Source organism: Thamnophis elegans, chromosome 2 (assembly GCF_009769535.1).
Source record: "Thamnophis elegans isolate rThaEle1 chromosome 2, rThaEle1.pri, whole genome shotgun sequence".
NCBI classification, from domain to species: domain Eukaryota; kingdom Metazoa; phylum Chordata; class Lepidosauria; order Squamata; family Colubridae; genus Thamnophis; species Thamnophis elegans.
The window spans coordinates 67,096,024-67,239,765 of NC_045542.1; the positions used below are offsets into that span (position 1 = coordinate 67,096,024).

Here is a 143,742-nt window from a genome sequence, read left to right on the forward strand (position 1 = left end):
AACTTTAGTAAATCTGCCTGCTATGAACAGCCAAGCAATATTTTATCTTATTCTATCATTATCCAGGAGCTGCTGACTTTTATGAAAGCAATAGAATCTGCAGGGCTTTGTCATACCCCTCGTCACCAGATGTTTTTCCTATCCAAAGGAATCACACAAAAATAATTTACCTTCTTCTCCACGTTCATAGAATGTAAAGCCCATGCCATTTTTGCCTCTCAAAATAATATAAATTAACCTATATATCTTTATGTGTATTTGCCACTAATTGTGTGGCATATTTCTAGGTTTATTTCAAACACCAACACTTTTTTAACCGAGAAACTTACGAAAAATCTTCAATTCAAAGCAAGAGATAAAAAACTTGAATAGCAAAATATATAACTAGGATCAAGGAATAAAACTGTGGTCTCAACCCCATTCCTTCTCAAGGTGGATCTTTAGCATAACTACAGTAGTTGCTCACCAAACATATTGTTTCAGTATTTCTAAAGCAAAAACATACTTAATTCAAATATATGGAATTTATATAAAGCAGAGAAGCTGATGTACTATGTGTATATAGAGAAGTCTGTTGTATAGAATGTGAAATTATGAATATACGAAAGTAGGGGTGTGCAATGTCTCAGATTTGCTTGCTTTAATTTCCCTTTGTGACTTCAGAAGTGCTGAAGGAGCTCTAATAATCAGTGTATTGGTGCATGCAAATCAGTAAAACTGATAACTTCCATTTTGTCAGCTAATGACCTTTACAGGAAAGAAGATGCCATCCTTCATGCATAAAGAGATCTTTGTGCCTGGATCTCAAAAGCTGCCTCTTTTCTTTCCTTGTGCGGGCCTAGGTTGCATAGACCTATGGCTACTCTTTTACTGTTAGGTAACTGGGAAATTAAGAGAACAATGGCAGCTCTTAATAATGATTGCTCCCTCCTAAAATATTTTCCCATGCCCCTTGAACTATAACACAGAGGTATTATTTTAATGTGTGTGCCTTCACATCAGTTTTTGAGTCATGGTGACTGAGTAAATTCCTGCAACTTTCTTGGCAAAATTTCAGAAGTTTGCCATTGCTTCTTAGGGCTGAGAGAGAGGGACTGGCCTAAAGTCCCCCAGCTGGCTTTGTATCTATGGCAGAATTAGAACTCACAATCTTCTGGTTTATAGTGTTGCCTTAAGCACTACTCCAAATTGGCTTTCATTATTGTAACAGTACTCTGTTTATCTGGCATACTTTCCTAAATTCAACAGCAGCATTTCACATCAAGTAGCATATTAATAGCATCAGTGAAAATACTACGTGGAGGCAGTAGTGGCAGGGTCAAAATATCAGTAATGTAAGATTACAGGATGATTTGGGGCAAATGCTTTCTCACAGCCCAACCTATCTCTCGGGATTATTGTTAAAGTTATGGGGAGGGGGGGAAGCAAGAGAGAGACTATTAAGTTCCTGGATGAAAGGCTAGATATAATTGATTAAATAATTAATTAGCTAACTAGTCACACTAGGCCTTCTTGATTGACAGGTTAGTAATCCACCTCCAAATTTTGGTGCTTTAGATGAGAACATAACTTTGTTTAGCAAATCCTGCTGGGCAAAGAACTCCCATCTGTACTAAAGTTCAGACTGCAGTTATCAAACAGGATGCACTACTCTATTTGAGGGAGGGGAAGAGGAAGAGGAAAGGGAAGCGGAAGGGAAGGGATTCATCTAGAGTGGAAGCCAGAAATTTCTCTGCTTCCTTGAATTACGTATATTAGACCCAGTTCTCTCCCTAAAATCAAACATAAAAATCCTTATACTTAATATATATATATATATATATATATATAGTATATTAACTACCTGCCCCCAGTTTATTTCAGGGCCATTCTTGAGGCTTTCTTTCAACAAGGATTGGGCAGAAGAACCACCTAGCTCATTTAGCCCCTCTAAGAAAGACCAATATCTGTAGTTTTAACATCAAGATTTTAACCCACGCCTCAAAATAGCATCGACCGATGTCACTGCAAATGTGGATTCTTCTTTACCAGCTAAACATGTGAGATTAAAGCATAGAAGGGAAAGTTACCAGACAGAATTAAAATTCCCAATACTTCAGCTTAAGTTCTTGAATATGATAACAATTTGCCATGTCATTTAAACTTAGCCCTCAGCTTCTATGGCGTAATGTTTATGTGCCATAGCAGCGCCTTTGTTGCTGTGCTACAGATTAGCCTCCCAGTGTGATGTATGAACAGGAGCTGAGATTTATTTAAGCAAACACAGATATGTATGCGCAAAGGCTGAAGAGCTTTTTCCTGGCTCCTTCCGCATCAACACAATTAAACGCCTAAATCTAGCTGTTCGGCCACCTGCACCACAACCTAGCTATGAAGCTGAGGAAATCTATGTCAGGATGGATGAATGCACTCCAACTCAGCTTCATTAAGCCGTCTGGGTGGTGAGTGATTAAAAGGAGATGCTGATACCCCCTCCGGCTGCATTCCGCACTGACTACGCGGCAGCCTTCGATCCACCCCCGTCTCCTGGCCAGCAAGTGCGGAAGTGGGGAATTTCCTGGCACCAGATGCGGAACAGGAAAGCGGAAATGAAAACAGCAGCAAGCCAAAATAGATTGGGGATGGGAAGAAGGGGTGGGTGGGCGCTTTTCTCTTAAAGGCCCAGGATTATCCATAGTCCAGAAAGGAAATAAATTTATTGGAAACAGATGGGTGAGTGTTCAGGCAGGGACATGGTTTCTCTTTGCTTCTCCCCCTGCCTCCCCCACCCCTCCACATAGCCATTACAAACCATCTTGCCTCGTAACATAGTTCCCCCCCCCTTCATTAGCCCATTCAAAACATTACACTGCATGGGAGCAATTTAGGACAAGACTGTAGGTGGCCTCTGGCGGTACAGAAAGAAAAACAATGCATCACATGGCTTTTCTTTGGAACGGAATGCCAGTTCCTAGCTCTGTCAACACAATGCATGCTGTGAGAATTATCACCACCCCAGCCATAAACAAGCCTCACAAAGTTGAAAAAATATGCTCAGTTGTCCCTGAGAACTGAATGAGCATAATAGAGCTCTAAAGATTTTACCTCCTTTTCTTCTTACTGAGACACATTTAGTAGTCTGAAAGGAGGAAATGCTGATTTCCCAAGAGACAGAGGCAATCTGCATTTGTGACAATGCGGTGACTGGCTGCAGTCAGTTAGCATTCCAGAATGAATCTGTATTAAAATGGATCTGAATAAAAATCCTCAAGAAGAAAGCACACAGTATCTAACTGAACTTAAATTCTCAGAAAATCTTTTGCAGATGTGCTCAATATAATCTAATTTTGTCCCTTATGATGTGTTATCAATTTATAGGGTACATCAATAAATAACAGAGAGTCCTCTCTGTTCCCCACAAATTCAGGCCAGGCTTCCTTCCTATTAGATGCCAGACCATGTACTCTCCATCCTGATATGTACCTTTTTCCTCAATATCCCAGCTGTACCATTTCTTCAGGCTATTTAGCATTGTCTGAAAGTAGGAAAGCTGCCGGCAGGGAGTGGGAAGGGGAAAAAGAGAGATGGGGGCACTCATGAATCACCAGATGCAATCCAGTCTTTGGAAGTTAGCCAAAGAACACTGCTTTGAAGCAACCAAAAAGCCTAAAGCTGTCACTTTTATTAATTGTTCATTCTTGTTTGAGTAAAAAAAAAGATAAAGATACTCTTGAGTCCATGACTAAAGGTGCTTCTAATTAATTTTTCAGAAATTAAGAATGTTGTGGCCTCCCCTTTCTATGCCTGTTCTCTAATACAAATTTGAACCCTTTTATACAAAGCATATCAATGAGGACAATGCTGTTAAACTGTAGTACACAGATTCAATGTCCCTACAAAAAAGAATGAATACAATTCTCTCTGGATTCATCCAATTCTTGATATACATGAGGGTATCTTTTTAAAATTGTACTTGGGGAGATCCTTGTCTCATATACTTCATAGATAATAATGCTAGAAATCAAAAAGTATTACATGCCTCTACAACATGCTATTTTGATTAAAAGCTATGAAAAAGCTGCCTACTTCTATAGGTACAAAAAGCTTTATATTTCCCAAGATATTTCTGTTGTATGCTAATTAGCTACAAGTAACAATTTTTAAAATATATTTATTGACAATAAACTTATTCCTGGACAATGCTGATTCTTTTTTCTATGGAGCAGACCCTCCTAATAGTCCAGGGAATACACTGAGAATTCTTTGTTTACATTGGCTTGGCCCAGAGTTATACTGGCAATCAAATAAGATGCATTCTTAACATGTTAAGAAATTTTGGCAAAGTAGCCAATGCATATTTAACAATAATTATTTTATTGATATAGCAAAGTAAACATTCCCAATCTGTTGCAATGGTATATCTGTGCAATTAAATTTATCTTGTAAAAGAAAACCTTCTACTCTGAACAGGATAATCTAACTACTTGGGAAGATAAGTTTTAAAGAAAAGGGTTATTTTTTTCACCAAGGAGGAGACATGGGCTGAGGATTTTGAAGATAAGACATCACTACAGCAGAAATAGACAACCTGAAAAAAATAGTGACAGAATTAATGTAGAATCCTTAACATTTTATCCACAGTAATATCAAAATTAATTACAGTTATCCCAGCTTTCCAAAATAAGTAATCAAAAAATATTTGCTCAGGAATATGCATTTGACACCAGTCTAAATTTATTTCTTGCAAGTATTTTCCTCAGCAATAATTAGCAACTGAGAAACTAAATGAACATTTCTTGTCCTCAAAGCCTCAACTATTTGCCTAATAGTAGTGGCTCACAAAACAAATACCTTTCCAAATTAACAAGAAGTGATTAACTTTAGAATCATTAGTCGTTACTGAAAGTAACTGTATGATTTTTGTTGGCAAAAAGAACTGAAACTTTACAATCAAGAAAATAAGAGCTTTTATGAGAAAAGAATAACATGAATCTACAAATATTTTCTTGTTAGAGCATTATAATCCTAAAAGGAACAAAAGAGCCTCAAAAAGAGAAGGTCAATGGGCAAGAAGACAAACTAAAAAAGGAGAATGTTAGTTTATTACTTAATCTGTTGACACAAATAGAGAGAGAGGGAATCTAGGATAAAAATCTAGCATTTCCACATTCATTGAAACCCCACAGAGTTTGAAAACTGTAACAGAGAGTTGCTTCCACAATATAAAAATCTTAGATAAACACCATATTTATTGGAAAGGAAGATGATCACGTAGGCATCTGCTGATAGCTCCAATAATGAAAATAATATGACTGCAGTGACATGAGGCAATACCTGCCCTTTGTAATTGTGATATCAGACAGATGTATTTAAGCCATAGGGTTGCATTGTAATATTCTGAAAAGGATATTACGAAATTCTTATGAATGATCTTCAATTAAAGGCAATCCCACTTCCTCCTCAAAAAAGAAAGAGTTAAAGAGAGGGAAAACTCCATACCGTATTTTTCAGAGTATAAGATGCACCAAGGCTTTGAAGAGGCAAATTTTAAAAAAAGTAGGTAGGTAGATAGAGGGAGAGAGAGGGAGAGAGATAGAGGGGGGAGGGAGGGAGGGAGAGAGAGAGAGAGAGAAATACAGTAGGTAGGTAGGTAGGGAGAGAGAGAGTAGGTAGGTAGATAGAGGGATAGAGAGAGAAAGGGAGAGAAATACAGTAGGTAGGTAGGGAGAGAGAGAGGGAGTTGGTAGGTAGGTAAGAAGGTATGTAGATAGATGTTTCCAGGTATATTTATCCATGTGCTGGAGAAGGAAATCTGACAACCTGCAGCACCTGCAGACTTGTTTCTGCTGGCACAGCACTTGATCAATGTAATTCTCATCAATGTAATTCTAACTAAAGAGCATTCCGAAAGGGGGGAAAAAAGTTTTTGCACTTTGCAAACCTCCCCAAAATGGCCCGTTTTTCACAAAAATGAGCCCGGTTTTTTTCAAATAAAAGACATGAATAGCCTTGGGGGGGCTTGCAGAATGCTCCTGGGGGGTGGGGTGGAGGCAAAAAAAGGCCCATTTTTTGTGAAAAAAATGGCATGCATATGGTCTTATGGAGGCTTATAGAGTGCTGCTGGGGGGGGGGGGCAAAAAACAGTCCATTTTTTGCTCATTTCTGCCCTCCACAGCCCCCAGGAGCTCTCTGAAAGCCTTCATAAGGCTATGCACGGCCATTTTTGTGAAGGGCGGGGCTTTGGGAGGCAAAAAAATGCTGTATTTGATGTATAAGACGCACCCAGATTTTCAGCCTGTTTTTTGAGTGAAAAAGGTTCGTCTTATACTCCGAAAAATAGGGTAAATAAACAATCCCATGTACTACCCAATTTCATAGTGTTGTAAACCCAAGACTGCCAACCAGTCCTGGAGATTTACTTCTCTCAATACATTTGTGTATGAATTAGCTTGTGTATTATGTAGAAACAGATTATTCCATAAAAGAAGAAAACAACAAAAATCCAGTAATTACTGATTAAAATTACCGGTCACACTTTATAATAATTGATTCCTATCTGCACATACATAAACATACCATACTTATACACAGAAAACTTCCTCATGCAAAAATAGGAGTACAGACATTTTTTTCAATAAAATAGCAAAAGAAAAAGAAAAATGGAAATACAAGTAGGTGGTAGTTGCACTGTGAAGGGAAGAGAAGAAAAAAGATTGAAGGAAACTGAATAAGGATAAAATAAGAACTTATTAAGCAGGGGAAAAATAAAAAGCAGCTCTGTTAAGAGTTTAAATTCAATAAGCAAGTTGAATCTCCCAATTGATCTGATTTTCAAAGGCATTGATATTTCAGGCATTTCCTCACTGTAGATGTAAACATGAAAATGTCTGGAAATCAGATCACTGAGGTGATCTGGAGCTTGTGGTGATTTTTAATCTTAGGCTATTGTTTTCCAATAGAATTTGAATGTCTAGTGAGGCAAAGGAATATGCTATTATTGCTTTCTCTCCATGGATGAACTCCAGATCCATTTTTCTAGAAACCTTTTTTACAATCAGGTAAAATTTGCTACTTCCTTTCAATAGTGTAATTTTTAAAGTAGCATCTAGTCCATAAATATAACATCCATCTCAATTCTAATGAAAGAATCCTTTAGAAAGATGAACAATGAGGCAAATTTGTCTGAATCCCTCACATACATGTTTTTAGAGATTTTTTATTAATATTTGTAGGCCGCCCTTTTCCCTGAGGGGACTCAGGGCGGCTCACATAAAATCAGGGAGGGGGAATACAAACATTGACATAGAGACATATAATAAAATAGCAAGCAACATACATTCATCATTCGGGAGGGGCGCCTATCCTTGTCCCCAGGCCTGACGGGCTAGCCAGTTCTTAAGGGCTGTGCGGAAGGCCTGGACGGTGGAGAGGGTACGAATCTCCACGGGGAGCTCGTTCCAAAGGGTCGGGGCTACTACTGAGAAGGCCCTCCTCCTTGTAGTTGCCAGCCGGCACTGGCTGGCCGATGGAATACGGAGGAGGCCTAATCTATGAGATCTTATTGGTCGCAGGGAGGTAATTGGCAGAAGGCGGTCTCTCAAGTATCCAGATCCACTACCATGCAGGGCTTTATGGGTGACTAATAACACCTTGAAGCGCATCCGGAGATCGACAGGTAGCCAGCGCAGCTCGCGGAGGATAGGTGTTATGTGGGTGAACCGAGGTGCACCCACGATCACTCGCGCGGCCGCGTTCTGTACTAGCTGAAGTCGCCGGATGCTCTTCAAGGGCCGCCCCATGTAGAGCACATTGCAGTATTCCAGCCTAGAGGTCACAAGGGCCCGAGTGACTGTTGTGAGAGCCTCCCGATTCAGGTAGGGTCGCAACTGGCGCACCAGGCGAACCTGGGCGAATGCCCCCCTGGTCACAGCCGTCAAGTGGTGGTCAAACGATAGCTGTGGATCCAGGAGGACTCCCAAGTTGCGAACCCTCTCTGAGGGGTATAGAATTTGACCCCCCAGCCTGAGTGATGGAATATTGATCGAATCTTTGGGAGGGAAGCACAACAGCCACTCGGTCTTTTCTGGGTTGAGCACAAGCTTGTTAACCCTCATCCAGTCCATAACGGCCTCAAGGCCTCGGTTCATCACGTCTGCCGCTTCATTGAGTTGGCACGGGGCGGACAGATACAGCTGGGTATCGTCCGCATATTGATGGTATCTGATCCCGTGCCTGCGGATGATCTCTCCCAGCGGTTTCATGTAGATGTTGAATAGTAGGGGGGATAAGACCGAGCCCTGAGGCACCCCATAAGTTAGGGGCCTAGGGGACGATCTCTGCCCCCCCACTAACACCGACTGCGACCTGTCCGAGAGGTAGGAGGAGAACCACCGCAACACGGTGCCTCCCACTCCCACCTCCCGCAGTCGTCGCAGAAGGATACCATGGTCGATGGTATCGAAAGCCGCTGAGAGGTCAAGGAGGACCAGGATGGAGGAATGTCCTCCATCTCTGGCTCTCCAGAGATCATCGGTCAATGCGACCAAAGCGGTTTCTGTGCTGTAACCGGGTCTGAAGCCTGACTGGAAGGGGTCGAGATAGTTTGCTTCCTCCAAGGACCGTTGGAGCTGGAAGGCCACCACCTTCTCAACAACCTTCCCAAGGAAGGGAAGGTTGGAGACTGGGCGATAGTTATTAAGAACAGCTGGATCCAGAGATGGTTTCTTTAGGAGGGGTCTCACCACCGCCGCTTTCAGTGCGGCAGGGAAGTTCCCCTCCCGAAGAGAGGCGGTAACAACCGCCTGGATCCAGCCTCGTGTCACCTCACTGCTGTTAGTAACCAGCCATGAGGGACACGGGTCCAGTACACAGGTGGAGGCACTTACAGCCCTCATGGCCTTGTCCACATCCCCGGGGGTAACATCCTGAAACTCAACCCAGAGATGTTCTACTTGATCCTCCTGTGCCTCGGCTGGAACTGCGGGGATGGAGTCCAAGTCCGACCGAAACCGAGCAATTTTGTCCGCTAAGAATTGGGCATAGTCCTCAGCTCTGCCCTGCAAGGGTTCCCCCGCTTCCCTTTTATTCAATAGGGAGCGGGTTATCCTAAACAGGGCGGCTGGGCGTTAGAGGAAAAGAGGCAAAATGGAGATGCTCAGGCAACAGAAGTTAATAAAGGTTTACCATAAAAGCTAGTCTTCCAGATTTCATTATTTGGCCATTTTTCTTATCGGTGGGTGATGTATTCCACTGTTGTTAAAGGAGTATAAACTCAGCAGAAAGGAGGAAGAAAAGGCAGCTTCAATTATCAATCTACCATAAAGCATCAATGCTACACTTTGATGAGAAGCAAAACAGTTTTTACTTTGAAGATAAGTATTATAAAATGACTCACTATCAGAGAGAAAGCTACTCAAATCAAAAGAAAAACAAGAATCAGTCAGCTTTTGGGGCTAGTAGGCATATTTGGAATTTTGAGAACTTTGTAATTAGCATTCCTGAGAAAGTATTTCCAGAGCAAGACCTATGTATTCAGAAATGAAGACCTTGGCAAAAGTCTGAAAGAAGTAAAAACACAGCTTACATGAAACTGCTCATCATCTGTTTGGTGTCTTCTGAGCTCCTAGAGTTGGCAAAACTGATAAATGAGCAGTAGACAGCAATCCAAGCACACCATTTTAACTGCAAACACCATGGAAAAATATGATGAGAACCTCATGGGGTGACAGATACATCAGAGTTATTAAAGTTTAACAATATTATAAATATTCCACTTCGTTTTTCCTACGAGCTCAGGAACCTTCAGTTTAAAAAATTAATAAATATTGCTAAAGCATAATGACAAAGTTACTTATAAAATACATATGACAAAAATAAAGTCATATATTAATGAACTCATACTTTTTCAGTTGGTTCTACTGAATTAAATGCCATTATCAATGAGAAATATAAACTGAAAATTCTAATTTCAAAAGAAATATATTTGACATGAAGTTGTGTGGTTTAATAATCTTAACAAGAAAAATATATATACTGAGAATTAGTACCACAGAACTTCCAAGGAAGAGTAGAAAAATACATCAATGTCTTTTTATCAATTTTATTTATAAAACATTTTATTAATACATTCAGAAAGAGATCCCAAAGAACTTTGGAACAACCATGACCTGGATGACTGAGAATCTTTACATACATTCAGATAGAGATTTTATTATTTCTGAAAAGCACAATACAGATTTTAATACACAGTTATTACAATGTAGGTTTTTATGGATTTTTCCTAAACTTTGTATAGTGTCACCTCAAATATAAATTCATGCAAAGCTCTCCCTCTCTCCCCCTCCCCCTCTCTCTTAAGATTATTTTAGCAGTAGTCAAAAGATTTCATATTACAGGTATGGATTATTGATATGTTAATAATGCTTTGGCCATCTGTAAAAAGAAAGATGCTGATGATTGAGAATCAAATAAATGACACTAAGACTTACATTCATCTCATAATTAAACTGAATATCTATATATATTAACTTGATGATGGCTTCTCGATTGCATAACCATAATTGCTATTTCATACAGGCCATCCATTCAAAGCATACAGTTGAATTACTACTAATGTGTCTCTTAATGCTAAGAAGTGATCTGATATAATTAAACTCTTAAAATATTTTAATCTAGAATTGAGATCTGAATGAGTTGTAAAGTAATTGACATATTTTCAAAAACATTTATATATGATGGTACTATGGCTAATTGGTATTATCACTTTTACACAGAAAACACGTTATCCTCTAGGCACAATTCAGATCCCTTAGAGCCCTTGCACAAGATATATCTTTATGTATATCCTGTAGCATGGATACATAGCAAAGCATTCCTCTAATGAAAGGAATTTCATTTTAACCATTCTATTATCTATAATGCTCCACAATGCTTATACAGATTTTAAAGTCAGTTTTGATTTCTTCTAGAATAATTTACACTAATACATCTTAAATAGCCTATGTAAATTTAGTTAAAACTGTTAAAAATAAATTCCAAATTAATATAAATTGAAACATTAAGTTATTAATTTATTGCTGAAAGTTAAATAGTAACTAGTCAGCATTTGAAAGTTGGCAGAAAAATTTCTGAAAAATATTGTCTAATGAATCCAATTCAACTCTGGGAAGAAAGAAAACTGGAGTTACAAAGAATAATCCAGATTTTATTGCAAAATACTAGAACTATACTATCCAATAGCAATTCAGTAATTGTATTATAATATGTAAGCAGTAAAAGAGTTTACTTGATTTGTTCAGTTAGTGCTCTTGATGTCTTTCGGTCAAAACCTGGGTATTCTAATACTTACTTTTAACATTAAGCCACACATGCTGAAAATCATCCCTAGCAAATTCATATAATCTGGTGTAGGATCTTCTAAAGTAGGATTGTTTTCTGTAGTTGGAGGCTTGTATCTGCAAATAAAAATTCATTATAAGGAAAAGCAAAAGTATTACATTGTATTAAATCCAAAACAAATATTTCTAGCAACAATTCTGAACTGATGAGGAAAACATAAACGCTACTTTCCCTGCAAAAAATAAAACTTTCATACAAGGTCAAAGTCAAAAGCTTGAAAAAGAAATGGTATCAATATTTAGTATTTTCCCCCAAGTGATACTTCAGCATACTCTAAATTTTCATGAAGGGTATTCTGTTTCAACCACTTCAAATAATAAAGACCGAACAATGGGAGAACAGTCTTGTTTTAATATGGACAAAAAATGAAAAGCAGGATTATGAGTTAAACTCTGTAAATTAAATCTATAAAATTTGTGTACAGGTAGTCTTTGCTTGAAAGCCAGTTTGGTGTAGTGATTAAGGCATCCGGCTATAAAGCCAGCTGAGTGACCTTGGTCTAGACATTTTTCTTAACCCTATGAAGGAGGCAATGGTAAACCACTTCTGAAAATCCTTGCCAAGAAAACTGTAGGAACTTTTCCAGGCAATCACCGAGAATCAAACATGATTGAATGGAAAGGGAGGAAAAGAAATTCTTATTTAGCAATTGCCTTATTTAGTAACCATCATAGTTATGACATGATGAAAAAGTAACTTTACAAATCCTCACATTTATGACCCTCAACAGGTCTGTAAATAGGGGAAAGCTGGAGTAAGAATATAAACATAGTTGCAGTTTCACTTAGTGAACACTTCTGTTAATGATAGACTTGCTTGCTCCAGTTCTGGTAGCTAAAGTGTAATCTAGCATATTAAATAGAATAATAAAAACTATATTATGAATTACTGGTTAACTGTTCGATATGTAAGGCTCACACAGGTAGCACTTAGATTAAGGCAGCAATTAGGACAAAATTGCCTTCATTAAGTGTTGTGGATATAAAACATGATATCACCAGATTGCACTGTTTAATGATGGCAATACTGGCAGCCCTGGTTTCTGTTGTAATCCCTGGAGTGGCAAGAGGTAGGTCTCCCAAGTAAGGAGGAATTGCACAGGTGCCACAGGGGGCGCTGCAAGCACTAGGAGGGGGGCAGGTCAGAGGCTGAGGAGGGCCAGCAAAGGTGCTGCAACAGGCTTGATTTACAGTGAGGCGGGGGTCTGGGGTATACTATAGAATATGAGATCTCTGGGATCTCATAGTCCATAATGAGCTCTTATGGGGGGGGACAGAAAAAAATGACTTACTGGAGTGACTTGCAACCTTCCCTGCCAGCTTTTCATTGATTGTTAACACAAAATTTGCATGATAGCCTGCAAATGGCAATCACAGGATGTGCCTTGCTGTGATGTCATAATTGTGAGTTGGGCACCCAAGCTCCCAGATTATTATCAGACAACTATAGGATCCTGCAACAGCTGGAACTTCAAGGGCTGATTGTAAGTCAGTTTCAGTGGGTTCAGCACCACTGTATCTTTGAATGGTTAATGAACATATGAATGTAAGCCAAGTACTCTCTGTGTAGGCAAAGCTAACAGCTGGAACTTCAAGGGTTGGTTGTAAGTTTGTGGTGTAGTTTTTCAGTACCGCTGCAATTCTGAATGGTCACTGAGTGAATGACATAAGCCAAAGACTATCTATGTAGGCAAAACTAACATTTAAGGGCCAGAAATCAAGATGAATTATGTCTTTTTATTGGATTCCTTTGACAAAAGGGGCTTCCTTAAGCAAAAAACATGCAAAAGATATAGGGCTCTTTTCTATTCTTTCTTCTTACTATATTGGCCTATTTAGTTTGTTGTATGCCCTGGACATCCCATGGGTGGTTCAAAAGTTTGCTCAACAGAAAAGAATAAAAGCAGCAGTGTAAATTATTCCTTAATCATAAAACATCTCAATGCAGAGAGATTGCAAATCAGGTAAAAAATTGCAACTTGCTGTACACTTACTTGGATATAAATCCTTCTAAACGCAATTGGTATATCCATAAATTACCATATATAGGATTCTACAATCTGATTTTTAGTAGCCTAATTTGACTACATAGTTTAACAAGATTTAAATGTGGGTGTGTTTCTACTGCTCCACTTGGCATTACTGTATTAGTTACCACCATCTACTCTTAGTTATTTGTTAAATGTTGAGATTAAACAAAAATAATACCCAGAAAAACTACTGGGGAAAAAAATCAACTATTATCAGACTTCTTTAAGTACATTATCTTAATTTCAGATAAGACCAAAATTAATATCAGGATCAGATCTGAGTTGAAGTCATGAGACTAAATTTCACTTGAACATTGGGAGTGTTTTTGTAATAACAACAATTGCTGCATTCTCACTGGGAATCTCAAACTCTGTGATGAGCAAAGGATTAGATGACCCTCCCCCAACTTCTTTCATATCCTTCTTGATATGCATTTATGATTACATTTTTAAATGTAATCATAAAAATGAATTTGACAGTTCAATAATTCTACTTAGAGATTCATACACAAGCAACCACTCCATTGTATTTCTTCATTCAGTTTTCCAATTTACTTCCTGAAATTCAAACCATAATTACTAGTTTTTGGTTTTACTAAACTTCACTACATAATGCACAAAAAAATATGTCCAAAATTTTATCTAAGGTATATTGCCTCTTCCCTCCTGTACATTCAAGTAATATAGTCAAACCTCAACCAAACATAAATACTCATAATTTAATAAGGCACTCTTAAAATAAAAGGACGTGAGCCATGCCTATCTTATTTCAATACACCAATGCATTTTTCTCTGAACTGAAGCTTTAGTCTGAAATTAGCAGTGTCAAACTATGTTATGCTTTCAGAGGCTTTATTCAGGTATCAATTTATCCTCTCTTTGAAGTTGTAATATTAAGTATCCTTGGGCCTTTCTACATAATCACCAATTAGTACAACTACTCTAGTTAGGCTAGAGTTAAAGGAACTGGGCTACAAAGAAGAAGAAAAAACTCTAGCTCTCGTTATCATTTCATAGTTGTGTATTTTGTACCTGGAACTGGGAGTTTTAAGTTAGCTGCTAATTTACCACAGGGTGTATATATACCGTAGCTCTTGAAAGTAAATAATACTATTACACTTCAAAGCATTCCATTTTTCAGGAAAAGTTCCAGTCTTTCATTGGCATGGAGTTGTGGATATTAAGTACCGTGTTTAATACGATTATACAAATTATAGCATCACTAACTTTTGAACAGTACCAGGAAACTACCGAGGGAGATTCTGATCGTGCCATTATGTAAGCTTTTCTTCCCCCCCCTATGTGATTCCCCCCCACAACTGTCCCTAAAACGACAGTAGCCAGATCCCCCCTCCATTCGCTCCGATGTTGCCATAGTGACCCCAGGCAAGTCACGTGCCATCGTGCGTGACTTGTCCGTTCCGTCTCCTTCCGTGCTACAGCGACTCCGGACCCAAGTCGTGACGTTACCATGCCAACTCCCATCCCACACTGCAGCCTGACCTGAGAACGCGGTTGGGACGCCGCGGATCTGCCATACTGTTGCTAGACATCCCACTGTGCCGCGGGCTACAGTACTATGCCGAGAACGACCTCCTTTCGGGGCTGCAGCAACTTCCGCTTCCTTTCAGTGCCGCAGGGAGGGTGACTAAGAGTGTAACACCCCCGAGTTTAGGCGATTTTGTTCCGGCCTATGAGTCCACGCTTATGTTGACACTGGAAAGGCCTTGAAACTGAAATTTCTGGAGGAGGATGAGAAGGAGGAAGAATGTTGTAGCCCTTCCCTTCTCGCTTGAAGAAAGTATGCCGAGAGGGGGTGGAACCAATGAAACTAGGTTGGAGGTGTGAATGGGCGAGTCGACGCCTGCATTTCTTCCTTCTTGCTATTTCGTAAGTAAAATCTGCAAGAGGTTACTAAGAAATGTGAACGATTTCCCAACATGCATAGTTCCATGATTCGAAGACGAAGAGGCGGGTTGGTAGGAGAGAGGTTTACTTTCAATAGATGACTTCTTATACATATACAAAATTTGTCCTTTGAAAGGATCCCTGGTAAAGCCTACCTCCCCCCCCCCCCCCCAATCCTCTGCCTGATAAAAAAACCTCCATTTGACTACCCGGAGATTTTCCCATCTAGTAGCATCGTCTACTACGACGGAAACCCAAAGGTGCTTTTTTTCAACTGGACTTTCTTGTTTTTCTTTGAAGACGTTTCGCTTCTCATCCAAGAAGCTTCTTCAGCTCTGGCAAGGGGGGGGGGGCACCTTTGGGACAACCATGACCTGGATGACTGAGAATCTCCATAGACATTTGATGGAAACAAAAAAGGAAATTTGGCTAGATCATTGCTGCCAACTAGTGGTTGTCCGGTTATTTGTAACCCTAATCAAATACCATCCCCAATGTTTCTTTCCTTGCCTGCTTATCCTGAATGCTTGGTCATTTTGCCTGATACTTTTTGAGCATTAAAATACTTGTGGTTTTGTGAATCTTCAGTTGGTCTAATAAAAATGGTTTCAGTCCTTACCTCCCCTAGTCCAATACAGGTAATTCTCAACTTACAACAGTTCATTTAGTTACCTTTTTAAGTTACAATATCACTGAAAAAAGTGACTTATGACCATTTTTCACATTTATGGCCATTGCAGCATCCTCATGGTCACGTGACCAAGATTTGGATGCTTGGCAACTGGTTCATGTTTATGACAGTTGCAGTGTCCCCCAGATCATGTGAACACCTTTTGAACCTTCTGATAAACAAAGTCAATGGGGAATCCAGATCCACTTAACAACTGGATTATTAATTTAACAACCAATGATTCACTTAAGAACTGTGGTAAGCAAAGTTGTAAAATTGGGCAAAACTCACTTAACAAATGTCTCACTGAGCAACATAAATTTGAGCTCAATTATGGTTGTAAGTCGGGAACTACTTTTACAGCTGCCATGTTAGAAAGATACCATAAAGAACAATTAAGTGTTACTTTAATGCCTAGAGAAGTAAAGCTGAAAGGTTTTGAAGGAAGAGCATGCTCAGCAGACCTTTCTGAAAGTTTAAAGTGCCCTATGTATGCTTAAGCAAGCTAGACTTGTAAAGATAAGTGGTGTGAAATCGGAGGATGCTGACAGCCTCAAGAAGACTCGCATATTGTTATTCAGCAGCTTCCCAAATAGATGTTTTACATTCAATACCGGGGGATATTTATGTTGCTTCAGCAGAGCAAATGTAGAGTACATGTTTGACTTGGTTTAGTAAGTAGCCATTGACTGAAGTAATCTATTTTGATATGTTATTTTTGAAACAAAATTGATTGCTCAAAGAGATTGCAACTGACAAATGTTTTCTGTGTGTCTTCTATTTTGCAATAAGGTAATGCAATTCGGGAGGCAACAAGTACCCAGAAGCAACATAGGCCTAATGCATCAGTCTGCCTTGGGATATTCCTGATTCTAGAGATTTTGCTGTGGAGGTTCAGTATTATACATGTGGATTTAATTTAGCAATCAAGCTACATCTATGTGATGGCCTTTCCAGAACCCAAACCCAAGAAACCCGAGCTTCCCCAAAAATTGCTTGGTACATTAGAATGTAAACAAGGAGCTATAAGAGCAGTGAGATTCAATGGTGAGTGTATTTCTGATTGCATAAAATAGAATAGAATAGAATACCAGTTTTCAGTTATTAGAACTAGAGAAAACTCAGAAGCATATTTATGTAGAATTAATAGTGTATAACTGTAAGCTTTTAGTAACTTGTGAGTGGATCAAGGAAACAGTTGTAAGGATTATGAAAAGATAGCTAGTGAGAGGTGTGTCTTGCTTGTTGGGTCAAAAAGTTTGAAATTGCAAAATGAATAGTGGAATTTGCATCATTCTAAGCGAAATGAAACTGACTGTCTTCCAGGGATTCCCTGAATTTACTCAACTAGTTAACATTAAATGAGACTTTTCTTTTTCTCAGTGGATGGAAATTACTGTCTCACCTGTGGCAGTGACAAATCACTCAAGCTTTGGAACCCACACAAAGGGACTCTCCTCAAGACATATTGTGGCCATGGCTATGAAGTCCTAGATGCTGCAGGGTAGGAACTAGGGGAAGTGGATCCACTTTATTAAAAAAAAAATCCAACTATTTTGAAAATACTGAAATACTTTAAGAAAGTTTAAAATAACTGGATTAGATGATGGGGAAGGAACTTTACAAAAATATTATTTTGAAAAATACAAATATGTAATGATGAATATATAATGAAATAAAAATAAATGAAAATATTGACATAACTATAATGAACGTAACAAAACTGTCTGAAAAAATTACTATAACACTAAAAATGTAAATATTACTCTTACGTAAAAGTGTGTTTCTATAAAGTTTGAGTAAGGAAAAAAATGATATAGTAAATGTCCAGGAAATTCTACTCATGTTCATATTTTAAATCTTGTCCATTCATTTAAACCTTTTTTTGCTGTTAAAATGACTCTTACGTTTAAAAAAACTGAGAAGCTCAGTATATATTCTACACTTACACATTACAATGGAAAATGTGCATATACAGCTTTTAAAAAGAAAAAAATACTCTTTATTTAGATACTAAGGAAAATTATTTCTCTTGCTTTTTCTATTGCCCTCTTTATCTGTGTTTTCCTTAGGTCATTTGATAACAGCCAACTTTGTTCATGTGGAGCAGACAAAACAGTCGTACTGTGGGATGTTGCCACAGGCCAAGTAATTCGCAAATTCCGTGGCCATGCAGGGGTAAGATGTATTTTGTCTTTTGAGATGCTTGGAAAATGAGAAGATTTATGTCTTTTTGAAATATGAATTCTTCTGAGTTTCTACCTTAGAGGATAACAATTATGTGTTCTGCTTCTGAGAGCCTTGGAATCCCTGATTTTTTTTTCCTGGTTGGCAGAAGCCCATGTGAAATATAATATAAAATGTTTGTAAATGGAGATAAAAAGCTGGGTGGAACTCAGAATTGGCTGGAATAAGTCAAATGTTACTGAAGACAGGGATAAGGAAAACAAAATTATAGAAATGGAATTGTAATTCTCAGATAAAAAAAATGCAAGACACTAGTTGATTTGCTAAATAAGGAATTATTGGTTTTGTACATAAGAAATGGAAGAGGAAGACTCTGTGTCTCATAGTGAATTTTCTTAGAATATATCTGCCCCAATAGCTTCCGCATTTCAACATTCTTCTTCCAAGAAACTTTACAAAAAAGAGGAACCTTTCTAAAATGCCATTGTTTGCTTGTTCAGCAGTTATGTAACTGTTTGTACTTATATGGGCTGCCATACAGTGAGCCAATACTGTAAAGTACAAGCCTCAGCATGGTCTATAGGAGGCAGTGTCAACATGAAATTTTTTCACAAGTAGATTCAGTGATCTTACATTTTTTGAGGGGAAGTTGAGGTTTTAAGTAAGGAATTGTGAGTTCAGTAGCACATTTGCTATGAGGCGCACAGATGTTGTTTTTATCATGTGCCTCCACAAGTATTTAGCCTGTTGTAGTATTCTGAGTTGGGAAAATTATTATGACAGCTTATTGTTCTTTTCATGAGCGTAGTTAAATGGAATATTTTAATTTTTGCTCAGTATGCTTGTGTTTGCATCTTATTGGAAAAATGTAAACCCAATAAATATACCTATGCACACCTGATACTAAGGTCTCTGGCTGAGGATTATAGTGGGTGGCAATAAGTAGGAGTGATAAAAAATTGTACCGTGGTACTGATGAGAGTATTTAAGGAAAGGTATAATGCCTAGTAGTTATGAAACTACTAAGTTTGACTAGCTGTGGTGAGGGATAGAAGTATGGCTGTACAAACATTTGAAGGATGTGTTGCAGAGAACATAGATGTGAATAAGGCATCTCTCCTTGAAATTGTTTCCGAGCACAACAGACAAAATTCTACTGGGTCTGTTGGCAAAACAAAATAGCAGTGACAACCAAGAAAATATGCTTAAGCAGTCATGGTGAGTTTCCTAGTGGATATGGTTGCCTCAGCAGTTTGAGAAAGAATGTTTCACTCATGCTAATACATTTTACCTTCAAATACTTTGCACAGCTATTGATGAAATAATAAAGGAGATAAATGTACGGAATTCCAGCTACTAATAAAGTTTGCAACAGTTCAAGTATTGAAGGGCAAGGGAATGGGAAAATAATGCAGACTTGTACACACTCCTCAAGCTCAGCTCCCAAAAATGGGAAGTTAAATATAAGTTGAGAACAATAGCAAGTTCTAATCTTTTTATATTCCCTTTTTTTCAACTGAACAGAAGGTGAATTGTGTCCAGTTCAATGAGGAGGGCACTGTAATTCTTTCAGGTAAAAAATTTGCTTGCCTTCTATGTTGCTTTTAGATTGTTCATCCTAGCCTTTATTTAGCATGGATCTTTACTTTCCTGCAGGTTCCATTGACTCCAGTGTCCGTTGTTGGGACTGTCGTTCTCGCAGACCAGATCCAGTCCAAATCTTGGATGAAGCCAAAGATGGCATCTCCAGTCTGAAAGTCTCAGACTATGAAATTCTTACAGGGTAAAGGAGGATAGGATGAAGTTTGAACTGGAAAAGGCAAATTTGGTGCTTTGCTAAATCCAGAATAGATTATTTTAGAGAAGATGTTAAGTATTATCAACTTTTCCATGTCTGTTTTCATTTAAAACAAATAATGTTTCCCCCTTTTGGAACAGAATGTAAAACCATGTATCAATTTTTGCTAAAATGTGAGAAGATGAACGAACATGTGTACAACTGTACTGGAAATTTTCCTAATTCCATAATCCAAACTCACTTATAACAAGTCATAGGGTACAAGGACATATATGTTTTGGTTTGAGAACAGATATTTTTGAAGTGCATAGTTTTCAACTTCAGGATCTAAGTATTTTCTCTGTTGTTTTCCAGTTCTGTGGATGGACGTGTCCGACGTTATGACCTCCGTGCTGGAGAACTCTGCGCAGACTACATTGGAAGTAAGTTTTGTATATGGAATATCCAATAAACTGCTGAAGGGAGAACTATATTTTTGAAGATGTCACTTTGTTGTGGGATATGGTACCTTTAGTTGTCTTGTGCTGGATAAATAACTAGTTTTTTTTTCATTTTCTGTTTGGTAGACTCCTATCAGCTTCAAACTGAAAAGTGTCTGCAAGGACATCAATTGTATCTTCAGGCTTGCATCCACATTTAATGATTATGCACTATCAATTCATATAATCATTGTCACTGTTGACTCATTGATTTTCTCCATGATACAGTATATCCATATATTCTTAGCAGTACTTGGCGTAATACCTGCAAGCCACTATACCTTCTTATTTCTTTTTGAACAGGTTCTTTCTTCTTCATGCACATAGACCCTTGTATCCACTGCATGAAGCAATAACATCCAACATTGCTATGTTTTCATTATAGGTCCCATTACCTGTGTATGTTTCAGCAAGGATGGGCAATGCACACTAGCTGCTAGCTTGGATTCTACACTGCGGTTGCTGGACAAGGATACAGGCGAGCTACTAGGAGAGTAAGCAAACACTTTTCATTGTTAACTGTAACGCTTCCTTTAGCACAGGGCTGTCAAACTCACAGGCCAGATGCGACATGCTCTGGCCCCGCCCCATGCCCAGTTTAGCGAAGAGGGGGAAAGTCACAATATATCACATGACACTGCCATGATGCGAGTTTGACACCCCTGCTTTAGCACTTAGACTAAGGTTGACTCTATTCCCAGTACAGAAGTATGAGCACATGCTGAAGACCAAGATCCAATTCTTTAAATACACATACGGTAAATATTTTATACACATTTAGACATTTTCCCTAATTATTGAGTTAAGGAAAAATGTATTTATGTAATAGACTTTAATGTATATAGTAAAGATCTTCTGTGGCTATGAATAAGTTTGTGTCAAATTTTGTAATGGTGTCCTTTTTTAATTAACTTCCTATTCACCCAAGAATTGGTAGCAGCTTCAGGAGGCTTGATGGAGAAACATCTTCCAAGATGGTCAGGAATAATCTCCTTTTTCTCCCAATTGTATCTCCAGCTACACCGGCCACAAGAATGTAACATACAAGATGGATTGCTGTCTAAGTGAAAGAGACACACATATTGGGAGCTGCTCAGAAGATGGAAAAGTCTATTTCTGGGATCTAGTTGAGGTAAATAGGATTAGCTGGGAAAATCAAGGGCTTTTCTTTGAGGTAATCATTTGACTTTATAGTTAGCCAATCACCGGTGTAACCAAAATTCTACTTGGTTGGACGGGTGTTGGAAAGCCACACCCTTTTTCCTCAGCACCCACTAATGATCAGTAGAAAACAGAGATGTAAATTGGGAACTGAAATAATTGTTTTTATTGGTTTGTTTCATTTGGTCTTACTTAGTAGTTTAAATGGACCTAATTACAATATAATAAAGACAGCAGTATCAATGAAGGTTTTTTAATCTAAGAGGTAAATGACACTTGATACAAGTGATCCAGGTATTATATATTTAAAGTTCATGAATCAAGCATTTCTATGCAAGTTTATGCATAGAAATGCTTATATTCGTAAAAGGTGAACATTCTTTATTTCTATTCTTGAGTTAGGTAGCATTTTTTTCAATTCAGATTATCAAATGTGGACAATTTCTTCTTAATATTATTCCTATGAAATAACTGGCCTTGCTAGTGGTTTACCTGTCCTAATCCCTTGCCCAATTTTCTTCTCTAAGATCATGCTGGTTAATAAGAGGACATTGTCACAAGCAGTCCTGCAAGTCAGATTTTCCTTGTACCAGGCTATGTGGTGATAACAGTTGTGCAAATAATATATCCGTAGGTAATCTCTGTCCTCTGTAGGTTTTGTGAATGAAGTAGCTACATTTTGTCCTTTTCTCTCCCATAGGGCTCCCTTGTTCTGGCCTTGCCTGTGTGCAATACTGCTGTCCAGTCACTGTCCTTCCATCCAGTTGAAACCTGCCTACTCACTGCTGCAGGGGGTCTTGTTCAGTGTTGGAGAGAAGAATCTTACACAGCTGAGGAAGGTGTGCCTACATGACTAACATTGCCTTTGTGACTGCACTGAGCAAGACTGCAGATACAGGATGATGGATCTCTCTGGTGCATTTCTCTTACAATTTTATTCTGAGTACAGTTATATGTACTTTGCTTTCAGGAGGAAGGATGGAGCATAATTTGGACTGTGCTTCTTCTGTAGAGACAGCCTGACTGAAAGCTGCCCTTGAGCTTTCATGGTTCAAATGTTTCCTTGCTTTAAGTGACAGTATTTTTAAATTCAGCCTATGTATTACAGACATTAGTCAAGTAATCAGTTTATTTTTTAAAATTGGATATTTCTGGATTAGAAGTAAATACCGTTTAAATGGTATGTGAGCATTGTTTTATTGTAAGTTATCATGGCTGAGATGCTTAAACTATATAAACACTGGTCCTGATTCTTCACTTGGACAGATACATTAATTGAAATTGTCACTGTAAAAAATAAAGTAATCTTGAAAAGAAAATATAAGTTTCTTACTCTTAGTTCTTTACTTGTTTAAAATGACATGAAAAATATTTTGATTGCTGAGGTTAAGAAATGCTCAGACCTTGTTGGTCACATCTGCTTGGTTAGTCATCTGCTACATGCATGTCTTTAATTTTGCATCTGAATAGAAAAATCCTTAATGTTACAGATTGTTAATGACAGATATTGAAGAAAATGTTTTTAGAAGGCTCCAGGAAAGTTCAAATGTTAACTTGAACTTTTCTAGGGAGCTCAATCTCCTTTGATAGAAATATAGTATTTTTTAAATTGGATGATTTGAGTTCAAAATTAAAAAGGTTATATGCTGTGTGTTAGTGTGGAATTCAGGCTGAACCCTGGAAATGGAAGAGAATGGTATGAACAGATCAAGTTACTATTTTCTTGGGAGTATATTTACTGCCTTTGATTTCAAACAACTGAAGCCAGAATTATATAGGTGCTAAATAAATTAAAATTCTCCTCCCAGAATTACTACATTTTAAGATTTGCACCAGTTATATATAAATAAGTAGAAACATATTTTTTTTATTGTGGGTATCTATTCCTGTGGCTACTTGGATTTAAAAGTATGTTTTAGCGGTCCACTCAGCTGCTTAATTCTATTATTATATATTCAATGTGCCTTTGAGAAGACAGATCTCTTTCCCTAAGTATTTTAAGGCATTAAAATAAATTGAATGGGTTTTTCCTGCTTTTCTGCATAAATAAAATGCTTTTCTATATAAATAAACATGAAATTATAAGAAATAGATGTGTTCTTATTGAAGTGTTCAATATTCATGCCACTCTCTGCTGCTCGAAAAGTAATTAGAAAAAAACTGATTTTAAAGAAATCAGTCCAGCAACTTAAGGTCAGTAAAGTATTTCTGTTTCAGTTATTGCAGTTGCTGTAATAAAAAAGACTTCAAGTATTAAACATCCACTCTTCTTTAATTTCATGCTTTTAAAATCCATTGGATTTTACAACCGTTACCATCCCCAGATAGCATGACTAATCTGAAAGGCACCAGTTGAGGAAAGCCAATAGAAAAAAACCTGCAAAGTGCAAAAGTATGCATTATATCAACATTGCAACACTACTACATCTAGATACCTTAATGCTAAATAAAATTTATACCCTTTACTCCTGATAAAATGCTGTACAAAATGCAGCAATCAACTGTGGTTCTGGGAGAGAAAGAAAATTGTGGTTGTCTTCTTTTATAAATAAGATTTTTTTTCTTCTGTTCAATCATGTCCAAGACTTGGAGACTGCCTGAAGAAATCCCTGCATTTTCTTGGGAAGGTTTGCCACTGCTTCTTTCCTAGGCTTGAATGAAAGTAACTAGCCTAATCACTCAGCTGCCTTTGTGTCTAAGACAGGACTAGAACTCATAGTCTCTTGAGTTCTAGACAGATACCTTAATCACTACACCAAACTGGCTCTCATAAAAATCAGATTACCGTGTAGAAAATATTAAATGCCCTCTAAACCTGTTCTCTTGACATTTTTTATATGGAACATCTTTTCCAACTCTATATTTTTTTTTAAAAAGGTTACTTGCTTAAATAAGCTTCATGGTTATATAAGGAACCATCTCTGGGTTGCTCTTATTCTACTTAATTTCTACAGTTAGTGCCACAGATTGGTTCTTATGAATCCCGGTAGACAGCTGAACAAAGGGATGGCATGAAATAAGATTTTCTCATCTTAGTCATTGCATCATATCCTGTGGGATCATGTGTTCTCCCATATTGTTTAAACTGACTTTACTGGTTTGGAAACCAAAACTGTCTGTTGCTGAGTTAGTGCATGATACACAAAGGATTAGTTGGAACACAAGATAGTAATAGGTGTGGCAGGGACACCAGGCATTCAATTAATTTGAAATTATTCCATCCATTGCATAGTCATGGTGGCAAAACTTCTACACGGTTTGTTTTGGTGTCTCGAAATAGTCGGATTAAGCAAAGAAATCAGGTTAAATCATTGCATTCAGTCAAGAAAATGGCACAGAACAGTGCTATAACTAATAATCAGTGTAATCTGGAATGCTTGAATTCAACTTATCTTGGTGTTTTGGCCGCCTAGTGTTGCACTATGGCTCAATAATATAATAATAATACAATACAATAATAATAATATAATGGCAAGTGCACTGAGGAGCAATTGGCGGTTTGAAGTCAATTTGACCAAGAGTCCTGTAACATGGAAACTGGTATCAGTCTAAGATTTTGTGGAGAATAGGAAATCACACCTTATTCGGGTCCTATAACTTGACTCTTCATTTAAAGCCAGAAAGATGAAGTAATCAAGAGCAAAAAAAGTAGAGTTAATTATAGGGAGATAGATCTTCTGTTTACACCCAGTAAATGCTATTTCCAGGCAGTTATTTTGATATGTACATGCTAAAAGCATTCAAAAGAATCTAACATCATTGAAGAGATGAAGACAACAGAGTAGAAGCAAAAATTTAAATAGTGGTAGTTTTAGTTTAGAATGGGAGCGTCCAACCTTAGCAACTTTGTCCTGTGGACTTCAACTCCCAGAATTCCTCAGCCCAGCCATATTGTTAGCATAGGGCAGAAAATGGCTAGCTATTAGAAATCTATTTCAACCTTTATTTATTTAATATGTTTTACATATTATTAATATGTCAAACATATTAAACATTTTATATACTTTCAGCCAGATCCCTTTCAAGAAATTATTAGAATCTGCCAATTTACATTATATTTGTTGTTTATTGTCTAGAATCTAAATTTCCAGTTCTATCCTACCCATCTACCCATTTTGTAGTTTTTCAATCATTTGGGGAAATTCTGTATGCTTATGAACATAGCCAAGGTTTTCTGCAAATATTATTTTAAAGATTATATTCTAAGAAGCAATATAATGCCACAAATAAATAATTAACATTCTCTTTGGATCTAACATATATTTCACAGACTCCCTTCCCTCTCAAATCTTTTTGATAGAATAATTAATTTTTTTAAGTAATTTTTTGCAGTTTTAAAAATAAATACAAACCAAATTCAGAAGGGAGAGAGTAAATGAAAAGAGAAAGAATACAAAGAAGTAATAAAAGAGAATTTTTTTAAAAAAATAGTTAAAGAAGTGACTAATCTTTATCACAAGTAGAAGCGTAATGTTTCTTCCCCCTTGCATGCATATCTCTCTTCCAGAGGTGGTATTCAGCCAGTTCTGACAGGTTCTGGAGAACTGGTAGTGGAAATTTTGAGAGTGGGGAGGGAATGGGGATCTTGCAGTATCCTTCCTCTGCCACACCCACAAGGCCACACCCACAAAGCCACACCCACAGAACTGGTAGTAAAAACTTTTGAATCTCACCACTGCGCTCTTCCCACAGCTCATCACTTATCCATTTGCAAATCCAGAAATTATTAACTTTTTCAGTCCATTTATCAAATTATTTTGATTTAACCATAGTAAAACAAATTGATTTTAAATTCTAACAATGGTCGATTTTGATTCATTGAAATGCTGTTTTAGATTTTGATCTTCCTTTCTTTTTTCTTTTTTCCATCTCTAAAGTTCCTTCAAGGCTTTAACAAGCCTCTTTTGTTAATTCATCAAGAAGTTGTTATTCAGAACATTATCTTGGTTTATCATTTGTATTTCCATATTAACTGAGGTCTCTATCTTGTATTTCTTTATTTTCTAGTAAATCTGCCTACGCTTTTTCAAGTCTTCATCATGTAGGTCTTTCAAAGCATTTTCTTTACATCTTTCCTTTCTTCTTTTCTAAATTATACATTCACATAAGCAAACATTTCTGACATTGCAGCTACAATAGGTCCATTCTTCAAGTATCTTGAAATGATTCACACTTCACAGTATTATCTGTCATTTCTTCCAATCCAATACTTACTCTCCAATTTAAAAACAGCCTTTTTTATTTTCCTGCCTTCTAGTGTGTGTTTTCTGAAATCATAAAGACTTATATCTCTGTTATTTGGATAGACTAAATAAAATAGTATCCCCATGAAGGAATTGTTTATTAATTTCCCCAAAATCTTTTAGCAAAAGTCCTATAGTTCCTAATGTTTCTTGCCCTTTTTGGCATCTGTTGTTGCTGCTTTATCCATTTAGTTGTGTCTGACTCTTGACAATTTTATCAGCAACTGCTCTCCATGCTATCCTGTCAAGCACAGCTTCTTTCAATTGTTGGATATTCAACTTTGTATCAGATTTAATGTTATCAACCCAGCATGTTCTTTGCTTGCCCTTCTTGTTCCACTAACCATTCCTAGCCTCATTGCCTTCTCCAGTGAATTTTCCATGTGTGACATGGTCAAAGTAAATCAGACATGATTTTGGCATTTATATCTTTCTTAAATTCTTATTTAGCTTTTGCCATTTGTTTCTATTTATTAACCTTACAGTTACTTTTTCTTTTGTTCAAGAACAAAGGTAAACTTACTAAGTGGCTTTTCAAACTTGTTTTGAAGATCTCTAATATTCTTAATATAATTAAATCAGAGATTTCCAAAAGTGAATAGAAGTAAGATTAGTGAACTCAGTGTCCTTTAAAAGGCTTTACTTCAACTGAGAGTATGATGATTCCCTTTGTCTCCCAGTTCTCAAACTGATGGGAAACCACTGTCCTGCAGTGTCCTCACAAGGAGCTACAGTTTGGAGCAAAAGTGGGTGACTTCCTGCCCTCTCCTCATCCAGAGATGTTTTTTTGGGATTGGCCTACTTGCCAGTCCTTCAGTCTTTATGCAGTCATTGTTTATACTCGGAGATGTGATAATTTACCATTCCTCACTCAGAAATCAAGAACTGGTTAAATGTCATAGACAAACTATTAAAGAAGTCTATGGGTTGCTTTCTAGACTGAAGTCTGATCTTTATCTTATTTTTATTATTTGCATCAATTTTTGTGCTGCCTGACTCCAAACTGATATTGTACGTATGAGGGGAAGGGAGTGTTTATTATTACCACATCAAGTCCAGGTGGTTCTTGTGGGAGGTGAGATTCAGATAGTGTGCTTTTCAATCTGTTTATTGAATAATAAGCTTTCAATAACTTCAGCTTTAGCCTTATAAATAATGCAGATCATATCATATCCAATACATATTACTGAAGGACTAAGCCTTTTGAATTGTTTTCTGACTATTCATTCTAATATCCACTCCTGCTTCAAAAAATCAACAAACTGGAAATTAAGTTTTGGGTTTTGATTAAAAAGGTAGAAACTGATGTGTCTAAGATGCTGATAAGAAGCCAAAATGCTTTTTTATGGCATTATATGTTACTGTTTTTGTATATTTGTTACTCCAAGTATTCCTGCTATTTATTCTGGAGTATTTATAATACCCCTTTTACATAGAAGGAAAAGAATGACATCATCCAGCTCAGAGTTAGTAACATTTCTAATTCTCAGAGATAACAAGAAGAAGATGGAAAGATTTTAGCTTATCAATTTGCTTTTGTTGGATAATTCAAAAGCCAGTTTATGTACACATATCCAAATGCATTCAAAGTCCTTAAATTCTTGCTTATAAAATGACAAAGGACTTACAAATAAATAAATAAAACATAAATGATAATGCAACATTGACATTTTGTGTTGCACTCCAGTCTTTATTTTGGATTTTCACAATATGCTAACCCATGGTTTACTTTAATCATGATTTACTGAACAAGCCTCAAGACTAATTCAATAATGCTAGACTACAAACCATGCTTTATAAAATATTGTGATATGATTCATACATAATATTAAAACAAAACCAACCAAACTATATGGCTAAGCACAAGATGTGAACCTTGCCATATGCCATTGAAGAAACAGTTCATCTTGTTCAAAACTTGTTTTTGTTATAATTTAATAACAACAAAATTGAGAAAATGGTTTTACAGTCAAAATTTGCTATATAATCTTATTTAGTGGATTCCATTTCTTAATTCTAAACCAAATCCCTTAAAAAATCATGCTTTGCTTACCACAAGGGAGGGAAAAGGCAATATAACTCTTGATTTGCCATTATGGCAGAATATTTTAATTAAATATAAACATTTACCAGGCCTAAGGTTAGCTGGGTAGTCTCTCTAATCATCACCCTCCCCTCTGCCCATAATTCACCCTTTCAGTGCTTAGACCTGTGCTTACTTACCTGGTAAGCTAATAGCTTCTTGGCCATGAAGCCATAGAGAAGATACTGCCCCTAGATGTTGAGTGGGGCAGACCTTGAAGGGTCAAGAGGATGGAAAGAGTACACACAAATGTGTTTTGGCCACACAAGATGAAATGAGAGAGATGGCCAGCAAGAAAGGATTACGGTTAAGGTTCAAGTGTGAATCAGATAGTCTCCATACAAGCCTCTGTGTTACCCGCTACTGGGACAAGCAAGACTGAGGTTTCAACATTTGATTATTCAGCCCCAAAGAACATATTAAACAACAACAACAACAATTCAGCAGACACCAGGAGTCTGGGACCTATGAAGAAATAATTCAATACTTGATGATCCTGAACTTGAGAGGAAGGATCACTATGTGACTTGTCATCAAATACTGAGTTTCCAAACCTCCAAGGATAAACCACCTGAGGCAGCTACTGCCATATTTCCTTCAGCACAGATCTGAAAAAAATAAAAATAAAAATGATGCTAAGCAGAGCTAACTGCAATAAGTCCACAATAAAATTCCATTAGACTCAAAACAGTGATGATGCTAATGAATGGATTCCTCCCTTTCATAGCTTTCCTGGAATAATATCTACTAGCATCTCCATCCTGATGTCCTTACCCCATTTAGCACACAGCTGTGGGTCTGTGAGCAGATGACCTTTGGTGGATCTGTAGGAACATGGATCTGAAAGAAAAATCCAACAGGTTTAAGTCTAAAAATGATAAGAGGATATAACAAATTGAAAAAAATACCCCTATTTTACTTTACTATAGGTAAAGTCTAGAGTCCCAAAACATTTGTGCCAATGCAATTATCTGGTATAAGCAACTCTCCAAAATAATGGTCTAAGAATCTGATAAAGCCTGGCAGTATGCAGTGAAGGAGCTTATCTGAATATAGTGATATGGAAGCAATATGTGAAAAACTATGAGATAGCCTTCACCATATTTCATCATCTTTATCTGAAGCTACCCTAAAGCTGGTGAGATAATCCAATGTTTTGGTTTATAACTAAAACTTTATGGCAACCAGGGTCTCATTCCTGCTTTATTTTTCAGTCAAATATTTAAAAATGATAGTGGACAGAATTGATTTTGCTTCCACTGATCGAAGCTACAGTGATGTGATTATTTTTTTGTTCTGTTTTATTTTTCTCCTCAGTCATAATACTAGCAGAACTATTTTTCCAGGCCACAAATAATTCAGTTATTCTTTAGGTTTGATTTGATTTTTCAGTCCAAAGAGAGCACTCACCAAATATATAAAGCATGTTAAGGACTACCATATTTTTCGGACTATAAGACGCACAGGTGTATAAGATGCACCAAGATTTCGAAGTGGTCAGTAAGAAAAAAAAAAGGTTTTGCCTTCCTTCAGCCCCCAGTAGCCCTCTGCAGGCTTCAGCAGGGCCAGGACAAGGCAAAAACTCTCCCTTTTTTGTCTTGCCCCAGCACCGCTGAAGCCTGCAGAGGGCTGAGGGAAGACAAGAAAGCCTCTGTTTTTGTGAAAAATGGGGGCATTTTTACCTTGCCCCAGCCCTGCTGAAGCCTACAGAGGGTTCCTGGGGGCTGAGGGAGGGAAAATAAGCCTCCGTTTTTGTGAAAAACAGCCCGTTTATCACAAAAACGGGGATTTTTGCCTTGCCCCAGCCCTGCTGAATCCTGCAGAGTCCTGCTGGGGGGCTGAAGGAAGGCAAAAAAGTCTGTTTTTGCAAAAAACAGCCCATTTTTCACAAAAATGGGATGCGGGGGCGGGGCTTCAGGAGGCAAAAAATGGCTGTATTTGGTGTATACAACGCACCAACATTTCCACCCTCTTTTTTTGGGGGGGGGGGAAGGTGCGTCTTATATTCCAAAAAGTACGGTAAGAAAATACACATTTTAAAATATAATTCATGCAACTTCTTGTGCAGATTAAAAAATAAACCACTGCAGAAATAGAAGAGAATTTACTTTTTGATGAACCCATAATGAAACAGACATAGATTGAAAATTTATGAGTCGTGGTGGAGCAGTGGTTAGAATGCAGTATTGCAGGCTAATTCTGCATTCCACTGCCAGGAATTCAATCCTGAGCAGCTCAAGGTTGACTAAGCCTTCCATCCTTCTGAGGTTGACAAAATGATTGTTGGGGGCAATATGCTGACATTGTAAACCACTCAGAGTCTTCTGTAAAGTACTATAAAGTGGTATATGCCTAAGCGATTTTGCTATTGGCAAATTAACTGTTCATGCCTAATAAAGTACTTAGATACCATCACAATTCTTACACGGAGCGTCTTGTCAGTAGAAGTTGTATACAGGGCACCCAATGAGTACTGGACTCCAGTGATCTGAGAGAGATGACCTACATCAAAATACTGACAAAAGAAAAAGCAGTGAGACGTCAAATGAAAGAGAATTGTTTTATGTGTGGAAATTAGAGAAGAACCATATTTCTCTGTCCCTCCATGATCTACTATCAGTACCATACCCGAATGTGCCGGAAATGCCCTCCATTGTTCTCAAAGACATACAGCATTCCATGATTGTCTCCAGCCCATAGTTGAGAACCCTGGTATGACATGGAAAATAGGTATGTGTCCAGCTGTGGGAAAAGTTAAATATCATTGCCATAGGCTCAGTTCTGCATGACAGCAGACATAAGTATGAAATAACACAATCCCCATGGTCAGTAGGTTATTATAAAACCTATATACAAAAGTAAAGTCTTATATACATTTTGTCTCAGGTAAATATTAAATTCCTCTATTTTCTTCCTTATTGTTATTGAAAAATATATGATACATTTAATTCTATCCTATTTCTTATTGTTTAACCCCTTTATTTCATCATCCTCATAATTTATTTCTTATCAGCAAAAGTTCATTAAGTTACCAGAAATAAATACCAACTTGATCAAATAACCCAGCTATAGATTTCTTCTCCATAATTTAACAATCTTAGTTTTTGGGTCCCTTCAAATAATGTCCTAGAATTTGATTTATTTTTTCATTTTTTTATCCTGTCTCAAAAAGTCCTTCAAGCCTTTAACATATCTCTTTTGAACATCCAGTAAGAAAATGTTATCCAATTCACTCTTCTGATTCAATACTTGTATGTCCCCTTTAAATATCAAGACATCAACCAGTTTCATTTTTATGGCCACTGAATTATCTTGTTCCATGTTGTTCTTGTAACTTCTTATATTTAAATCCACAATCAAATCAATTTCAGCCTTATCCGGTATAGCTTGTTCTTCTTCTGTGACATAGATATAATCTATCTATGGTATCAAACATTCTTAAAATTAAGACACAATTTCTGTGTCTATTGTTCAAAATGTCCTTCAAAATATAGTTAAATTATTTTGTTCCATTTTTTGTTAACAGCTCAAATTTAAGTATACTTCTCATTTAGCTGTAATACTTATTTTCTTTTAGTTCCCCCTAGTGTCCAATTTTCAAAATCCCATGATATCATTTTTCCCCAATGAACTCAAGCAAAAAGGATTTTTATAATTAGTTTTAAATTTTTATTCCAAATATCTGTTTTTTAGTTTTCTAAAATCAACACCCAATTGCTTCTTATTCAAAAAACTCAGTATTTTCCCAAATCCCTAAAATCACATTTAAAACTTATTTTCTCAATTAGAAAGAGACTCACTCAGTGAATACCTTAAAAACTTTCTGTTAATATTTCCAAGCAGTAAACAATAATTCCAAACATGATTAAGAAATAAGGCTCGGTAGAGCATTTTGTACATAACAGGCTGTGTTACAACTGTGAGCTTAGATGGTATCACTCAACTTGTAGCCATTTGACTCACAAGCCAATCATAAAGCCTCGGTTCTTGTAATCTACTTATGTGAGTGTGTGTGAATGACAATCACATGATCTTTTTTTCCTACAGAGAGAATTTGCTTGTCTGCAGCTAATATTCAATCACCGTAAACACTACTCCCCTTCAGCAAGGATGTCTAACTTTACCATGGTGCTTATTGGAAATCCATTCCATCTCCTACTTAATCTCATCTTCTACTTCCTTGTACTATTAGCTTTGCATTAGCTATTATCTTACTAATATAATCTAGATTTGTCCCTTAACACTATCTTATTCTTATCTAACTTCCTGTATTCTTACTGTATTGCTGTACTCTAATATGTATCTAATTTCTCTCAGATCTGTTCAATTTAAATCTAAAGGAAAATATGAACAATTGTATGAACAAGTGAAGGATTAGATTTTTCTTGGGTCCCCCCCCCCATAACTGTTGGTTAGTTTTGAAATCATGAAAAAGAGATTGAAGCTGAATAGCTCACCTGAAGCCTTTGAAGTACACTATTGGTCCGCCTGTCAAAACATACCAGCGTCCGATCCTCACTGCCAGAGATAATGAAGTGTTCGTCAGCTGCAAGGGATAGGACTGCACTGGAGTGAAGCCTGCGGCTCATCACTGGGGCATAAGCAGCTGTGAGAGAGGGCCAAGAGATGCATCACAAGAGCCCAGTCACCTGCACAAGATAAATCTTATAAAATTTGTGGCTTGCTCAACTATAATCACATATAAATTGTTTCTTCACTTGAGGTTTGCCATTTAATTATCAAGGTAACTGCAAGCAGGAGAGAAAGCAGAACTTCCTTTAGGAATTCTCTTGCCGTCTCCCCATTCCTGATGAATTTTTTTTGCGGGGGGAGGGTGTTTCGATTACATACAGAAATGTATTACCCATCAAAAGAATTTATACCCAAACAATCAGAGTGGGCAATTATAATTTTCTTGCAGCAAGCTTTCTGCTTGAGATGGCAGTCTTCAGAAATTAATTGTAGCTGTAGGGTGGCAACGTACTCTAAGCTACCAATATGCCTCTTGATGCCAGTTAATTCCCTACCCCCACCTAATTTATTTTTTTAAACAAAATTATATTGATTTAAACATAAATAAATGAGAAATTGGTATGCTGCAAAACAGAGTTATTTTCAAGAATATTGTACTTCCAGGCTTTGCATTGGCCACAGGGAAAATAAAAATGGTAGATAACTGCAACCATGTTCAGAAATGGACCTTCTTTTCTAGAAAAAGAAAACTGTAAGTAGCTACAGTTGGTGGCTAGTGAAAATGATGGGAATAACCTCAATAGTTTGCTTTCTGATAACTGAGTGTTTTGTGAGTGGTTCATAGACATTTTGTGAATGGGCAAACCTTCTACATGGTAGTAATTAATTGGGAGCATCCACAATATGCACAAATCTGGCACAGAAGACATCTAATGTCTAGATAGATGGAATAATCCTTTCTTTTCTGGCTGTTCTTGGTCCACTAAGATAAGAAGACCCTGACATATAGTAATCTATGACTTACAACCATAATCAAGTCCACAAGTTTGATTATGTTATGTTGTAAGTTGAGTCATTATGTGACCGGACTCAATTATATGATTGTTTTTGCAATGGTTCTTAAGCACATCACTGCAACATCAAGTTAACCACATAGTCATTAAGTGAAACATAGTTGTAAGTCTGATTCCAACTTAACCTATGGGCATTTTTTGCTGAAAAATGGCAAAAACAAAACTTAATCACACGACTGGAGAACGCTGCAACCACTCATAAATGCCAGCCAGTTATCAAGTACCTGAAATGCCATCGTGTGATCCCCTATGCCTTAACTGTGGTGACAATAATTGTTTGAAAGCAGGAAGTGGTGTTTTATGTATCAAGAATGTAAAGTAACAACTGGTACTAACCTCGTGGATCATAGACTGACACTTTCTTGTCATATGTTCCTGTGACCAGAATGTCGGGCAAATAAGAAAGGCACAATACAGCTGCTTTCCCTCTAGAATCCAAAAGGAAAGGATCAGACAATGTGTCAAGAAGCATATTTTACGGTCACACATTCAAGTCAGTAAATCTTTGCTCAGCCTTGGGCTTTCCATTATTTCAGACTACACTATTTGCAACATAAATTAGCTAGTTCCCATTTTGCTGCTTGCAGTGACTGTCTATTTAGCATCATTTACTACAACTGATTGGTGGAAAAGCAATAGAAAGAAAACCACTGCTGCAGCATCAACTAACAAAATTCTGTCTGCCTAACTCAATGATGGCTAACCTTTTTGCCATTGTGTGCCAAAAATGGGAGGAGAGTGGGGGGTTGTGTGTGTGTGTGCCCATACCCATAATTCTATGCGCCCTCCCCCTGTACATGTGTGCATGACCCCCCCACCCTACACCTCCCCCCAATCTCCCCCCACTTTTGACACATGATGGCATGGTGGATCCATTTTTTTGCCCTCCCCAGGCTCCAGACTCTTTCTAGGAGCCTGGGGAGGCCAAAAAGGGTCTTCCCCATCCCCCCAGAGGCCCTTCGGAGGCCGATAACGGCCCGTTTTCCAACTTCTAGTTGGACCGGAAGGCCTGATTTTTGCCCTCCAGAAGGCAAAAAACAGCTCAATGCACAAACGGGTTTTTTTTTTGCTCTCCAGAGGCTTCAGGAGGCTTCCCTGAAGCCTCTGGAGGGCAATAATCAGCCGAAAATCAGCTGGCCAGCATGCACATGTGCACTGTTGCTGACAAAGCAACGCCTCATGTGACCTAAAAAATGGCTCCGTGTGCCAACTGTGCCTTGGTTCACCATCATGGGCCTAACTTCATTCTCTTTCAGTGCAAATCAGAAGAGTCACTATAGGACTTATTTACATGCTAAATTATAGAGAATGTTAATTTTAATAGATTGAGCAAAGCAATTCATAAATACTAATATAGATGAGATAGATAGATAGATAGATAGATAGATAGATAGATAGATAGATAGATAGATAGATAGATAGATAGATAGATGATAGATAGATAATATCATTAAATGTGAACTTTTAATATCATCTTGGTGATTTTGGGCATTTGCATAATGACTCCACTCAAACACCATAAATTAATGCAGATGATGCAATCGCCACCATCTGCTTCATGAAGTAAGCCATCACAGAAATTAGTTTATTATACGAAACATCCAATACACTAAGGCAGTGAAGGTAAACCTTTTTGTAAATGTGTGCCAAAATTGTGTGTGCGCGCGCAATAGCACATGTGTGTCCCACGCCCACAATGCAATGCGCCCGCCTACCTACGCATGTGCATGCAGCAAGGTGCATGTGTCCACAGGCATTAGGAAAGTGTCCAGAGCAAGAGCCTGGGGAGGGCAAAAAATGGGCCCAATGGGCCAACCAGAATTTTGGAAATTATCAGTTTCCAGCTTCCGGAGGGATTGCGGAGAGCCGTTTTCATCCTCCCCAGGCTTCAGGAAAGCCTCTGGAGCCTGGGAGGGCCGGAAGTAGGCTGGAGCCTGGGGAGGGTGAAAACTGTTTTCCTCGACCCTCTGGAAGTCCCAAAATCAGCGGCCGGCGCACGGATGCATGCTGAAGCTAACAACTCATGTGCCATAGGTTCACCATCATGGCACTAATGTCTGATAAATCTGGAAGTGTATTCTAATAGTCCACTATATTAGTTTTCATTATATTTGCAACCTCCAGCTCTCTGGATCCAAAACCAGCATATCAGTTTGGAAATTCTAGAAATGTAAGACTAGAAAAAGGTTGCACTGTTCTTATACCTATAATATATTTATGTAGAATAACCTCCCTTCCTGAGATAGGGTGAGCAACTTTGTAAGTGAGCTGGAATTTTCCTTGTAGACTTGTACCTATACAAGTTAAATATTTTTTTCCTGAAATATCTCACAGCCAAATACAAGGGGATGAACCCAAAGATAGGGAGAGAAAAAATCTAAACTTTCTAGAAGGACTACAAGCTGCTACATATGCATATCAGAGAGATAAGGTATACAAGGTCAAGATGAAAGATGAGAAGGCTTATTGTACATTTCAGTTGATATTTTGGCTCTGGGTAGGTCTGCATCAGTTTTTGTCCTTATTCACTCTCCAATGCTCCTTCACAACAACACTTTGTCTAGTCTTTCTGCCCCCACCTTTTATGTTGATACAATAGTAATTGTACATTAATCCCGTCTTTCTAAATAAATCCTTGGGAAATACAAAAAGAAAAAACAGACAAAATTATCTGACATGTATTATAACTCAAGACTGGATATTTGTATTATTTTATGCCTTTTGTCATGATTTGATTTTGGGAAGTAGGATGTTAAATCTCTTTGATTTAACATCCTACTTTGATTAAAGACTGAAGCCAATATCTTTATTCTCTGGTCATTATTAATACTGTTTCTTTGAATCTAGTTTTCCTTTCCTTCCATTTACTCTTCCAAATAAATATAGTGTAAGAGGATAAGCAGCAACAGTACCTGATTTCGCCAAACTGTTTTCCATCAGCAGCTATATCCCATAACTTCACTGTGCTGTCCCAGGAGCCTGAACATACACAGTTATCACGTGAAGCCAGAGACCAAACCCATCCCTAGGCAGTGTGGGAGGGGAAAAAAATGGGGGGAGGAGGGACAAAATATACATGACAACTTCAGCTAATCTTTGCAATAACAATAACAAAATTACAACAAATGCTTACAGTTAGGTCAATTAACTTTTCCAGGTGAACTACAGAAATATTTCTTTTCTATCTCCTTCTGCTTTTTCTTCATATTGTTATACACGGCAAACTCTGAGCTTTCATTCTCTGAAGACAACCAATCTCCTGTTATATCTGTCTGTCTGTCTGTCTGTCTGTCTGTCTGCCTGCCTGCCTGCCTGCCTATCTATCTATCATCTATCTATCTATCTATCTATCTATCTATCTATCTATCTATCTATCTATCTATCTATCTATCTATCTATCTATCTATCTATCTATGGCTCTGTGGGTTTGTGTATGCTCCAGCATAACTCCAGAACACCTGGGCCACTGAAATGAAAAGGACTGAATTATATTTATAGTGTCAAGTCACAGTACTTTTGTAGTGATTGTGTGCCTTATGGATTCAAGTTCTGTTAAGATACAGTCTGTTGTGCCTTAAAATGGCTTCTACTGTACAGCCCAGTGGAGTTGCCATGGTAACAGCTTTGCAATACTCCACAAGGGGCTCCCTGTAATACAGGATTGGGATAAATACATATCCGGGCTACACCCGGTTATCAGCTAGTATGAAATAAGATACAGCAGCTTAATAAATATACATCATTGTAGAACACAAACTCAGTTTCAATTTAGTATCATAATTTTTTTACGTACAGTGGTAAATATGTACAGTGGTAAATATGTACTTGTTAAAATGCTAGGTTTTTCAAGTGTAAAAAAAAAATCAAACCAAGATAAATTGCTTCAGTATTCTTAATCTGTACAATTCAACTGAAAAACAAACTGAAATCTTTTAAGAGGGGGGGGGGTGAGATTACCAAAAAAAACAACAACCCTAAAGTAATGTGGCTTCATAAATGTTCACAGCATCTTATAAGTCGGGTTGTGTTCAAAATTAACCAATCACATTCAAAATTATATTAAATAGTATTCAATACACACCTGCCATTAATTAAAGTGAACCTGATCAGGCCTATATAAAGTTCAGCTGTTCTAGTAGGATTTTTCTGATATTTACTCTATTGCCTCCAACAGCAGAAATCATGGTTCACAAAAAGCTTACGAAGCATCAAAGTTGGAAGTTATCAGTGAGGAGAAGGACAAGAGAAGGACACTAAAACATTTCCATTGGATATACCATGGAGTGAACAAGTGGAGAAAATATGGCACGATAGTGACATAACCAAGAACTGGTTGGAAACTGCTAAGAGGCCTATAGTAACATTAAAGGAGCCGCAGAAATGACTAGCAAGTTCTGGTTTTGTACTACATGTGATAACAATCTCCCACATTCTTCATGTATCTGGGCTGTGGGATAGGGTGGCAAGATGGAAGCCTTTTCTTATAAAGGAAAGCATCCAAGCCTGGCTACATTTTGCAAAAACTTACATCAAGAATGACAAAAGCATATGGGGAAAATGTATTATGGTCTGATGAGACCAAGGATGAATATTTTGGCCATGATTTCTAGAAGTAGATTTGGCGCAAGAACAACACTGTGCATCATCAAAAGTTACAACCTGCCCACAGTGAAGCATGGTGGTTGCAGCATTATGCACTGGGACTGCTTTTCTTCAAGGTGAAAGGAATCATGAAATGTTCCAAATATCAGTCAATTTGGGCAGAAAACCTCTGCTAAAATCCCAAAGATGAAGAGGATTTCCCCCTTTTAACATGACAATAACCCAAAGCATACCTCCAAATCAACAAAATAATGGTTAACCAGAAGAAGATCAAAGTTTTGGAATGGCAAGTCAGAGCCCAGACCTGAATCCAGTTGCGAATCTGTGGGATGATCTGAAGAGGGTTAGGCACAGGAGATGCCCTTGCAACCTGACAGACTGGGAATGTTTTTGCAAGGAAGAGTGGGCAAAAATTCCCAAGGCAAGATGTGGCCTGCTGATAGGTTCCTACCACAAAAGTCTGAATGTTGTCAGAAGGTGCTTGAACAAAGAATTAGTTTACGGGTGTGCATCTTTATGCTACTACGTTATTGCAAGTTTATTATCCCCCCCTTCCCCGCATAAAAGATTTCAATTTGTTTTTCAGTTGAATTGTACAATTTATATGTTAGAGGTAGAAAGAATTCTGAAGTGATTTATCCTGGTCTGACTTTTTTACATCTCAACAACCTGGCATTTTAACAGGTGCGTGGACTTTCTCTATTCACTGCAGAAGAAAATAAAAATGCAGGAGAATATCAGCCAACGCTCCTAAGCAATGCAGCCCTCTTGCGGGCTCCCCACATCCACTGGGGATTTGACTTCAGGGACTTCAAGTCCAAGATTGGACACAGACCTATTGCACTGATACATCACTATAGTCAAGTGCTGAAGCATTCCCTTCCTTTTCACTAGGAATGGTCACTCCCTGCTCAGAGGTTAGAGAGGACTGAAAGATTTTCTAAATGTCATCTGTTTCCTGGCAGCAACAGCCCATATTTCTGCCAGGATAGCATATACGGTACTCATGTATATACCTACACTTTTCTTTGTAACTAGCCATAAAAAAGCATGGACCATTTTAATTTTTTTTACAGTAAACAACAAAGAAGCTTGTAAAAATGGAAGGTTTAATGTTCAAAAGAGGGAGACAGTGATATACAGCCATTAATTAGAAAAGTTCCAAATCATGAGTGATGTCATATACATATAGACAGTCCTTGCCTTACGACCAGTCACTTAACAACTGTTTGAAGTTATGATGGGTGCCCCAGAACATAGTTATGGGCAGGTTCTGAAATTCTGATGTCTGCTTCCCCCAATGTGACCATATTTTGGGCTCTCAGCAACCGGCCCATATTTACAGTCATCTGCAGCACCCTGCAAGCACATAATCATGAATCACAATTTTGCAGGAAGCCAGCATTTACTTCTGATTTCTGGCAAAACTGCCTCATAGCAAGCAAAGGGTTTGCATAATGACCACAGTATTCACTTTATGATGGCTGCATTTGATTAATGACTGTTGCAAAACAGGTCATAAAACTGGTTCTGGTCATGTGATGACCTGCTATATCACTATCATTACTTATGACTATAATCAAAGGCTCAGTTACAATAGTAACTCAAGGGCTACCTGTATACACCTCACACACACAGAAACTCGCTGCACTTTATTTTCTGGTTTAAACAATGGAATGGGGCTATCAGATGGAAATTTGGGGGTTGATGATACAAAATTTCTGTAATAATACTTAATATTTATGTTTAATGCATTGATCTGCTTCAGAATCTAGAGTTACCTTGTGTGTTCCATTGGGCTCTGTCCCCAGCGTTTTCACTAGAACTTTTTCTGGTGCTTTGCCCAGCTGCCTTAGATCCCACAAATTGACATTTCGGTCTCGAGAGCCAGAAATACACAGATCCCCACCCTGGATAAGATAATAAAAATAAATGCTAATTTATGATACACGTTAGTGTCCCTCATATTGCAGAGTAGTATCACAAAGACAGTGAGCAGACTTCCAACTTTATTTCAGTGCAAATTATGTATAATATCTGTCACTCACAACCCTGGTCATTTCCCAAGTGGATTCCTGTAACATGTTCTACATAGACCTGCCCTTAAAAAATATTCAGAAGCTACAGATGGTGCAAAACATGACAATATTTTATATGTATGCTGCCCAGAGTCCCTCTGTGAGGGAAATGGGTAGTTTCTAAATTTGATAAATAAAATAAAATGTGGGCAGTTATGTCCATCCAAGATAGATGCGCATTACACCTCTGTTCTCTGAGCTGCATTGGTTGCCAATTTGCTTCCAGGTTCAATTCAAGGTGCTAGTAATGACCTACAAATCCCTATTAGGCACGTGGCCTGGTTGTTTGAAGGACTGCCTTCCCCTGATTACTTTTACCCATTCCATCAGATCCAGCAGAAAGGACATATTGTGGGTCCCTTGCATGAAGAAGTTCTATCTAACAGGTCCCAAGAGGAGGAGAGCCCTTTCTGCTATCATCCACTCTCTGGAAGATTGTCATCATAGGTCAGATTGTGTCCAATCTTGGACTTTAGGAAGTCCCTGAAGTCAAATCCCCAGTGGATGTGGGGAGCCCACAAGAGGGCTGCATTGCTTAGGAGCATTGGCTGATATTCTCCTGCATTTTTATTTTTGTGAACTATTGTTTTAATAGTTTTAATTTATGCAAGTTCATTTTTCTGTTCTTTTTACATATAACCCACCCAGAGTCCCACAAGTAAGATAGGCTGCTATATAAATGGAAATAAACATAAAACTAAAAGCCCATTATAAAGACAATATCAGAATGGTTTGACAGAGTACTTTAGCAGTAATTAATCAAGAATAAGAATGAAGGGGAAACAATAGTAGCAAAGAAGGAATACTTTTTAGATTAAGTGATAGACAAATGAGAGTTGAGAGCCGAGGTGGCGCAGTGGTTAGGGTGCAGTACTGCAGGCCACTTCAGCTGACTGCTATCTGGAGTTCAGCGGTTCAGATCTCACCGGCTCAAGGTTGACTCAGCCTTTCATCCTTCCGAGGTGGGTGAAATGAGGACCCAGACTGTGGGGGCGATATGCTGACTCTGTAAACTGCTTAGAGAGGGCTGAAAGCCCTATGAAGCGGTATATAAGTCTAACTGCTATTGCTATTTTAAAGGAAGTGGCCATAGTTAATCCTGTACTCAGCATTTAGGTCTAAAGAATAATTTCATATAAAATGTTAACAAATACATAACCAGTTCTTACTATGAGTTCTTACTTACTTATGCTCATAATGGAGCATAACACAGAGGAAAGATGTTTGGTCAGATGAATTTTGTTAGTTATTTTTTGACAGAAAAATGAAAATGCAGAACATTGTTCAACATGTTCCTTTCAACTAAACTTTGAATGTTGACGGATATACTGTTTGGAACATTAAAATGCTGCATCATTAAAATCAGCAAAGAGAAACAGGTTTTTACCTGAAGGAGCAGTACAGAATCAACAGAAGCAAAGTGCCCTTCAGTAAGGGAAAAATACTCTGTGTTTTTGCCATTCTCTGTCCATTGTTGGAGGTGTTCCTCTAGTTCAATGCAAGCTGTTGGCCAGTTAAAATCATTACCTGCCAAAAAAAAACCATATAAAGAGAGAGATTTTTTTTGTTTGGTGTAAAAAAAATTAAGCTTATGTGTCTTATTTATGTTTATATAGTGGTTTTACATAAAAGGCTAACATGTTTACAGAATTTAAACACCAAAATAGGATAGATACTAAAACACAGGAGTTTTACATAATGGAGCCAGAGTTGCAACATTGCAAAAGTGACTTATGACAAATTCTAATATTTCAGTTTGGGAACTAACACGTTAAAGACATTATCTTTAAATAATAAAGGACTTGGTACTATCAGTTCAGAGACAATATTATTGAGCTGACCTGCAACACTCCAAAAATGAAAGAGAAGCAGGCTAGGAAATATTTATTGTTGTTCTACCCAGAGTATTACAATATTTACAAATTACAGCATTTGAAAAGTAGCTCGAGTGAAATTACTACTCATTTTTAGTGATAACCCTTTTACTTTTCAGACACAAAGGAAAACTCCTTTTAGCTTTTTTTTCCCCTCCCAACATCATCTACATTTAAAACACCAGTTCCACCTTCCCCTAAAATCAAGTTAATCATGCAAGAAGCTGCTTGTGAAAAGCTAAAATATAGGTCACCAATAGGTAGAAAGAAAACCCACCTACCTTCTACAACTGGATAGCAATTGCCAATTCTTCTTAAAACTCGAATTCTCCAAGTGACTTCATCTTGCACAATGTCCCTCAGTGTCCTGCAAACTAAAGGAAGGACATGCAAAACAAACCTGGCTTGCAGATAGGAACAGATTTCTAAAATCAACTCTAGAGGAAGAGATAATAGTCCTGAAGCAGTTTCTTCAACAGAAGATTTTTTCAGTTCTAGAGGTGATTTGAGGTCTGATGTTCGGACTTTACCACCTATTGAGAGAGACTCTAGAGGCAGACACTGGATTGCTTGCCTGGACTGATTTGAAGTTCCAAGAACACGCTCCACATACTCTAGGGCTTGGGTATCTGGATCTATTTTGCTTTCTGGGTCACAATCATTGTCAGAGCCTTGCTGTTCAACAGAAGAACTTGGGACAGTTTCCATTGCTGCAGGAAGGCAAGAAGCAAACAATTCAGGTAAGGGATGATAAAAACCAAAGTTATACTATTTTATTAGAAATTGATATTTCAATTAATACAATATTTCAATTAATAATACAAAAGTTTTATGCAACAAAAGGGATGTTTTGAGAGCATGAATTATAGGTACACTTAAGCCTGACAATTTTAAAATGATGCTCAAGGTACAAGATGTAAAAAGAAATTATCTATTGGACATTCCCAAAAAAATTCCTACATAATTAACAAGACAACTTCTGAAAGATAAATGTAGAAATAATCTTGTTTGTTTTTATCTCTTCAAATAATACTGTTCATAGGTAGAGAAAAGAATAAGATTAGAAAAGTTGGTCTCATCCTGACTTCCAAACTTTCATCTGAAAATGAGTACCGAGTCCACACAAATAAAACTGTTGGTTGCCAGCTACATCCGGAATGTTCAATTCATGCACATCCTATGGGCAAAGCATAGTTCAGGAGGGGGAAATTGTGTTCTGAAATGGCTGTCATTTTTCCTAATGACCAACCCAGAAATATGCTCACAGGTTCTTAGAACAGGTTCCGGAAAGACAGCTTATCCTTTGATACCATAGAGAGGCAGAGTCCAAATCTCACAAAAGCAACTGCTTCTCTCACATTTTTTAAACATTATTTTACCAAACACATTTTTAGAAACGAACCTCATCTTCCTCTTCCCCGCGCACACAGCCCAGAGCCGATTCTAAAAAGGGCTACTCTTTTGTTCTTTTCCTCCTCTCGCTTCCTTCCTCCGCGCACGCTTATCATGTACCTAGCCGGGAAAGTGCATCAAGTGAAAAATCCAGCTCTTGTTGCCGAAGACAACTCCTCCGTTCAGGCAGACATGGCATACGAAGAGCGGTCACGCCCGCCTTAACGCCGTAGGAAGAGCCCCGTTCTGCAGGTGCAGAGCTCCACACACTTAAAAGATTAATCCAAACGTCGAGTTTTGTTTCCCGGCCTCAGCAGTGAGCCAGGATCCTAATCCTCACGGCAACCTGCCTCAGAATCGGCACCATCGATTTAAGAAAGCTTCGTCTTGACAGGTCGCGCCGCCTTCGCGCGTCTCGTCTCTAAGGAGCAACCGCTTCCGGCGGCAATTGATGACGCAAAGCAACCTTTTAGGAGAGGCGCTTCCACAAGCCTCCGATTTTCTGGGTTCCAAGTACGGAGCGTGCGCACAAGAACTTCTAGGCCGCAGCTTTTTTTTAAAACAATGGCCCCACAGGTAGCAGCTGCGTTTCGGCAGCCTCAACCATACCGTTAGAGAAATCTGGCTATTTTATTATCTGGCTTATGGCAGTGTTTTAAAAACATTATTTTACATTTTCTATTAACAAAACGACTGTTTAACTTGTCAACGAGGATTAAGACAATTGAATTCAGCAGGATAGGATTGCTTTGTAAGGTTTTTAGAATATATGTATAAGGTGACCAGATTTTCAGATTGGAAAAGAGGGACACCCTTGAGGGGGGGGGGGGGCTTGATTAAAAAAAATTTTTTTTGTCAAAAGGTCACCCCAGGACACTGAAACCAGCATAAATACGAATCTGTTGCCAAACAAAATTTTGATCATGTGACCATGAGGATGCTGCAACGGTCGCTAAGTGTGAAAAATGGTCATCAGTCACTTTTTTCAATGCCATTGTAACTTTGGTCACTAAATGTTTTCCCCCTCCTCGAGACTCCTCACTTCTTCCTTCATTCCTCTTGCTTATCTACCTTCACCTTATCTGTCTTCTGCTCTTTCCCTCTCTTCCTTCCTTCCTCCCTCCCTCCTTCCATCCTCTTCTTTCCTCACTCACTCCCTTCCTCCTTTTTTCTCTTCCTTCCTCCTTCCATTATTTATACGATATAAAATTCAATGAGGGTGAAACACACCAAATCTGGCAAAGCTGCCTTGCACCAACCTGGCCTGCCCATAGAATAGCAGCCACTTTGAGACACATAAACCTGGTCTGAACATATTGCATCACAAAGATTTGCAAAGATCACATTTGCAAAAAGGAACATTTCTTGTAGTAAATACATTTTATAAACAATTTAAAAGTAAAAATCCCCCCAAAATAATAAAAAAGGTATTCTATAAATAAAAGAAATCCTTAAAAACCATTGTTAAGTATTACACCAGCAATAATTTATACTGTCACCATTTCAAACTATCATCAGAAATACGAATCCGTTGCCAAACATCAACATTTTGATCGCGTAACCATGAGGATGCCACAACGGTCGCTAAGTGTGAAAATGGTCGCTAAGTGTGAAAAATGGTCATCAGTCACTTTTTTCAATGCCATTGTATCTTCCTGATTATTAAAAGTGCAAATTCACTCAGTGTCAATCATGACTCCTGAGTCCATTTCAAAGTATTGTGCATAGAAATTTTAAAAATGGCTTGTTTCAATTTATTTTGGATAGAATCTTTTTTTAAATAGTCTAAGACAATTTAAAAAAAGAATCAACACAGAATACCACTATTTTAAAAAATCATATGCACAATAAATAAAATATTATTTTAAAATACATTGAGCCTATACTCCTTACAGTAAATGACTCATCTGGAAACAAGCCAATAGCATTTTTTGTGCTTTCAAATTTACAGATGTTCCAAAATCAGCTTAAAGTCCAAATATTTAAAGACCACCCCCCTCAAAGCTATCTTACCAGAGCTTTAAATATCTTCTGGGGAGGCCCTGTAATCCCATTCATGACAAAGGTAGGGCTTTCTCAGGAGGAAGGTTTCAGCTGGTGCCCATCCTTTGGAAACCTCCCCCAAGAGCAGGGAGCCCTAACCTGCTGTCCATTCAGGAAGGCTGTACAAATTATTCTGTCTTCTAGAGCCATTGGGATTTAATATGGTTTTATCACTGGATTTTCTTTTTATTGTTTTTGTGGAATTGTTACAATGATTTTATAATAATATAATTTTATTTGGCATTTTTGTTGCTGTAAACTGCTGAAAGCCCCTGATAGAATACAAATTATTTAATAATAAATTTAAAAAGCTGGGTGCAAGATATGAAAACACTGCAAACTATTGTTCAAGATAATTTGAGAAAAGGGAATCATTCACCAAGAGTGCTAATAACTACTGCTAAGTTATATAGCAAATCAGATACTAAGGCCTAATGCCACAGAGGGGAGAGAAATTCATAAGTTTTCAAGATTTCCTGCACTGCTTCAAACATATACACTTAATACCAATGAATCCACAGCTATTATTTGATACAAGAAGATGGGTATGGAGAACGGAAAGAAATTTAAATTAATAAAAAAGATGCCACTGAAATCATCTGTTTTAAATTATAATCCCTCTTCCTGACAGTGGATCAATAAAAAAAGATTATGCCCAATTCAAACTGGAAAAATACATTTAGCTCAAAAAAATAAGATCGTCATGGTGATGAAAGAACATGGCAAGTATCCCTAGGAATTATTTGTCTCTCCAGGCAAATAAGGAAATACCTGTTGCTCTGGTCTTTAATGCAATTCTTGCTTAAGGCAGAGCCCTCCCCCGAAAAAATGCTTCTGCCGGGCTGCGAGAGCCACGTGGAAGTTGTCTGCACAGCTGAAAAAAGGACTGTTTGCTGGGCTGGGAGGAGGAGACAGCCCCCTGCTTTCTCCCCCTTTGGCTTTGCGGAGTTCCCAGCCAGCACAGGCGGCAAGTCTGGATGGAACCACGTGGAAGTTTGCCGCTTTTTACTCCCAAGTAAAATTTTTACTCGGGAGTAAATTTTACTCCCGAGTAAAATTTTTACTCGGGAGTAAGTAAAATTTACTCCCGAGTAAAAATTTTTACAAAACATGATTAATTTTACTCACCACCAGTAAGCGCAGCTGCAACCCCAACAAGAAAGACAAAATAAAATGGAGACTCCTCTGCGTCCTCAGCTAAGGAGTCCAGCCAATCAGTGAGCTGGTTGGCCAGCTCACTGATTGGCTGGAGTCCAGCCAATCAAATCAGTGAGTGGCAGGCTGGGCTGGCTTAAATTTGTAGGTAGCATAGAACAGAACGATGAGCCAGCCCAGCAGCTGATGGGCGGGAGCTGCCAGCGCCAAAAAAAGCGTGCCTTTTAAAAAAGCGGGCGGGACGCGGGAAAATGCATCAAAAAGCGGGGGTGTCCCACCAAAAGCGTTATGTCTGGTCACCTTATATATGTATGAACACAAATGTATGAAGTTATGTGCATGTTCAGGTATTTCGTATTGTTATGTTCTGCAAATGCATGCATAAAATATACAATCCTTTTACTTTTGTTTAAATGAATTATGTAACTGAAATGTGTTTTGGTAACTAAACATGATTACACATGTATGATTATCATCTAGTTTAAAGGACAACCTTGTCCAGAAAGATAAAATAGTAAGTACATTGTGTAGTACAGTTGACTTGTGTAGTAACAAATCTATAATATAGATGATGAAACACAAAATCTTGTCAGAAAATTGGCTAGTGGCTAAAGTTCTGGTGTATATTGTATTAGCCAGGCTAGGTACATTTAATACCTCAAGTCCAAGTGGCAGGAAAGTTTACAGCTGTCTCGTTTTAAGAATACAGCACAAGATAGTTATTGTGACCTCTTAATTTTCCTCTTTTCTGAAAGCCTGAGAATTTGCATAAATCTAGTTATCTTCTGAGCTCATTGCAAAACAATGGTTATCAAAGGGCTCCAGCAGCTTCACTAGCACATACAGCTGTATTAGAAAGGAAATAATCTTGAGTTTGTGTATAGTTCTAATTCCACATTACTCAAGTGCTTCTTTCCAAAAAGTGTTTCATTCTACCATAAATTGTATTATAACTTGAAAATGCAAATATTTTACCAACAAACTGAAGTTACTTGAAAAAATAGTTTCTCATCCTCCACAGAAATATTATCTTCAACAAGGCAGTTCAAGGGAAAAATTAATAAAAGTTGAGCATTAGAATTTGGGAGGGCTGGGGGGGACGAACGACACCAAATCACTACATTGGAAAATACAATGAAAAACATTTAAGTTAAGACAAAATAAGTGTCAGAAACAAGGAAGCTGGAGTCACAGGAATTTTTTTTAGTTGACAAAAAATTATACATAAAAATGAGAAAAATCTCATTTGAGCAAGGTGCAAGCAGCTGCTTCAACACTAGGTACACTGCAGTTCCACCATTGGAAACATTACGGCACATTTACAAATATACAAATCCAGGATTAACAAACAGGAGGCAATACTAGAAGCACTTGTACAAAAGACAAATTCCATTTCATGAGGCAGTCAGGCCAAGTAGCTTAAACTTCACTGGATGGTAGAGTTCACAGCCTTCTTTTCATATTCCTGGAAACTTGGTTTCAAAGCACAAGCCAGGATTCCACCTCCACATATGCATATTTCTTTCCCATGCATTTAAAAACCAATAGAATCTCTGCTCCCCCTCCCCCCAGGACAAGGAGAATACAGCACAAGGAGGAACACTTGTAATAAAACAATTAAAATGCAAAGAACTAGCCGATTGCTTTCAGAGACCTGCTCAAGTTTGATGCTATTAAAAAGATGAATTCAGGAAGTTTGCTATCTGCAATTTTACTATTGTTTCGTTGACCTTTTTTGAGGAGATGCGGGGATGCAAGGGCATGCCCCACCTCCTAACAATCAGATCCGAAAATGAGAATAGCAGCTTTCACCTAGGTATGTGCCATCTCCAAAATGAAATGATTTTCTGGCACAAAGGCCTTAATGGTAATGCCCCAGCAAGTTCTATGTCATATTCCAAGAACTGCAAGCATTATTAACATATGAAACAGAGGCCAGAGATAAAAAGAAAAATGTAAATAGGTGTATCAGTGAAGCTTAAGTTACTGGGCAATCTCACAAATACACTTTTAAAAATCCATACACAGTACTGAGAGTGTCACCATCAGTTACTGTCAGAAAGTATAACTTTAACCCGAAAGAGATGTCCTTTTTGTCACATAAATCTTCTTTAACATCTAAGTAGTCTCACCACTTTTGTTTACCACCCTCAGAAGCAATGCAGGACACAAGGCACAGTTCAACCTAGTTGCCTGGCTATTAATCCTGATGTTGCTGAAGTTCCATTGGGATCTGCTAAGAAAGCTGGAAATGTGGCTCAGCTCACTTGTTCCTTGTAACAAGCTGTCTGTAGGCAAACACTGTTTTGCACAAATCTTGTCTTTGTTTATTCTGCAGAATGTTCCTTTTGAGTATTACCTCTCCTCAAGCTTTCCTCATTTTTCCAAAAAGTGTGTTTCATTAAGTGAAGCAGTATTCCCTTTCCCCCACATCCTAGCTGCCTTTGGGAAAATGGGCTTCTACTTCAACATGTTCATTTTGTATTAAAAATCTATGGCTTTAACTATGTTAAAAGCATTCAGTAATCCCCTATTGTCAGAGAATAATGTAATTGGATCTGATAACAATTTCTTAAGACAGCAACTCCATTAAGTATGCAGCGAAAGCTACAAGCTTTCACTGATCATGGAGGGTTCCCTATTTAATCATTCTTCTGTACTTTGTTATGTTTACTATTTCTTTTGTAAGCCAGAATGGTGAATACCATCATGTAAAATACCACTTTGATCAAGAGTGCAGGACATTGTATGCCATGAGCCATTTAAAAATGCATTGTTTTCTGCCTATGTTTGTCCTGTGTAGTCATTCCCAGGTGAAATTCAGTTTCCCTCCTTGTTCCTTCCTGCCTCCTGCAACTGAAGCAATGTAATAGCAGTGTCACAAAGTAACAGCTGAACAACAGGGTAAAAGACTCATTGCACTGTGGCATCTTAAAAAAATGAAGACATGCTTCTCCAACAGTATTTCTTATGAAAAAGACTGCTCCCTAGATGGCTAGCAGGTCCCTGCAAGGTCATAGGCTGCCTTTGCACTGAGCATCACTTCTAGCACATAGTGCCATGGCAATTATTATGGCAAAATATTTTGTGGGTTGCTTTAAGGTTCCTAGATGAAAATGCTTACACTTAGTCATTATGGGCTACTCACAGATTTGCTAATCTACTTCTTGGTCACCATGCAGTCTTGAAAAGGTGAAGAATAGCTGATCTCTTGAATCCCAGTGACTGGAAATATACAGTAGTATAACCCCCTTGGATTACATTTTAACCCTTCCCTCTTCATAAGCTGGCTTTAAACCACTGTAGCTTTTAAATCCTTTTTAACATCTTAAACCTATCCTTTATTATTATTAGCTAGTTCTTTATGATGGCCCCTAGTTAGATCCCCTTCTCAAGAGTGTTGCAGTTTTAAGTTTGCTCCATTTCTCAGCGCTGGGCCGAGTCCCACCCCACCCCATTCCATCTATGATGGCCTCTGAATAAAGAGGCCTTTCCTTCTGCCACTGAGATACCCTGGTTTTTGTTTCAATTGGTTATGGAGGCCCACCCTCCCCCCCCAACTTTGTAAATTTCAGGAGATGGGGAGCGGTCATTTTATGTCCCACAATGCTCTTCCCGTCCTCCCTAACCCCCCATTAACAGGGATCTGCAACACTGGGTTATGGACGAGTTCCCAGTATCCCTCCCAGCGCACACAGGAACCTGAGGAAAGAAAAAGAGTATTGGAATTAAAAAGAAGTAGCCAATAACACACACCGAATTCACAAGACTGACCCATTTCCAAAACTCATTTTATCAGTTACCTAACTTTCATCATGCAGACTAATTAGTTAAATTAATACAGCCACAATCAGAAGTGAAAACTAGCCACAATTCAGGAGCAATAAAAATCAACCACTGGTTATGGCAGACATTAAAGTTTTTTTGGTATATTTCCTAATCCAAATGCATAAAGTAAAACGAAAAGGCTGGATCTTGAAAATCAGGATGGATTAAAGATTAAAGCTGGACTATTCATCCCCTTTTCTCAATTTCTCATCCTTGAGACAAGATCCACCCCCTTTTAGTTACCCATTCTCCTTTCAATTGTGGGGATATAATCTCACTCAACATTCTTGGGACTCACCAAGTATGGTTTTGCTGCTTCGCCTAAACACCATAGAATGCAGCAAGCCTCTCTTTCAGAAGTGGAGGAAACTGCTCTGAGAACTGCTGCCAGTTATCTTCCCCAACTTGATCTTTGAAACCATGGAGAATCTGGAAAAAAAATCATTATCACACATTGGTGGAGAGGAAAAAGGCACACCATTACAGCCACACCTTTATCAGTACAACCCTATCTTTCACATAAAACTACTAGAATTATTGAACTACCAGAACTACTAAAATCTTCAGCCTCCAAAAAACTCGGAAAGAAAATTCAGAGATATAAGTTAGGAAACAACATGAGTATATAAACAAATAATATCAACTTACTAAAGTAAAGCAAATTCTAAAATAAAGAGTACTAAATATACTGCCAAGCAAACATCTTCCTATGTGATGACCTACCTTATAAAACATATCTCTCAGGTCATCCTTTGGACTCACCCATGAAGCAACAGCGTCACAAAAGAAAATAAAATCCTACAAAAATAAGAGAATTCTTCAGAAAACATTCACTACAGATTATAGCTCAAGACAACAAAATCAAATTTATCATTCTACAAAAGGATAGGGTATGAAATCAACAATCTAACCAGTAGGGAGCTAAGAAACCTGGCAAGCCCACCTTAAGCTAAGAAAGATATTGTGGAACTACAATATGTAATATACTTGATGTTTTTGACTAGTTTTCTACATATTAATAAGCATCTGAAAATACTATAGAAAAGGAACAGCCAACTCTAACATCAATTAATGAGCAATGAAGAATCATAACAAACGGAAAGTTACACAGGACCCAGTAAATATCTGAATTAGGCTGGCAGAGTTCAAGACAATAGGATTAATCTTTTTAGAAAAACTAGAAAAACATCTGTATTTGAAGTCCAGCAAAGGAAACCCATGTAAAATTTAAAAATTGTCTCATATAAAAATCTATTTCATAATTGATTACTACTATGGCCTTAATTAGTTTAACAGTAGATTTACCAATAGAGCAAGATCTACCTTCTTATTCAGCCTGGGATAGCATATATAACAAGGCACAATAATTTAATCTTTAAATCTTATTTACTTGTACAACTCCACCGGGGTTTACTCCAATCATCATACAGATGCCACGGAAAGCAGAGTCCTTCTCTTCATTATCACGAATGTTCCTCAAAGATGTACACCTATGAACAAGAATACATCTTCCATATATTAAGAAAGTAGGGAAGATCAGAAACAATTTCCAAACTATACACTAAGATTGAGCCCATATGGAAGATCAACCTTGATATTTTTGGCAGCTACAATTATCAGATTTATGAGTCACATAACAGATTTCTTACACAGTTTCTGCCAAGTATACATTCTTCCATTAATATATTTACATACAAATATTCACTTAGCGTCCTTATTTATACAGGGCTTTAAACTCTGATCATTTTTTTCATGTTTTATTTGATTTATACTGCTTTCCATTTCCACAGAACAGTGTGGTATCTGGGTTTTAGACAATCAAAATTCACATATTTGTTATAATATTCATCACAATACTATTAATAATATACCACATTTTTTGGAGTATAAGATGCACCATTTCCCCCCAGAAAAAGAGGGTGAAAATCTGGGTGCATCTCATACACTAAATACAGCATTTTTGGCCTACCAAAATCCTACCCCCTTTGCAAAAATGGACATGCAGAGGGTTTGAGAGGCCGTGCAGAGGGTTTGGGAGTGCTCCTGGGGAGGACAAAAACAACCAAAAAATGGACCATTTTTTGCAGCACTCTAAAAGCCTCCCAAAGCCTCTGCATGTCCTTTTTTTGGCAAAAAATGAGGCATGCAGAGGATTTGGGAGGTCTGCAGAGTGCAAAAATGTTTTTTTTTAATTTACTTTTTCAAAATCATGGTGCGTTCAAAAATACGGTAACCATATATCAATACAATTACAATAATGTAATTAAATTTAAACTCTAATCATTAGAGATCACAAGCAAAAAAATTAAATTCTAAATACTGCTAATTTTAGGATCTTTCCTTTACATATCCAATAAAAAAACCTGTGACATTAAATATATTTCAACTGTAGATTTTAAAAATAATACCAAATAATCTAGCCATTTAAAAACTGCAAGGTACCAGTCACGGAAGAGGAGGGCTAGCAAGATGAATGGCAAAAGTTCTGCTGCATCAGACAAGGGATTCCATCAGACTGGAATTGCATATCTGCCTTGTGCAATTACAATGGCAAAGAATGTGTTAACTATGTGATATTTTCCATGTATAAAGTATTGTATGCAATGTTCAGAAAGGCTTTTTTGCAGGAATACCACAACTGAGGGAAAGAAACAACTGAATGGAAATTCTAGAGGATCAAATACTTGACAATTTAACCCCTGAAAAGCAAGCCCCAAAGTCTGTTCTATGCCTCTTCATAAACACTAACCAGGGTCTGATAAACTGCTGCAACATCGGTGCTACTTCCTGAGGACAGACATAGCCCAAGCGACCAATTGTGATGGCTAGAAAATACAAAGAAACAAATCTGTTACAAAAGCAAAGCAGTGTCTTATCAATTTGTAGTAAGAAGAATTGGGTGGACAGAATCAATGGAGGTACATGGTGGTATACCACTTTAGCTTTACTATACTGAAGCACATAATATAAAGATGGTTCCACCCAAGTACATGTTATCAAATTAGTTACCTGCCATTCATTGAAAAAAAAAACCTATTTGATAAATGCATACAGCTTTTTAATTCCATTAAACCTTTAGCAAGTCAAATTGTTTTAAATTATTGGAATTTTAATGAAGAAACAGCTATAGAAGTTCAAGGTTTAAACACATTTCCATCTGATAATTATCTGCTCCCTTTATAATTAAATCAATCCTATTTTCAAAATACCTGCATGAAAACACAAAGCCTGTATTTGATTATGTGTCATCAAGTCATTTTGAAGTTCTTACAGATTCCCTTCATGATGATCTATCCCTAACCTGTGCTTTCAATCTCCCAATGGTGCATCCATTACCACCATAACTGATTTTCATCCCCCTTGCTGCTAGTTGTCCTCCTCTTCTCCTTCCTTCCACCTTTCTCAGCATTAGAGAGCTAGGTGTTCGCATAATGTGTCTGAAGTAAGATAATTTGAGTCTGGTTGAGAGAGAACTTTTGAGTTGATTTGTTCAATGATCCATCAGTTTGTTTTACTGGCTGTGAGTAGTATTTTCAGGAGTTTTTTTCCCCATACCACTATCCATCTATAGAGGCATTATTTCCATTGTTTGAAGACAGCCATGAAATAATTAGAACAGAGATATTGGTAAGTTGGTTCCCTGTTTCATTTCAGTTTCCTAAGCCATATTTTTTAATATTTTCTTTGTGTTTCAACATTGGCATTCTAGTCTCCAATCACAAGCAACACATATTGCTTTTAAGTTTTGTTTTTTTCCAATTGGATTTGATCATAAAGATTATCAACTTCATTTTCTTCTCAATTGGTGGTTAAAGCATAATCTTGAATGATAGTCATATTAAAGGATTATCCATGAAGTCTAATCAATATTAATACATTTGTATTTCTGAGTTAATAAGCAATCATAGCTATCACTAGGACAGAAAATACATTTAATACAAGAATCAGAAAGCCACCCACCTGTGTTTTCCAGAAGAGTTTTAGGAGTATTTGGTCTGTTGATGATCTCCACAAGATTATTCAGTACCATCTGAACATATGGTTGCATTTCAGCCCCTGATAAAAAGAAATTAGTGAACTGAGTCATACCTTACTGTAGAAATCTAGATTCCATATTTGAATGTCTTCCAATTTAACATCTTGCTGCTTCTTCATGCGTGAAGCAAAATGATTTTGATTCATTAATCAGAAAAGCTGATATCAGTCTTAAGAACACCATATATTATTCAAATATACGAAAAGAGATCCTATTACAATGAGGCGTGGGCCACAACTATAGATAAAGTAGAAACTGATGCTATTATTTATGTATTTATTTGATTTTGGCATCATCCAATTCTAGGCTGACTCACAATGTTAAATTCAAACAAATGAACATGGGGAATTTGGATGTGCACCATCAAAAACATGCAAGCACAGCTAGCAAGGGGTTCAATCCAAGCTAACCCAAGCATGGGAGAACACCCTGATATTTAAGGGCTTCCAGAATGCCAATAGGGTGGGAGCCACTCAGATCTCGGGGGGGGGGGGACGCCATTTCAGATGGCAGGCATCAAGACACAGAAAGGCATGCTTCCTGACAACTGGCACTGTTTATTAAGGGGACCCAGAGAATGCCCATTTTGTCAGTTTTTACTAAATGGGAAGAAACCACGGGAGAGAGATGGTTTCATAATTAATCAAGCCCTATGCCATTTAGGGCTTTTTAGGCCATCACCACCTCCTTGAATTGTACCTGGAGTACACTGGCAATCATCACAGCTCACGAAGAAGAAAAATTTCTGAATGGCCTTCACAGGCAGGCCCTCCCAAACCAGGAAAGGATGTAACTGATACTCCAGATGGAGCTCTGCAAAGGCCTTTTCGGTTTCTTAAGTCCAAGAAGAGCTTCATTACTCTTGAACGGACAAACGCAATTCCACCCATGAATGTACGTTTCCCATATCTAGATGGTTCCAACATCTACAGCCATTTGGTCTTTGTGGCATTGAATTTGATTTTATTATATTTATATGCTGCCCTTTTCCCCCGAAGGGGACTACTTTACAATAGTTTCTTCCCACTGAGGCTCACAAAGTCTCCATGCATTGGGACAACACCTCAACAAATTATATTATCAAAATATCAAAATATATCACAGCCATCATTAACAACAGTTGCATCAATGGCTCAAGACTGTGAGAGTGAAAATGTCATTGGGGGAGTAACAAAATTAAACATCAAAAAGCACAACTTCAATAGCTTTCATGAAGAAATACATCACCTAACCAACAAGAAGCCTATCACCCTAAAATGCCAAAGAAACATTGTTCTCATATAAAAACCAGAAAAGAATACAACTCCAAAGTGCTATAGTAGTCTATCCACCCATATTTGTGTGGGCACTTTTTATACTCACCCATTTGCATGCATATTTCTCCAATTGCCCAAGTAGCATTGTTGCACACAGAAATGAATTCTGGATTCAGGTTGGTCCCTAAGATAGGCATGAATTCAGCTAAAGAGAAAATACGTTTACTCAGCATTGATTATCAATACAATAAAGAACACTCAGACTGCAACTAACCATTATTAAAGGTTCTATACAGAAAGAATTGACAATCTCATCACTGTTTTAGGTCTTTCAATCTTAGTTTAGTAAGGTAGCTCTGGATCTGGACTGGCAAAATTCAGATGTCTCATTAATTTGTCTTTTATTTTAAGAAAATCTAGCCTTAGTTCTAAAATATCAGTACAGAATACATATCTTTGAACTCCTACTATATTCAACTACAACATTAGAAGTAGCATTTATAATATTTGGATCACTGATTTTCTAGCGCTCATCTGGAAGCAGTAAATTTTGTCTTTAACATTTCTGTTCAAAGTCTCAAATGTGTAATAACTTCAGCATCATCTTTATCAAAGTTTTAGCCACTGATTTGATTATATCTCCCTCCTTCCTTCAGTATTACAGTACTTGTTAAAAGCTAATATGACTGAGCTGATCAAATCATCCCTTTCTTTAATCTGTTAATCTACTTGTGTGTGTTAGCAACACAAAACCCAGAATAGAGATCAGTTGTGTATCTGCCATTTTTGAGTCCTCAGCCCACACAAAACCAGCTAGGACAGTTATCACTTTCTTTTTAATGTTTTTTCTAGTTAAGAACTAGTTGTTAACATCCTGCATTCAATGGAACTTTCTTTTATCTAACGGGAGCTTCTTTTAAATGGAATAGAAAGGAAAATATCTGGAATCAGTACTTTTCAAAATGTCCCAACAACTATGAATTAGAATGGGCAAAGAAAATGCCACAGATCATCTTTTATCAGGAGCATAGGAACATAAACCAGATACAAGTCAATGTTAGCAATTAACATAATGTCCTTCTGACCTCTCCCACCAATGTACATTTCTTGCTTTTCTTACCTGGGATTTTAAAAAGCATCAATACTGAGACTGTTACCATCATAATAAATACTTGCAGACTTCAGGAAAAGGGTACTTACCTATGCATGGCTTGACGTGCATAAAACAGGCTTTGGTAAGATCTCCCAGGAGTGCAAAGGAGCTTTGCCGAACCTCTGGCATAGTGTCCTATAAGCAGGAGAAGTATGAGGAAAAAAAGTTCTATTTATTATTTTAATTACAGTATTTTGTTTACAGTAAGTTAACAAAACTATATAAGTACAAGATCTAATATGATGCATAAACCGAATGTGTGAATTTTAAGAAATAATCAAGCCTTGTGATTTTTTTTTGAGCCCTGAAGAACTATTTCTGGGCTAATCAGCCAAACATGTAAAACGTTCACTCACTTGCATGCACTGGAACAGTAGAGTCATTATATTGCTACGGGCCACAAGCTGCTCAACATGACATCCAAGACCTTCAGCTAAACCACTTAGCAGATCAAGAGCAACTATCATGAAGTCTTTATCAGGTGCTTCATACTGATCAGGGTGTTGACTGTACATCTGTGTTGGGGAAGAAATAATTTATTGCAAAAAAAAATGTAATGTGACTAGACTTCTAGTTTTCTTGAGCAGATTGAAAAGAGTAATTCTGCTACTATAGGAGATAGACAGTTTGCAATCATATGCAGCTCCCAGGAACCCTCCAGAAATTTCCACTGAATTGTAATTTTGGACATTGCAAATAAAAAATTAAAAATACAATAATTATTCAGTGTATTTCAATTAAATCTAAACATACTCATATTTGAATTTTCACATCGTTCTACATTGTTCTACATAGTGTAGCCCACACCATCAAGCTCTAAACCAAATATAACTCTTGGATTGAAAAACTATACACCCACACATTAAAACAATAGACTGGCAAATTAAGATTCAGGCAACTAATGGATCAAATATTATTTTATGATGAATTAATCTGCTCCCTTACTTCTTATCCATTAGCAAGCCATGACGACAAAACAGAAACATGTTTTGGGAATTTAGAACAAATTTCTCAGGTACTGCTGAGAAAATACTGCCATACCATTGCTTGAGCCAAGGTTTTCTGCACAAGTGTTACGCAGCGCTGATAGACCGGTTCACAGTATGGCAGGAAGCCACTTTGTAGAGCGGTCGCTACAGATGACAAACACTGTGGAAGTGAATGGATAGTGCATGAAATATCATGTTGCATGTACATTTCTGTACTTAAATACTGAGATCAGGAATTTGAGATCAAACATGAACATAAATATCAGTTTTCTCTCCAATTGCTAAAATGACACACTAAGGTGTAGCCCTACAGAGAACTGAACCTACAGACAAAGGTAAGACATTTATCTTTAAACAGAGCACTACATAGGTCAATTTTTCAGGCACAAGGACATTAATCAAATCATTTGATTAAAATCCATCCAAATAATTAGTAGGTGATTGGCTACTTACTTCTAGGAGAGGAAAAAGATCCTTATCCTCATCCTTCAGCTCATTCCATTTCTGGATCAGTGGAGGCATTAACTTTTGGATATATTCCTGGGAAAAATAAGGCAACTTACAACCACATTTCAGTTGTAACCATTGTAAGTATCACAGTGCAGAAGCTTTAGAACTCCATTATGGATTCAAACAGTCTCAATTTTAATTTGTCATGTATGTTTCTGGCATTAGGATTTCTGCTAGAACTCAAATTAATTGAGTAATATTTACCAGATTTGCAAATGCTAACAATTGCATTGATAGAGATATCTTTTAAAAGCACAAGTAGCAGACGGAGAAAACATGATCTGGAGAAATTTCAGTTCTTACTCATAAGATCTGACTTTTAAGATTTTGATTATAATAAGTAAATTAAGAGAAGTGATTAAGCAGCTGCCCAGGAAGGAGCCAAGCAACTGAATGTTGCCATTAATCTTTCATTATGTATAACTGAAGTAGGAACCTGCAGCACCTTGCTTGTTTCTAAAAACAGTAAACCACACATATACCCATCATTATTGATAACTGTTTTGAACTGCAGTTCAGTAACATCTGGAAGACCAGTTTCCTGATGCACTAGATATAAAGGCAGATAACCAGATGTTCTATACAGTCTACAGGTAGATCTCAACCTACGAGTCATTCAGCTACTTTTTGAAGTTGCAATGGCATGAAATGAATGATGGCTATGACTGGTCCTTGGAGTTCTGGCTATTCCCAGCACTGCCATGGTCACATGATTGCAACCTCACTACTTGGCAACTAGTTCACACTTACAACTAGTTGTAACACATTGCAATCATGTGATCATCATTTGCAACCTTCCCTGCTTGCTTCCCCATAAAGTTAATCGGGAAGCTGGGAGGGAAGGTCATAGATCTCTGGAATAAGTTTCCCTGACCTGCAAACCCTTCCTCAGCCCTCTGTACTTATGCCATGCTGGTATTACTTGTACATCTGCAGCAACCAGCACCTATTACTTGTACATCTGCAGCAACCAGCACCTCCCTGACATGCACCATTCAGGCACCGAATTGTGCACTCTCCAACTTGTGTTGCAACACCTGCACTCCTCTGCACCATTCAAACCACACTGCTTACACATCTCTTTGTGCACCTTCACATACCCTCCTCAACCCACATTTCACCTCTTATGCATCCTCTCACATCCTCATATAATTTCCCCATCCTGTGTCCCTCATGCACTGTCTCCCCAACCCTCTCTGCAATCTTGCGTACTCTCCCCAACACTCCTCCATACATCCTGGGTCCTTCCTTCATCTGTTAGCAACCACTTACCTGCCTGCCTGGGAATTGCCACTTCCTGCTAGCTTCCCTGTTGTGCTTGACTGTGGAAAGGTGGCAGGAAATTGCCTCACCTAATGACTACGGGCTTCACTTAACCGCGCCAACTGAGAGTGCAGGGGTGCTATCCCTAAATGATGCAGTCGCATATTACAATCTCATCGCTTAACAATGGAAATTCCAGTCCCAACTGAAATCTGAGGGCTACCTGTTTTTCAGAATGGGCTAAAAGTAAACTTTGAATGATTTGCAACAGACAGTAATAATTTCCAACTTCCACATATTTAGTATTGGCAATAACATTGTTCTTTTCTTGCTCTAAACTCAACATAACTATAAAGAATCTAATTATTATGGGGAGTTTGTTTTCTGTTTTTGTTTTGATGTGGAAGAACTCTGAAATTCATTCTATCCAGGGCCCCCAAAAGATTCTCTGATTCAAGGGGGGATTTGTTTTTCTAAATATTTATCTCTTGTTACCTCAAAAACTGCATAATCCTGGTCTATTCTACCTTAGAACCTGGACTACACCTTAAGATCCTTTAACTGAAGATGTAAAGACCAAGTGTGGGATTTTCTGCACACAGGTTAACAGCTCTTCCATTGAGCTAACCCTTTCCATCAAGTTCTTCTAGTCACTAGGAAATCTCCTAGTATCAAGAGCGTCAACAGTCATGAACTGAATACTTATCTGCTTTTCTTTTCCAGAAATCCCATCTGTGGGACATTAGCATTAAGGAAACAGGTTTGGTGGAAATCCAAGAACTGTAAAAGAGGCACCCCACTATGGCTTACACTCTTTTGTTGGAGTCCGATTCCTATCTATATCTACTACCTTCAAATTTTATTATGGAAGAACATTTAATTTAGGGATTTTTGTTTTAAAGAAAACAGATATAAGTAGCAGATCGCTTTCCCCCTAATGTTATCCTATTGAGTAGAAAACCCAAAAGAATTCAAAATCTGGATTTGCCTATATTTAAAAATCCTGGCACTAATAGCATTGTATTCAAGTGGGAAGAAATAGGGAGACAGTTCAACTAATCACAGTCATTGAATGCTAGCGGTTTCTGCTGACACAGCTGCCAATAGGAAAAAATGTACTAACCGGCTGGTTGAGGTGGTGTCCAACAGAATCAGCCAGAGTGCCAATTGCATCATACAGGATCAGCAAATTCTTGTGCTGGTATTTTCCAAAAGCAAAAACCAAAGTATCCAGAATGAAACTGAGATATGGGACCAATTCTGTGCAAGCTTCTTCCTCAAGGGTGGCAAAAGCACTAAAAAAAGAGAAGACAATAAGAAGTGAATACAAACCCAAAGAATAACCAGGAAACAGACAGATAGAAATGAAAAGTCAACCCAACACTTGTTTCAGTTTGGATAATAAAAATTAGTTTTATTATGCTAGCCTAATTAGTATTTTTGATCTGAAATGTAAGGGCATTTCTCTGGATCAGACAGTACGAATACATGACTCATCATGTGTTAGAGCTCAATCATCAAATTCTTCATCATATCCAAAGAAAGCCTCAAGGTAACAGTAGAAAGCCTTAAAAGGAGAGTAATTCTGAAGCAAAGACATGCTTCAGAATATGGGTGGCCACCCCACAGAAACCATATATTCTGGATTCAGGCTGGCAATGTAATAATTATTGTTCTCCCAGTGTTTCTCTCTCAGGATTGTAATAGGTAGGCAAAATGACGCTACGCTCTTCCAAGAACCCAATGTCAAACTGCTTACTTGCACAATGGCAAATAGAAGTCGTGATCTCAAGCCAAACTAAAGGGCGTTAGAATATGTAATACCGTATGCAGCATTTATGTTTCCCAAAAATCCATTCATGCTACAGATCCTAGTTTTATTCAAGGCTACAGATGGAAGCTCAAGGTTTCCAGATACGTTTCTTAAGCATTTCTAAGCTTTCTACTAAGCCTAGGAGATAACAATAATCAGCTGGGACTATACAAAGACATTTCTATATTTAAGCAGAGGGAACCATGGGTTTTAAAGGATCATCAATGTTTTATTTGTATTTAAATTATTAGCCACTTTGATTACAAATTGAAAGAAACACAAGAAATAGAAAATAAGTAAATAAATAAGAAAGCATATTTGTGCCGATAAAGAAAAAAAAATTCAATTCTCCAATGCTGTCCTTCACAGATAACTGAAGCATTTCAGGAGCAGATTACCTGCAAGCAGCCTCCTGCACTCTTTTATTACTGTCAAGAATCCTTTTGAGCAACTCTGTCATCAGAGGCTTGAGATACATGTCTGGGGGTTGGCTTACAACCCAATGTGCATAGCGGCTCAGGGTCCAGCAGGCAATGGAACGCACCAGGGCCTTCTTGTCAGACAAACATTGGATCAAGTGGGGAATCAGCTCAGGAAGATAAGGAACCATACCCTGCATGCAGCCTAGAAATGTAAAACATGTTTTTTAGTACATGATCTAGACGTACTCAGGTAAACTTATTAAAATTGTGAATTCCATGCTTTTAATGTGATCACTAATGTCTCTCAATAGAAATAAATTCTAGTTTAAGTTAATAACTTCAAGATTCACCTTCAGCAATTGCCCCTAAGACAAGGATTCCAGACTCTTTGATGACCCACTCAGGATGGAAAAGCAGCCCCTTGAGTAGTGGAAGCAGATGCGGGAGGAGCTCATCTCGAAAGACATTGGCCAACACATCAAGGGCAGCAGCCGAACACTTCCCTGCAAAAGAAATGGGCCATGTGACAGAAATGACACGAATTCTGAAAGGAGAAAAACTTTTCACATCAATCAATACAAAGAGCTTCTGTGCTAAACCCTGCTAGAAACTCATTTATAAGTTCAACAGTATATATTGGAAAATTAAGTATATGCTCTTCTCTCAAGTCCCTGCCAAGATGATGTAAAATTAGAGTTAAAAAAGAGGCAGCCACAAAAAAGAGTAACAATTGGTTTCCAGTAAAACTTGTTTTCTACATCTAATTATCATCCAATTCCATATAACAGCAAAGTAGAAAACACACTAACAGTTTCCCCTACACAGGGCTCAAGTTCAAAAATGGTGGTAGTATAGCACTTCTCCATTTGACCCATGAGCACTATATCCCAGAATCTACATCCCTGACATTTTACTCCTCTCGATCCCTAGAGCACCGTTTAATACTAATTCCTCTACGCACTCAGATTCCAGTCAGACAGTGTGTCATCGTCATCATCCTCATCCTCTCCATCTTCCTCATCCTGCAACCGCTCTTCTTCGTGCTGCAGAGTAACTGTGCGTGATTTATGAAAGCGAGGTTTGATATCTTGTTCACTATCTGGGATAGCTTCATCCTCCTCCACATCACCCTGTAAGTGAGAGGAAAGAACCTATAGAATCCCATTTGATAAGGAATCTCTCTTGCTAGGAAAGTAAAACACTGTATAGTATCCCACTGGTCCTTCAATGAAAGACCTGAATTATTCTCTGAAACCCAATTACTCTCTGTATAGAATAGATTCAGATAAGAAACCAACAAAGGCCATGGATATCATACTTCAAAATGCTGACAAACATCTGATAGAATGAAGTGAACTACAAGTTTCTCAAGAGGCTTCAGACAATGCTTCTATGGATCAGACAGTACGAATATAACAACCCATCACTGCTGTCAGGTCAAAGGTCATGCATCATTTCCATAAATGCATTTTCTCAGCCTTTTTCTTGTATTTACAAATACACTATATTATCAAAAGTATTCGCTCACCTATCCACATAATCAGACTCAGTTGTGAGCGAATACTTTTGGCAATATAGTGTATGTTATAACTTTCTTTAAGAGGCAAAAATCTATACCATCTGACTTATTGCTGATAACTTCTTTTTTGTTACCTGATATATAAACTACGACTACCAGTTTGGTGTAGTAGTTAAGGCACAAGGCTAGAAGTTCTAACACAAGGATAGACCAGGAGTTCTAATCCTGCCTTAGATAAAAAGCCAGCTAGATGACCGTGGGTGTCACTTTTTCAATGGCAAACCACTTCTGGGAAAAACTTGCCAAAAAAACTACAAGGATTAGTCCAGGAGTCAAAACTGATATGAAGGGATCAGTATGTGTATACAGTGTATGTGTGTATTACATTTTTGGCAACTGATAATGTACTTTTTCAGTTTCATAGAAATGTCTACTATCTTTTTTCCACTACACCAGGATGGATGTTCAAGCAGTAACAATGGCATACAAAAACAATGAAGCAGTGTTGAAGCTACTATACAACACAGAATAATACCATTTTAATTAACTTGGCTTAGTAAAGAACTATGAATAATGATAAAAAGTCAGAAAAGAAAAAGTATCAAGAAACTAAGCAGCATAGTATTCCTAAATTGTTTGGATGGTCGAAGTAATACCTTCAACAATATGATGTCAATTTCTGAATATTTCATGCCCTTCACCAAAATAGGAATCAATCTGTTAAAAGAAAATGAGATAGATTAGTTTATCAGGTGAAAATTTGACCCAGAACAATACAGATAACAGCAGCTGTGACAAATAGGAATGAAAATGTATGATTTGCATTTCAATAGCATCTGAGAGTTCAAAAACATTTGAACTTTTTCTAAAGACAAGATATCATGGCCTCTGTTGTTAGGCAAGCAACTACAGTATGTAATAGTAAATTATAAAGTCCATTCAGACTTGGGTTGTGATTAAAAAAGGATAATAGACATTCTAGGGCACTGGTTCTCAACAATTTCTTCACCACGGACCATTTTAAATACCTTTTGTGGCCACGGACCATGGCTGTGGATCCCCAAAACTTAACTCAAGATTTAAATGACATTTCTTCAAGATTTTTTGGACCTCCAGTGATGACATCACAGACCCCCAGGGTCTGCAGACCACAGGTGGAGAACCCCTGCCCTAGGACAAGATCAGATCTAGTGGGTTAAAGCTACAAAGGTGGTTCAAGCCAGAAATCAGAAATACTGTAAGAGCTATTAATCAGATAATAGGCCATTACATTATGTGGTGATTTCTCTTTCATAAAGAGGGCCAATCAGAAATATTGTAGTGTATTCGGCACTGAACAGGGGATTGTCTTTCTAATTCTATAATTCTATACATCTACAATAAATTCATATTAATATGTGAGATAGGAATATAACAAGTATACATAGTAATTGATGGGCAATAGTCTACCAATGGCAATTGGTAATAGCTGGGCAATAGCAATTGATGGGCAATTTTAAAATATTTTTCTTCTTTCCAGTTCTGGAAAGAGTAATAAAATCTTATGCTCAGTCCTATAAGAAGCAATCTAAATGACATGCCAAGACATGCAATTTCACTTGCTGAAATATGAAGATAGATTTGCTTAGAAAAGAGTGGCCAACCATCTTGTCCCATCTTTCTAATTAATAACTAGTACAGTGACAGTTGGCTTGGTGAAGTCTAAAGTTTAGTTTATGGTGAGAGATACTATCCATCTGGAATAAAATAGTTGCGGAATATTTCTTATAACCAAAGGGATATATATTAACTATTTTCATTTCTATATTCTGTTATTTTATTGTATTAGTTTCTCTTAAGAAAGCTCACAAACATATACATTAAGACTATATATATATATATATATATATATATATATATATATATATATATATATATATATATAGTTTTAATATAAACTAGTCAGCCTAAGGTAGTTGAAACTGAGATAAGCAAAATTAGCTTAGTGCAGCTAAGTCTTATTCTGCCTCCTTTCTTGCACAAAGCTTCTATTAAGAAAGGATACAATAGTGGAATCATCTGCACATTTTCACAATGTAAATATCAATCACTTACTCCATGAAAACAAAGTTCATGGATCAAAAGTAGACCGTCACTACTGCCGCTATTAAATTACTCACTGTACTAGAGGTGAAGACAACACCTCTTTGCAGATAGGTTGCTCAGCCAATGTCAGCCAGAATTCACATGCTTCCAATGCCACATTTTCATCACTGTCCTGAGTCCTCTCAAGCATATACTGTAACAGACAAAACCACGTGACATAAAAGCTTTGATTCAAGAAAACAGTTTTTTGCTTTGTTTTCCGCAAAAAGCAGTGCACATACTCGACACCTCATTTAGACCATTCTGAAATATTTTCTTTTAAAAACTCTCCAACATTCATTATGATTATATTACTATTATTCAATGACTTGTAAAATTGATTAATTTCTCCTATTGTAGAATTAAGAATTGTACTTGAAGGAATATTAGTTTGTGGGTTTAAATTTTGAAGGCTTTTGGAGAAGAAAAAAAGCAAAGGTTGGAAGTAAATAATTTTCATTTTTGAATAGAGAATACAGGTAGTCCGCAACTTGCAACATGTCATTTAGTAACTGTTTGAAGTTACAACCGCACTTTAAAAAGTGTCTTATGACTGTTTTTCACACTTACAACTGTTGCACCATCCCCATGGTCACGTGACCAAAATTCAGACCCTTGGCAGCTGACTCATATTTATGAGTGTTTTGGGGTCATGTGATCACCTTTTGCAATCTTCTGACAAGCAAAGTCAATGGGGAAGCCAGATTCACTTAACAACCGTGTACTAAATTAACAGCTGTAGTGGTCCACTTAACAATTGTGGCAAGAAAGGTTGTAAATGGGGAAATATTCACTTAACAAATGGCTTACTTAGCAGTAGAACTTTTGGGCTCAATTATGGTTGTAAGTTGAGGACTACCTGTATTTGGTAGTGACCTGATATGTATTTGCTTGTGACTTATCACGTAAGTAGTATAAGTGAGAACGAACCTTTCAGTGAAGCTATACAAGCAGACAAAACGTTGGACTGGATGGTGCAGGGTCACGTTTTTTGTAATTTTGTTCATTCAGTTTTGTTGGTAATCATCGTAAACTTTATATTTGATAAACATCAACAGGGTGAATAGTTGTCGGGTATCGATAAATGCTACATGACACTCAAAATGTTGTAGCATGTCACTTCTGACATGCATGTGGTAGGTTTGCGATCATTGGTTTACAGGGACCTGTTCAAAGCAAGAGTACTTACTTGGATGATACTATGCATGTGAGGGATCAGTCGGTCAATTCGCACTTCTAGCAGCATTACTAATGCTCTACAAACATTCTTTCGAACCTCAGGATCTTCATCTACTGCCAAGGCAAATAAGTGCTGCCAAGAATGAGGAAAAATTATTTTAAGTCATGAATCCAATGCGAACTTCAACAACTGGGTAAATACTTGGATCTCCAAGAACTGTTGTAGCCTAGAGAGAAAATCTTCCCTCCTATCCAGAAAAGCATTACAATTTGTGTTCTTTGTCATTCATACAGAAATGCATTTATTTCACATGCAACTCAAGCCAAGTGCTACTTGCACTTGGTGTTCACCAAGTGAACACATGGTGACAATGAAGTTAGTAAAGCAAAAACAAGTGTATACAGAAAGAAAACAGAAAAGTTTCAAGCTTACAGTTGGTTGTACACTCTATGAATATTAAAAGTTTTTCAGACACTGTCTGCATATTTTCAAATACAGAGGTAGCACAAGACAGCAAAACAGTGACCTCAGTACACATTGTTGAGGCCATATTATATTTATCTAAATTTAGGGAAAGGAATATGTTGGTATTAAGAACCAAATACCTTTCTCTTTGTACTGCAGTTTTCTAAGGTTGCTTCTGACTATAGATATGTACCTAACTGCAGTAAAATTACTAAAAAGTAGAAAGCTAAAGATGCAAATGTTGAAATCCTTATCTTCCTTTAAAAAATAATATTAAGCACTAGACAAAAAAAAGACCTGATACTCCCTATAGTTATAGTAGATGACAAATATAACAATCACAGAACAAAATCTGATCCACTGACAAACTTTGCTCTGAAATCCATTGGCATTTCTTAAAATTTTGAGGCCTCCTCAACTACACATTAGCCAGTAAATAAATTTCCAAAAAATAATTCCACAGCTTCTCCCCATCATTGTTCAGATACAGAAAACATTTGGTATGTTTCCAGTTTCAGGATACTTGACCCAAAAACTATAATAATCAGAAAGAAAACCTCTGGAAGATGTTCACAGACTTCTTTTTATTTAAGATGAAGTGATTTATACTTAATTAGAGAATTTACCTGGATTTGGGAAAGCTCAGGAAGTCAGGAGCTGCAGGTTTCCCCTCTCATCTATAAAGTGTTATGTTATGATGATATTTCAATGAGACTTTTGCCTTAATTTTAAGGATGCATTTTTAATTTTTAGAAGTCCGTAAAGTCTATCAGAAATTTATCAGTTTATTATAGTTGCTCACCAAAGTTACACAGGAAGAGCTGCAAATTGGAAGGAATCTGGGAGTTGGAGAAAAGGGATTTGGAAATTACCCAACTGTACTTTAAAATTATAATACTAAAGAGTCCATAGAACACCTAATATATGTGGACTATAAAACCTCAACCTTCAAAACAACTATTGCCTAGGATAATTCCTCTCACCTCGATAAATGTATCTATGTTATCCATCAAGGCCTGGGCCCTCTCCATGATGAACTGGTTGACACAAGCAATAGCATGCGACCTAAGGAACAGAAAACAACAGCTTTAAAAATATTTGGTTTAGCCTTTGCTGTTGACTTCAGTAATTTAGTAACAACATGGTATAATCTCAAGTTCTGGACGACCAATAATTTGTTCTAAAAATAGATCAGACTTAACAAAATAATTATCTTTACTTATTTTTACAAGTAGTTCTCAACTTATGGCCAAAATTGAGCCCAACTTTTCTGTTGCTAAATGAGACATTTGTTAAATGACTTTTGCCCCATTTTACAACCTTGTCAGTTATTAAGCGAATCACTGCAGTTGTTAGGTAACACAGTTGTTAAGTGAATATGGCTTCCCCATTGACTTTGCTTGTCAGAAGTTGGCAAAAAGTGATTATGTGACTGTTTTGATCACGACACTGGGATGCTGCAAGTCATAAGTGTGAAAAACAGTCATAAAGCACTTTTTTCAATGCCGTTATAATTTTGATCAGTCACTAAATGAAATGTTGCAAGTTGGGGACTACCTGTATTGTCTATTCAAAAATGAACTTATTTACTTCCAATTTTTGTTTTCTTTCCCCCCAAAAGCCTTCAAAATTAAAACTTACAAACTAATATTCCTTCAAGTACAACTCTTAATTCTACAAATTAATTTTACAAACCATCGAATAATAGTAGTATAATCATAATGAATGTTGGGAGATTTTTAAAAGAAAATATTCCCTCTTAAATAAAACAGTTTTCTAATTTTGCTGCTCTTGTACAATGTGAAATAAGAAATAGATCTAACTTTAAGAAATTTAGCAAAATTCTTTTAAGATCTGAACATTCACTAAATATTAAATTTCTATGTCCAAATGAAGCCGGACACAACTGAGTTTGCTTATTGCACAAAGTCCTCATGCAATTTATTTAATTTTTGCTTTTTATATAACATTGGTTTTGATTTATTGAGTATAATATGGTTAAACAATTTTGAATTGCAAAACTATGATCGTATAATTTTACAACAATGGATGCTTGTTTCCCAGCAGTCACCTTCAGAGGAAGGAACCATGCTTGTCAATGCCCACTGCATTCCGTGAAAATAAAACACCAAGGTGAGTAGAAGGAAAACTATAGTATAGTGCTCATTTGTAATGTAATCCTAAGAATTAAGGATTGGTTTGTAACTATATTTTATTTTTTTATTATTTTATTAATACACTATTTTAATATATATCAAATATACTATTTTAATAATAGTAAATATACTATGAAAATAATTAACAGTAAAACTGATGATAAAAACAGTAATTTGATTGATTCTATTAAAGTCTAACAGAATAGAAATATTTTTACATTATTAAAATGGTAACTATGTTACAAGGATAGTTCCAAAGATTAAAATATGTCACTATATAACAATAAATGTTCTTTTTCACACTTGGCACTCTGAAGGAAACATTCAGAGAAGAATCTTGCTTATGGAAGCCTGGATATGACAAGCAGCACTTTCTACCAACTTCGCTTTTCTGTTTATATAATCAAGGGCCCTAATCTAAAAACTGCCATTACGAACATTTTCTTAAATTGAAAACAGTATTCTAAGCAATTCAGGATGCAAAACTCAATGGTCACATATCTATTATTGTTTACTAACAATTTACTCTTATCACCTGTTATGTGTAAACTAGACACCTACAGGTAATGGTGGTTTCTATTTAGTTCCATTACTTGTAAAGAAAGAAAGAAAAATCCCATAATGAAGGAGAGAGTGCTTCCATTTATGCTACTCATTTATTTCCTGATTTATTTCAACCAGAAATTTTGGTTTAGTTTCATCAGCTTATGAAGCTTCTATTTAGAATCACCTATTACACTAAACTATGAGATGTTTTGACTTTTCTTTTTAATATGACTTGATCACTTTACTTTGCAAAACCATTGTTAATGGATTAACATCATGTGAACTTAGACAATTGTAGTTGAATTACCCACAAGTACTTGGTTAATTATTGTAATGGGTGTACCTTGACTGTCAGCACTCTCCAGATTGCTAAGACAACTGAGAATTGGAAATCAACCCAATCAGAGACTCCAAAGATCAGTAAGTTTAGATACCTGAGCTGCTTGCCAAACCAACTACTAATTTTGTGACAGAAAAAATATTTGAAATTAGATAGCAATACGATTTATTCAATCAATAAGCAGTAAATATATTACAAAAAGCTTTAATTACTTTAATTTTAATCAGAAATGGCACATTCCACTAAATGTTTCATTGATGTTAGAACAGATACATGCCTAATTTTGGGGCTGCAATGCTTGAAGAACTGAAGGAACTTTGGGATCATGACATTAAGAGGCCGGTTGAGAGCATCGCTGTCCAAGAGCTCAGCAGAATCTTCACAGATCTTCTGTAAGGCACCAAATGCCCCCTATAGAGCATCGTAACATTTAGTAATAAATATATGGAAATGAAAAACAGGCAAAGAGCATCTAAAATTTGAATGCAGCTTGGCTCGGCTCCTCAAATTGCTTTTCTAACATGAGCGGTATTCAGTCTGTGCCAGAGAAGAGACAAGCTGCCAATTTGAAGGAACGTGCTGTCCTCTTACTCAGAGCCAGACTTCCTACGCAACAACCTGGTTATGTGCCATTCTAGTGGCTAAATTGCTAAAAAGATTGCAGCAGGAATACCAATTGGATTGTTATTTTTTTAAAAAAACTTTTTTAGCAGTAAAAACAGGGAGCACTTGGATATATTCTTAGAATACCCATATTTCCAAGATGCAAAATGTTTAACCTGAATTTTTTTAGGGTAACGGTTGGACATGATACTGCCCAGCTCTCTCTTTTTACACCCCTCCCATTTTAACTATGAAGTTTTGCGATGAAAAATTGCACAGTAAAACAAAAGTACAGGTAGTCCTCAAATTACAGCCACAATGGAGCTCTGAATTTCAGTCATAAATCATTCAGATAGTAAACCAAGGCAGATGTGACTTCTACAACTCTTTTTAAGATGGTCATAAAGTGAATTGTGTTGTCATTAAGTCAATCTATTCTTCCGAATGGGTGAGGGTTTTGCTAGAAAGAGAAAAAAAATGCAGTCATGTGACTGCAAGGTGCTGCAACCAGTTGTAAATGCAGGTCAGTTGCCAAGCTCCCAAAATGCAATCACATGATGTGTGGTAGGGGGTGAGGCAGCTGTCATAACTTTGAGGATAGGTTTATTGAACTGGTTATAAGTCAAGGACTACCTGTACTACCTGCATCACATTGTGTACAGCAAGAACACATTTCTGAAATATGACATTACATCTTCAAAAAAAATGTGAACACTATCTAATACCAGCTAGGCTTTTATATTTAATTAACTTCATAAATCCTGAAAACATCAATATTTTATTTTATCCTATGTTATTTAGAGGAGCACAAGCACCAACCAATTAAGATACTGGGCTTGTGGGCAGCAAGGTTGGCATTCAAGAACTTCTGTTACTGGCCCCAGCTCCTGCTAACCTAACAGTTTAAAAGCATGCAAATGCAAGTAGATAAATAGTTACCATTTTGGTGGGAAAGTGACAATGATGTGTGCACTTTGAGCATATAGTTATACTGGCCATGTGACCATGGAAATGTCTTCACGTAACATTGGCTCTTTGGCTGTGAATCAGATGAGCACCGCCCCCTAGCGTTGCACATGACTGGGAGGGGAAACTTTGTCTATATGTCTGTCATTTTAAAACTGTCATGTCCCTCACAGAGGGACTCTGATGTTTACTGATCAGAAAGAGTAAACTCACAATAGCTGATTACTGAGAAGACATAGGATTCCAATGAACAGGAAGTGACTAATAAATTAGAAGTTCAATATATTAATATACTATACCTAGAAATAACTGAAAAATCCTTAACACACTAAATAAAATATGGCCTCTGGCATCACTTACACTAGCTTTCTTAGGAAAATTTCAATGCCAAATCTATACACTCTATAGCCGCAGTTAAGACCATCTTGCTGGCTCAAGCCATCAAATAATTCTATGCAGTTGCCAGACTCACTTCACATGTGTTGTAATCTTCAGAATTAAGTAAATTGCAGAGTTGGGGCAGAAGCTCTGGCCACATCTGCAATTCTCCTTTGGAAGCAATTGTTGTTATAAGAATACCTGCCAAAAGAAACAACAAACTATAAGATCACCTCACAAGCCAATTTCTCATATAAGAACTTTGATTTTATAATGTTTGCTATAAAAATGGATTTTCTACTTAAGATCCAACATGCTCGTTACCTATTGTTTACTGGAGCCAAGAGCTGTTGATTCTCCAACTAATCTAACAGAAAACATGCTAAGACACTTAAAGCCACTGAGACATACTAGGAAGCATAACTATTATTTATAGGTAATGAAAACAAAATGCGCAAATCCTTTATGCTACGTGTTTTTGGAGAGCCACAATTGGAAATAAATGAAATTTTACAGTTTACGTTATATATTTTTGCCCGCAAAGAGATACTCTATACTATGACAAAGGTCTATACCAACAAATCCAGTTTACACAGTCCACTTGATTCATGTCTAATAAGCCCTGTCACCTACTTTTTACAAGTCTTCCTATACACAGAGAGAAGTAAACAAGTTCCAATTTGCAGTTAGCTGACAATTACAGGTTAAAACAGCACTTATTTTCACATCCCAATATGTTCCAGAGCTCATTTCAGATCCAAAACACTGCACAGATTAATTGTAGTTAGTAATTCATCCTCAGCTTCTTACCGCTACTCACCAATTGTAGCTCTTATAAGAGAAGAAGCATCCCCTATGTTATTAAGACACTCTTGCTTAATGAATTCAGCAACAGGCTGGGGAAAACTCTGGTAGTGAGCTTTCACATTGTTCTTCAGGATCAAGCCACTCAGAGAACGGGTAGGTTCATCTGTTTTAAAGAGATCAGTTGGATTAGAACTAAAATTTATGAGGTGTAACATAAAATTACAGACACTTTTTATATAATAACATTTAAAAAAACCAGAAGTAAAAGTGATGTGAATAAAGACACTGAAAAAACTGGATTCAAAAATTGGTTGATTGCCATGCAACAAAGTTATGTACACCAAAAGTAATGCAGCCTATATATGCATATTTTAAATACACCCATAAGATTATACATCTCTAATTTTCTTATACTTTGGACTGCAAAACTGTTTGGACTCTAACATCTGATCCTGCTATAACTGGAGAAAGTTCATAAACCAAGCTGTGTTGAAAAAGGTCACAGTCTGATCTCCCATTCAGCCAACAAATTTAGCAGCATGATTGTATTTTGGCTCTACAATGTAACTCAGCATTCATGTACTTCCTTTAGTCTTATGTGATATATACACTTCCAGATTTTAAGAAATTTGACAGTACCATTGTAAATGTACTGAGCTAGATTATATCAATTTCTATTCATGTTTTTCATGCTATATTTATTAGCCTATAATTCAAAGCAGTGCTAAAGATCATTGTAATTTAAAAAAAAAACAAGATGCATGGATTATTCAACAGTATTTTTTTTGTTTCAGTGTACCAAAGTATTATAACTGATGGGGTAAACACTACTGCCTCGATACAAAAATGAAAACTTAAAGGGTTAATAATATTAACCATTTAGTAGATTAAATTTTGTTTAAAAAGATTGTACGGTTGGGTGATCATAAGGGCTCTATGAACCCTAGCTTTCACAAAATAAATGAGAGCATTTTAATATACAAATAAATCTTGTGTGTAGAATTAAATGATTATTTGTTCCTAAGTCATCCAACAAAACTGCCAAAAGCTTTAAGGGGGGAAAAAGGTAAAAATATAATTATCGTTATTTCACTCAGGAGTCTCACTAGTTTCTAGTATAAATATTGGCTTATTACAAATTATTATAAAGATCCAAACAACTTCAATCCTTTTGGTATACTTAAAATCAGAACACTACAGACCTTTGGTCATTAGTCACAGAACATCTTTATCTATAGGATCACTTGCAAGTTAATTTATGTGTTTACAATGGGCTTGTCTTCTTACCTTATTTGCGATTATTTCATTGGAGCTCTTCCAAAAGCTCAGTCTATTAACCCTTGCTCTACCATTTTGAAGGGGGAGCATAGCTCCAATAGAGCAGCATTAAACAAAACAAAAGAAGCTAGAGTTTTTGATTCCTGAACTCCTCCTTTGCTTTCTAAGTGATATAGAGCACCAAATTATCAGTCACGCATCAAAAGGAAAATCTCCTTTAAGCTGTTAAATCAGGCAGTTTTCCAACATTAATCAGAAGCTAAATATGCTGTGTCATTTAAGTCAAAATCTAATTTTCCCAATATTCTAATGGCCCATTAATTTAAGCAGACATTATAAATTAGATGTTGTGTCCCAATACTACAAAGATAAGTTTTTTAAAAAAATTGTGTTGTAGTAGATTTAATAGACAGACATACCCTCAGATTTCAGTCGTGTCAGAACAAATATCAAATAGTTATTGAAATCAGGGAACTGGTTGAGCTGTTTCAGTTTCTGTAGCATTAGTTAAGAATTCATTCTTAATATAATATGTTCTAACTAAAAGTCTCCAAAAGCCCTTTGTTTCCATATTGCCCTATGACAGGAGCTTTTGGCCATCTGGAGTTTGCCAGATATGCTGGAATGCAAGATCCATAATCCCCTAGCCAGCCCATTACAAAAGGCTACAACAAGAATAAGACACTGCCAGAACAACTGCTTTCAGGGTTTTTTTTTCAGCTAGCATTGTTTTAGATTAAGTGTTTGTGATATCCCCCCGTGACCTAGCTTGTAAATCCAATCAATATTAACACTGGTCCAGAAATACAGGAATTGTAGCCCCAAGTATCGGGAAAAAGTAGTATGTTGGGAAAGTTGTTAATAAACTATTTATTAGTAATTACAGGTAGTCCTTGACTTAAAACCACAACTGAGCCCCAAATTTCTATTGCTAACCAAGGCAGTTATTAAGTGAGTTTTGCTCCATTTTATTAGCTTTTTTGCCACAATTGTTAAGCAAATCACTGCAGTTAAGTGAATTATGCAGCTGCTTGTCAGAAGCCAACCTGGAAGGTCACAAATGTTGATAACATGACCCCAGGATAGTGGAACTGTCATAAACACATGCCAGTTGCCAAGTTTTGATCACATGATCATGGGCATGCTATAATGGTTGTAAGTGTGAAAAATGGTCAGAGATCACTTTTTTCAGTGCCATTGTAACTTTGAACAGTCACAAAACGAATGGTGATAAGTCAAGGATTACCTGTAACACATCATTTTTCCCTCTATTCTTTAAGTTCATTGCAAATGAGAACTGCATTTTATTCTCTTTTTAAATCTCAAGCAATGGTGTAGCAATGCTAATTATTTCAAGGATACATCTTGCACAATACGCTGGGTTGCTGTGTTTGGAGACTGGGAATCTTTGAGTAACTGAAGAACTTGTTGGAGGCCCTGTTCATCTGGCTGCCAGTCCATGATGGAGAACTGCCTATCTGTAGTTAGAAAAAGTATTAAAACATAAATTAAAAGTAGTAATACACATACAAGCAAAGCTAACAGCAAAATTCCTTAAGAATGCAACCTGGAAATTAATCTACATGCAAAATTATATGGCTACACACATTTGATATCATTGCTTTATAAACCAGACAGGAAATCAACACAAATTTTACTTCATTCCAGCCTAGCTTATATTCAGAAAAGAAAGGATGAAATGTAAATCCAAGATTTTGCTTATGAGGGCTTAAAATACATTGTTTTAATAAAGAAAGGTAATAATTGAATTCCATATTTCTGTGGTGTAGGATATGTGGAAGATCAGCCAAAGAGTTTCTCAGATGGAGTGGTTTCATATTTCAACAACAAAGTACCATACTTTTATGCAATATAATACCCTAAATGAACTTAATAAATAAAATTGCTATGGTTTCCTATGAAAACAGATTAAATGAAATCTAGTAGGAACTTTTATCTACAATATCTAAGACAATACTTTTTTAAAAGAAAAACAATTAGAGGCTACTAGAAAAATATGAGGCCCCAGAGTGAAACTCTACTTATGCACACAATATTTAGTCATGGTGGGGCAGAGGGTAAAGAGAACAATTTGCTTCCATGTTAGAGAAGTCTGGTAGGGAAGGAGGATTTATACTGAAATAAATTGAAAAATAAATTACATGAAGACAGCAAAGGAAATTAATGGCAGAGGATGATATGGGATGAAGAGAAGAAGCCAGATGCCTTAATTTACCATCTTTCAAAAATGGTAAATTAAAGATTAAAAAGCTGTAAATTCTTCAAACTCAGCAACTTATTTGACTCCTTCCACTCCTCCAGCTTCACTTTCAGATCTTCAGATTAAAACTCTTGGTAGAACTGATTCCTCATCCCAATATACTTATATGATCACCTTTGCCATGAAATGTAACAAGATTTTTCAAATCTTTCAGTCTGTTTGAGCACATGAACTCATACATGTCAAATGCTCATTTGTTGCTGGCAATCTCTCATAAAGTGATCCAATTATTTCCAAGCTGTGATATTTTGTATCTCAGGGGGGAAAAATATTCCATGATGTTTAGTTATACGTATTTGTGGGATTTATAAATATACTCAATATTCTATGATAGAGGACCAAACAAAACTGTAACTTCTAGATATGTTTGTATTTCTCTTTACATTTCAACCAAGATTGAATGTTTTTATTATAAAAATTAATCCATGGGACCTGCTCTTCCTCCTTTAAAAGCCCTCCCCCTCTTCTATTGTTTTGTAAGCTTTTTATGTCATATCTTCCAAAATACCTATTTTTTTTAAAAAAAATATTACCATGACCTAATGCAGGAAATTTTTTATTACTTTTGGATTGAATAGCACTATACTGTTCCAAAAGAGGGTTAAAAAAATTACAATAAAACCCAGGGTATTATTGGAAACAGGCACTCAAGAATAAGCTATTTATAAAGCCCTAAGAACAGAAAATACAAGGCAAGCATTGCTATGAAAAAATCAGTATATGGAACCTTCAATTGTGAAGAAATATATAGAAGAATCAAGAGCTGCTAACAGCAGACATTTGTACTCGTCGACTGGCAAAAAAATGCCAATAATTTTAAATTTAGGTTGCATTCCTTCGAATGTAAGCTCTTATAAAATCAAGCATAAATGCTTGAAAGGAGACCATAGACCGAAAAATAAAGCTATTCTACCATTCTGTAACAGTTATTTTGAAGGGGGGGACGGGACGGACAGACTAAATCCACTGAAAAACTCAGTCCACGCCGGGCAGAACCCAGGAAATCCTTTTATTCCATGATCCCGCCAGGCAACCATCAGCCACAATTCAACGGGGCCTCCATGTTAAAGATGATTACCTCCACGTACCGGGAGGAGGGAGGGCCCAAGAGACAATCGCATTAAGAAAAAGAAAGCAGGACTTTCTTGCCCTTTCCGGGCTTTTCGAAAGCGTGTGGGGCAGTTGTTGGGGGTAAAGCAGATACCGGGCTAAGGGAACCGGCGGGCTCCCTCGATCAGCCCAAGGCTTTTGTCTTGCAAGTCTGAAGCACATTTCCGCACATTTCCCCAACGCGCTGGCTTTTCTGTCTCCGCCCGCCCGCCCGCCCGGTTTCCGCAGCATCACCTCCTACACAGAGGCGCACCACGGTAAGCAGCCGCCACGGCGGGGCACCAGAGCCCCCTTCCCCGAAAAGCCACTTGTCCCTCCCGAGACCGGAGGGCCCCCACCAGCCGCAACTGAAGCTTCGGGGTCGCTCCCCACGCCAGCCGCCACGCCGAGGAGCTCAGCCGGCGGCGTCGCGCCCACCGACCCACCCCGCTCAAGCATGGCCGGCGTCTCCTCAGACAATCAAGAGGCTCCGCTCTGCCACCGGCCCTCCTCGCGCCATCCGGCCGCAGCACCTTCAGGTCAGCTTTGGCCGAACTCCTGAAAGGCTCCCGCTCACCCAACTCCTCCTGCCTAGGCCGAAACTCGCGCCATCCGCCTCGTACCGGCGGCTCCTGACCTTCCGCCGACCATCACTACCACCCCCGGGCGAGGTACCTGTGCTCTCCCCGCGTGCCCAGGCTGAGGCCGCGGCGTCAGCTCCGAAGGAGAGAGAGAAAGAACGAAGGAAGGGGGCGGCAAGCCAGAAGCGAACGCTACACGCGGGCTGTGAGCCGGGCCGGCCGCCGTCTCTGCCTGTCACGTGTCCCGGCGCAAACGCGAGAGGAAGCCGAACCGCTTACGCATGTCGGAGGAAGAAAGTGCATCATGTAGCCGCTCAAGAAAGGGCGGTAGCCACGCCTCGTCTTCTGGAGTCTGGATACTAGCGGTCACGTGGCACAACCTTACCTTGCGGGGAATGGCGCTGAGGTGGAGTGAATGTTGCTTTCGAATGGCTTCCCAAAAATAACGAGCAAGCAGTCTGTTTTCCTTGTACAGGGGAAGATAGCCCCTGTCTTCACGTAGAATGCTATCCCATGATTAACGGATCCATGCTTCATTCTAGTTTCCTCCATCTGCACAGCACCTTAATCCACAAGTAGCCAATAAAAATAGACTGAAGTACTGTACAACGCATATTCGTGCATTTGTTACTTTATCTTTAAGGTACACCGAAGCAACTGGATTGAATGAAAAGTCTGCTTCAGAGACAACCACTGAGTTGCAAATTAGCCCATTAGCAAAAGGTTTTTCAAATCCAAAATTTAGATTGTGAAACGAAGCCATTTGATTAAGGTATGAAATAGTGGCTTGGTTAACAATGGATTGTCATGCAAACAGTTTAACTGGATGGAAACAAAATTCAACAGTTTTATAGCATATTGAAGACAATGCAACAAGAAAATCTTTGTTATGTTAACAAGTTTTTTGCTTATTCAGTCCCTCTCAAACAAGCATCAACATTATGCTTCTCAGAACTTCATATAAGGAGCAGAAGGAATTCTGCCTGACAAATACAGCGATCTGAATTCTCACAAAAACAATCAAGAATAGGGATCCCCAGGCCGCGGCCAGCTACCAGGCCATGGCCTGTTTGGAACCAATCCGTGTGAGTGGCAGACTGGTGCATTTGCGTAGCTAATGCGCACAAGAGCAGCTCAACAGCCCACCATTTGCACTATTTGAGCTGCACACATGTATGCTGGCCCACTGCTTGTGCTAGTTGAGTTATGTGCTCACAGCCTCACACTCGTGCAGCTCGATTCTGTTGGAAGAAATGTCCTTCTGGATTCAGCTCCAAGTGGGGAAAAAGACATTGGAGACATGGAGGCTGCTTGGAAAGATGGTTTAATGGTGAACAGGATCACATGGCTTGAGTTCCTGAACAGAAAAGGGGGGGTCACATGCTTCCAGATGTTGGGTGAATAAGAGAAGAGGGCCAAGAAGGGGCTTGCTGGGTTTTTTATACTCTGGCACCATTTGTCCGTTTCCTGTTCCTGTGTAAGAAATGTATTCTGATTGGTTGTCACACTCATGCGGCCATGCAGGGGCAACTCTCTAGGCTGTGTTTTGAGTCCCAAGCTTGATTGGGTTTCCAGATGCCATGTGGTGAGTTTCTGTGGAAGGCTGATCCTACCTTTATTATGTAAAGTAGACTAACTCAGGCTTTAGTGGTTCGTTGAGGAGGGGGAGGAAGCTGCAGGGAGCTACTTTGTCTTTAAAAACATGTTTCTCCATTTCTGATCTAGGGAAATATAATATTCTGCCTTCTTAATATTTCCTAAGATATTTCATTTTTCTAGGAGAGGGGTGGGTGCTAACTTCCTACAGTTCCAAACAGGCCACAGCTTCTCCGGGCTACCAAGCCATAAAAGTTGGAGACCTCTGATCTAGAATATTGTGAGAATTTAATCTGTTTGTTAGTACTTTTTGTAGTTTTTGGTTCAGCATGCTATGGGCACCATTTCATCACATAATGCTCTGTGCTTGATAGCAAGTTATGATAACAAGACTTTCAGAATCTCATCATAAGGTTACAAAGCTGTGGAAGATTGTACCCAAGTACTTCCTATTAATACTATTATATATTGCAGTCTTTAGATCTGCGGTCCCATTGGAAAAACCAAAGGAATGAGACAGTCTTCTATAAAGTAAAGCAGCTTGTTTTCATGTTTCTGATTCTGTATTAATTTAACAGCATGTGCATTTCTATGGAAAAGAAGCATTTAATATATATTATGGAACATCTGCAATTGATCAAAAGGTTAAAGAATTGGGAACAAAAAAAATCTATGGGAATAGTCTGGAGAGACATAATGGATGTCTTTAGTTGATAGAATCCCTACAGTATTATCTATCTGAAGATGAACTCTCACTTTATATTTGCAAGTATATTATCCTTACATCTCTTTTATCTGTCACCTATATGTGTACTGACAACAATGATCTCACATTTGAAATAGTTTGGTGAGAGTATCCAACAACTATTTTCTGGGCAGGTAATGGAACTTTTACAAAGAAATTATTTTGTTCAGCATTTTAATTGCTACAACTCCTTGTTTTAACCAAATAATGTATTCTGAGTTGCTGCAACTGCAGTTTTTAACTGTGTGAACAGATAGTGATTCATGTTTAAATATTTTATTCTGTTAATGACTCAGGGATAGAACACTTTATAAATAATGACTGTAATCACACTATGGTGAATTAATTTAGTTTCATGGGTTCACACAACACATTCAAAGCAACCCAATTTTAATCTAACCTGTTGCCCAAATTCAGGAAATGCACAAATGCTGATAAAAGTACTATCTTCCTATAGGACTAGGAAACAAATAACTGAAATTATAAAATTTGGACAATATTTATATGTAACCTAGATTACAACCTATTACATTAGGAGTGTATTGCCTTTGCAGTGATTAACATATGGAGCTTTAAAAGTTATAAAGCAAAAGTGCATAGGCTGTCCTGGAAGTTAACATTTTAATTTTGCCTAGGGATCATGACTATTTGGTTTTGCTTTCTTGGGAAATAAACTTGAACATGGAAGTTAAAATCATATTTATTTTCAAAGAACAAACCTCTACAAAATGAGAACAGATAAGAAAACAAAATTGGGTCAGAAAGTTTTGGTCCAAAAATCACTGCAAATGTCTCTAGAATTCTCCAAAGTTCATCAAAACCATATTAAACAAAACAGGAAGAATGCATACTGTTCCCCCTCTCTCTGTGGTATATATATGAAATGACATCAAATCCATAACGCTTTTTCAAGAAGGCAAAAGCACACAATTTATAGGAAAGAAATGCACAATGAGGGATAGAGTCTTCCCTTTTAAAGAATCTTAACGTAAAAACCTACAATCTTGTAATTATTTAAATAGACAGGTAGAAGAAGCTTCTCCTGACAAAATATCAACAAAAACCTCTTCCGTCATTGACTGTTACAGAGATTAGCCTTTCACAACAAGTAAACAAAGTTCAGTCAAGATCCCAAGGTTGCCTGTTGGATGAGAGGAGAGTTATAGAAAACAGGAAAATAACTCATGCAAGACATTTACCTGAGTTGATGGTTTCATGAAAAGTGTGGAATGTATAAAGGTGCTCTACATTTTTTGTTAGCCACTATATCAAATGTTACCCATTTGAAGCATTATTTAAACCTCAGGAATGAAAATGTTTCTAGCAAAAATTTGTAATGTAAGTAAAATATCGCCAGAATAACACGGTTGATTTGGTATTGTAAAACATCTCAAATATCAGGGGATGGGGGCTGTTTAGTAGCTTTATCACTACTACGCCTAAAATTACATAATTGTTTTAAAGCAGATTGTTTACTGCATGGTGGTGCCTCCCTTATTCAGCATCAGCTTGAAAGGAAAGGAGGCTGAAAGCGAAGTACCGAACAGCACTATGCCTCACCCGTCTCCTCTGCACCCTGAGAACGAGTTCTTTATTGCGCAAGGCTCCTGGAGCCGAGAACTACAAGTCCCGTCATGCTAGGCGAGGCCCTCTTTCTCAGCCGTCACTCCCCCCTCCCTCTAGAGCTGGTAGACGGAGGTTGGCCGGGCCGGTCCCGGCAGCGGCCCGGAGCGGGCGGGCATGGGGGGCTGCCTGTCCTCGCAGGCAGCTGATGACCTGTCGCTACTCAACGATTCTACCGGCGATGGGGCGAGTCTTGGGCCAGGAGACCCGCTCCCCCTCCCTGCCCCACCGCCCCCCTACCAGGTACCGCGTGGGGTGGGGAAGGGAGCCCCGAAACCCTGGGGCTGATGATGCTCCCATGCCCTCGCCAGTTGGGGTCCGCTTTGAGTAGCCCGCGAGGGGCTAGCGTGCAGACGAGAGGGAGAAATTCGGGTGGCATTGGGGAATGTCGCGACTCGGGGGCAAGTAACGCGAGTTCTCCATCATGGGCCGGAGCCATAATGGAGAACTTGACTCGGTCCACACCGTGAACCCTAGGAGATAAGGGCAGATGTTGCTGCAGTGTTGACGCCCCCCCCCCCACTTCTTCCGCAGATTTCTACAAGGATGAATTCATTTAGCGGCGACCGGCTCTGTTGCACAGTATTGTTGCCCATGGATTGGAAACATGTTTTTAAACTTGGGGTGGGTTTAGAGGAGGCTTTTATTATTGCAGCTGTTGTTCTAACTCGTTTGTGAAAATTTAGACTCCAGAAAGTGACATCTGCTTGCTGTAACCTTCCTGTGTTTTCTCATTACTTCCTGTTTTCCCCCCTCTTATTACCAAATACCTTTTAAGGAGAAAAATATGAAATATCAGCTGCACAGTGTTGTTTTTGTGCTACCAACCAAGCTCCCTTGGTCAAAGAGAAAACTACTTGGGCTGCTGTGAGTGTAGGCAAGTCTACATTTGGACTGCTGTAATTACTCTCCCCAATCAGAAAAAATATGAGACATAAATTAATGAAATTAAGCTAAGTCATGGTCAATATTCTAAACAAAGAACTAGGAACAGCCATTCAGCTATGGAAAAACATTAACTTATTACAAGACATGGTAAATGGAAGGCTGTTGGGGTAGTTTATTAGAGAAAGCAATTTATTTTTGCGGTGGGGGCTTCCAAACAAAGGCCTAGTACTATGAAGCAAAGAAATTGTGCAAACATTCTTTTATTTTTTAATATATTGTATGTGGTAAGAAAAAAGGAAGTAGAAAAAACAGAAAACCCAAAGGTGCTTTTTCAAAAGGAACTGGACTTTGTTTTCTTTGAAGAATGTTTCCCTTCTCAGCCAAGAAGCTTCTTCAGTTTTTTTCAGCTTTGGAGAGAAGCAAAATGTCTTCAAGGAAAAACAACATCCAGTTGTTGCCTTTTTAAAAAGTACCTTTGGGACAACTATGACCTTGATGACAGAACTCTGTAGACAAAACACAAAAAAGTTACAAAAGGAAGCTATTATTGGATTTCCTGTAACATCATGAAATGAGATAGGAAGAAAGACAACAAATGTGCCTTTAGCAACTTTCTGTAGGAGAAAACCAAAAATCAAATGCCTCTTAATACATGAACAGTTTGGTTCATGAAGGTTTTTTTTAGACCTGGGAGGCTCTAAAAACTAAGCTCTTTACAGTTTACGTACATTGCAGGCAAATCTAGATTAACATATCAAATTGTCTGCACTGAAAAGACTCATAATCAGCATAACATACTCAACATGCTAGCTGATTATGGGCTGAAAGGGATAGTCTAGACATACAAAACACCATGAAAACTCTGCCTTGGAAGGAAGTAGGGAAGTAAAGGAACAGCTACTTACTTACAACTCTTACTGTCTGGTTGAATAAACGTATTTAATCTTTTTCATCTATGGAGGGACAGCTTTTCCTTTAAAACTATATGTAGAAATGTATGTGTCCAGAGTATGAGAAAGAATGAGAATATAGTAACCCTGCTAGATTAGGTCAAGGTTCATTTTGGTCCTGCATTTCATTCAAATTAAGATAATAAGAGCTGAGGTGGCGCAGTGGTTAGAGTGCAGTACTGCAGGCTACTTCACCTGATTTGTAACTGCAGTTCAGCAGTTCAAATCTCATCGCTCAAGGTTGACTCAGCCTTCCATCCTTCCGAGGTGGGTAAAATGAGGACCCAGATTGTTGGGGACAATATGCTGACTCTGTAAACTGCTTAGAGAGGGCTGTAAAAGCACTATGAAGCGGTATATAAGTCTAAGTGCTATTGCTGTGCTACACCCCTTTCTGTTACCATTATTCTCTTATACATGGTATTTGCAGGCATGATCCCCTGACCCAGATGTAATGTTGAGTTTTCATAAAAACTGTCTTCCATGAATTTAGCCAATCTTTTTTCTGGGGGGTTTTCTGTCAATCACTTTTTCTGTTTACCATTTGTGATTTCATTCGCTTCAGTCATGTCTTCAGTTGCTTCTTTTTCTATTCCCTAAAGATTTAGCCCCTTTTTTTTGCAAGGAAGATGTCAGAGGTCCTCCACATTTGTAAAAATTAAGTTCATTGCTACATTGCCTTTCATATAGGCAGCATACATAAGGCTTCAATTTATTATTATACAATCGCAATCCTGTGAGTTGATTGTTGAGTTGAGAATGTCTGACCCAATATCCTCCACGTGAACTTAGTTTCTGATTAGATAGTCATTAACTTATCACCGGTTAACAACCATTTGAAATGATGATGGGCCTGGGATGGGTGCCTTGTGATCCATGATAGTTCTGGCTGTTGTAAAATGTGGCATCCCACCACAACCCCATGGTCACATAAACACATTTCAGGTGCTTGGCAGCTGGCTTGCCATTACAATCGCTTGCAGCTTCCCATGGTCATATGACTGATTTGCAATGATTATTCCTGGTTTCTGGCAGTTTTTGCAGATTTCTGGTAAAAAACACCCATTTTGGAGAATGGGTTTGCACTTACTGTCACTGTGTCCACTTAACAGCCACCACACAAAATGTTGTAAAATCAGATCTAAGTTATGAGGATGCCTCAACTTACTATCATAAATGAATTGTGCCTGGTATTCTGGTCTCAATTGTAGTTGTAAGTCGAGTATTTTTTCTAGTTTTAGTATGTACATCTCAAAATATCAGACCATAACTGTTCATGGAGTGCCAGAAGTAGATTTGTATAACAATGTTGGCAGTTTTATTTTCAGCCCATTTCATAATGATCCCTAGCATTAAGTTTACCTTCTTCATAGGTTCAAACCCTGAATTCATAATCCCTTTTGGTTTTTAGTGCCCCGAATACTTCTGCATCATTTCCTATCCTCTAAGTAATGATGATTTATGGACAAGTTTAAAACTACCAGGCCTTTGGGGGATCTACTTTTTTATTTCTGTCCTTTGGAAGTCAGAATAAAGCTGGAAGGGACCTTGGGGGCCTTCTAGTCCAAACCACTGCTCAAGCAGGAGCCCTATACCATTTGAGACAGACAACTGCCCAGTCTTTTCTTAAGAACCTCCTACAACTTCTGAAGGCAAGCCATTCCCACTGTTAATTGTCCTCACTGTTAGGAAGTCATCTCATCTCATTATTGCTAAATTTACCCAAGAGCTTTTGATAAAGATCTCTATCAAGTTTGAATTGCAAGTGAAATTGGGTAAAGGGGAACTGGAATTTAACTCATGCTACAAAAATGCTATCAATCAGGGATTGTTTGCTAAAGCAAATAAAGATCTGACGCGTGTGTTAAGCTCCCAGCCTATTTTTGTTAAATATGCATACTTTGTTCCTTGTGAATGCTTAGAAAACAAATTCTTTTGATTTCATGTGCCATTATCTCTTTCCAGAGATAAATTACCTAGCACACATTGTTTGGTGTCATTCTTTGAATAGTTGGCTCAGCTGCCTCTGATTGCTATTACTTGTGTCTGAGAGCACAAGATATTTGAGAGCAATTATATTTTTCTTTTATGTTTTCACAAGCTGTCACACATACAGGCTACTTTTTTTCCAAAGTGAAGTTGCTGTTCTACAAAGGAAGAAGAGACAAGGCTGAGAAATAGAGAATAGTTTTATATGTTACTACAGACCTGGCTGAAATTTGTTACAACAGGATTCTCCACCTTTTCTTCACCACAGACTCCCTTTAAATACCTTTTGTGTCCCCGGACCACCAAGACTTAACTCAAGATTTAAATCATAACATTTTTGAAGCTTTCGTGGACCTCCTCTGTGATGACATCATGGTCCTCCCAGGGGTCTGCAGACCACAGGTTGAGAACCATTGTTACAGGATATGCTAATTCATGGTTAGATGAGTCACAGCTTGCTCATTTGCCTGGATTCATACAATACACTGAACCGTGCATTTAATTATGACCGTGGTCATATAACATTCAATGCCAAAAACTAACCATCCACTTTTAAGTTAGGCATGAACAATTTGTGCAGTAAGTAGCAGGGAATGGAATAAAGCAATAATTCCCTTTATATTGTTCATAGTGGATATTTGAAAAGAGACTGTACATATGAGTAAGGATTTACAAGGACACTTCAACATTCATCTGAAATGAATAGACAGAGATGAATAAAGACTGATGTTTAAAAAGACCAAAACCAAGCCAGCTCTGTGGAATTAATTACTGCATAACTGTGCAGCATAGATTACTTAAAAAAAAAGGATAAATGCATTTTATAATCCCAAGCGTTCATAGTGTATGTCAGTTGTTTCCAGCTTATTATCTTCCATAATTATTAGGCTGTGTCTCCCATTATTCTTCAAGCCATGCTGGCTAGTATTTGTGGAAGTTGTGTTCCAACATGTCAAGTAGGCATCGAATTGGAAAAGGGTAATACATGTACCAGATGTTGACTGCTAGTGTATTATTAGTGTATTATTTCTGATACTCTTGCTCTTTAAATTTTAATTAGTGATCATTGGACAAACTACAAAATTAAGCTGAATGTTGACTTCAAACAGTCCCCCTGAAATTCTGAATGGAGCAGTGCTATTTAGGATTTCTGTGTACAATACAGAAAATTTTGTGCATGCTTGTTATCTAATTTGCCTCCTTAGTTCAGAATAAAATGATTCAGGAGAAATGCCTGAAATAAATTGGGAAATTATCTTTGCATGCTAACATATTGCAAATCAAAATATGTGTTAGACTAGTTAGAAAACAAGTAGGGGATCCACTCGTTAGTAGTGAATTAATGGCCTGCATGATTCATAACAGATGTGTGTATAGAAAAAAGGGGGCTTCTGTGACATGTGAAAGTAACAGCTGTCTGATCCTGTAGAAAAGCTTTGGACACTCATTAGAAAACTTATTTTAGCCCATCTGCCATACCACAATATTATCTTACAGTTCAGCCCTCTGTGTGTCAAAATGATAAATAGCTATATGTGTCAGTATCAGATTTCTCTGGATTATTTTAATTTGTTACAGTGAGGGCATGTTAAAAGGGCGAGTATTTTAATTTTTCTAGAAATCTGAGAGAAAAGGGAATTGTTGCTTGTATTATGTATAATTATGAATTCATGTAACAAGCTACTTATTAAAATAGTAAATGTTCAGCCACACTGTTGTCTGACTTTCTAGGATCACACTCCAATTCCAGTGTATCACCCAACGCCTAGCCAGGCACGTCTTGCCACACAGCTAACAGAAGAGGAGCAAATCCGGATAGCTCAAAGGATTGGACTAATTCAGCACCTTCCTAAAGGAATATTTGATCCTGGCTCAGAGCCATCAGAAAAGAAAATCAAAGAGTATGTTATGTTTCCATGCACAATGTTTTAAATGTATTTTGTAAAGTCAGAACAAATCTTGAAAGTATTATAGTGATTAATTACTAATGAATACAAAAATGTTTTTAGTAGTTGTTGAGGGTATGCAGAAATGGCCCTCCAAAATGCAACAGGAATATGCATGCTTTGTTTTTATTTATTTATAATATTTGTATAGCTGTCCATCTCACCACAAGTGACTTTGGGAAGCTTACACTTTTACTTGCTTTGTTTGTTTATTTGTTTGTTTTAAAAAAACATTACTGCACAATATAGGGATTTTGCTAGATAACATAGGATATGATGAATTGTGCATTTTGCAAGAAATTGTACTCTTGAATCTATTCCCAAAGTCATCAACACAGCAGGGCTTTATTATAGGTTATTGTGCTAAAGTAAGTAAAGTAAAATAATTACAGGTAGTTCTCACTTTGTGACCACAATTGGGAATGGCAATTCCATCAGTAAGCATGTGGTCGCTAAGTGTAAAATCATGTGACTATGACAGACTTAACATTACTTTTTATTGGTCATTAAAGAAATCATACCAGTCGTTAAGCAAGACATCACATAACTGCAACTTCAATTTTACTTCCATATTCTCTATTAACACTACTTGTGAGAAGCCAGTTATGAAACAAGTGAGTGGTGATCATATGATTGCTGTACATTGTAATGGTCAATAATGCATGCCGATTAGGAAGTGCCCCAGTGGTGATCATGTCCGTTTGAGAGTCATAAATACAAGGATTGCTCAAAAAGCTATTTTTACAATGATGACTAAAGAAGGCAGATAAAGTAAGTGAGAACTACCTGTAATGAGCTGCATGTTTCTGAACTTTCTCTGTAGAAAGGACATAGAGCACCCTTCCTCTGTTATAATTCTCATCATGGATAGTCAAAATGATCCAGAAATTTGAACTGTGCTTCTTTGCACTGGACCAGCAGAACAATCTTTATTTCAGAATCTCAGTATTACTGAGAGCATGAAGAACATTTTTATAATGGTATATTTGAAGTGGGGAAAAATAATTGCTACTTTTATATATGCATTAGCTTTTATTTCTTAGATATGAGTATACAGTAAATTAGGTTTTTTTTAAAGGTAGAATATATTAACTATAGTAATAAGGACTGGCAACTCCATTGCTAAATGACATCATAAAGGATGACTTCATGTGACTTAACAACAGTTGCAGCAATCCCAATTGCCCCTGTCAAGCATATCACAGATTCTTGTGGTTGTGGGAACACCATTTGTGATCTGCCAACTTTCCCATTGACTTTGCTTGACGTGAGATCACATGACCAAGAGGACAAGGCAATGGCTGCAATTATGAGGCTGTGTTGTAAAATCCCTCTGGTTCAGCAAAGTCATATCTTTGAACGCTCACTAAATGAGTGGTTATTTAATGAAGATTACCTATACAACAATAAGTTATGTTCTTGGTTGCTGAAGATCTGCCTAGAGCATAGGCAATGCAGGTAGTTATCACTTAGTGACTGCCTCGTTTAGTGACCATTCATGGTTACACAATGATAAAAAATAATGACCAATTCCTCACATTTACAGGCTTTGCAGGTCAGTAAAGTAAGGTCATAAGCAGAAGTGTGGTTTCACTTAGTGACAACATTTAATGACTGAGTTGCCAACCCCAATTGTTGGTTATTTTATGTTCGACAATTTCCTAACATGTGAAACACCTCTTGTAGCATTACTAACACTTCCTAGTCAGGCTAACCCACTATAAATGCCTCAAATTACATACAGGAAGAACAAATTCAAGTTCAAAGCACTATTTTTTGGACTTTTCTTAGCATCTAGAGTATTTACCAGATAGAGATGGTAATGGTGGTTCCTCATTTTATCTTAGAATGAACTGTTTATCAGAATGCCTTCTGTGGTGAAAGCAATTAACAGCCTAATATTGATGCTTTGATACCTCACAGAGCATGATCTCATGGTGAATTTCACCAAGAGCATATTCATATTATTAAAGCAACCTGCCCCTGGGAATTACAATCAGCAGGAGAGAGAAAATATTTCTTGTCTCAGGACAATACTGTTAAGGTTTGAAAAGTGTAAGGGAGACTTTAGCCTCTAGAAGGCAGCCCTCAAGACGCTGGCAAGATTAATAGGATAATAAAACAACTCTTGATTCAGCACTATAGGCCCAATTCCATTCCAGATCACTCCAGTAGCTCTTTCCAGCCTAGATCCAGTTCTATCTGCATAAGACAATGCCAAGCAAGGTAACCCAATCATTGCATTGGCAGCTTATCATAAATAAACCATTTGTCTTTCTGATCAAATAACCAATAGAAGCTATCCTAATAAGGTGGGGAGCCTAATTCCCAAACAGGTTAATGCAGAGATTATAGTTCTATCATAGTTTAGTATTGTCTACTAACAAACTGGGATTAAGATTGTAGCAACGCTTCTGAAGGCATTTTCACACTAAATTGTTGTCATATGGACAATGTTATGACCAAATTCTATGTAATCAGGTAGGGTGGATAGAAATAGTGGGCCTTCAGAGGAAGGTGTACAACTACTGGAATGATGTCGACAAATATCTATGCTCCATATCAGCAGAGATTAGTAAACAGGGTGAGTCATCAGCGCTTGAATTAAGGAGAGTGGATCCTATACTGACATGTTTTACTACAGTTTAGATGAAGATCTCTCTCAGGTGACCTGTTCACAACAGTGAAGAAAAGACAAATGAAATATTCTCCCAATTTTCAAAAAATAGAGCAGAGACTCAGGGTTCTAGTGGCTTCATGATCAGAAAGCCTATCTACAGTATGTTTGATTGATACTGACCCAAAACTATCCAGAGTGATATTTAAGGTGAATATACACAAGGAATTGGGTAATGTTTATTCCATTATGGCCCAGGAAATGCAGTTCTTACCCAAAAGGGGGCGAGTAATGATTGCATATGGCATCTCTTGAAAACGCGCTAGCATTTGAAGCTGATTACCTAGTCACAGACTGGCTACCATTTAGCTTCAAGAAATTTAATCTGTCAATCTATTTGGTATGCTTTAAACTAGTGGCATAAAATGGTTGTACTAACAGCACAAATCCCAGAACTATTGAAATTCATACAAAGGTGACCCAGAGGGGTTCTTCATGTACTCTGTTAATCCAAGATGTGCTAAAACTGGGCTCCTGTTTCACGCCTAAAGTCAGTTCCAACTTTCAACAGGCACAAAAAAACTGTACCCCAAATTTTTCTGCCCAGACCTTTCTACTCTTTAACTAACTAAATTAAACTAAAATATCCCTAAACTAAAATATCAACAAAGAAAATACATGTACCTCAGGCTAGAACTGTGGGGTCCTTGATGATCTCTCATCTCGATTGCTTGCTTGCAGACATTTCATTACCTGACTAGGTAACATCAGTGCTAGTGAGACTGGGATTTACTCCTCTTCATATATATAGTAGCTTGCCCTGCCAATGTTGATGGGGGGTGAAATGGTAGGTAGGACAGACAGGCAAAAGACTAATAGAGCACATCCATGAACACCAACTAGCAGTCAGAAGACACAATGAAAATGTCACAACATATTACCAAACTCAAGCAGAGCTTCAATTGAGAAACTGAGTATTCTAGATCAAAAACACTAAGGAATTCCTGGAAGCTTGATATTCAGACAAATCAGCCATCAGTAGACATATAGAGATAAACTACTTTTACACAGCAAACAAAAGAGGCATTAAAAAGATAAGGAAACAAAAAGACTAGAAAACATCCTCTCCAGCAACCACTACCCAAAAAAAGCAAAGATTAACACCAGACAAACAAGCAGAAAGTAATATCCAAATTGAGGAATTACCATGGAGAAAACCACACCCCCAACAATACTAGCAGAACAAGCTATTGCATATAGGGTAAATAAGGCAAACCCTACACTTGCTAGCACTGATGATGTTATCTAGTAGGATAGCAAAATATTTGCAAGTAAACCACCAAACTCAGAAACACAACACAAAGTAGCTGTGTGCAGGGAAGAGCACTAAAAGTATAACTCAAACTTACTTTACTAATATAGATCAATAGACAATTTGCTTCCTATAAAGTAGGAATTCTGGAGAGACAAGTTAAACAGTCCATCATCCATCAGCTAGTAGGCTAGAGTACATTGCTCAGGCATTTATAGCCAGCAAGAAGTCAGTCCATTCTGGCATCACAGCACAATCTGTTGGGTGATATCTGCATCAACAGTGTTAATTGCTGTTTTGGATAGGACATTTGTGGTTATTGTGACATTGATATCAAGAATGAGATGGGAGTGGATTAAACCAGTGATATTCTGATCTCCTGACTAACAGAATAAACTAGGGATCAGGAATCCTAGTAACATGCTAAAAATCTTCATTCTTTGTGTTCAATTTTTTTCGAGTCTAGAACATGTGACTTATCCATGAAAGAACACAATTCTTGCAAGTTTCCACTTGGAAAAAATAACACAGGGAAACTTTCAAATATCATAAATTCAGTGCAGGAGGCTGATATACTTTTAAAAGCTCAGTGTATGGCAAAACAATATAGCAACTAGCATTTTGCAGTTTCTATTTTGCAGCAGAAAATAGAAGCAAGTTGGCCTGGTAACCATCTTGCAACCTTTGTATTAGCAGTTTCTCTTTTTACTTTTCCAGGTGTGTAATCTGTATGCTGGATTTTGTATATGGAGATCCCATCCGATTCCTGCCTTGTCTACACATCTACCATGTAAACTGCATTGATGACTGGCTGATGCGATCATTCACATGTCCTTCTTGCATGGAGCCTGTTGATGCTGCTCTGCTCTCCTCCTATGAGACTAACTCATAGTCTTTGAGCCCTGCTCTCGTTCATGCTTCCAGGCTGTGGATATATTGGGGGCCTGGGATGTGGGACATTATTTGCACAATTCTGGGGTACACCAAAGAAACCGGTCCCAGCCCCTACGGACACATGCAGCCATGCTGGCTGTACTAAAGGATGATTTGTGCCATATTTTGAGTGTTGCATCTAGTGTAAGGGGATGGGGGGTGTTTGGAAGGAAACAGGGAATGGCAGAACTAAAACTTTTCTTCCACTCTACTCACAATTTAGTTTTGTAGAAAATCAAGATTGTTCTTTGACCCAATTATCTACCCTCATACCTTTACAAGTCCGTTAAACTACTGAGTACAGTTGTAGGAAACTGTAGTGGAATTCTAACTTGTTAATGAAAGAGAAAGCTGTTTAAAGCTGATGCTGAAGATCTCTTAAGATTTTACAAATTAAGAGAAATTCTAAGGCTATTATATAAGCTCGGGTCAATTCATGAGAAATTCTAAGGCTACTATACCAACTTGGGTCAGTTCATGGGGGAAAAGAATTTAATGTAGAAAAAACCCCAGGAATTTTATTTTTGGGCCACTATTGAAAATGCATATATCAATACAAGTACACAATGCAGAAAACAAGCCTTAGAAGCTAGTTAGCTACCTGCCTAGGTAGCGTGAAGCTGTAATATTTGCTAGGGAAGGAGACTGAACCTGTTCTTGTTGCTTTTGGAAGTGCTTCTTTTGATATATATATATATAATTTAGTTAAGAGAAAAGGATACCATTTCCTTGCTCTTTTTTTCTCCATCAAATAGTTTTATCTATTTTGACGAAGTATATGGTGCCTCTTCTCAAACCCCTGTAGGGCAAGCAGGTTCTCTATCTAATACTTATTCACCAGACTAGGAGAAAGTCACATGGATTAACAGACTTTGAAAGCAATAGTTTGTTTCGCTCAATCTTCATTTGGGTGAAGTTCACTGGAAGGAGCAAGGATGGTCTTAGTGCAGATTATTTGTCACAATGTGAAATTTCTGCCTTTCTACTATATGAAAAAAGTGTTGACATTTATATATATATATATATACAGCGTGTTTAAAGTGAGAAATATTTTTATGGAAAGTTTACAATTCAGTTTGGTAAGATCCTTTCAGATGCTGGTTGTGAGTTAAAACATCCATATATTCTGAAGAGTGAAGAAATGTTTATTTGTAGGCAATCTACTATTTGTCTTACATAAGAGAAGATTTTGTCCCATAAGAACCTGTTAAGGCAGGCTGTTACTATGATGCAGCAAAGCCAATATGTGAAAAGGCTTTCCTAAATCATATTGTTTATTGCCCTGCAAGTACAGAAATGTGAAAGTGCTTTTCTGATTATGTATTGTCCATAACAAAGATCTAGTGCTTGAAAGATTTAAAAAAATCGGATGTACATTGCATTGAAATGGAAAATAAATAGATTATCAGCAATGCCTTCTAAAGTACATACGTTGCCCAAGGTGACTGTAGAAAACTTTTCTATTCTAGTGAATGTGAGTAGAACCAGAGAATGTGGTACTCTGAATTAATTTAACATTGATTCAGTTTTCTCTTTTACCTTTAATACAATTAGAAATTAGTTGCCATTGTTGCAATGAAGCTTGATTCTATACAGTAGTAGGAACTGATCTTACTCTTGTATGGCCCTTCTGAAGGGAACTCCCAACAGACCTACAATATTGTAAGGATTCTTGGAAATTGCAATTTCGCCACAAGAAAGTCACATTGGGTTTGGGAATGAAGTCATATGTTTTCTAAACCATACTACAAATAATCTTTTATTTGCAACATCTCAATGCGTCAAACGATGATTTGGCCATGAGAAGACAATACATTTAAAAATTTAAGAAACAAATAGGAAAATGACTAGATATCAGTTTAAGGCAAAATTAATTTCTTTAGATAACGGAACTAAGGGGCTCATTGTCAGCAATATCTTATCCTTCCCTTTTATTCTGTTTTCTCATTCACACAGCCATTAAATCCCCACCCCACCCCAATGAAACACAGTGAAGGACTCCAACCTTTCCAGCTCCGTGGACCAGCGGCGGGTACGGGCAATGGTTTCGCACTCATTTGACTGCTGCTTCCATGGTCTGATTGCCAATAAGCTACGAATTGGTAGTGGTCTGCAGACTAGGGGTTGGGGACCCATTTTGAAGTACATTTTTTGAAAGTCCTTGTCCCATGGTATCTCGTCCCTTGGTATTGCTTGTATCTTCATTTTGAAGTTCACCACGAAAAAAGTGGCAGAAGTAAAGATGGAGCTCACTATTTAAATTACTAGTATACTCTAGCCAGCATGCTCTGTTGTGTATTAGTATCTCATTGCTGTTTAGAGATATGGGAAAATATTAGGATTGCTTCATGCAGGCCATCAAAATCTGTATTTAGTAAATCATAATACTGAGGAAAATAACATGGCATATATCTTTCATGCCAAGCAGTTTCCTAAAGGGTACAATATTATGCCAAACATTTCACTTCATCTATGAATTCTCTTAAGCCACTCAGAACATTGAAGCAGGCAATATATAAGTAACTTTAAAAGTGCCATAGCTTCTTTCAAGACATGGGATCACTATCTCCAATGCTGCATGTAAGCCCCTACCTTTACTGGTTTGGAAAATCAATAAGAAAAAGGGGGAGAAAAAACAAGACTTTTTTTTCTTTACAAAAGAAAGTTTTTTTCTTTACAGGAAGATGAGGGCCTACTATAAGGGACTATCACTGAAGAAGTGGTACCAATTACTTCTTTTTTTTCTATCCCAAAGAATCACTTGGTAAGATCATTGCTCTATTTAACTCATAAAAAGATAAAATCCACACAACAGAGGGTCAATTTCATGCTGCTAATACGACTGATTAAACCTAATAATATAACCCAAAATTGTAGCTCTGATGTGATGTGAAAATAGCTGGGGCAGAAATGAAATTACTTATGAATAGCAGTGACCAACATTTAGTAAAAGACAATACAAAGTATATGCAATAGTCAAAGAACCTCTGGAAAATATGAGCAACTGCTTGTCTACTTTGAAAGGAACTGTTTCATGCTCTACTTACTGTGGTTTTTACCTGTTCCATTAACTGCTATTTGTTTTTCAAAAACATGGTAAATATAACACAGAAAAGGGCACATGCATCTTGTTTTTTTCATTGTAACTGAAAGCAAAATACAACTTTTCACTAATTTATAGATAGAAGTTTTTTCCCATTATGTAATTATAGCTATGTTTATGCAATATGGTAAGCTTTACCATGAGTTGTCTCATTTGGGCTTAGCACAATGCATGTGCAAACCATGACAGTTTAGAAATAAACTTCTTGGCTGCACTATTACAATAAGAAAATGAATCCATTTTCTCTAACTTTGTATTGCATATTTATGGAAAACAATTCTAATCATTTTAAGTGCAGATTAACTCTTCATTTAGCTTTCAACCTTCTGATAAAGATTTTAAAGATTCATTACCACATAAGCAAAGGAAAATCTGGATGCTGGTTATACCTTCAGTAAACAGTTTTAATGACTTTCCATGTTTAAATAATGCCATCTAGAAAAAAAAATATGGAAAACATATACCAACAAATATCCACAACAAAATTCTATTAGTTAAAAATATTATTGTATTAAGGATGATTAGTACTCTAATCTGGGCTGTGGAGGTCAAAAGCAATAGTCGCAAGCCTGATCTAGTGTATAATAAAGAAGAAAATTGGCATCACTTTACAGGAAGCTGAAAATAAAATACCAAACCTTTATTCTTTTTCCTAGTGTTTTAACAGCAATCTCTCATGATATTACGAGAGGCAAAAACATTTTTTTTGTTTCATCTAACCACTCCCCTACCATATTCAGATATAGTTCCTATAGGCTTGTTGTGCATGTAAAACCTGTTATGTAATCAGAGTTCTTATTTACACTAAAGAACACTCAGATGTTTTATGAGTAATTCCAGCAAAAATGCTTGAAGAACCCTGATATAAAGAAAGCATTGTTCTTCAAATGCATTACACAAAGGCCCAAGATATACTGAATGTGGAAACCAATGGCCTTTTCATAGCAGAAATTTATTTAATAGATCTGGTCCAGTGATGAACAGTGATGATTGAAGAAAAAAAATAGACCCGAACAGCGACATCAAACCTGTTTGTTTTTCTCTAGAATACAAATCCATCTTTGTGAATATCACATTAATAGTGCAGCTCAAAAATCAGCCCAATCTATTAAGAGAAAATGGCACAAACTGGATAACATTTAGAAGTGAAACCCAATTCCAGCACAACAAAAAATAGCTTCTCTATGCCAACCAGAAAACAGAAGATCTCACTAGTGTTTCCTGACTTGAAATCAATTGCTGGGATTGTACCAGAAGCCCTTATATGAAATTGTCATGCCCAGTTTCAGTGTCCAAATGCACGTCAGGCGCTTTCTATTTCAACAGTATTTTATGGAAAGTATAAGAAACCAAACTTGGTATACATAAACAAATGATGAAAGAGCATAGGTCCCATGCATGCAAAAACCTATTATCAATACAATGGCTATAGTCCCAAGTTCTTGCTTTCGAGCCAAGGACCTCTGCTCAAAACACCTAGGAGTGGGGCACAGGAGCAGTCAAAGGTTAAAATTATAGTATCTAGAATTCATTGCAGAGAGCACCTAAGGTAATTTTAGTGATTTTTTTTCAAATATGTAATACTTGGTACAAAAACAGACCAAGTGTTTTGCTTCTTAGTAGACAGGCACAGGATATCCCCCAGTATTAGATTGGAGCATGCATAGGAAAAGGCTGGGAAAAAGCTTAAGCAGCAGCTGGAATTAAATACAAAAATTCACTGCAATATGCAGTGAAATTGGAGTAGGGAGAGAACAACATGGGCATAAATGCAACTACAGAACAGTCAGACATTAAACGTATCAAGGGATCCAGATTCATTTGTCTTTCATTGTGAAGAGAGAGAGATTACTTCAAACTCTGGAATTATTACAGTCTGCAGTACTGACTGACTATTTGTAACCATATCTTAAATTTAACTTCAGCAGTAAGATGTACTGAATTTGATAAAGAGTGCTTCTTAGCATGTCCTATAGTAGAAAGTTCAGGGGTACAGAAAATGTTAAGCAAAGGCTCAAAGCTGAAGGTTTATCAGCAAAGATATGTTGCCTGATGATTTTGGGAAAGAAATGTCAGACCAATTCCACTATTTGGAGACAGGGTGTTACAAATTAAAATTCTGGCAACTAAGTCAAAGTTCTTAGCTCTCAGAAGAAGGGGAAAACAATAAATGGATCAGTGAAGGAGGCTCTAAATTTTCAAATATAAAAGTATGGCAAGTCTCCTGCTGCCATAGCAACATTCAGTCTTGTGGGGCAGCACTAATCCTTTGATATTTTAAATAATTATGTACATCACAGACAGTCCAGGCTGGAGAGAAAAGTTATTTCACTAAAGGCCGGGTTTTATCATCATCACTGCACTGGTGGGCTTTGTATTTTTTCACTTCAGCCATATATTTCGCCCATGCATCTCCTTTATTTGTCAAAACCTACAACAGAAAAAAGGGAGCCAGTTACAGAATACACATTTAAACAACTGAACTTAATATTCTTAGGGTACCAGTTCTCATGAACATCTGCCTACATATAAATCTAGGGAAGCCATTCAACTGAAGCAGAGATTGTAATTTTACTGGAGAAGTCAGCCATGATACTACTGCATGGACTTCTGATTACCCTGTCTCATTCTAATCTGCTACATAAGGTGCAGCTACAGCAGTGTTTTTCAACCACTGTGCCGCGGCACACTAGTGTGCCGTGACATAGTGTAAGGTGTGCCGTGGGAAAAACACTTTATATATAGTCAATATAGGCACAGAGTTAAATTTTTTTAACATTTTCTAATGGTGGTGTGCCTCGTGATTTTTTTCATGAAAAAAGTGTGCCTTTGCACAAAAAAGGTTGAAAAACACTGAGCTAGAGCAACAGGATATATACATTGCTGCTCTGATCTTTTTGGAGCTAAATTCAATTTATACACCAAAAATGGACACAAAATCTCACTTAAAACAGATTTAGGAAATGAATAAAAAATGTTATTACAAATGACCAAAAAACAAATCACTATTTTCCCAAGCCCATAAGGACAGACCCAGCTGCCAATTTTAAACTAGGGTTTTAAACTTCTATCTCAATGTATTATTCCTGATGTGTCCCAGCTTACCTCCTCCTCTGTCTTTTGTTTCTTGGCTACCACTCCTGTCTTCAGGGCTAGCTTGCTGCCCCCTCTCCGCTTGCCCACCTGGGTGAAGGGATAGAAGACTGCAACCGTTATACGAGCCAGGGAGCTGCAAGGGGAATGTTGCCCACTATATAACGGTATAGGGAGTCCTTCAATTAGATCATCTTAGCTCGCCATCACACCTGTCAGTCTGTACAGAGCTGCCGAGCGTTACCTACACCGCTGTGCTAGGAGGGTAAAAGGGCACCTTAGCAGTGTTCACCAATACATCTGTACAGTTAAGCCCAAACATTAAAAGACATTAACAAGTAACAAGAAATGGAAGTATTCCAATTTCTGTTCAGGTTTGCTGCCTGGTGGGAAATAGGAACACCATTCTATTTTTACTTTTATTTCCCTACAATATAACAATCTGGAATACATTATGTGAAGAACTTTTATTTGCTCAAAATCATGAAAGCAATAAAGTTAGCAGAATCAATACAACATTAATTCAAAATATTTTTCTTTTTTGATGGTCTTGGGAAGTGTGGTGTATGCTAATATAATTTTAGATACAAATGCAAAGGCCTTCTGCATACATTTAAAAATGGTATTTACAATACCATGTATGTGATTCAGTTTTTATGCTGAAAAACATAATTTTTGATCTTCAGTTGAAGAGGACAATTTAAAATAGAAAATGTCAATTTCAGTTAGCAATAAACAAAACAGGGATTCCAATTATCACTTTTAGATAGTACAGCACTCCCTCCCCAATCCATTTCTGGAGCAATGCCAAATGCATTGCAAGTACAAATTGTTTTATAGATGGTGATGGAAACATACATGTTGGAAAACACTTTATAATTAAAAACTTCCACCCAACATTTTAAAGACTGGAAATAAAACATCTTTGTTTGTAATATTTAGGCTATAATGCCTACAGAATTTACCTAGGAGTAAATTCCATTGAACTCAATTAGAATTACAGGTCAATTAGAATTACAGGTCAATAAATATGGCCAGGAATATATTTCATTGTAATGCAGAACAGACTTTATTCCTCATGTTCAAATTTATAATTAATGCTTTATGTAGGATGAATAAAGTCATACTTCGGATTTTCCCTAGCCAGTGCAAATAAAAATGGTTCAGTATATTTCAGACTTATTGTATCACATTAACAAGAACAAAAAGATTTCATTTGGGACCGAAGAGACACACTGATGACTTTAAAACTGTGAATACAAAAAAAACCCACAATGTGCTAAGAAACATTTGTTACTATTCACTAGCAACAAATGTGTAGAGAAAGGGGAAGCAATTTCATTTCAAAAACCTTTTGATACAACTTTTAATGCATTCCACTTAATTTACTTGTGCCTTAATAAAGGCTGCATCAGCCTAAAATGAAGTTTTCCAAAAGACAACTAAAAGCAAAGCACATTGCATTACGTACCAACAAATCAAAGTGTTTCCATCTCTATTGCTTCCATTAAAAAAAAAATCTACATTATATGCATGTCGAGTGTGGCAGCTTCACATTCACAAAAGGAAAACTCGAAGTTGGGATATCTGTCACCACAGACTCTTATCAAATCAAGAGTTATGGCATGAGAGTAATTATCCAGCCAATATTATGAAGCCCAGCAATTATGAAACCCATATAAACCTGCCCACAAATGAATGGTGTTGAGCATGGAGCATCACAGTCTTGTAAACAACTGTGGATCAGTTCATTTTCTACTCGTATTTTTTTTGAGGGGGGGGGAAGACTAATACAGTGAGGTGGGGGGGAAATGTACTAAATAGCCACAAGTACTCCAAGACGTGCTTAGAAAGATGGGTCCAATATGATGCCTTTCAAAACAGATAGGGGAGGGGGAAGGGAGGAAGAGTCCAGAAGGAAGAAGAAAATGTAACATTGCTCCTGCTAACATCATATTGCTTTAATAAAAAGTAATCTCTTTTATAGGGGAGCAGGGATGCAAATACTAGAGGGTGGTGGGAGGAAGCCAACAGAGAGGCGGCACCTGGAGAATTATTGCCTGTGTTTATTAAAGACATCCTACTTTTGAGAGAAAACAAATGAACAAAAGGGTTTTGCGCCTCGGTCCTTCGGGGAAGGCCAAGGGGGGGGGAGGAGAAACAAGGGGAAGAAGAGAAAAGGTCAGTGCCCAGATCCCTTACGAAGCTGAGGGCGCTCCCGCTCCGCTTCTTTCCCGGTGGCTCTTGGTCCCCGGGCGGCTCTGGCCGCGGTTCGGTCTCTTTCCGCTTCTCAGCTCCGGCCATCGCCGTTTCTCGTCCACCCTTCCCTCCCGACGCAGAGGCTTCCTCCATGCGCCGCTTGAATAGTTCGAGGAAAGAACCGTCATTGGCGAACACGTTGACACCGCCCGGTCCTGCCGCCTCGGAGGCCGGGCCTTCCCCGCCTGGCACCCCGGCCATCTCTCCAGCCCTTCTCTGGGCCCAGCCTGAGCGCGTCCTCAGGATGACGGGAAACGATTACGACGCCTGCCCGACGCAAAGCATCCCGGGAAAGCCTCTGTCGTTAAAAGGTCGGGCCACGCGCACGTCTCGAAGTGAAAAAAATTTGCGGACTGCGGCGCTCCGATGGCCCAGGAATCGACAGCTCTTCCGACCAATCACAAGAGATTAAATCGCCGCTTAAGATGAACTCGCTTTTGCCAATCAGAGAAAAGGAGGGGCAGGTATTTGAGACTCCTTCCGCTATGCCGAGGCCAATCGGGAAAGGTACCCAAGCGACCAATCCGGTTAAAAAATTTAGACAGGACTATACCAGCCATTCAGAGGTGGGTGTGTGGAGGGAGTTTGTTCCGGCGTCAGATCTGTTTGTGACGCGGTGATTTGACGTGATGACGTTAAGGATTTAAGCCCAAGAGGAGGCCACAAGGGGAGGGCGACGTGCCGTTTTCTCTCCCTGTTAAATGTTGACGCGTTAACGTTAGAGCCCCGCATTAAAATGGTGTAGCCGAGCATCTTGTCACGTGATTTTGTTCCAAGATGGCAGCGATGGTGGCGTCTGGGCTGTCGGCTGAAGCGGACGAGTTCGAGGACGCGCCTGATGTGGAGCCGCTGGAGCCGACGCTGAGCAACATTATCGAGCAACGGAGCCTGAAGTGGATTTTCGTGGGCGGGAAGGGCGGCGTGGGCAAAACCACTTGCAGGTAAGTCGGCCGGAGTCAAGGAAGAGCGTGATGGCGGGCGCCGCTTTTCTCTTTTTTACCGGGAGGATGTTGGCGGCTGTTTTCTGGCTTTCGTGAGTTGTTGAAGGGTCAAGATGAGGGGAGGGGGGAGGGCTTCTGCGCTCCTTGCTGCTGACAACCCCACTTCTGGAATTGCTGCCTTGTATTTAGCTGGCAGAGGAAGCCGGACGGCGGTGAGTGGAGGGACCTTGCAGTAAATGAAAATGTCAAATTATTGTGCAGAAACCGAAGGGGTAGGAAAACAAGAGGCTTGCTAATGTATGCCGGGTCGCGGAGTTGGCGTCATTTCCTCCCAAAGGATCATTGGCTGCATTTGAAATCTGAAATAAAATTAGGGATTGAAATTTCTTTTTAAAATCAAGGTTTAAACTATACTTGCTTAGGTCTCTGTAGCTCTGGGTTTCCTTCCTCAATGGCCTTGAATGTTTTGCGTCTTGTGATAGAGAGGGTTGAAAATATTTTCTGACATTTTCAAACCGTAAGTTAGAAAATGCCCTATTTTTTTTTAAAAAAAAATCCAGATTAATGAAATTATGATCTGGCATTCTCCTTGATTCCCTTTACCATCCCATTTGTTGATCTCTATCAACAGAGTTTTTGTACTTTTAGTACTTTCAGATATGTGGTAGATTTGCTATTGTGCACTATTTCTGTTCCAACTTTTCTTGGAATCATAAAACAGAATTTATGATAGAAACATTGAAAGGCAGTACCAGTAGTGTTAGATTTAAACATGGTTTTTTAATTAGTCTAACTTTACAGTGGTAATTTATAATTTATAATTATGTGAGAGCCAAGGTGGCGCAGTGGTTAAATGCAGCACTGCAGGCTACTGCTAGATCAGCAGTTCAGCGGTTCAAATCCCACAGGCTCAGGGTTGATTCAGCCTTCCATCCTTCCGAGGTGGGTAAAATGAGGACCCAGATTGTTGGGGGCAATATGCTGACTCTCTGTAAACCGCTTAGAGAGGGCTGAAAGCCCTATGAAGCGGTATATAAGTCTACTGCTATTGCTATTGCTATGTGCTGCACATAAATAAAATTATGTACTGCATGGCTTATAATGAATTATCAAATGGTTTCTCATGATCTTTTTCCTTCAGATTATTTTCTTCATTAAAAAAAAATGCAGTTCATCCTGAAATAGGGATGTGATAGGAGAAAGCTGTAGTACTATATATGTGATGTTTAGAAGTGAATTTAAGAGGGCTGTTCTTATCTAAAATGGCTAAAGTTGCATTCTTTCAACACTGACAGTTTTCCAATGAATTTGCCAAAGCACTGTTTTGACTTAATGTAAGATTATTTTAAAGTATAAAAGAAGTGTCCATAGGATAATAATTTATTATTGAAGTCAAAGTGTCATCAAAGATAAATAAAAAGATATTTCACAATTACAGAACAGGTAGTCTTTGACTTAATGTTGATTCAAAATTACGATGTCCTCGGAAACAGTGACTTATGACCCATCCTTGAAGTTATGACCAGTGCACAACATCCACAGTCACGTGATTATAATTTGGGCACTTTGCAGCCGCTTCACATGACGGTTGTGTTGTCATATGATCAGGATTTCTGACCTTTCTAGCTGTCAGGTGTAAACAACCAAAATGCTCTGAAGCTTAGGCTTCTTTATTGTTGACACAATTGTACATAAGAATCATGCCAGACTGCCTGTTTTGCCCTGGAAAAGCCAGAAATATACCTTAGTGTCTGACCTCATATGCTTCCTCCTCCGATCTGTGGAATCCAAAATGGAATGTTTCTTAACTATCCAAATGGGCCAGCCTTCCTTTCAGCTGGCTTCTGACAAGAAAATCAACTGGGCAAGTTGGATTTATTTAATGATCATGTGATTTGCTTAATGATTGGGGTAAAATGGTCATAAAATCAGGTCTGGTTGCATGATGACTCCGCTTGAGACCGTATCATTTAATATTTATGTTCTGAACTATAGTACTGTATTATATAGAAACACCAACAGCTGTCTTTTGTAGCAGGAAAAAAGCTTAAATACAAACTTATATGAAGCATAGTAAAATGTCTCAGATTTTTTCTAATATATAATCCTATGTTTATAAATTGCCTAGTTCAAAATCTCAACTATTTTACTCCTAAATACAATAATTCACAAGCATAATATCTATTACAATGTTACTTTTTTCCTTCAGATTATTTTCTTTATTAAAAAAGAATGCAGTAATCACTTGCAATTTGTTAGTTTATATTTGTATTTACCAAATAGTTTGGATACGTCTTAAAAGTTCTGTATATAAGTCCTTCAGTACAAGCAGATCTGAATTTTAGGAGCTTGTCCTATTTATAGTTTGAGCACTTGTATTAATAACTGCTTCTTGCTTCTCTTTTGTGGTCCAGTTGTAGCTTAGCTGTACAACTCTCCAAGGTACGTGAGAGTGTCCTCATCATCTCTACTGATCCTGCTCATAACATCTCAGATGCATTTGACCAGAAATTTTCCAAGGTTCCCACCAAAGTAAAGGGTTATGATAATCTTTTTGCGATGGTGAGTGTACTTCTGTGGAGATAAATAACTAACTTGTTTTCATTTGTTAATGCATCTGGACCAAATTTATTTTAGTTTATCTTAAGTAGTACAGTAATACTCAGAAATTATTTGAAGAAAATGCTATTCCAGTTAATTTGTCTCCTTATCAGTTATCAGCTTTTCCTCCTAAAAGTTTTGTAAATATTTGGGCATTCTTTTAAAAAAATAAACTGTCCCATTGCAATTATTTTATTAATCAAAACATTACTCTGGACAGTGTACAATAAGCAGTAAAATATACATATAATTTTTAAAAATAAATATTAAAATTGAAATATATACAAATCTCAGAGAGAGAAATAAGTACCACCAATCTCAACAATTGATATATGACTCCTATTCAGTCATATGAAACAGTAAGTGTACTCCATTGAAATTTTTGACTTTTGCAACATATTTCAACATATATTTATCTTTCAATAATATTGATAAAGGGAATCTAACACGTGTGATGCACTGCTTACATTTTGTAGTACATTCTGTAATTTAAATATGCAAATTTATCATATGGAAAAAAATGAGTGTACATCTTCATTTATTGCCACCTCAGTACCTAAAATGAGAATCCACTGCAAATGATTAAACTATCAATCATCTGTTCAAGAAGATAATTTGCAAGTGGAAAAGATTTCAAATAATTGCCAGCTTGTTCTGGCCAGGCCAGCCTAAAAATTCAGCCTGAAAGCAGAATGCAAGTTGCTGAAAAAGTCTCTTAAATACCCAAAGGTTTTTTCACATGACCTACAGGTAGATGTTGCCACGACATATGTGAAAGTGTGGATATCATTAGGAAGAAGCTGCACAGATTAGATCTTTATGACAGGTGTGCCAAGGGGAAACCTTTGCTTGCTAGAAAGAATATTAGGGCAAATTTTACTTCAGATACTGTAGACAAAGACAGAGACTTCTGCAACATTGTGCTCAAAGAGGACAAAGATAGTTATTTGTCCACAATACCAAGGGACATATTTGGCAAAAACCACAGATAGCATTTCAACAGAATAACCTGATATCAGCTGTAAAGCATGATTGTGGAAATGTTATGGTTTGGGGCTGCTTTGCTGCATCAGAGTTTGACTATCATCAAATCCAATGTGAATTCTTCATTGTACCAGAGAGTGCTTGAGGCATATATATTCATGATGGTTTTAATGTCCCTGAGTTATGTGATCATATTTTGCGATCTTCTGACAAGCAAAGTCAACAGGAAAACCAGATTTACCTAACAGTCATGTTACTAATGTAACAGTTTCAGTGAGTCACCAAAAAAACTGTGGCAAGAAAAGTTGTAAATGGGGCAAAATTTAACAAAGTTGAGGACTACATGTAGATTATTTTCATACCATAAATTTTGTTGTTTCATTCGAAGCATTCATATTGAGTGGCTTAATAATGCAGCTTCTACATGGTGTTGTTCAATTATTCTGTCCATAATTTATTATTAGGAGATTGATCCTAGCTTGGGTGTGGCTGAGCTTCCCGATGAATTTTTTGAGGAAGATAATATGCTAAGTATGGGCAAGAAAATGATGCAAGAAGCAATGAGCGCCTTTCCTGGTATCGATGAAGCAATGAGTTACGCTGAAGTGATGAGGTGAGATTTGTGAACGGAAGTATCAGGTCATCGTTTACACTATTGTGTATTTAAAACTTCACTTTGGAACTTGCTTCCAAAGTGAAGTTTTAAATATATAATAGCGTAAACTTTTTCGCCTGCATTCAGTAATGTAACATGTAATACAGTTTTCTCTAGCAGTAAGTCCAATGTGATGTGGATGTGGACTTCTCATTTGTGATGCTGATTTCATTTATGTTACAGACTCATGGCCTGCTGTGAATGTACAATTCTCTCATAAGATTCTTGTATGTATCTTGTGTTTGTCTAGTGACCAGAACTCAAATTGTCAAGATTCTCCATTTCACATTTCCATTGATGGGATGCAAAACCAAAATTCATATTTATGGATTGCATTTGATTGGTGGGAAAGAGATTTGTGGTATATTTTAATTGGTGGCTACAACAGTAGAAATTAGCAATCTGGAAATAATACTGTTTTGGAATATTCTGATAGTGTTCTCTCTCTTGCCGGAACAGGTTGGTGAAAGGAATGAATTTTTCCGTGGTGGTTTTCGACACAGCACCCACGGGACACACATTACGGCTGCTTAATTTCCCCACAATCGTGGAGCGGGGGCTAGGTCGACTGATGCAAATAAAGAACCAAATCAGTCCCTTCATATCCCAGGTAAAGGAGGAGAATTATCAGCAACATAAAAGCATAAGACTTTATTGTTAAAAATATTATGCTAGCATCTGACTTGAATGCTACCTGTTCTGTGTTCCTGCCTGAACTCCAGTATTATTCTTCCAATATAGCCTTAGGGAACAGTGTATAATTATCAGTTCTGGTATGTGACATGGCTTCTAGATAGAGTAGAAATTGAAGTATATTGCTGTGCTTGATTATTCTGCCCTGAGTTGGTTAGCCTATTTTAGTTTCTCTTTTACTTGTCTTATACTACAATTATGATTTGCCCTCTGTTGGATGTTCATTGCAACTTTTTGCTTTTCACTAGATGTGTAATATGCTTGGACTAGGAGACATGAATGCTGACCAGCTGGCTTCCAAACTGGAAGAAACACTTCCTGTCATCCGCTCTGTCAGTGAACAGTTCAAAGATCCAGTAAGTATATGGCAAAAGCAGAGGGATTAGTGAGGATATAATCTCTAGGCATAAGCAGATCTGAAAGAGATCCACTTCTTCCTGGAAACTGGAGAAACACATTCATTTTAGTGGTAGTAAGGAAAGGTGGATGATTCTTCCTGCATCTAGATTCTTAGAGAATAATTGTTATTTAAACTAGAACCATTTTTATTCACAAATGTTTCACTAAGTTAAATAGAGAATGCAGAATACCAGAGTTGGAAGGGACCTTGGAGGTCCTTTAGTTCAATCCCCCTGCTCAAGCAGGAGACTCTGTACCAGGGATGTCAAACTTGCAATGTCATGTTGTTGTCACGTGACATGTGACTTTTTCCCCCTTCACTAAACCGAGGGTGGGGGTGGCCAGCGTGTGACGCATCTGGCCCACGGGCTGCGAGTTTGACACCCCTGCTCTATACCATTCTAAACAAATGACTGTCCAATCTTTTCTTAATTCCACACATGGACACGCCACTACTATCATATAACAATATCATGTTGTTACCATGTTATTGAATTCATGCAGGAGGGACAGGAGCTGATAAGCAAGGAAGCATGCCAAGTCCTAATCCACCCATGGCTTTAAGAGTGATAGCCAGCATCCTAAAATGCATTTGAAAATAGACCTGCAACTACAAGTGATACAAAGAGTTATGTGATTTGTATGCTCTCCCAGGAACACTCTCCTATTGCTTCAAGTTTTTGTGTAGTTTTCAGGCACAGTTCCATGTAAATAATGTAGGTAAAATTACAAGGCATCAGTTACAACTGGTGTCATTAATGTATATAGGACTGGAGTCACATTTCTATAGAATGTAAAGATTGGAAAGCTTATAGACTTTTTGCTCAAATTAGAAAAAAGGAAATAGTGACCTCTGGATTTGAGGGGATTATTGTAATATTGGGGGAGGAGGGATAGATGTGGTAATTCTGTGAAGAAGGGTGAAAATCACTTTTTTTCTGCACCATTTTCTCTCTATGTATTTTTGCGTTTGTCTTTTATCTATATAAAAACATAATAAAAGTTATTAAAAAATCATGCATAGAATGCATGCGGGTTGTACAGCATATAAATTGAGCAAAAGTACTGGTGCTTAGCCATCAAATCTAGTTTATATGGTTATAGTCCCACTCTGCTTTTCAAAAAAGTTGTAGATGCTCCCTCCCCATCCCTCTAATAGGGAGAAACATTAATTAGTCAGTTACAAGTAAATGCAATTAATCTGTTTTTCATATGTATCATTTGAGTAATTTATTTGATCTTTCCAATTGTAGCTGAACAAACTTGAAGACAGAATATTCCAATTAAAATATCAATTTGCTATGTTGCCAACAAGAGTCCTCAAGCAGGATTTTTTTAAAAAATGGATTATTAGAGATAGGTCAAAAATGACTAACAACTATTCCACAAGCTGTCTTTTCCAGACATTATCTGAGATTGTACATTGTACAAATTTTGTGGCTTGGCTTTCATGCTTACTATACTAATAGTGTTTATCTGGAAGGGAAGAATAAAGATATTTGACATATTGGTTAATTTGCTATAAGATTTGAAAACATAATATAATTAAATAATATACTAATTGAGAATGACTGAAATGGAACTGAACTCATATTAGGAACTGAGGCTTGAAGATTGCAAATGGACACTAGAGGGAAGTAAAGGACTAGAGAGAAAAGAGTTAAACTGGCTAAGCAAGCTATAATCTTATCTTGAAGAGTTTTTAAAATAATTATATTGAAGTATTAATAGTTAGTGTCTCAAAAAGGATACATATGTCAGTGGATACTTTTTTAGAAGATGATGAGAAAAAGTAGAGTTTGAAGGCGTGGAAGACAACATTGAGATAATCAACATGAGAATACAGAAGATAAATCAAGAAAAAAGATCTAGACATGGAATAGCTGTGACAAATTCTGGATAATGTCTCTTTATGGGATTTATAAAGTTGACTAAAGCTGATGAAAGATTTAAAGACTCTTCTTGAATGTCAGGAGATTATTGAAATATCAAATCTTTCAATATTGTTTAATGACTTAAACAATAAGATTGTGAAGAGCAAAAAGAACGATAAAGTTGAACCATTTGATCAGGGATAAATTACTTGTTCAATATGTCTCACTACTCCTAATGAACTTTTTGCTAAAACAATGTTGAAAAGATGACAATTAGGTTATGGGGACAAATGTTTTTTATTTGTATTTTATTTGTAATTTTGTTTTTCTTCTGTACCTTCTGAATTTAGTTTTTCCTCTATTAAAAGTTCAGTAACACTTAAGGTGCTTAGGGGAAGTTCTTTCTGTTTCTGTTCCTCAGATTTGATTTCTGGCACTATCTTGTTTTCTAAAATATGAGAAAAGAGGGAATGGAGAAAGAGGCAGCTGCATTGATGATGGGTTCTGGGGAGAGCGAATGCAAGAAAGCTATACTATGCACTTCTGTTCACATCATTGAACTAATTACATCTTATCTGTGTTACAGGAACAAACCACTTTCATTTGTGTTTGCATTGCGGAGTTCCTATCACTGTATGAAACAGAACGGCTTATCCAGGAGTTGGCCAAATGTAAAATTGACACCCACAATATCATAGTCAATCAATTGGTCTTCCCTGACCCTGACAAGCCTTGCAAGATGTGTGAGGCTCGGCATAAAATCCAGTCTAAATATCTTGACCAGGTATGATTAGAAGCACTGTGAATTCCCTGATAAGCTGGGAACATATTAATCCATATTAGACCTGCATAGTCTTCCAAGCAGCCTTGTGTGATAATAAATTTGCTGTTTCTGTGCCAAAAGACACTGCCAACACCTCAGTTTTTCTAGGCCAGCATCACTTCTAGTGATGCTGCTGCTTGAGCAGCTGTGGAACTCAAGGTACACTATATTGCCAAAAGTATTCGTTCACCCATCTACATAATCAGAATCAGTTATGAGCGAATACTTTTGGCAATATAGTGTATCTCTGTGCAGCCTGCAGTGATTTTTAATATATCAATGTAGCCCTTTCCCACTACAAGTTGCGCAGGCCTGATCTGTATAACAGATACAGATAAAGCAAACAAGAGTTTGCTTTATATTAGGAAATATTGAATAGCCAGAAGTTAGCAATTCTATTTCAGCCTTTAAGGCTTAAGTATCGTGCTTTTGAATATCCTCAGCATTTGTTTCGCAGTGAATGTTTAGCCTTTCTGAAGGTACGTAAAATCCAGTTGAACATTGCTCATTAGCACTTAAAATTTGACTGATCACAAGTAACTGACGAGGGCAGAAAATGTTTCAGCTGTTTTTCTGGATCTGTTCTTTAGGATGTCATGCTCTTGTCTTGTTTTTATATGCCTGCGGGGTGTGCAGATTTTTCTTTTCTGTAACTCCTTATGATTATAAATATTTTAGATAATATAAAAGATGTATATAATAACTAATTTTGATGGTAGTTTTTTGCCATATTTAAATAATAAGTTAGGGTCTAGTTGCCTATGTTTGTCAAACTGCTTACCTATTTCTATTCTTTTTTCTGCTGTTTCCTTTTTAAAAATATTTTCCTTGCCTTCGCTTTTGTTTTTTCTTTTAAAGTTCTCAACCTTTCTGCCTGTCTTTCTAAACTTAGCATCAGGATTCTGTAATTTCCCCTTTTATTCTTTAATTTCTTCCTAGCTTTCAAGGAATGTTTTCTATCTCTTTTTTAGTCCCAATCCACTTTCCTTTCAAGTGTTTATGGCATAAAATGACTTTGGTGTAGCCCCAGTGGTATGGCCCAGTGGATGATACCAAAACATATTGGACAACACTTAGGAAAGTTGTGCATTGGCAGAATTTCCATCAGTCAATTCCAAAATGTCACAATGTTTGGATCCATATATATATATATATATATATATATATATATATATATATATATATATATATATATATATATATATATATTACACTAATAATTATGATATCATAGGTTATTGGGAAGAACTCAGTATGTATGAAGGCCTAACTAACAAAATAAATAGCAGCTGTGACTTCACATTATTGTGAACAGATAGCAATAATACAAAGGATCATCTGGTGAGGTAATTGTATAAGTGAAATTGCACTAAGATACAACTTTAGTTTTACAGGAAAACTTGTGCAATTTTTTTTATCTGCTATTAAAAAATGTAGCAAACCTCAAATTTAGCATAATGTATTGAAATGCAAATTATATTTAGAATTTAAATCTACCATTGAATTAAGATGGTATGAGAAGGGTTATAAAGAATAAACATAGAAAACTTTCTAACCTAAAAGGATAAATTGAAATAGAAAATTCTGTAAATCTTAATCCTGATTCTTAGGTTTTTAGGATTGTTTGACTTCCATTTTTTTTCTTTTATCCAGATGGAAGACCTTTATGAAGACTTTCATATTGTAAAGTTGCCACTTTTACCCCATGAAGTGCGAGGAGCTGATAAAGTCAATACCTTTTCAAGTCTTCTACTGGAGCCCTATAAACCACCCAGTGCAAAATGAACCCCTATGGACTGACTCCCCCTAATTGCTCCCTCTAGCCTTCCATGCCTGCTCTTCCCTATTCTTTTCCTGAGGGAATCCCATCTTTTCCATTGTCTTCTCATCTGTTGAAATCCTACGACTGATAGTTTTGCGGTGAAGCTAGAAGAAGCAGAATTGGCACTCATGTAACTTTTGTTCTAATAACTGATTATGTAACTCCTTGAGACATCTCAAAGCCAACTACAATATTGAATCCATTCCCTTCCTGGACCAACTACCTAAGTTAAATGTGTGTCAGTTTTTTGTTTATTTCTCTGTCACTTGGTTTCTTTCTGGATCATATCTCTTGGGATTAATGATGTTCTGATTGAGGTGCCAGTCAGGTGTTATGTTGATGATACAGAAGCTGTCAGTTCATTTACAACATCAGGAACACCAGTGCTGATGGGAAGTTTGTAAATTGTAAGGGAAATAATTTCAGTGCTTCTTATCACTCAAAACTCTGATTTTCATTGGGTAGTGTCAGAAGAACAAGGCAAAACATGGAAGCTATTTGAGAAGGGGATGCTTATTTTAGGGGAGTATAAAGCCACTGAGCTTAAATTATTTGTTTCCTTAATGTTAACAAAAGTATTAATGATGAGGTGGTTTTATTGGCTTTCTGATGCTGGAAATCATAAGTGTGGAAAATGATTTAAAATGGGGAAGGGAATAGAGGGGTTTGGAATTTAACAAATTATAGGTGTTTAAAATATTTGGGTATATGTACAGATCATTTTCTAGTCCCCAGTTCCCTCACTCAAAGAAAACTCTTGGTATTAAAATGTCAGTGTATGCACTATTTATGAGGTTCATATGTGTTTGTGTGCTGAAATATAAAAGGAAAGAGAGTGTAAATTGGAATAAAGCAGTTCATGGTAGAGCTGGACTTATTGCTATTAGTTATAATTTTGCCCTTCCAGAGTTCAGAAGTGTTCTAATGTATTTATGAAGTAATTTAATTCTAAGAAAATTAGAAGGGAAACTACCACATCACTTTTGAATCTTTCACTGGGTACAATGTAAAACTGAGATGGGGGAAGAAGAGAGAGCTAGATATTATTAGTTCATAGCTTTAACCAGCTATTTTAATACTTTGAAAAGCATATCCCTTCACCTGGACATTAGGGATGTGGTCTTGATGATGATGATGAGTTGCCAGTATAGATAGTCCTCAACTTACAACAGTGCATTTAGTGACCATTCAAAGTTACAATGGCACTGATAAGTGATATGATCTTTTCCCACACTTATGACTGTGGCAGTATCCCCATGGTCACGTGATTTACATTTGGCTGCTGGACATCTGGTTCATATTTATGACAGTTGCAGTGTCCCAGGGTCATGTGGTCATGTTTTGCGACTTTCTGACAAAGTCAATGGGGAAGCAAGATTCGTTTAACTGTGTTACTAATTTAACAACTGCAGTGATTCACTTAAATGCAGCAAGAAAAGTCATAAAATGGCTCAAAATTCTCTTTAACAAATCTTTGAATTAGCAACATACATTCTGGGCTCAATTGTCATAAGTCAAGGACTACTTGTACTTTGCAACTCTGAATCCTACGGAAATTTCCTTTTGTAAAATAAAGTAGGTTCTTTTGAAGACTTTGTTCATTTGTAGACAAAGGAGCATGTGTGTTTGCTCCCACAGTACGCTGATTTTCAAAAGATGGAATTTACAAACTTAGATCAGATCTTTAAGTATGTGGTATTTTCTTTGATAAGAGGCTTCACCTTTTGAAAGCAAGGAGTTGTGGAATCCTTTTCTGGCTTTTTAAAGAAGAATGGGTGAATTAATGTGAAAATGTGTGTGGCAAAAGTCTGAATTTTCTCACTGAAAAAGACTGGATCCCCTTCATTTTCTGTGGCAGAAACAAATGTGATGGTTCTTTTATTTTTAAGTTTCAGGCTTTAAATGTATATAAAACGTGGTAAAACAAATGGACGGATAAGTAGTTCTTCAGGAGAAGATATCTGTAGAATAACATTACTAACTTCAGTTAATAGGTAGAGACAGATCAAACTACTGTAATTTTGAAAGCCTTCCTAATAAATCTTTCTTTTCTCTCTCCTTTTTATGTTATTATGAAAGTGAATCTTGAGCAATGTGTGCGCTCAAATCTGCATCAGAAAGGTTTTGTAGAGTTAATGCAGCTGTGAAAAGCATTGCCAGAAGTGTGTCAACTGCAATTTGTTGTATATAAACATTTTTCTGATGGGAGGAAATAATTGCTTTTTCATGGACCAAAATTCGGAGGTTTTCTTTGGGGGTGGACCAAAGCTTTGAAGTTCCAAAATTCTCTCTGCAGCATTCCTACTTAGAAGAATTAAGTAGATGGTGAATGAAAGACCTCTTGAGACCTTGTCAAATGGAAGTTGATAGTTTTCATTCCAATGAGCTGAAAGTCTGGCTTGGGCTAAGGCAAGCCAGACTTTTAGCTCATTTATTTTTTCATCTACATACAGATAATTTTGGAACTAATGGATTTAAGTTCCCACATTTTCCCCCAAAACACAGTTTACATATTTTTGCCAATATAGATACTAAACATTGTACACGTATATCAAAAAGTGAGGCTGAGCCTCTAAACATGGTATCTAAAATTCAAATAAGCCTAATGTTAAATGCTACACACATTGCTGGATGTGGAGTAACTCAGTGCTCAGTTCTACAGTCTGAAATAGCTACATGAATCTCACCAATGGAAGCCATGGACGGCAATTTGCCAGGAATTCCACTGAAGAGATTTAGTCTGTCATACTTGTGCTTGTTTTTAATATTTCAGGGTTCTATATTCCCCCAATTAATGGCAAAATGCAGTGGTGAAAGTTTGTGAATCTGTCAAAAGTTTGTGAAACCTTTAAAAGTATCCATAACCCTGCAATATTGTGGCCTATGAGTGATTTGAGCTTCATCTAATCTCTGTTAGTAGATAAAGAGGTTCTGGTAAAATAATACACAAACCTGTCATGTGTCATGCTTTTTGGGACCATTCATCTTTTGTTGGGGATGTGAAGCTTTAGATAATAATTTATGACATCCCATTTACCATTAGTAGCTTCTAATAAATGTTTCTGGTGCCTCTTGACCAGTCCTGCATATCCACATGGCAGTAGCTCAACCCATTTTCTTTTTACAACCTATTCTTTTTTATACCCAGCTGAGGTATAAAGACAACCTATCCTGTCATAGGTTAAACTGAGATGTTTAGTGGTCATCAATGTTGCTGACTCAGTGGGGTTGGGAAGTCCAGAAGAGATTCCAGCTGCTGGGCTATTTGTGATCAATCATTTTAGAGATCAGCCAAAGTGGGAGGGCCATTTTCAGTGAGAAAGTTGGGAGTGAGGGCTGGTTTTAGAGCAACAGAGGGAGGATGCTCATTTCTATGAATGTTTCACAGGTTATATAGGAGGGGTGTTGATTGTAATAGAAGGTGATGTTAGTTATCTTGAGTGGCTCTGCTAGCTGACCTTGGCTGGATGGTGGGGAAATTGGGAGGAAGTTATGATGAGTTAATGATGGAAGGGGCCTGGAGCTACAGGAATACAAAGGAAACCTGTTGTTCTTTGTGTTAGATTGAGATAGAGTTGAGAGGAGCACCATACAGTTCATTTCAGAACAAAGGAAACCATTTCATTGATGATCTCATTTTCACTCTAGTGACCTTGGCCTCAAATTGCTGATCACAAACATTCATTTGCTATAGATTTTGGTCATTTTCTGAGCGTTTCGTGGACAAATAGGCAGACATGATACCCACTGGCAAATCTTGGATGGGCAGAGGTAGAAATATTCTCAGAGTTTCAAAGTGTCAAAGTAAAGATCAAGTGGGGCTGGAGTGGGAATGCTATTGATCGTTAAAGATACTTCAGCTTGACTGGGGACTTTGCTTCTGAAATGATGGAGTATGAATTCTTGGGCCATAAGGACAAGGCAGGAAACTTGCTGGTTTAACCATCCTGCCCAACAAAGGTTCTACCTGCCTTTCTGGGCTTGGGGTCTGAGTTGGTGTTGGGTTTTTCTCACCTATTGTGCTGGGAGGTTTCAGTCTACATGCACTATTGGCTAGGAGAGCTCAAAAATTCATGACCTGCATAAAGACCATAGGTCAGTCTCAGGTTTGTCACACAGGAATACACATGTTAGACTTCCTATTTCCTTTGGAGCAGTTTCATGAAAGGCATGTGGAGGGTATTAGCCCTTTCCATAGTCATTTTACTTCCTGGGCCAATTGATTGTGACCCAACTCTTTAAGACAAAAGATCCCATTCGGATACTCTGATGACTAATGGATCCAAATGTTTTTAGCAGATGCTTGCACAGCCTCTCAGTCATCTGCTGAGCAATTTTATCTTGTTTGGCCACCAGCAGTAAGAGGTTTCCTTTAATTGCTCTCAACCAGTCTTTTTCTATTAGCTGATCTTGGAAGACACCTTTGCTTAGGGGCTGCTGAAGAAAGTGACAGTAAAAATCCCTGGAGTCAAGGGTGAAATTCAGCAGGTTCTGGAGAACCGGTAGCAGAAATTTTGAGTAGTTCAGAGAACCAGCAAATGCCACTTTTGGCTGGCCCCAGAGTGGGGTGGGAATGGAGATTTTATAATACCATTCCCCCGGTGGTGGTGGGGGGAATAGGGAGTTTGACGTACCCTTTTTTCAGGAGTGGGGAGAGAATTGGGATTTTCCCCTACCACGCCCACCAAGCCATGCCCACAGAACTGGTAGTAAAAAAAATTGAGTACTGCCTGGAGTACTGGTATGAAATGAATCTGACTAGGCACAAATACAAACAAAATTCAGGCCAACACTGGGGGAACAAGGGAGTCAAAGTTTCTTCAATTCTTTTCATTGAATGAGCAAGATATTTTCCAGCTTTCTAATAAGAATGGGAGATTCCAATTTAGCAAAAGAATAACATGTAGATCTGCTTGGCCATGGTGACTACTTTGCCCAGGATTTTGCTGATCACATCACTCAGATTTTCCAGAGATTACTTCATGGGCAAAGTGATATGATTGTGGTAATGTCTGCATATTATCATCCAGAGATGTCTTTTGATCAGTGAACCTCAGTGAAATATAAATAGGGTGCTCTCTAGAATGAGTTCTATTCTTCACAAGCTTCATCCATGCCTTTCCTAGTACTTTTAGCGGAGCTGATGGGAGCATGCTCAGTGCAATTTGGGAACCCATCAGCACCACACTTTGAGAGAGTATGGTAGTACAGCCTTGAAAGAAATTCTGGTGGTCTTATGAATGAAGAAGCCCACTATGAATCCAGTTGTTTGGAACAATAATATAGTTTCCCTTTTGGAGCAAAGTTATTGTGACATAATTATCAGAAGACAACTACATTGTTCCCATGAAGAAGCAGATTATCTTAACCCATTTTCATCAGAGTTCAGACCTGGGATAGAGGTGACAACTGGTTACTCTAATGGATTATCTTTGTTCGGTCTTCCGTTGGAGAAGCATGCCCCTCCTAGTCCTTTTATACCTCCCAGTGGATATCATCAAACATAGTATTCTAGACTATCTACAAAGGTTGGAGGTTGGAAGCAGTGTTAATTAGTTTCATTACTTCTTTAGATAGCAACCCAGTCAGTTCTGTAGGAGGAAAAAGAGGTCAACTTGGTATTCATTTCATTTGGGACTCTTCTGGATTCAGTCTTCTTGCCTCAAATATTTTATATGTAGCTGCTGGGAAAGCTCATCAGGGCAGGATACCTTCATTATGCTGATGATATTTAGCTTTATAGCGCATGCGCGCGCACACACACACACATAGACCACGTTGTGCTACAGATACAGTTGAGGCTTTGCTGTGTTTATTGGAAGCTGTAAGTCTGGATGAGACAAAACAGACTTAATGTGAACCCAAGGAAGATGGAGTTGCTGTTTGTGCATTGAGATTCTCTGTTGGCCCCTTTGTCTCTTGATGGGGAAGTGCTAGCCAAGAAAGAGACGTCTAAATGTCAAAAGCATGTTAAAACTTTGATACAAGCTTTGCATTGGCTAACTCTAAACTTTCAGGCAAACATTCAAAGTGCTCTTGAGATCTTGCTTCTTCTTTCTTTGGATTCATTTCAGTTGCTGCTAAAAAAAAAGCTCCTCCAAAGAACATTTGTTCACTGAGGATTGCATCTAATTTTTAATGTTGTTAATCGATTTTAAGGTTGTGTTTGCCAGTGGTTGGTTGTTATTTAATGTTGTTGTTACTTTTTCCTAATTTAAACTATGGTTATTGTGAATGCTTTGATATTGAGTGTGTTATTTTGTTAACCACTAGCTGTCTCAGCAGATTACTGCAGAATTTAAGTTCATGAATAAAGATATGAAACAATAAAAGATTTTGGATGATGATCGTTTAAAAAAAATCTCTTTGGATGAAGCTCTGATCATAATGTAAATCATAGCATATAGGATCATGAATAGTTCTAAACGATTCACAGATTTTCTCTCACCACCAATAAACTTCCATGGTATTTTTCCTTATTTGACAAAGTAATACATCTTAATAGTAAAATATGTCATTGCAGCTGGGACTTCTTATTGCAGGGTATTTAAACAGTACAAATTCACTTATATCAGAAAATAAGATTTTTAAAAATGTTTTAGCAATAAAAAAAATATTAGGATGTGAAGCTAATTCAGTTGATTTTCATTATGGAGTATTCAGACTGAATTACTTCGATTTGCTTATCCCTAAGTAATCATTAAGAATGTTATCAAATAGCTATTGATTGGTTTCTATGCTGTGCATTCTGACCAAGAAAGAATAAAATAGGATCTAATTTATAGTGAAGACACCTGAAACATATGAAAGGCCAGCCAGCTTGTTTAGTTGCAGGTAAGATTCTTTAGAACCACAGCCCTTCAAATCCTTAGTCTGAGTTTCAACATATTAAGCAAAAAAATTGGAATGCCCTGCCTGTAACTTGCTTATCAAAATTTTTGTTGTGAGTAGTTATTCCTGGGTGGATTTTTGTTTGATGCTTTAAACAAAAGCTGTGTTTTGTTAGGGTGAACAATTCTGTAATTTTTAGTGTGACGGCTATCAGAAATCATTAAATCTATCACCAAAGTCTCATTTTAGTTATTTTCTTTAATACGTCTTGGAATGTCGAGTCCAATACCCCACTTAAAGCTCAAATGTAATTAATGAAAAATCTATAGGACATTGATCTAAAACAATACAACTTCTTCTTTTTTATGTGTTTTGTTGCTGCTTTCTGTTTTGAATCTATGGGAATTTTAGAGCACCTATCAAGATAGTTTCTCCACACAATATTAATAGTTGAATCTATTTTCCTGTTGAAATAGCAGCAGGAGGAAGAGTTAGAACCTAATACCAGATCTCTGATAGTGGATCTTTCAGTACTTCTGTGTCTGTAGACAACTCTGAGGTTTGCCAGCAAGGTTTGTCTCTAGAGGAGGCAAAAATTCAAGGTGATCACATCCATGCAGCTGAAGCTCATTCCTATTTTGTGTGTGCCTCATATGGTGCGACACATCTTGATTTTTAAATTAACTTCCTCTGTGGAATACCTCTTGCTTGGCCAATTCCTAACCCACTTGTGGTATGTGCTTTGTTACTGTCACTTCTTTATTCTTTATTGCTCTGAGTATCATTACCCATTTAATTTCCATGACCATAATGTTATGGTTTAAGGGGCAAATGTGATTTAGTATGATATCATAGGCTTAGATCCATATTCTTTGCATTATAGTGAGATTTTAGATAATCTTTTTCTTGACATTTGCTTTCTGGAAAGACCACACCAACACTGCAGCCTTTTGATGAACAGACACGTCCCATCGTCATCACGGTATTGTGAATGAGAATCAACAATCCTGATTAATCACTCTTGTTCCAAATGATCCAAAAAGTTTGACCAACAATTTTATAGATTTTTAGGAGAAATTAAAATATTGAATGGGAGTGAAGAATATTGACTGGGAACCTCAGACTGCGGATCGCCTCTCAAACAGGGTTAGTCTTTTTGAAGTTTACAGATGGAGTTTGCTTGAAGGTGCAATGTTGCTCTTCCTTTATTTGAATGCTGTGCTTTTAGGACCTGATTAGAGAAATGGCTGAAAAGCCTCAGGTATTCCAATTCATTTTGTAAACACATCCCAAAATGCTAGAAGATGACATTGTGCTACATACAGCATTTGCATTCCTATTCCAAACAGTGCAAAAATTTCACTTTATAATTTCTTTGTAGGGATGCTGTTGGATTGGGGAAAACAACACAGTTGTTCTACCACAAGCACATAATGACATAATGTAAGATCATTAAATATATCCTTTCTCTATGAGGGCTTGAGCTGGACTGTATATACCATTCTGATGGATTCTCTTCAAATCTGCTAAATGGCATCTAGCAAATTTTGAAACTTTACAGAGGAAGGTTCCCCCCCCACCTTAATGTTGAAAAATGTCACTACTTACAGAGGGGAATCTTAAAAGCAGATAACCGGGAAGAGAAAGGTGTTTAATGAGAATTTGATTCCTTGGCAAATAAATGCTTTTATTTACATTTGTTTTTTTGCTTACATTTGTTAAGCCAACTTTACTTATATTTTATTCTTGCTTGGCGAATGGATTTTAAGGGTTGTTTTTCAGGCTTCCTGTCAAGAGGGAAACTTCCCTCCCTTCACGGGTAGTTTACTGTATTTTTCAGACTATAAGATGCACCAGTGCATAAGATGCATTAAGATTTCGAAGAAATAAGTAACAAAAAAAATGTTTTGGGCCTCCCTGGCCCCCAGGATCACTCTGCAGGCTTCAGCAGGGCTGGGGGAAGGCAACCCCCCCATTTTTGCCAAAAATGGACCATTTTTTGCAAAAACGAGAGGATTTCTGCCTTCCCTCAGCCCTGCTGAAGCCTGCAGAGTGCTTCTGGGGGCTTGGGTAAGGTGAAAATGTCCGTTTTTCGCAAACATGGGGTGCAGGGGCAAGGCTTATGGAGGCCAAAAAATGGTTATATTCAGTGTATAAGATGCATCAATATTTCCACGCTCTTTTAGAGGGGGAAAGATGCATCTTATACTCCAAAAAATACGGTTAGTGTCCGGCTACCACTTCATTTCTTGTTGCCCTTCTATGCAGAATGCCAGCTTAGGCCTTTTTCTCCCAAAACTGTCCCTAGCACATAAGCCACAAGGTTATGAAACAGCATCCTGTGGGTGTTGTGGCTGCCTTGTCTGTTGTTCGGCTCAGACAGGTGCCTGGGGTGGTGGCAGCAGCAGCAGCAGCTGCGCTGTTATGTAAGTGGGCCCAGGCGATGTCTGGAACAGTCTGCCTCAACCAGAGGCTGCTGAACTCATTAGCAGCCGCTCAGCCAAGCATCTGAAACCAGTTCGGCATGACTGCATCTGCACGCTACAGCAGCTCCAGAGGTTTAATAAGAACAAAGTTGGGGTGTGTGCGTGTTTTTTTGTGAGAAAGTTTTTGGCTTCTGTGGTCCAAACATGTCGTCCTAATCCTGCAGCTGCCTCTTCAAAAATGTTCTCATGCAATGTGATGATTATATGGAAGCTTCCACCGAACTGTAAATAGCGTAACTATAAATAATGCTTTACTGAGAGGAATATTGTTTTTAACACAGGTAGGCCTTGACGTACAACCGCAATTGAGCCCAACATGTTGCTGAGAAATTCGTTACGGGACTTTTGCCCCATTTTACAACTTTTTCTTGCCACCTTTGCTAAGTGAATCACTGCAGTAGTTAAATTAGTAACAGGATTGTTAAGTGAATCTGGTTCCCCCATTGACTTTGCTCGTCAGAAAGCTGCAAACGGTGATCACATGATCCCCCCCCACACTGCAAACGTCATAAATGTGAATCGGTTGTCAAGCACCCGAATGCATATCACATGAACATGGGACTGCTGCAACGGTCGTAAGTGTGAAAAATGGTCATAAGTTACTTTTTTAAGTGCCGTTGTAGGTTCGAACAGTCACTAAGCAAACTGCTGTAAGTCTAGGACTACCTGTATATAGTACAGGTGAAAAACCTTGTAGAGTAATATGGGTAGGTTTCTGCACCTTCAAAATTGCCAAAAGGTGGAACTGTTTCTCTGGCCTTTAAAGTAAAGAGATCTTCAAGGTCTCTGCTTGTGCTGAGCTCAATTATATTAGACTCAGATAGTGGAAATGTTAGCATGGATACTTCCTTAGCTGTGAAGTCAAGTGCACTGTTGTGGGAAAACTAATTCAGCTCAAACTTCTACCAATGTTCACTCTAAGAGAAAATGGAAGTCATCCTAAACCGAATGGAAAAAGTTTAGAACACATATTAGAATATGTCATATGTAAATGATATATTGAGAGCTGAAGAAGCTTCTTGGGTGAGAAGCGAAAAGTCTTCAAAGAAAAATTAGAAAGTCCAATTGCCTCTTGAAAAAGCACCTTTGGGACATACGTATGTAAATATGTAACAGTTATTGTATCTAATCCAGAGGTGGGTTTCAAATCCTGGCACTACCTGTTTGATCGTGCTCATAATGCTTCTGCGCATGCACAGAGGCATCTGAGTGAGTGGGTGGAGCCTCCCACTGCCGCCACTACCAGTTTGGCCTCTGACCTAATCCCTCTTGTATGGTGCTGGGCTTCCTTGGTCATTCAATTATAAGTCCTCTGTTGACCTATAGAATCACCACTGAATGTTTAATGTTATCTAGAGATACTGTTTTTAAAGTCCAGATTCAGAAGATTTGCATCAGAGATGAGTTGCTCCTGGTTCGGCTGGATTGGGCGAACCAGTAGTAGCGGCGGGGGGGGACTCCGCCTAACTGCCTGGATGCTTCTGCACATGAGCATGAGAGAACCGGTAGCGCCAGGATTTGCAACCCACCTCTGATTTGCATCTGAAGGAAAGTGAAAAGTGGTAAAAGACACAAATCTCCGTTGTGATTTTCATGCATTCTAGAGAATCATTTAGCATTAATTCTGAAATCCCCCTCTCCTACCAATCTGGGGTCACTGCTTGAAGAATGACCATTGTAATCCTACCTGTTTCTTTGAAACTTTCTTTCTGAAGGTTTACAGTCAATTGCTTATAAATATATGTTCGCTACCAAAAATGTGCCTGTGCTTTACAAAACACACACTAGATTATGAGCTTGAAAAAACTTTAGAACTTGAAACATGCTTGATAATGTTCCTAGAACATATCAGAGGCATAGTTTTAACAAAAAGTAGATTTGGAACGACAGCAATATACAGTGTACCTTTTACATATTGGTTTGATGTATGCTCATAGTGGTATGTCTGGGCATTTCAACATGAGTGGTGAAAGCAGTTCTGAGCCTCTGGGATCTCACAGGGTCAGCTAAATTCAGTGGCTGAATCCATTGGAGTCAAGTAATCCGAAATGCAAACAAACACAAATCTATTCATTCACTGTTGCATTCATTAATTCTCTCTAAAAGGTAAAGGTTCCCCTTGCACATATGTGCTAGTCGTTCCCTACTCTAGGGGGCGGTGCTCATCTCTGTTTCAAAGCCGAAGAGCCAGCGCTGTCCAAAGACGTCTCCGTGGTCATGTGGCCGCCATGACTAAACAGCACTCGGAATGCGGTTATCTTCCCACCAAAGGTGGTTCCTATTTTTCTACTTGCATTTTTTACATGTTTTCGAACTGCTAGGTTGTCAGAAGCTGGGACAAGTAACGGGAATTCTGGATAACCGGTAGCAGAAATTTTGAGTAATTCGGAGAACCGGTAAATACCACCTCTGACTGCCCCCCCCCCCATCTATTCTCTGCCTCCAGAGTCCCAGCTGATTGGGAGGGAATGGGGATTTTGAAGTAACCTTCCCTTGCCATGCCCACCAAGCCACGCCCAGAGAACCAGTAGTAAAAAAAAATTGAGTCTCAAGTCTGTAACCCTGGTGGAAGATCTCTTGTCTCATCACTTCCCTCCTGAGTTTCAGCCACCTTTAACTGTCACCATCCTATAGGTGCTTTTTAAAGAGGCAACCGGACTTTCTGGTTTTTCTTTGAAGATGTCTCACTTCTCATCCAAGAAGCTTCTTCAGTTCTGAAGAAGTCCAGTTGCCTCTTGAAAAAGCATCTTTGGGATAACCATAATCTGGATGACTGAAAATCTCCATAGACATTTAATTACCAGCAGACTTTTACTAAGTTTATACTTTTAAAGCAAAAGGATGAAGAAAGTGTATCTTTATGCATGGTTGCAAGAACATAATTATTCTCCCATTATTCTCTCCCATTATTCTTCCAGGTACCTAAAATATAATAGATAAGAACCCACATACAGGATGGAATGCAAATTTCAGTATAACATACAAAACAATAAGGGCCAGGGTATATGAACTGCATTTGTGCATGTAAACGCCATTTTAACATAAGAAAAAAAAATCAACATTCATTCAGAAAATCAGTCAAATTATAATATCAAATTAACATTCTGAAAATATAAATATTCTATTAACATAAGATCTTAATTTTTTCAGTTTTATCCAAGATTCTGAAACAATGTAAATTACTAGGCATGAGAAGTTGATTTATCAAAGGTTCTTTTTATTCAATCATCTATCTTTGCTTTTTACTGTTCTGGATATTTTGTATTCAACAACAGCACTCCTTAGAAACATACACACCCATGGACATTTCCACATATGCTCAGTCATATTACTACAAACAAATATTCCTTGTTAATATTTTATGTTGTTGCCTAGCTTTGAGCCAAAGTACAAATCACAAAAGGATTCAAGTGGAGCTAATAATGACAGATTATAGCATCATATTGTGAAACAGAAAGTTCTGGCACAGAATCCAAGTAATGTTTGCTGCAGAACAGTGGGCATAAAAGCTTACATAAGCAGAGGCCAAAGGCAGACATTGTATGAAAAACAATATTAAGGATGGATTAGAGTTGTTAACCAACCTTCCCTGTTACATATTGAGACTGGAGCAATAGGCTCCACCAAGGTCCTCCATTCTGGTGGGAAAATATTCAAAGCCGATTGGCTGAGCTGTCTGACAGCTCCCTATAAAAGGGCTAGCTGTCAGACAGGCCAGTGCTGGATTTGTAAATAATTGTTTAATAAAGAGCTGTTGTTTATCACTGAAGCCTGAGTCCTCTCTCATCCATTCATCCTAACTAACATTCCCCAATTCAAAAAGACTATGAGCTCCAGAATTCCTACCTGTCCAAAATATCTAGAAAACACCCAATGGAGCAAGAAAGGTCTAGCCACTACGCTAGCACAGCCAGAATTTTATAAAATTTGACCAGCATATATAGCATTTTATATGTATCTCTCTGTATTTGTGTGTGTGTGTGTGTGTGTGTATGTATGCATGCATGCATGTATATGTGTGTATGCAGGTATATATGTATATGTGTGTATGTGTGTATGTATGCATGTATGTGTACATATATAACAGTGGTGGGTTTCAAAAATTGTTCGAACCTACTCTGTGGGTGTGGCCACCTTTCTGGGAGTGGCTTGCCACCCATGTGACTGGATGGGAGTGGCTTGCCGCCCATGTGACCGGATATGAAGATGCCAACGACACTTGTCAGAACCACCTTAAATTACTTCACACACAGCACTGGTGTGCATAGGAATATGATGTAAACTTGTTTTTTAAAAGGCATCTTTGGTTTGCGTTAAAACAACTTCAACACACGCAATGTTCTGATTGCACCACAAACGCAGTAGTCATCCTTACCTTTCACAGAGGCACTGAGTTTTATAAATATAGCATGATAGTGTAGAATAATCATACCCAAGGACCAGTGGTGGGTTTCATAAAATTTTGGAACCTCTTCTGTAGGTGTGGCCTGCTTTCTGGGTCCACTGATGGAACCTCTTCTAACCAGTTCGGTAGATTTGACAAACCGGTTCTACCAAATAGGTGCGAACTGGTAGGAGCCCACCTCTGATATATATAAAAAAATGAAATAGATATATATATATATGTGTGTGTGTGTGTGTGTGTGTGTACACATCCATCCATCCATAATGGACAAAGATACAAACAGATAGAAGGAGCAGCCATGGGATCACCCCTCTCACCTGTCATCGCAAACTTGTACATGGAACATTTTGAAACTAATGCCTTAGTTAAATCTGAACCCAAACCCAAACTTTGGCTTAGATATGTTGATGACACTTTCATGATTTGGCCACATGGGCAAGAGAAACTGAACAACTTCCTCACATATCTCAACAGCCTACACCCCAAAATACAATTCACTATGGAAATAGAAGCAAACAACCAACTTCCCTTTCTGGACGTCCTAATCTTCAAAAAATCCAATGGCTCCCTAGGACACACCATATACCAGAAAAAAACACATACCAACCACTACTTAAACGCACAATCCCATCACCATCCTGCATAGATCAACTCTGTAGCCAAGACCTTCATCTCCAGAACCAAACGCCTAGCTAACAAAGTGTGTGTGTGTGTGTGTGTGTGTGTATGTTGCTACTGGGAATCGAACCTGTGCTGTATTGCATCTTAGGCAGATGTGTTAACCACTAAGCTACAGAGTTCGACTCCCTATCAGCCAAGCCAGGGTGAAAGGTATCTATTTAGAGTTACAACCCCCGGTATGCTCAAATATAGGAGGAAGATCACTACTTCCATTCTCTCATTCTCTCTCTCTCTCTCTCTCTCTCTCTCTGTGTGTGTGTGTGTGTGTGTGTGTGTGTGTTTATTTGTGCTGATAAATAAATAAAGGGAGACTAGTATAGATCTATTTCAAGCTATTTAGCTCTCATCAGCTAGCCATACCCTTACTGGGATTTGAACTAGCTGATGAGAGCTAAATAGCTTGAAATAGATCTATACTAGTCTCCCTTTATTTATTTATCAGCACAAATAAAAAAAAAACAAATATAACAAAGGCAACAGTAAAAATATTGGGTTTCTGTCGTGATGGACTCTTGTGACGAGCCGATTGACAGATGATGGAAGCAGTTAGCTTCCTCCCATAATTGGGGCTTACCAGGGGTTGTAAAAATCATATATATATATATATATATATATATATATATATATATATATATATATATATATATATATATATATATATATATATATATATATATATATACACACACACACACACACACACACACACACACACACACACACACACACTACTCCTGGAAACACCAAACCTGAAGTAGTCAGCAGCAGCCTGAAGATGACGAATGTGACTTCGTCGAAACGTCGCCAAGACATCTCCAATTCTACGCGGGAGAAAACCCGAACAACTAGAGACCTACATACTAACACCCGCGAAAACCTCAGAAAACATATATATATGTTGGAACTTGGGTATGGCTAGCTGATGAGAGCTAAATAGCTTGAAATAGATCTATACTAGTCTCCCTTTATTTATTTATCAGCATAAATATAACAAATGTAACAAAAAAGGCAACAGTAAAAAATATTGGGTTTCTGTCTGGATGGTCTCTTGTGACGAGCCTAATGACAGAGAGTGGAAGTGTGACCTTCCTCCCATACTTGGGCATACCAGGGGTTGTGACTTTAAGTATATACCTCCCACCCTGGCTGGCTGATAAGGAGTCGTTCTCTGTAGCTCAAAAGGTTAACTCCCTGCCTGGGAGGCAATGGAGCACAGGTTCGATTCCCAAAAACTTGGGTATGGCTAGCTGATGAGAGCTAAATAGCTTGAAATAGATCTATACTAGTCTCCCTTTATTTATTTATCAGCATAAATATAACAAATGTAACAAAAATATATATAAATGGCCAGCACCAATCAGCACCAATCTACCAATCATGATACAACCACACAACCAATCATTCCACTTACTGAAACAAAGCTAGCAGTCCATACTCCCACCAAGATTTACAGAACGACAGAAGCTCTGATCACACTTTAAGCCCCAAACCCAACCTGAAGATGGCGAGTGAGTCCTCGCTGAAACGTTGCCAAGACAATCTCTCTCTTTCTCCCCCACTCTGTGTGTGTGTGTGTGTGTGTGTGTGTGTGTGTGTGTACTGTCAGGCCTGTAGGTATGTTCCTTTTAGGATCTTTGGCCTGCCACACTTTCTATTATTTCACTATGCTGTTTCATTAGTGTAGTAATTGGGAGGGGGGAATAGAAAGGAGTAGAATTGTGGAATGTATTGTTGTCATTCCTTTCTAGAAGCCAAAGTCATCTTTTGTCTCCGCACCTCTACACCTCACTGGAACCAGCTGGGTGGAGAGGCTGAAGAAGATTGGACCATGTGATGTATTTATGGATGTGGGGATAAGATCATAAACTTTCAACTGGGTGGAATCCCAGGAAGTTTTCAGAATTGGGATTTTCCACAGATGTGTCAACATGTCTGACTTATTAAATTAGAACTTTAAGGATAGCTCTGCCTTGGACTCTGATTTAATTCTGCATGATATTTGGAACGCTCACACACACACACACACACACACACTTGTAGAGTTTTACAGGTGTAGGTATGCATATATGCATAAAACATATATATATATATATGTTTTTGTAGTATATATAAATATATAACATTTTAACATAATTTGTTAGTAACATAATTTGATATGATGAGTATAAACTATGATTTATAATGAAAGTGGTTATTTTCACCCCACGTTAAGCCAACAGTAAATAAGGCCCATTATGACTTGCTGCAATGTGTGAAGCCTCCCCCTGGTTCAATACAAATTAAATAAGGTTTAAGAGTTGATTCCATCATGCGTTGATACGTGTAATGCCCAATTACAATGGTAATTGGGACTGGAATTACTGTCACTGAGCAAAGGATCTTGAAATGTGATGTCACAGGACCACATTGTTTACCAATAGCAGTCCCAGCACTCCCAGTTTCCATTGTAATCCCAGAACTGCATGACTTGTTTAGCAAGGACCTCACCTGACAGTGATGTAGGAAGAGGTGAGAGTCTCAGACAAGCAGGTGGGCAGGTGGCACCATGGACAGATGTCACGATCTGCAGAGTGGCAGGTACAAAAAAGCCTTGGGAGTGATTTGCAACCTCCTGTAGCTTTCCCATTGTCTTTGCTTGTGGGAAGCTGGCAGGGAAGGTCACAAATGGCAACGCAATGATCAATATATGCTGCAACAGTCATAAGTACAATCCAGCTGCCAAGCAACCTGATCATGATCACATTGTTGTGACCCGCCAGTGGCCAGAATCAGACAGTGAGGAGGTTGGGGAGGAGCATGGGCCAGTCCTGGAGGCTGAGAAAGTCTTGGACAAAGGCTTTGCGTTGGAGGCAGAGATGGGGCCGAGGCCATCTGGCAGTGATCAGGTGCCTACAGAGCTAGACAGCAGTGAGGCAGGGGAACAGTAGAGATTGTTCTCAGTGTGCGCATGCACAGAGCTGCCAGAAGAAAAAACAACAACTCAGAAATCAAGGTAGACTTGGGAATAAAGTCACAGGTGGAGGATGATTGGTCCCTCCCATAGGAAATAGAAGAGGAGCAAAAGGGGAGTGGGTTTTTGCAGGAAACAATTTGTTCGGTTGGTCGTTAGATTCGTTTCAGGAGTGTGAAGATCTGTCCGTGAATCTCAGAGACACTGTGCCCAGTCTTTCCTTGCACAGCATCTCACTTGGAAAATATTTACATGGCAGCTTTCCAAGATAGATAAGGTCTGCAGTCATGAATATTCCTTTGTTTGCCAGGCCTTGCTGAATGTGAGTGAGAGGAACTCACATTCATTTAATAAAAGGGATTTTGTTGGGACCAGAAATCTACTACGTGCTTTTTGGGGAAGCCTAGGTCAGAACATACAGTATATATATGCCCAATAGGAGGGTGGAACAAATATTGCACAATCTGTTTCCAGTCACCTGAAATACCATACTCCTCCTGTAGAGGAGATAGTGGAGTATAAAAAACATACTGTATATACTCGAGTATAAGCCTAGTTTTTCAGCCCACTTTTTGGGCTGAAAAAAGCCGCCTCGGCTTATACTCGAGTCAGTGAAAAATTTGCCCGAAATGGAGGAGAAAAAGGGGCGGGGCCATGCCGCTGGGTGACACTCGTGAATGGCCCAGTGCCCCTGTGAGTTTCCCCTCCCTCTGTGTCAGTTTGCCGCGCAGCGCGCACCGCACCATCCCCCCTCCTCACGTTCTAATGTAATGCAGGGCTGTCTTACGATTCCCCTTCCTCCTCCTCCTGCCGCTCTGCAACGATGTCCCACCTCCTCCTTGTTATGGCAAGCAGCCACATAGCGATGTCCCACCTCCTCTGGTACAGTGATCCAATGATAGGAATCACTGTGCCGTGTGTCATAGGAGGTGGGACATCGCTCCCACGGCTGCACGGGACATCATCATCACAGCGGGACATCAGCATCATGAGGTGAGTGAAGTATTTCATTGAATACACCGCTAGTTTACTGTTTTTCTTTGAAATAAATATTCAAAAACATTATTGGTATCTATTTTTATTTTTGAAATTTACCGGTAGCTGCTGCATTTCCCACCCTAGGCTTATACTCGAGTCAATAACTTTTCCAGTTTTTTGTGGTAAAATTAGGTGCCTCGGCTTATATTCGGGTCAGCCTATACTCGAGTATATACGGTATGTAAAATCTCCCAAAGATTTTATTTGTTGCATTTGTAAATTCCTGAATTGGAAAGATACAATAATTCAAACATTTGGCAATTTGCAATCCAGTGCTTTTCTTAATCACTGTGGCCATGTTTGCATATCACTGCAGCAATTGGGAAGAAATAGAAAAATAACAGCAATGCAGACAGGCAAACTTGTGTTTGGAGAAAGAATCCAGTATGTGGAAGGAAGGATGAAGCAAATATTCCTGCCAATGGAAAAATGGACTGATCAGGTCTGCAAAATCACAGTATGCCAAAATAAAATAGCTTTGCTGAAGTTCCAATGAATCAAATAATTTGATTCAGCCCTCCTAACAGACATTTAGAGATTGCTCCGATTCAAAGCCAATCTTAGAATTTGGCACAATCCTTATGAAAAGTGCTGTTGTTTTACTGGTAAGGCCTGTATGCCCCAGGTAAAATGTTAAGCAGTGCAGCCTAATTTCCCTTGAACAAGCTAAATCAATTATATTCCAGATATTATCAGTGATACACTAGATAAGAAAAATAAGTTGTCTGGATTACATAATTGGATGTTACTCATCTCCTTCTTTCCCAACTTCTAAATTTTATTCAACCCACAATTTCTTTATTAGGTGGCTTCAGTCAAAATTCTATCTTGCTATGAGAAAGAACATTTTTTTGCAGTAAATGATGTGATGGATTATCATAATCACAGAACATATTACATATTCCTACCTTATGTGCCTCATATCCTAGTGTGCGGCTTTGAAATTAGAGGTTGCCATGCTAGTTTAAGAGTATTTATCTGGAGATTGCATCCATTCAATTGCAAGGGTTGGGCTTTAGCAGGTACCTGCCCACTTTATTTTACAACTAGCTAGGCTTCCCATGCCACATTGAACACAGGAGCTGTTGAATGCAGATGATGCATCGCTGGAAATTTCTGTAAGGTTTGTAATGGGCGTTGGGCACGGATTAGGCCATAGACTGTGAATGGCTGGCAAAGCAGGGCTTGCTTCTCCTTTTTGTCTCGTTGTTGGGTAGAGAATGCTATTTTTTTTCTGTACATTGGTTTATTTAGATCAGTTCAGATGTGTTGACCTTTTGACTTCTCTAACTCTCAAGCAGTAGAATCCTGAAGTCTAATGTATCTAGTGGGCATCACTGGGGAAAAAGCTTTCTAGAACAAAACAGTAGCTATAAGAAGAGAGTTTGTGTCATTTCTAGAAAAACAATTCATGTAATTGATACTTGACCAAAAATGCTTTGTTTGGGATATATAACACAACTTCTACCTCAGTAACAGAGTTTAGAAATTATTTCTTTGAAAACTCAGTTCCACATTTATAACATAGAATGAATTGTGATTCAAGGTTAAGGTTTGAGAGATTAATATTTCAATTATTAGTTAGAGTCAGACACGACTGGATAGGAAAAGCTTTACTTTATTTTTTTAATATATAATTGTGTATATGATTTTACTTCTTACTCTCCTTACATAGAACTTAAAGTACTTCTACTGTTGTGTTTCTTATGAATTTACATTAAAATTTATTCCTGAATTTGGAGATGATAAAATCAATCTGTAACAAGCCAAGAAAATGTAGTTGGATTAGCTGTTCAGCTAATTAAAAACCAACAGTCTTATAGCTTTAAACTTATATTTAATGGAAACATGTCTTTTTGAATTAACTCAATTGTCTGGTTCTCACAATATACTGAACTATTAAACAAGCGATACTGGTTGGGCTGGCACAATATATTGAATGACGTACTACATCATACTTCAGCCTAATGTATTATGCAAATTCTATGAGTAATGTTTCTTGGTTGACTAAAATGCCATCTATTTTGCTATAAAATACTGAGAACAGTCACATCTAGACTCTAATGATATTTTTAAAGACTTAATCTATAATTGGCATGTCCTCCAAGAAACAAATCTAGGTCACACTGGTTTTGTGGTGTAGGCATTCTTTTATCAGAGTCACAAACCATATGTCTATGGCAATCTGCTTCTCCAAAGGACTACCTAAGTGAGCCAGTATGTTTTGGTGATTAGGGTAAGACTAGGACTTGGGAGAACCAGGCTCAAGTCTACTCAGCTATTAAACCTGACTTGCTGACTTTGATTCATCACTGAGTCTCAGCCTCGCTTATTTCATAGATAAGTTGTGATGATGAAATTAAGGAAGATTCTTCTATCAATGTTTTTCCTGGAAGAAAAGCCTAGTATGACTCTAGTAAATAAACTCAACAACCTGTAATCAGTTATTCAATAGTATCAGGAAAAGCCAGCCACATATATAAGAAATATGATTCATATTTCTTATGATTCGTATAGTAACTTCAATCATGAAGGAGATAGCAGAATCACTACAGCTGGCTTACAGCTCTATAACTAGAAATGTTTTGAGAGAACACAGGAATGATAATTTCCATCTTCCTACTCAATATTTAAGTCCTATCTCTAAAGATCAAAAAAATGCAAAAGAGATGGGAGTGTTATACTTCTGTACATGTAAATGCAAGCACTTAAATGTTCTTGTGAGAAAGCAATTATTTTGCCTCTCCTCTTTATTTTTCTGTCATAGTTTCCACAGCAATATAGCTGTTTGCTTGGTTCATCTTTGTTCTACAAACCAAACCCTGAAGGTATTGACTTGTTAAACACTGAAGGAGAAAAGGCCCAAAGGGGAGAATGATTCCATCAGGTTTCAAGCAGAAAAAAAAGGATTATAAATTCTTTCACAAGCCTATTATTGGCTGGCTTTAGAACAGCCTGAGATAGTATATAAAGATCCAACTCCCATATACAGATCATTCCCAACTAAATCATCAATGCAGAAAATCAATTTAAAATACTGAGGTTAGAAAGCTCAATGGTAAGGATTCAAAGTCATGTCACGTTTTTCCTTCCTCCAACTAAACTCTTTTTTCCCAGAGACTACTATAACATTTATTTCTGAGCAGTGTGTGAGAAATTACATGTACTGGGGATGGGTTCAGGATATTTAAGAGTTGGTCTTTCAGTTTATAAATGTACCCATCCTGTAGCTGTCTTTAAAGTTGCAACCAATACTTCTTAAATAGCAGTGCAGGTTCTGAAATTCGTTTTCTTGGGACTTGGCTTTTTACCTTTGAAGTGTTTGTGTGTATTATTTTTGTGCGTGTCATACTGAGATTTTGACTGAAACAGATATTCTTTATAGCTTGTTTGGTTTTACTGTATACTGCTTGGTACACTGTACTACAAATGCATTATTATTATTTTGCTGTTCAGGTCTGTATTTTTACACTGATTTAAATCCATCAAATATATTTCACATTACACACTATAATACCTATATAGTTTCCTAAGAATGGTCTTTCTCTCTTCCAAAAGCTTCAGCCATTCTGAAGTTCTTCCCCACTTCCTCTTAAAATTGACTCAAAAATAACCTACCTTTTTGTGCCTGCAACAATTCTTGCAGCCTTTCAGTTCAGTTGCTTACCTCTCCCCTCTCAATCCAGATTCAGATGCCCAGCAATCAAAGAGTTTACCTGTGGGTGGGTTGTAAAAGGTCAGTTCAGATTTCAAAGGCTTAGATAGATATGTAAGTATTTAAAAACCTGTAGGGGCGGCTGCCTGAGCTATTCCCAGTTTTAGCACCTTATCTCTAACACTTGCATCCCAAGCTTGGATCTGAAAACCATTGTCAGAGAACTTTGCAAACCAGTCTGCTCCTGCAGGTATCCTGGTTGAAGGCAACTGCAAGACAGCAAAAAACATTTTGCACAGGTTAGTGTTAAAAAGGTTTGTTTAGGGTTCCCTGTTCCTTCAAGGAGCTGGTTCTTTTTCTTTGCTTTGTAAAAATTTGAATCCTGTGAATGTTGTTACAAGCTTATGGCTTCTTTAAAAATTATTCCATGCTGAGATAATTAATAAAATTTAGTTACGGGTGTTTCTAGTTGGCCTGCATGTGGTTTGGGATTGTAGGAGGTAAAGTTTAAATGTTTGCCTTCTCCTCCTTCATCAGGAGGAGGATCAGAGTGATAAACTTAGAAAGACTTCTCCTTGGAGGCATTTAGTATATTTATTCCAGTATTGAATTTTGGGCTGAAATCTGGTGGGAAATTCCGTCTCTTCTTTATTGTAAATTAGCTTGGAGTTATTACATTTCTGTAGTTCAGCGTTTTTCAACCTTGGCAACTTTGAAGAGGGACAGAAGTCAGTTCCCAGTATCCTCCAGTCATTCATTATGCTTGCCAAGAAAGAGAAACACTGCTTTAGCCCAGTGTTTGAGACTGCTGAGACCTTGAAAGTTTGAATATTATAGGAAATGTATTGAATATTGATACCCATTCTAAAAATAAGGTAGGCTTTAAGCAATGTGCTGTATTATATGCTGTGTATTTCATTGCTGAACAGTAAGTATGAATGAAATCAGACTATTTGTAATCTAATCTATACATATTTAGCACGACAATAGACAAGCTCATTGTAAAATTATTTTTGCAGTCCTTTAATGTCACCTTCAGAGTCTGGTGCTGCATTTGCAATGATAGGCTAATGAGGGTACTTATTCCCTGAATTGTTTTCAGGAATTGGTAGAACCTGTGTTGAGTGTTTCTCTTGTGGCCACTTTCCAAGGGAGAGCTACATTATAGCAGGTTCAGTAAATATTATGCTATATCCTGTGGTCTATCAACTACCATGAGGATCTTGGTGATTTCATGTGGGCACTTAGACAATATAAATCTTAAAGGAATGAACTCCTTTCTATTTGCTGAGTTCTCCCATTAATTGATGCAGCATGTGGACAACCTACCTGTGCCTAAGGTGACCTGTTTGATTCCAGACATTAGGATCATCTAGACTTTCTGATTCTGAGAAAGAACTTTCTGCAAGTGCTGTATAGGCTCTAGCATAGTTGCATGCAGATCAAACTTGTTAACCAGGATGCTTATCGCATTATCTCCATTTGCAAGACATTAAGACTCATCTCATCCAACAGCAATGTTTTGGTTTGAAGATCAGTCTTCTCTCATTCATACTTTTTTTTTCTTCCATCCCCCAACTGCTTCTGGGGAAAAGAAGGAAGAAAAGAAAATAAAGGAAGGAAGGAAGGAAGAACACTCAGGGCCTTTTGGTATTTGTTTATGGGTTGAATCTCAGTCAGTGGTCAGTTGTACGACAGCCAGACTTTAGTTAAGGGGGGAAAAATTGGCTCAGCATTTACTCATTAATGAAGAACTCATTTAGATAGTCTGGGAAGTTGCCCTCCTTCAAAGGCTTTTTACCTTCCACTCTTAATCCAAGAAGGTTTGATTGTTGTCCCCCCAGGGGACAGCATCTGAGTTTTCAATTCTTCTTGGAATAGCAAGTGGGGAGGGGAAATTTCTGAAAAGAATGTACCAGTTGAGAGACGATTGCTAGATCTGGACAAGGTAAGGTTGTGCGTGTGAAAGGTTAAATCAGACCCCCTTCAAAGTATAGTTAGAGGTCTTGCTTAGAATTCAAGGATTTGTTCTATTGGCTTGAAGGAATAACTAATTTAACTCAAGATAAAAAGGGAAAGGGCTACAGCTGTGCCTCGAAGTTTTGCAAGAGAAGATATTCCGATGAATGCTACATATCTTGCCAAATGCAGAACTACCAATAAAAATTTCAATAGTCCAGCTGAATTGCTGTACTATGATGGAAGAGCATCTTCTAGATTTGTAGCCTGTATTTCCTTGAGGAGCATAAAGTGGCATATCCTGCAATCTTATATCCTGTTTTTCCTCCTTGGAGTTTGGTTGGGCTTGGAAGGACTAGGAGTATTTGGTACAAAGTTGCCTAGTAGGTATCTTTGGTGGTACTTTGATCTACCACCTGCAAATCAAACTGCTCTAAACAAAAAGCTGAAGTATTGCCAAGATTACCCCAGTCCAAGAAAGGAGTGTTATGGGAAACCTTGCAGGTTTTGTTTATTTATTTATATTTGTCAAGCATGTATAAGATAACAGATATAAATATAAGTATGATTATGAATACAGGAAATTGATAAGAATAAGGGGGACAATAGGACAGGGACAGTAGGCATGTTGGTGTGCTAATGCACACCCCTTACAGACCTCTTAGGAATGTGGTGACATTCAACAGTAGACAGTTTAAGGTTAAAGTTATGGGGATTTGGGGATGAAACCAAAGAGTCAGATAGTGCGTTCCAGACATTGACCATTCTGTTGTTTGTTATTTATTATTATATAATATATATTATTTATTATATCATAAATAATTATATTATTATATTATTTATTATATAATTATCTATCTATAATTGTTATTGTTGCTGTTACTTCTCTACTTGCTATTGTATAAGTCTATAAATTGCAAAGGATTGCTTTTTATTCTTTTGAATAGTTATGTATTACTTGTGAGAAAACTGCATATTCTTTTCCATCACGGGACCTTTATTAGACTGTGATTTGATTATAATACTTATTAAAATGACTGTATTTGACTCTGATCACATTTGCCCATTATCCCAAAAATTTCTTTGGGGAATGGCAGCCCTCCTTTCTCTTGCACACAAGAAGGATGCCAATAGGAAATGCTATGCTAACAATACTTGTAAAGAGATAATGCTGTTCAGTTGTGGGAGGGCCAAGCTTAGCACTGAAGAGATTTGGAACCAGATTCAAGAAGTGATGGCCATTGGGTCAGTCACTGTTTCTCAGCCTAACTTGCCTGCTTCATAGGATGGTTAGGAAGAAAATGGGGTAAAGAGGTAATCACCACAGGTAAAGGAAAGTTTAAAATGAAATAGATAAGACAATCTATTCCAACACAAGGACAGTGCAGAAAGTAATCCCTCATAGCATCATTTGATTTCAAATCACCATAAATAAAGCAACATCATATTCAAATGGGCACACAGCTATTTTTCCATAATTAGGTTTATAACAGAATAACAGAGTTGGAAGGGAACTTGGTAGTCTTCTAGTCTTACCTTCTTTCTAGTCCAAGCCCTTCCTCAAGCAGGAGACCCTATACCGTTTCAGACAAATGGCTGCCAGTCTCTTCTTGAAAAGTTCAAGTGATGGAGCACCCACAACTTTCGAAGGCAATTTGTTCCACTGGTTAATCGTTCTCACTGTTCAATTCCTCCTTAGTTCTAGGTTGCTTCTCTCCTTGATTAGTTTCCATCCATAGCTTCTTGTCTTCCCTTCTGGTCCTTTGGAAAATAGGTCTTCTTTGTGTCAGCCCTGAAATATTGAAACACTGCTATCTTGTCATCCCTAGTCCTTCCTTTCACTAGACTAGACAATTCCTGCAACTGTTCTTTTTATGTTTTAGCCTCCAGACCCCTAACCATCTTTGTTGCTCTTCTCTGCACTTTTTTCAGAGTCTCAACATCTTTTTTATAGTATGATGATTTATGATGTGTGTAGTGCCAGCAATATGCATGGTGGTATAAGAAGATGTGCTTCTGCCTCGGGAAGCACATCATGCAGTATTCGATACAGAGAAAACCACAAAGAATATGTAGGAGAACGTGGCGTGTTATTCAGCAATATAAGATTGTTGACAATTTCACCCAAAAGGCTTAGATATGTGCTATTTAACTAAGGCATAAAAAAACTATCAAGCTTAGAATAATCATGCAAACTTTAACAAAAAGTCAGATCCACATTTGATGCATAGAAAATGAATAATACTTTATTAGATATTCCATGCTTACTTTTAACAGTAATCTCTGCTGTTGAAATCTTCTAAGCTATTTCAGTGAGGATTGTTTAAATTCAAAGCAGCAGCCATTCCAGCATTAAACTGGTAGAGCAGGACTGATATTGCCTGCTGTTCTTTGTAGAATCTTTAGTAGGTCAAAAGGTACCACCATCTATCATCAGGTGTTTATTTACATTATTGTAACTCATACTAAATGTGAAACGCTGGTAGAAGTGAGTAATTTAAGTTGGCAAGGAAGCACTGCTTTCTTTCTTTCACAATTCTACCTTCAATTTTATTTAAAACCTTTTCCTTCCCTGATGATGTGCATGTGAATATGTTGTTGCCTGTCCCAGTTGTACTTGTTAAGTGATACCAACCTGAACATGTAATCTTAGTAACATTATTAACTCCAACTTTACATACAGCAAAATTTGATCAATGGCTTTTTGAATATAAAATTGTAAATATATATTTTTAAAAATATTTAAGATGAACATAAAGCCTTTCCTGCTTTTGTCTGTCTGCTGTAAGGAATAACTGTGATTCCAGAGGACATTTTCTAGGATGTGCTCACATAAGGGGCTAATCCAAACTGCAATTTAATGAATTAACCCTGAATCATAAAGTAGCCATCTACATCTTAGCCTAAGGTGTCCTATGTACCAGGTATTATATAACCTGCAAATGCTGGTACAACTCTTACATTATCATTTCTGTGTTCAGATAATGTTATCTTCCTCTTGCAATCTTGTTTTTTCCTGCCATTATTAATGTTTAGTCTTATTGTAAAAGGGAAAAAATAGAATTCTTTCCTTGTCTTTTGATTTGCTAGCTATTGTCCTAGGAACACTCTTGGTTGCAAGGGGGAAACTGATTTCTCTGTGCCATTGTAGAGAACATAAAAGAAGAAAGGAATATGCAAATCGGGGCTATTCATTTTATCTGATTGCCGATAGCTGAATTACCATGGAAAAATGGCTTGAGGGCCTGACTCTCTGACCCAGTTAAAATCAGCAGTTTTGTAAAAGGGAGGGCTTTTTTTTTTTTAAGTCTCCCCATTGTAAAAAGCATTCTTCCTTCTGTGACAATTAGCAGTTTGGATGTTGTAATAACTCCTCCTCAGTGATGCTACTCCCTGTTCATAACTATCACTTCCCCCCTCCCCCAAGGAAAAACACTTTTGACAGGGGCTGAGGCAAGAAAAGCTCTTTTACAAACACACCCACTTGAAAGTCAAGGGAGTCATCTCGCCAGAGGATCCTCAGAGTTTTTCAGTAGGACTTGCAAGGAATTCCCACAGGTTTCCTCCTTGCTGTGGGGAAGTGCTGAAGCAAAAAGAACCAATCTGGAGGGCGTCAGGTTGGGGAAGGCAACGTAACTTCTGAAAGGTGAGGCTGCTGCTCTGACCAAAAGGAAGGAAAGGCTCTGAAAGAGCCTAACATTTTCTTCTTTGCTGTAAGTCCTGTTGTGAGAAGCAGAGAAGGTGATCTGCATGAGAAGTTTGCATGCATGTACTAACTAAGATCTAATTCTGTGTCTCCTTCAATTGCAGGTGCACGGAGCCTCTTTCTGTTTAGCATGACTGTTACATATACAGCTCGGGTGGCCAATGCCCGCTTTGGGGGCTTCTACAAGCTGCTGAGCCTATGGCGTGGGAGCATCTATAAGCTGCTGTACAAGGAGTTCCTGGTCTTCTCGGTTTCCTATTTGGGACTAAGCCTTACTTATCGGTAAATCAGGGTATCAGTTGGCATCCTTTCCCTCCTGTTTTCTCAGAACAGCCCAAGAACTTTGGGCTGTCATTAATATTCCACCTGCACGCTCAGGTTTTATGAAATTCCTTTTCTAATTTGAAGAATTACTACAGGTGGTCCCCACCTTACGATTAAAATTGAGTCAAAAATTTATGTTGCTAAGTGAGACATTTGTTAAGTGAGTTTTGCCCCATTTTACGACTTTTCTTGTCATGGTTGTTAAGTGGTTCATTGCAGCCTTTTAAGTTAGTAACCTGGTTGTTAAGTGTCAAGTGAATCTGGCTGCCCCATTGAGTTTGCTTGTCTGAAGGTCACAAAAGGGGATCACAGGACCCCGGGACTCTGCAACAGTCATAAATATGAACCACTTGTCAAGCGTCCAAATGTAAATCAGGTGACCATAAGGGATGCTGCAGTGGTTGTAAGTATTAAAAACAGCCCTAAGTCACCTTTTTCAGTTCTGTTGTAACTTCAAACAGTCACTAAATGAACTGTTGTAAGTCGAGGACCATCTTTACCATACTAAATTTCCAAGGACATTGTTCATTCTGGAAAGTGTATTTTGGCACGAGAATGTATACCAGTGTTTCTCAACCTTGGCCTACCTGAAGATGCTCTGCTGGCTGGGGGATTCTGGAAGTTGAAGTCCACGTATCTTCAGGTAGGCCAAGGTTGAGAAACACTGGCGTATACTATTAAAATAATTATAACTCTGCTGTACAACCTTGGCTCAGTTCCTGACCTAGTTGTAACATAAAATAAGTGATGAGGCTACATGTAAACAAGGTCTTGCCCCTTTTCAACAACAGTGTAATTAACCTGGTTCATGAAATTACTTGTGTCAGTTATAGCCTATTTAAGCAAAAGATATTTCACTTTCTCCTGTTTGAGACACTGGGTGGATATGTCTATATTTCTCTTCCTGGCTGATCTGTGTTGAGGTTGAAACGTGAATAAGCCAAATGTAGATAATTAAGAAACGAGTGAAAGCAGCCTCTCATGACATCTTACGGTGGATGCATGGTTCCTTCAATTATACCAATTTTCAATCCAAGCCTATGGAAGCCAGCCACTGCCAAATTATATTTTTTTTTTAAAAAATCTTTCTTCTTTCTATTTCTAGGTTTGTCTTAAAAGAAGATCAGAAACGGATTTTCGAAAAGGTGGTCATTTATTGCAACAAGTATGCCAATCTCATCCCTATCTCCTTTGTTTTGGGTGAGATGCTTGATTTCCCAACCTCCCCCTCTTGCTATTTCCATTCCAATCCTTTCCCTACTCCTCATCTGCCCTCAGGGATAATAGGCAAAATCCAGTGATTTTTTTTTTTACATATCAATTTCCCCAACTCTCTTGTTTTCAATGTTGCAACGTGGAATACAAACAAAATGCAGTGGCTAAAAAAACTGAATTAAAAACACTTCACAGAATTTTGTTATAACACATTTGTTATAATTCGTTATTTACATGTTTGCATGGCTGAGTTTTGGCTTTCAGAACCTGTTTTGGGTTTTATAATAAAATAATCCCCCCCTCACAATGAGATTTGCATTGTAAAAGTCATACTGTAATGTAATTTGGGAAGAAAGTCAGAATATAGTTTTAATAAATGAATAAATAACTTTCTCTCCCTTGGATTCACTCAGGCTTCTATGTAACGCTGGTAGTAAACCGGTGGTGGAGCCAGTACACCAGCATGCCAAAGCCAGATCGCTTGATGTGTGCCATCTCTGGAAACGTCCATGGTGTAGATGAGAAGGGACGGCTTTATCGACGGACACTCATGCGCTATTGCAGTCTGTCAGCAGTCTTGATCTTGCGCTCAGTCAGCATTGCTGTGTTCAAGCGCTTTCCCACCATGGACCATGTGGTGGAAGCAGGTAAGTGCAGCACTAGAGGCCCATCTTCTTGTTGGATTACGTGGGGACATTCTAAAAAAAATGTAGGAAGTCAAAGTAAGCACCATTTAGGACATCCTTTAATTTGGAAGGTGCTGCCTGTAAATGCCCTTGTAATGCATTGTTTTCAGCTTTACCCAGTCTGGTCCCATCCAGATATATTGGTCTACATGGCCATTAACCATAATCGGTAGAGCAATGGAGGCAATAATATTATAGGTCAACACATTCTGAATACCTTAGACTATGAGAGTCTGCATGAGAATGTGCCATTGCGTCTCCTAATGAATTCCACCAATTGCTTGAGTGGCATTGTATATATAAATAACCTGTTTCTTTGCATCTTCTTCAAGGATTCATGACTCGTGAGGAACGCAAGAAATTTGAAAATCTCAACACTTCCTACAATCGATACTGGGTCCCCTGCATTTGGTTTACCAACTTAGCTGCACAGGCACGTAAAGAAGGCCGCATACGTGACAACTGTGCTTTCAAGTTGCTCATGGAGGTGAGGTTGGGAATCCTAGCATTCGAATTATGAACTTAAACTACTTTAATAGTCATTTTCACTTCCCAACATTGTGGGAACATGGTGTTCCAACATTTCTGAGCACTTTCTCAGCCATCCATAATGCTTAGAATTCTTTTATAACAGTAGAGACCTGGCATTTTAGAAAAATCATATCAGTTCCTTTCAAGATGGCCAGCAGCAAGAAATTGTTGGAATTGTAGGCCAAAAACATTTAGGGTGCACCAGGATCTTGTCTGCTTCTG

The 143,742-nt window shown here is 37.9% G+C and overlaps 8 protein-coding genes and 1 non-coding gene across 11 annotated transcripts in view; 4 read left to right on the plus strand and 5 right to left on the minus strand.

Annotated features, from left to right (window-relative positions):
• Positions 1-4,332: 4,332 nt before the first annotated feature.
• Positions 4,333-15,059, minus strand: WDR83OS (WD repeat domain 83 opposite strand). The gene is made up of 4 exons (XM_032211058.1): positions 14,909-15,059; positions 11,327-11,432; positions 9,563-9,660; positions 4,333-4,567 (listed from the first exon to the last, which is right to left on the minus strand). The coding sequence occupies exons 1-4, from the start codon at positions 14,956-14,958 to the stop codon at positions 4,501-4,503; spliced, it is 321 nt and encodes a 106-aa protein (XP_032066949.1). The 5' UTR covers positions 14,959-15,059; the 3' UTR covers positions 4,333-4,500.
• Positions 15,060-15,062: 3 nt separating this feature from the next.
• WDR83 (WD repeat domain 83) lies at positions 15,063-22,957 on the plus strand. The gene is made up of 10 exons (XM_032211057.1): positions 15,063-15,295; positions 16,776-17,030; positions 17,367-17,487; positions 18,056-18,161; positions 19,695-19,743; positions 19,827-19,953; positions 20,323-20,390; positions 20,833-20,941; positions 21,465-21,579; positions 22,309-22,957. The coding sequence occupies exons 2-10, from the start codon at positions 16,928-16,930 to the stop codon at positions 22,459-22,461; spliced, it is 951 nt and encodes a 316-aa protein (XP_032066948.1). The 5' UTR covers positions 15,063-15,295; positions 16,776-16,927; the 3' UTR covers positions 22,462-22,957.
• A 5,529-nt stretch (positions 22,958-28,486) lies between these two features.
• Positions 28,487-47,624, minus strand: LOC116504276 (F-box/WD repeat-containing protein 9-like). Of its 2 annotated transcripts, none has more exons than XM_032211204.1 (11): positions 47,598-47,624; positions 43,316-43,744; positions 42,548-42,687; positions 40,864-40,992; positions 37,393-37,505; positions 34,817-34,908; positions 33,392-33,540; positions 31,563-31,676; positions 31,360-31,449; positions 29,709-29,774; positions 28,487-29,542 (listed from the first exon to the last, which is right to left on the minus strand). In XM_032211204.1, the coding sequence occupies exons 2-11, from the start codon at positions 43,740-43,742 to the stop codon at positions 29,468-29,470; spliced, it is 1,395 nt and encodes a 464-aa protein (XP_032067095.1). In that variant the 5' UTR covers positions 43,743-43,744; positions 47,598-47,624; the 3' UTR covers positions 28,487-29,467. The 2 variants fall into 2 exon arrangements, with proteins under 2 accessions (XP_032067095.1, XP_032067094.1); XM_032211203.1 differs by lacking the exon at positions 47,598-47,624 and adding an exon at positions 44,437-45,027.
• A 1,183-nt stretch (positions 47,625-48,807) lies between these two features.
• TNPO2 (transportin 2) lies at positions 48,808-79,480 on the minus strand. 2 transcript variants are annotated; one of them, XM_032209969.1, is made up of 25 exons: positions 79,302-79,480; positions 76,619-76,734; positions 75,676-75,751; positions 73,992-74,141; positions 73,266-73,372; positions 71,502-71,635; positions 69,166-69,247; positions 67,727-67,849; positions 66,573-66,691; positions 65,070-65,130; positions 63,856-64,024; positions 63,245-63,397; positions 62,871-63,096; positions 61,783-61,954; positions 59,340-59,426; positions 58,939-59,046; positions 58,254-58,412; positions 57,945-58,032; positions 56,851-56,949; positions 55,413-55,508; positions 54,202-54,277; positions 52,843-52,942; positions 52,176-52,250; positions 51,751-51,881; positions 48,808-51,326 (listed from the first exon to the last, which is right to left on the minus strand). In XM_032209969.1, exons 2-24 carry the CDS (start codon positions 76,715-76,717, stop codon positions 51,774-51,776), a joined length of 2,667 nt encoding a protein of 888 aa, XP_032065860.1. In that variant the 5' UTR covers positions 76,718-76,734; positions 79,302-79,480; the 3' UTR covers positions 48,808-51,326; positions 51,751-51,773. The 2 variants fall into 2 exon arrangements, with proteins under 2 accessions (XP_032065860.1, XP_032065861.1); XM_032209970.1 differs by lacking the exons at positions 48,808-51,326; positions 51,751-51,881; positions 52,176-52,250; ... (8 more) ...; positions 61,783-61,954; positions 79,302-79,480 and adding an exon at positions 79,250-79,271 and having other exon boundaries at positions 62,867-63,096.
• LOC116505135 lies at positions 62,126-62,198 on the minus strand. The gene has a single exon (XR_004254917.1). It is a non-coding gene; the product is annotated as a small nucleolar RNA SNORD41 (small nucleolar RNA).
• Positions 79,481-83,220: 3,740 nt separating the features above from the next.
• On the plus strand, positions 83,221-96,924 carry LOC116504964 (RING finger protein 11-like). Its single transcript, XM_032212223.1, has 3 exons — positions 83,221-83,414; positions 88,730-88,899; positions 93,591-96,924. Exons 1-3 carry the CDS (start codon positions 83,289-83,291, stop codon positions 93,763-93,765), a joined length of 471 nt encoding a protein of 156 aa, XP_032068114.1. The 5' UTR covers positions 83,221-83,288; the 3' UTR covers positions 93,766-96,924.
• A 918-nt stretch (positions 96,925-97,842) lies between these two features.
• On the minus strand, positions 97,843-102,556 carry TRIR (telomerase RNA component interacting RNase). Its single transcript, XM_032212224.1, has 3 exons — positions 102,267-102,556; positions 100,015-100,106; positions 97,843-99,340 (listed from the first exon to the last, which is right to left on the minus strand). Exons 1-3 carry the CDS (start codon positions 102,460-102,462, stop codon positions 99,233-99,235), a joined length of 396 nt encoding a protein of 131 aa, XP_032068115.1. The 5' UTR covers positions 102,463-102,556; the 3' UTR covers positions 97,843-99,232.
• Positions 102,557-102,603: 47 nt separating this feature from the next.
• Positions 102,604-113,926, plus strand: GET3 (guided entry of tail-anchored proteins factor 3, ATPase). Its single transcript, XM_032212222.1, has 8 exons — positions 102,604-102,725; positions 103,039-103,202; positions 105,617-105,764; positions 107,252-107,400; positions 107,902-108,052; positions 108,384-108,491; positions 110,995-111,192; positions 112,885-113,926. The coding sequence occupies exons 1-8, from the start codon at positions 102,687-102,689 to the stop codon at positions 113,014-113,016; spliced, it is 1,089 nt and encodes a 362-aa protein (XP_032068113.1). The 5' UTR covers positions 102,604-102,686; the 3' UTR covers positions 113,017-113,926.
• A 26,968-nt stretch (positions 113,927-140,894) lies between these two features.
• BEST2 (bestrophin 2) overlaps positions 140,895-143,742 on the plus strand; it is a 9,985-nt gene continuing 7,137 nt past the window's right edge. The window contains exons 1-4 of the mRNA XM_032239036.1: positions 140,895-141,046; positions 142,194-142,288; positions 142,717-142,950; positions 143,322-143,476. Of these exons, the coding sequence (XP_032094927.1) occupies positions 140,895-141,046; positions 142,194-142,288; positions 142,717-142,950; positions 143,322-143,476 (636 nt within the window). The remainder of the gene's footprint in view (positions 141,047-142,193; positions 142,289-142,716; positions 142,951-143,321; positions 143,477-143,742) is intronic.

Excerpts from the sequence above, each read along its gene's own strand:
- WDR83OS (XM_032211058.1), bottom strand. The coding sequence starts at position 14,958 with ATGTCTAGCAACAGTATGGCAGATCCGCGGCGTCCCAACCGCGTTCTC. Across the intron at positions 11,433-14,908 it reads CGTCCCAACCGCGTTCTCAG|ATACAAGCCTCCAACTACAG; the intron begins GTCAGGCTGCAG and ends TTTTATTTGCAG. Across the intron at positions 4,568-9,562 it reads CAGATGATGAGCAGTTTCAT|GTTGTCTATTTCTGCTGTAG; the intron begins GTAAGCTGTGTT and ends TATTTTTTTCAG.
- WDR83 (XM_032211057.1), top strand. The coding sequence starts at position 16,928 with ATGGCCTTTCCAGAACCCAAACCCAAGAAACCCGAGCTTCCCCAAAAA. Across the intron at positions 18,162-19,694 it reads AATTCCGTGGCCATGCAGGG|AAGGTGAATTGTGTCCAGTT; the intron begins GTAAGATGTATT and ends TCAACTGAACAG. Across the intron at positions 21,580-22,308 it reads ATTTCTGGGATCTAGTTGAG|GGCTCCCTTGTTCTGGCCTT; the intron begins GTAAATAGGATT and ends TCTCTCCCATAG.
- LOC116504276 (XM_032211204.1), bottom strand. The coding sequence starts at position 43,742 with ATGGAAACTGTCCCAAGTTCTTCTGTTGAACAGCAAGGCTCTGACAAT. Across the intron at positions 33,541-34,816 it reads GTCAGTCTATGATCCACGAG|CTGCTTATGCCCCAGTGATG; the intron begins GTTAGTACCAGT and ends CCTCTCTCACAG. Across the intron at positions 29,543-29,708 it reads ACAGCTGTGTGCTAAATGGG|ATCTGTGCTGAAGGAAATAT; the intron begins GTAAGGACATCA and ends TATTTTTTTCAG.
- TNPO2 (XM_032209969.1), bottom strand. The coding sequence starts at position 76,717 with ATGGACTGGCAGCCAGATGAACAGGGCCTCCAACAAGTTCTTCAGTTA. Across the intron at positions 64,025-65,069 it reads TTGACATCATATTGTTGAAG|GGTGATGTGGAGGAGGATGA; the intron begins GTATTACTTCGA and ends TCTCACTTACAG. Across the intron at positions 55,509-56,850 it reads AGAAATATGCATGCAAATGG|GGGCTGAAATGCAACCATAT; the intron begins GTGAGTATAAAA and ends TCTTTTTATCAG.
- LOC116504964 (XM_032212223.1), top strand. The coding sequence starts at position 83,289 with ATGGGGGGCTGCCTGTCCTCGCAGGCAGCTGATGACCTGTCGCTACTC. Across the intron at positions 83,415-88,729 it reads CCCCACCGCCCCCCTACCAG|GATCACACTCCAATTCCAGT; the intron begins GTACCGCGTGGG and ends CTGACTTTCTAG. Across the intron at positions 88,900-93,590 it reads TCAGAAAAGAAAATCAAAGA|GTGTGTAATCTGTATGCTGG; the intron begins GTATGTTATGTT and ends TTACTTTTCCAG.
- TRIR (XM_032212224.1), bottom strand. The coding sequence starts at position 102,462 with ATGGCCGGGGTGCCAGGCGGGGAAGGCCCGGCCTCCGAGGCGGCAGGA. Across the intron at positions 100,107-102,266 it reads GAAAGAGACCGAACCGCGGC|ATCCCTTCACCCAGGTGGGC; the intron begins CAGAGCCGCCCG and ends TTGCAGTCTTCT. Across the intron at positions 99,341-100,014 it reads AACAAAAGACAGAGGAGGAG|GTTTTGACAAATAAAGGAGA; the intron begins GTAAGCTGGGAC and ends TTTCTGTTGTAG.
- GET3 (XM_032212222.1), top strand. The coding sequence starts at position 102,687 with ATGAACTCGCTTTTGCCAATCAGAGAAAAGGAGGGGCAG. Across the intron at positions 103,203-105,616 it reads GTGGGCAAAACCACTTGCAG|TTGTAGCTTAGCTGTACAAC; the intron begins GTAAGTCGGCCG and ends TTTGTGGTCCAG. Across the intron at positions 111,193-112,884 it reads AGTCTAAATATCTTGACCAG|ATGGAAGACCTTTATGAAGA; the intron begins GTATGATTAGAA and ends TCTTTTATCCAG.